Genomic DNA, 134,789 nt, shown 5'->3' on the forward strand with positions numbered 1-134,789 from the left:
CCCTCCCCGTACCATCCCTCTGGGTCATCCCAGTGCACCAGCCCCAAGAATCCTGTATCCTGCATTGAACCTGGACTGGCGATTCATTTCTTATATGATATTATACATGTTTCAATGCCATTCTCCCAAATCATCCCACCCTCTCCCTCTCCCTCTCCCACAGAGTCCAAAAGACTGTTGTATACATCTGTGTCTCTTTTGCTGTCTTGCATACAGGGTACCATTCTATGAAGTGAAAGAATGACTACTATGAATCCAGCTCATTCTCAGAGAAATCAGATTTAGGAAAGGGCACTTTAGGAAGTTAAAAATCCTGAAACTGATCTCCTTAAAAGTATGCGTGAAGTCTCCAAGAGCTACAGTTGTACACTGAAGGTGGGTTTTTTCCCCCACAAATTTTAAACTTCTTATTTTGTATTGGGGAATAGCCGAGTAACAGCGTTGTGATAGTTTCAGGTGAACAGCAAAGGGCTCAGCCATACATATATGTGTATCCATTCTACTCCAAATTCCATGCCCCTCCCCCATCCAGGCTGGCATAAAACATTGAGTAGAGTTCCATGTGTGATACAGTAGGTCCTTGTTGCTTATCCATTTTGAATATAGCAGTGTGTACTTTGAAGGTTTTGAGTTCACCTCCATTTCTGAGCATTCTTAAGTCTCTGAAAAGTTTATAGGAAATAAGGTCGAGTTGACATTCAATGCACACCTCACAGGAAATGGTGATGATTCAGCCAGTAGCACCCATTCCTCTGACAGAGCTGAATGAACCATAAGGTGCTTAATACTGAGAAATGTCGAGCAGTTGCATGTAGGTACTGTCCTTTGGATGAGTCAAAAGATTTATGGTATTTATTTCTTTTCAAAGAATCTATATAACTCTTTATGAATAATGGCACTATTAATTCAGTAGTTGAGAAAATTAATAAAGTGATAACACCTCCTTTCTCTGGCATATTTAAAGAATGAGTTTTTCCAGGTAAAAGTATTGTCAAGATAATTAAAACATAATTTCAAGACCACGAAGTTAGAAAAACAAGTTCAACATTTTTGATAAAAAGTTTTCTGAAATGAATAATATTTTCTGTTACCTTCTTAAATTAAAACTGCGGGCCTAAAATTGTACTTTTTGTAATTACTCAGTTGTGAATGTTAAAAAGTAGAGCATACCCAGAGAGTGAGCTGGGCACTGCTGGTGGAGCAAAGTGATATGGTATGGTCCAAACCCACTGGACAGTGATGGGGTAGCAGTAAGGGCAGTTGAAAGAGGCATGCTGGTGCCATAAAAAGGCAAAAAACTTAATGATCTGCAGGGAAACCAGAGTTATTTGGTACCATAAAATCTAGTTGAGAGTCACAAGTGTAAGATCGAACTGGAGGGGACAGATGAGAAACCAGGCCTGAGTCATTGACCCAGATCAGGTAAACTTTGCCCTATAAGAGTTGGCATTCAGGGCAGAAGCTTGCAGAAGTGTGAACCTGAGGCTCCTGTGTATTCCTCTCTGCTTCCCTGCTTTTATATCTTTCTATTACCATTTTATCCTTTGCTATTGTGACTTTTAAACACAATCTTCTTTCCTACTTCAGGGTCCTTGAAAGCCATTAATATCCTCTTCTGTAGTCACAACCCCTAGCCAGTCTATGATGTTACATAGAAGCACTTAAGGAACACGTAGCCCCTTTATTAGGCCTGTAACAACAGAAGGGCAGGGTAACACTGTCAAATATGCAAATAAGTTTTTCACTTCAGTTGCACATACAAATATCAGTACATTGGTGAACACAAAAGGGATCTTTACCCCAACCTCAAGCCCCTTAATGCAGAAACAACCTTAAAGAGGCCTGAGGATTGGCTTACTGAACAGCTTTGTCCATAGTCCCAATGGGTTTTTCTTGTCTCACCCTTAATGTCAGGGGGTCAACCCATGCGGTTGCCTCCTTTTTGGTTGTCTAGAGAAGGAGTTGAGAGGAGGAAGTCACTTACCTAACCAAACATCTATTAAACAATTAGACTTTCATTCTACCATGAATTGATAAATTGTTTCAAAGTGTAAGTAATAAATAAATGTTAGTCGTTTGGTCGTGTCCAACTCTTTGAGACCCTATGGACCATAGCCTGCCAGGCTCGTCTGTCCATGGGATTCTCCAGGCAAGAATACTGAAGTGGATTGCCATTCTATTCTTCAAGGCATCTTCTTGACCCAGGGATAGAACCCAGGTCTCCTGCATTGCAGGCAGATTCATTATCGTCTGAGCCACTGAGGAAGCCTGCTTCTTTCTTTTTTTTAAATTTAGTTTAATTTTATTTTTTTAACTTTACAATATTGTATTGATTTTGCCATATATCAACATGCATCCGCCACAGGTATACACGTGTTCCCCATCCTGAACCCACCTCCCTCCTCCCTCCCCATACCATCCCTCTGGGTCGTCCCAGTGCACCAGCCCCAAGCATCCAGTATCGTGCATCGAACCTGGACTGGCAACTCGTTTCATATATGATATTATACATGTTTCAATGCCATTCTCCCAAATCAGCCCACCCTCTCCCTCTCCCACGCACCCATGGACATCTTATCTTTGACAAAAGAGGCAAGAATATACAATGGATTAAAGACAATCTCTTTAACAAGTGGTGCTGGGAAAACTGGTCAACCACTTGTAAAAGAATGAAAATAGAACACTTTCTAACACTATACACAAAAATAAACTCAAAATGGATTAAAGATCTAAACGTAAGACCAGAAACTATAAAACTCCTAGAGGAGAACATAGGCAAAACACTCTCTGACATACATCACAGCAGGATCCTCTATGACCCACCTCCCAGAATATTGGAAATAAAAACAAAAATAAACAAATGGGACCTAATTAACCTTAAAAGCTTCTGCACAACAAAGGAAACTATAAACAAGGTGAAAAGACAGCCTTCAGAATGGGAGAAAATAATAGCAAATGAAGCAACTGACAAACAACTAATCTCAAAAATATACAAGCAACTCCTGCAACTCAATTCCAAAAAAATAAACGACCCAATCAAAAAATGGGCCAAAGAACTAAATAGACATTTCTCCAAAGAAGACATACAGATGGCACAGATGGCTAACAAACACATGAAAAGATGCTCAACATCACTCATTATCAGAGAAATGCAAATCAAAACCACTATGAGGCACCATTTCACCCCAGTCAGAATGGCTGCAATCTAAAAGTCTACAAGCAATAACTGCTCGAGAGGATGTGGAGAAAAGGGAACCCTCTTACACTGTTGGTGGGAATGCAAACTAGTACAGCCACTATGGAGAACAGTGTGGAGATTCCTTAAAAAACTGGAAATAGAACTGCCTTATGATCCAGCAATCCCACTGCTGGGCATACACACCGAGGAAACCAGAATTGAAAGAGACACGTGTACCCCAATGTTCATCGCAGCACTGTTTATAATAGCCAGGACATGGAAGCAACCTACATGTCCATCATCAGATGAATGGATAAGAAAGCTGTGGTACATATACACAATGGAGTATTACTCAGCCATTAAAAAGAATACATTTGAATCAGTTCTAATGAGGGAAGCCTGTTTCTAAGCATAAACCTTGTAATTTGCTTAAGGAAAAAGAAGCCCTCCTGTTTTATTTTATATTTGTATTGCGGTTTCTACAGGCCCTCTTCTGTCATCTTGGATTTACTGGTGACTGCCCAAGGAGGAGGGTGGATATGTGTCTTGCCCCAGACAGACAGTGAGGAGGGATCCCTACTTCATTGGGTAGCTGTTGTCATCTTCTCTCCTTCAAAAACAGTTCATCCCAACAACCATCAGTCTCCCCATCCTTTCATTATATTGATTTCCTTATTCAATACAGAACTGCTAGATTTTTATGGCACAAATTTTAAGCCTCCCAAAGCAAGGGAGTTCCAGAAAAACATCTATTTCTGCTTTATTGACTATGCCAAAGCCTTTGACTGTGTGGATCACAATAAACTGTGGAAAATTCTTAAACAGATGGTAATACCAGACCACCTGACCTGCCTCTTGAGAAACCTATATGCAGGTCAAGAGACAACAGTAAGAACTGGACATGGAACAAAGGACTGGTTCCAAATAGGAAAAGGAGTCCGTCAAGGCTGTGTATTGTCACCCCGCTTATTTAACTTATATGCAGAGTACATCAGGAGAAACGCTGGGCTGGAAGAAGCACAAGCTGGAATCAAGATTGCCAGGAGAATTATCAATAACCTCAGATATGCAGATGACACCACCCTTATGGCAGAAAGTGAAGAAGAACTGAAGAGCCTCTTGATGAAAGTGAAAGAGGAGAGTGAAAAAGTCGGCTTAAAGGTCAACATTCAGAAAACTAAGATCATGGCATCCGGTCCCATCACTTCATGGCAAATAGATGGGAAAACAGTGGAAACAGTGTCAGACTTTATTTTTCTGGGCTCCAAAATCACTGCAGATGGTGATGGCAGCCATGAAATTAAAAGATGCTTACTCCTTGGAAGAAAAGTTATGACCAACCTAGACAGCATACTAAAAAGCAGAGACATTACTTTGCCAACAAAGGTCCGTCTAGTCAAGGATATGGTTTTTCCAGTGGTCATGTATGGATGTGAGAGTGGACTATAAAGAAAGCTGAGCACCGATGAATTGATGCTTTTGAACTGTGGTGTTGGAGAAGACTCTTGAGAGTCCCTTGGACTGCAAGGAGATCCAACCAGTCCATCCTAAAGGAGATCAGTCCTGGGTGCTCATTGGAAGGACTGATGTTGAAGCTGAAACTCCAATACTTTGGCCACCTGATGCGAAGAGCTGACTCATTTGAAAAGACCCTGATGTTGGGAAAGATTGAGGGGAGGAGGAGAAGGGGATGACAGAGGATGAGACAGTTGGATGGCATCACCGACTCAATGGACATGGGTTTGGGTGGACTCCAGGAGTTGGTGATGGACAGGGAGGCTTGGCGTGCTGCGGTTCATGGGGTCACAAAGAGTCGGACATGACTGAGCAACTGAACTGAACTGAAATCAGGTCTACCTAATGAGATTTGCATATTTAGTGGTACCTTCAAAGGGATGGCTTAGGAGCTTTACACATGATAATATTCAGAGGTTCTTCCCTACTAAAGCCACTTCAAAGAAATGTGATAATCAAAGTAGAAATAGTGCACCTGCTATGCAAGCACAGATTCAAGAGTTCCCTAGTCTTCCTCTCTAATGAGATTATCTGCTCTAAGCCAGGCCCATTTAAAAATGCTGGGACTGCCAAATCACTTCCCTATATAGAGGTGGTAGGTTTTCCACCTCTAATCAGAGTTAGAGAGTCACTAAGTTCCCATTTCAAGGATCAGTAGTCCATTCGTCGTTCTTCTCATTCCCCCATATATGGCATCTGAGTTCTGAGGCAAGATAGATTCCCCTAGGCCTCTTCCTTATTGGGTCAGTGTTGCTAGGCAACAGCTTAACATTTCAGGTCTTGGTCCAGATGTACTTCTTAAACTGAAAGATTCTAAGCAATCCACTTCAAGGAGTTCCTTCTATTAATAGTGGCCAGTTAGTTTAAGACAATGTTTGTTGCCAATGCACAGAGAAACTGGAGATATTTTCAATTCACAATAGGCAGGTAAATTTATAGAAAAGCACAACTGCATAAGGACTACATTGTTTCCTTCCATTTTGAAATTCCCTAAAGTATACTTTTTTAAGTTGGAAAAAATCTAAATGTTGCATAATGTATTTACCCTGTGATGTAACTCAAAATATACTTACTAATTTAATATGCTGTTTTCAAGATCATGCATTTTGCACTCAATCATCCTTTTCATTCCCTTATCCAACAACCATTCCAAACTTTTACCAATGCTAGAGAAAAACTTGAAATTGTGTGATTTTTAGGAAATAAACCAGATTTATTACTTGTGGGCTTATAAGACAGTTAAAAGACACCTTCGGAAATAGAAAAATTTTGAAAATAAAATATTGTGTATAATTACCTATGTGTGTGGGTGTGTGTGTTCAGTTGTGTCTGATTCTTTGAAACCCATAGATGTTAGCCTGCCAGGCTCCTCTGTCCATGCAATTTTCCAGGCAAGAATACTGGAATGGGTTTGCCATTCCTTCTCCAGGGGATCTTCCTGGCCCAGGGATCATACTGGCATCTCCTGCATTTGCAGGTGGATTCTTTACCACTGAGCCACCTGGGAAGCCCCAAGTCTATTTAGTACTACATTTTTCACATTTTGTGATTTTCTTTTTTGATGATTTCACTATTTAACATGGCCCCCAAATACAGTCCTAAAGTACTGTCCAGTGCTCCGAAATGCAAGAAGTCTGCAATGTACATTATAAAGAACATCTGTGTTAGGTAAGCTTTGTTCAGGTTTGAATTATAGGGCTGCTGACCCTGAGTTCGATGTTAGCTAGTCAACAATATAGATTGTCTTTAAACAGAAACACACATAAGGCAAGACTATATATGGATCCACTGATGAAAATATAAGCAGAGGCTAACAAGACAAAAAAAGAAAAAATTATTCAAGCAATTAATGAATTGGATTTCACTAAAATAAAAAACTTCTTTCAAAAGATATTGGCAAGAAAATGAAAAAAATAAGCCATAGACTAGGACAAAACACATGTCCAATAAAGGGCTAGTTTTCAAACCACGTAAAGAATTCTCAGAACTCAATAATAAGAAAAACAATAAAGCAATATAAATGGACTGAAGATTTGAACCTGGAGTAGGAAATGACAACACACTCCAATATTCTTGCCTGGGGAAATCCCATAGACAGAGGAGCCTGGCAGGCTACAGTCTATGAAGTCACAGAAGGTCAGACACAACTTAGTGACTAAACAACAAAAACAAGAGAGATTTGAATGGATTGTTCACCAAAGATATGCATGGAAAATATCTGAAAAGTGAGTTGAGAACCACCACCAGCCCCCATTAAAATAAATAAGTGGATACTGATTTGCAGTGAACATCCATCAATCTCATCTCCACTGTCCAAATTCCTGAAATACTAGATGATGTCCTCTCCTTTATTTTCTATTCTAACTCACTTCAATCTTCTTTCTACCTTCATTTCTTTTCTGAAACTATTCTTAGGAGGTACTGACTGTTGTCAAATTCAACACTGCCTTTTAGTTCCTGTCATATTTAATCTCTGACCATTTGACACTCGTCATGCACTTCTTCCTGTATCTCTTTTGTCCTTTGGTCAAGATTTTCTGGTTCTGGCCTCCTACTCCTTTCCCTTATCTCTCTGGATGTTCTCTCTGAATTCTCTTTTTCTAATTTTGCTTTTAATACTACTGACATGCTGAAATCTTCTAAATTTAGATCTGCAGCTCAGACTTCTCTCTCAAGTTTACCAGTGTCTCCAACAGCCTACTAGACAGTCTTCTCCAAACATGCTGGAAGCCCCTTCAAATCAACATGATCAGAACCAGATTCATTACTTCCCCACTCTCACTTTTGTGTGCTCAGTTAATGCTGTTATTTACTGAGTCAGCAAAATGGCCACCAGAGTCAAGCCTTGTGCTCCTGAATTCTTAGCCCCACACACAGGTTGTTCATTGCACAACTCCTGTTCAGTGGGACTCCCCAGAGCGCTCTCACGTGTTTCCTCCTCTCAGTTCTCACTGCCTTTGCTTTGCCTTAGGTCTTCAGCAGCCTTTGCTCTTCCATAGCCTCCTAACTGGATTCTTTATCCTCTTGCAATTCTCCATGCAGTAATTAGAAATGTCTTTCTAAGATCCAACTTGACTATGTATTTCTCTGCCTAACAATCTTTGTTATCTCTGACACTTTCAGATAAAGGAAGTTGGGGTTTTGTTGTTGTTGTTGTTTGATTTCTTTCGGCTGTGTAGCTGACGAGCATGACAAATAGATGGGGCAATAATGGAAACAGTGTCAGACTTTATTTTCTTGGGCTCCAAAACCACTGTGGCTGGTGACTGCAGCCATGAAATTAAAAGATGCTTGCTTCTTAGAAGAAAGCTATGACAAACCTAGACAGCATATTACAAAGCAGAGATATTACTTTGCCGACAAAGGTCCATAGAGTCAAAGCTATGTTTTTTCCAGCAGTCAAGTATGGATGTGAGAGTTGGATCATAAAGAAGGCTGAGCACTGAAAAATGGATGCTTTTGAACTGTGGTGCTGGAGAAGATTCTTGAGAGTCCCTTGGACTGCAAGGAGATCAAACTAGTCAACCCTAAAGGAAATCAACATTGAATATTCATTAGAAGGACTGATGTTGAAGTTGAAGCTCCAATATTTTGGCCACCTGATGCAAACAGTCAACTCACTGGAAAAGACCCTGATGCTGGGAAAGACTGAGGGCAGGAGGAGAAAGGGGCGACAGAGGATGAAGTGGTTGGATGGCATCATCAACTCAATGGACATAAGTTTGAGCAAAACTCCTGGAGATAGTGAAGGACAGGAAGGCCTGGTATGCTGCAGTCCATGAGGTCACAAAGATTTGGACACAACTGAGCAACTGAACAACAGCCTGACCAGCAACAGTCAGGTGGTGGTGTGCTCCTGAGTGCATGGATGACAGACAGGAATATAGCCCACTATATTCTGCCATTGATCTAATTTTCCAGCTCAAATCCTTCAGCCTACAGAAACAACTTGCCAGTCCCAAACCATTGTTCTTGGTATGTGAAATATTTTCCCATACCCTTCTTCATAGTTGAGAAAATTGTTACTAGTCATTAAAACCCAGTTGACAGTCAAAGACACTCTTATTCGTGTATTCTGGTGATCCCCAGCTCCGACTGCTCATTATAATCACCAGGAGAGGCTTTTAAAAAATATTGATGCTCAACTTCCACTTACAGAAATTCTGATTTCACTGGGTACAATAATTTTGAGCATAGGAATGTTTAAATGTTCCCCCATAATGTTATAATGTGCTGGGTACTAAAGATACAAAAACTAAAAAGACAATATGGAGTTTCTGACTTTAAGAAATTCACTGTGGAGGAAATGAGTAAATTAACTGTCATTTACAATAGAAAGCTGAATGAAGAGTGAAAAGATACTCATGTAGAACAAATAAGGAGGTGAGAAGAAAAGGTGTGCCACAAGGTCTCCTGGTGATGCTTGCTAGAAACCAACCAAATAATTGATAATTTTCTTAAAATTTGGTCTTAGGATCCTGTTAGGGCTTTCCTGGTGGCTCAGCTGGTATAGAATCTGCCTGCAGCATGGGAGACTTGGGTTTGATCCCCGGGTTGGGAAGATCTCCTGGAGAAGGGAAAGGCTACCCACTCCAGTATTCTGGCCTGGAGAATTCCATGGACTGTATAGTCCATGAGGTTGCAAACAGTCGGACATGACTGAAAGACTTTCACTTTAGGATCCTGTTAAACCATGAATAAATAGTTTAAAGCCACTGATGTATAATTTTATCATTTTAAACAATGCAATATATAAAGCAGCTGTTCTGTAGTTAATCACCATTGTATCTTTAATGCCCCAAACAATACCTGGCACATATGAGATGCTCAAAAATGCTTGTTAACTAAATGAATGGTCAATAGTAGCTTTTAAACTTTCTTTTCTTTGTTTTTTTTTTTTTTCTACCACGGCTGGCTTTAAACTTTCTTTTCTTAAGAAATGGATTTATAATGGATATCAATGTTGGTTGCAAATTAAAACTAAGCATTGTATCTTTAGTGTCAAAGATTTTGATAGATTAAGCATAAATATGTGTTCTACTTCTTGGATGAGATTATTTCAAATTAAGGTGAGGGACAAAAAAAGAGTACTGACAAAGCAGTTCACTTTCAGTAATCTGGGTTTTCCCAAATAGTGACATAAGAGCCAGTCATTTTGAGTTGGACAGTTTTGAGTTCCTCTTCAAGAATCTGAAATGTAGGTCGGGGCTTTGTAGATATTTCCATTTGCCTCATCACTGAAAACCTGAAGTGATCGTTGACAGGCAGGCAGTGAGGAAAGAAGACATGACGCAGATAAGAGGGTAGCAGCCTGGCTCTGAGGTGGAATTATGTGCTTCAAACAGGCTGTAAGGTAAAGAGATAATGACCTCTGAATACTCAAAAACAGCTACATTTCCTTTTGGAAATCCATGGGCCAAGTTGTCTTATGAGTCTGTATGATATTTCATACAGAGTTATGATAGAAGCTGAATCTGTAATATTATCTAACATCATATTGCTTTAAATGATATTATTGTGTATACTCTATTAGGTGAGTAGTTAACTCCTAACTAGGAATATTTCACAGTTTCTTTTGTCTATTATTTACAAAGAGAAGATCTACTATTATTAACAAATCATGAAAGGGATCTTTATATTCATAAGTCACTGGGGACCTCAGTTTTTAAAAATGAAATATTGTGTGCCATTTGATGAGTTATGAGTTTTTGTTGTTTTATATGAAAGGCTCAGGTTTAATTAAATAACTGAATAATGCTGATTATTGAATAATTTAACTATTTAATAATGCATGTAACTGTTTAACTGAATAATGTAACTCCAGATGTAAACTAATGGCAATATTGTTTGGAATTTCTATAATGTGCTTCTTTTGAACTCTCTGCAGATAAAGGGGATTTCTGTAAATCTAACTGGTGATAATGTGTAAGGTTTTGTCTCACTTACTCTTTCTTCATTTTGAATGCTTTTCTTTTCTGGAAGTTCTGATCTTTTTGGCTTTTCCTGAAAGACTAATATTTCTGGAGCTTGATAGACATGTGAACCTGGTCAGAAGGATTGAGGATCATGAGTTAGAGCAGAAAGAGAGTTCTGATGAGAGAGACAAGATCAGGAGGAATTATATTTCATCAAGGGTCAAAATGTCTTATGAAGGTAATTCACACTGATTTTTGAAGGGTATAAAATCCCATTCTTTTGCTTTACTCCTCCACCTTATTATACCTCCCCACACCCCAGTGACTCTTCTTTGCCCTGTTTCCTTCTCCCTTCCCATCCTTCCTCCCTTCGTTCCTTTCTTCCTAATTAAAGTTTCTCATCAAAAACAACTGCTAGGAAAAATGTTATGCCTTTTAGTATTTTATTAAAATATTACAGTTTAAACATTTTTCATATTTTTCTAGAGAGCAACAAAGAGTTTTTTCTGCTTTCAGGCATGAATCAGGTCACAATTCATTGGGACGTGGTAATAGCTCTCTACATATTCTTCAGTTGGTGTCATGGAGGTACAGTATTTTTGAGTACCTATTGCTATTTTTTATTCAAATAAAATACTGAGTGTTTATTAGGTTCATGACATTATGCTCGAATCTCTGAAGAATAAAAATTATTATACTGGGAAAAATTATATGCACATAAAATTATGTGGAATGAAATGTGAGTCCAACCTCCCTCCTAATGCAAGATTCCTTTATCAAGCATCCTGACAGAGGTCTAATTCTTATATCAAAATTTCCATGAAGCAGTCTAATTCCAATATCAACATTTCCACAAAGCAGTTTATTATTTTGGTTTGGCATAATCTGTCTTTGAACATTTTTAACTTATATAACTTATCAAACATTTGAATTTTATTCAATTCCACAAACAATTTATTGATCATTACTCTGTGTTAGGTGCTGTGCTAAGCCTTGTCTTCCTCACAACAACTTTGTGCAGTAGTATTATGTGCTATTATTATTCTTATTTTGTAGTTCACACAAACAGCTGGCATTATGACAAAGGCATACACAGCTTTTAAGAGTGGGAGGTGGGAGATCATCAGAAGTTCAGGCAGGACAGCCATTGGCTCTTGAGAGTTTCTACTGAGGGCATTGCATCCTGGACAGGCGAGAGGGACTCATTTACTATGAGATAAGCAACACCAAAGGCTTCACATGTGGCTCAGTGGTGAAAGAATTCGCCTGTCAATGCAGGAGATGCTGGTTCAATCCCTGGGTAGGGAAGATTCCCCGGAGGAGGCCATGACAACCCACTCCAGTATTTTTGCCTGGAGAATCCCATGGACAGAGGAGCCTGGCAAGCTACAGTCCATACGGTTGCAAAGAGTCGTACACGACTGAGTGACTGAGCATGCACACACACACAAGCAACATCAAGGCAGGGTTTTAGATCTTGAAGGAAGTTTTGTAAATCATGCAACTTACTCAGAATAGTGACAAAAGCAAAACTATCTTCTGTAGGTTGGGACAAACTTATATTAGACATATAGAAGTAGTCCCACCATGAGAACTAGAATCCCTCCAGCAGGATATCAGACCCTTCCAGAGTCAGACCAACAGTATCCAAGAAGGTTTCGTAGAAATAAGACATCATTTACTTTTTCCAGCTTCTGGAAATATGCGAATGATAAGTCAGACTTCTGTTTATACATGGAATTCTCCAGGCAAGAATACTAGTGAGTAGTCATTCCCTTCTCAAGGGGATCTTCCCGATCCAGGGTTCAAACTCAGGTCTCCTGCATTGCAGGCAGATCCTTCACCGTCTGAGCCACCAGGGAAACCCGTTTATACATCTGAGTGATTAGTATGAAGCATAGAGAAATTAGACAAGTCCATATGATATGGTACTAGAGACTTTCCAGATGTTCATTAGAAATTATTCAATCTGCTGTAATATTTTTACTATCTTTTCCAAATTTTCTACTAGAATGATATTTTACCCCTTTTAAATAGCTTTGCTGAAATAAAAAAAAATAAACACTACGTTTAGCATTTTTCTGACCAACATCCTCCAAATTAACATATTTTGTATGACTTATTTTAACATATTAAAAAGAGAAATTAACATACTTTTGTATGACTTATTCTTACATAATCCAAGTTAACTCCTGCTGATTACTGATTTCTTTTTCTGAAAAATCATCGACTTATTAATTCATTCCCAAATGTTGTGAAGCTCAGCAGTCCAGTGTTTCTGGGGTTTTTTTTTATTCTATTTTTTAAAACCAAGATAACATTTATCCGAATTTGAAGTCTTCTGACGTTTTTAATATTTTCTGTGTATTCTTAAACACTACTCACGTTTCATGATAGTATTCAGATATTTTTTAAGGTGCTGAAGAAACAGTTTCTCTGAACTTGAATTGTTGACCTTCTTTAAAACAGGGGCTTCCCAGGTGGTGCTAATGGTAAAGAACGCCTGCCAATGCAGGATACATAAGAGATGTATCCAGGGTTTGATTCCTGGGTTGGGAAGATCCCCCAGAGGAGAGCAAGGCAAACTACGCCAGTATTCTTGCCTGGAGATATCTATGGACAGAGGAGCCTGGCAGGCTACAGTCCATGGGGTCACAAAGAGTTGGACAGTGACTCAGCATGGCAAAGCAGTCAGATGCTTTCTTAAAACTTCTTTTCATGTCTTTGGCTTCAAATTCCTATTGATAATGATGGAATTATTTTTATCACTACTTCAACATTGAAATATTTATAATTTATATGTGAATGCAAACTACATAAATGGACATACTCAATTACATTTATATTATAAAAGTTAATTTTTAAGCTTTGAATTCTAAAGATAAGGACTTTTAAAATTAAATACTGGCCTTTAATTATCACTTTGATAAGGTTTTAAGATATTCTAATGCTTAGAGTTTAGAATATTTAGAAAAAGCCTACAATGAATTTTCCTTGATGTGAATTTAACTTAATTGATATTGCATTACATTGTCATTTGAGTTTATGAAAATGCCTTTATTATTATTTGGCTATAAAAATAATACATTATTATATAATTTTTGTAACACAGAAATATTCAATTAAAAATAAAAATTAACACACAGAGATTATCATTGATAATATCTTAGTGTATCTTTAATTTAATGAATTAAATATAGCCCACCAGCCTATATTAAATATTTTGTTTTGAAACTTGCTTTTCAACTTAAAAATATATTCTGAACATTTCCCCATATTTTTAAATTAATGATGAATTTTAAGTGGTGGTCAAGCAATAAATTTTTGCAACTAGTAACAGTATGATTTCACTCATTAAGATCATAATTTTCTAATAAAAATAGCCCTTATCTGTAAAAGAAAGAAAGACTGAGTAGCTGAAGAATGGGGTTTGGATTCTTCACTACCAATTGTTATTTCTAATGTTACCTTTGAAACATAAGGTACCCTCAAAATGCCTCATTCCTCACCTTTAAAATAGAAGAGCTAATTATATTTGCACTTTAGACTGCTAGAGAAGCTGAAAAGCTGAAAGCTGACTCTAGGCTCGTGTAATGCTGTTGAACATCAACAGAACATGGTAAAAACACACTGATTAGCTAAGCAAATAAATGATACACTGAGTCCTAATGGTAAAAACACACTGATAAGCTAAGCAATTAAAGGATACACTGAGTCCTAAAACTCTTTTCCAGTGGAAATTATTCCATTCAGTTCACTTCAGTCGCTCAGTTGTGTCCGACTCTTTGTGACCCCATGAACCGCAGCATGCCAGGCCTCCCTGTCCATCACCAACTCCTGGGGTCCACCCAAACCCATGTCCATCGAGTCAGTGATGCCATCCAACCATCTCATCCTCTGTCGTCCCCTTCTCCTCCTGCCCCCAATCCCTCCCAGCATCAGGGTCTTTTCAAATGAGTCAGTTGTTCGCATCAGGTGGCCAAAGTATTAGAGTTTCAGCTTCAACATCAGTCTTTCCAATGAGCACCCAGGACTGATCTCCTTTAGAATGGACTGGTTGGATCTCCTTGCAGTCCAAGGGACTCTCAAGAGTCTTCTCCAACACCACAGTTCAAAAGCATCAATTCTTTGGCGCTCAGCTTTCTTCATAGTCCAACTCTCACATCCATACATGACCACTGGAAAAACCATAGCCTTGACTAGACGGACCTTTGTTGGCAAAGTAATGTCTCTGCTTTTTAATATGCTGTCTGCTGCTGTTGCTGCTAAGTTGCTTCAGTCGTGTCCTACTCTGTGCGACCCCATAGATGGCAGCCCACCAGGCTCCCCCGTCCCTGGGGTTCTCCAGACAAGAACACTGGAATAGGTTGGTCATAACTTTCCTTCCAAGGAGTAAGCGTCTTTTAATTTCATGGCTGCAATCTAATTATTTTTGACTGGATTATTTTGAATGAAATATTTGACTAATTATTCCATTAGTCAAAAACAATATTAAATGCAAAGCATATTTTTCTGAATATCTGGTTTTAATGTTTTACATGGAATTAATTATTTTATCTATTTGTTTTCCAGGGATTACAAATATAAACTGCTCTGGACACATCTGGGTAGAACCTGCCACAATTTTTAAGATGGGTATGAATATCTCTATATATTGCCAAGCAGCAATTAAGAACTGCCAACCAAGTAAGCTTTATTTTTATAAAAATGGCATCAAAGAAAGATTTCATATCACAAGAATCAATAAAACAACAGCTCGCCTTTGGTATAACAACTTTGTGGAGCCACAAGCCTTTGTGTACTGTACTGCTGAATGTTCCAGATATTTTCCAGAGACACTGATATGTGGAAAAGACATTTCTTCTGGATGTAAGTGTTGGGGTGCATTCAAAAGCCAAGTGAAAGTTAACCTAACGATTAACTGGTAACTACCAATATTGTCTAAAAATGGAGGCAAATTAATGTACTTCACTTCTTCTGTTAGTTTAATGTAGGTATTGCAATTTGAATGTCTCCAGGAGCCAGGTTGGTGAAATGTTGCTTTAAGAAGCTGGTGGGATCTATGCAGAGAGGAAAACACATAGATAGTTTACTGAGCACAGACAGTGTCCAGCTTCCGGGTCTCTGAGGATCCAGTATTCTTAGATCTTTTGGTTCTTCCAAAGAAGATGGAAGTGTAAATTTTCAATGTGAACTCTACAAACTTTTCAATGTTGCCAACATATTCAAAATACAATTTTTTAACACTATCCTGGCCGAACACAGGTTTTTAGGTATGTGAAAGGCAGCACCCTCAGATTTTCAGTGTTTTTATTTTCAACTATTTTCCACTTAACATTGTTTTCCAAACTAATATAAACCTTGAAGCAGATTCCATTGAGAAATTTTGAGGCTAAGATTTCGAAAGGAAAAAACAGTTGCAATACTAGCTTTGTATCTCTGCTATATTTCTTACCAGCTGTGTGACTTCAGGAAGTTGCTTAACCAGTCTATGCCTCAATTCCATGTCTGTAAAATGAGGCTAATTATATTGGTCAGGGTAAAGATCAAATTTCAATAACTTATTTAAAAAAGTATTATATACTTTAAACTATAATATTAATGTGCCTAAGCCCTTTTAAATGGAACCTTTTGATAAAACATGGGATTATTTTGATACAATTCCCTGCTCCTAATGTCACTGCCCCAATTGTGAATCATTGTTTGTTACTATAATTATTAAGAAAAAAATGAATTGTTAATTTTAAAAATATTTGCTAAATTCAATGTGTGTTCATAGTATCCTGAAGGTGTTTAAGTTACTATAGTAATATGGGCTGGCTTGTATAATTGCTGGGGACCAGCCCCAGCTGATCCAGGGTATTCGAAGGAGAGACGGCCTAGGCGACTATTTATATGCTAATTAGAGATATAGAGAACAATAGAATGAGGATAGCTCAGTAGGAAAATTCAGTGGAGAAAAGAAGCTGAGTAGCTTGGTTTACGCGGGAGACCAATAAAACTTCAAGACAAGAAGTTTGCACCACTTACGTAGGCCGCAGGCGCCCTCTTGAATAGCGGAAGGTGTCTCACCCTAGACACCTTCTCGAGTGGGTCTTAGAAGCCCAGGCATGATTAGTAAGCGTGGTGGGTTCCGCGCTCCAGATGGAGACTCAGCTGGAAGTTAAAGGGAAGAATGACATGGGGAGACCAAGCGCTGGTGAACAAGGCCCGTAGCTTTATTTTCAACAGGGGCTTTTATACCCTAAGTTACACATAGAGGATAATAGGGGATGCAAAGTCAGCAGTCTTTGATTCTTATCAAAAACCAAGGTTTCTTTCCTGCAAATTTATCGTATACAAATGGTTTAGGTGATTTACATCATCTTCTGGCCAGAAGGCCTACTAACATTTTATGACTCTTGACAAGGACTTATCAACAAAGACTTATTTTCTCTAAGAGTAATTATTTTAAGGTTTGGCACCATCTTCCAAAGATAAAATTGCATTCCTATAGGGCGGATGTGTAATGGGTTTACAACAAAGAAAGAATTTATTACCTTAAGGGTCTAAAGTTACTAACACCAAGGCCACTACTTATTTTTTCTACATACCCACTATTAATTGATACATATTCAAGGATACAATTCAGGGGATGTGAAAACTTGGCAACAAGCATTGACTCATCAATGAAATCCTTTACTAGTTTATTCTGACAGTTTTTAACTCTCTGAGAGGCTCTAAGCTATTTGAATATCTTAAGCTTCCCATGCCTCTGGAGGCTGGGAGACTGTAAACAATCGTATGCATAGCTGCAGGAGTCCGGGTAAACTTGTCAGGCGAGTTAGAGAGCCATCAGAGGGGTTTGGATTTAAACACTCCTAATTGCCCAGGAACTTTATTAATTGGAGCTGTAAGTTAACTCTTTGACAGAGAGAGCGAGATGGTGGTAGGGGACAGCCCCCAGTAAAGTCAGAGGTGAGAGCACAAAGCAATAAAGTAGGCAGACTCTGGTTTTTTGGGGGAAAATGCTCGAGAATATCCGGGGGGACTCCTGAGGCTCGATCCCGCCTTTGCGTATGCCGAGCCTCCTTCCTCATGACCTTTGTCACGAGTGGAATGCCTCACCGGCTCCCCGCATATAATTATATACTTAATTCTTGGTTCTACTATTACAAAAGAAAAATGTTAAGTTCAGTACTGTTTTAATCTAGAGTTTCATTCCCTACAGCATCTGGGCCCATTTTCAGTGAAAGATAGAGGGCTTTGGATCTTTGCTATGTTCCCTTTCTCCATACTTTTGAGAATCCAATCTGAGTTCTTCCTCATCTCCAGTCCTCACCTAGACAGACCAAGTCTACCTGGCCACCTCTACCTGTCCCTAAAGGGAGAAGAAGGAGGCTTTTTTGTTTAAAGTAAGGCCATTGTCCTGCTGGGCACCTGACCAACTTGCTTCAAGAAAGAAGAGCTATAGGAAGTAGCAGAGGTGAACTGAGGAAGGAAATTAATAGGTTTTGGAGTTAAAGAAAAAAATTTAGGCCTTAAAATAATAATAACATGCTAAACTTGCCCTAAATTGTGGGAACTGAAACCTCAAGTAGACATCTTATCTGATGTCTGAGGATTTCTTAGCTTGTCCGCATCCTCAGGAAACAAAAGTAACCCTCTTGCTTAATTACATTCCTATTTATCTTTGATGTTTGGGGGGTGGGTTGTTGAGAGAATATTTCATTGGAGAACAAATGAGCAACTGTCATGGTTTTGGGGAAAGGTCAGTTTTAATTTTAAGCCAGAGTAAGAAAGGAGGCAGAAGAAGTGTGGCCTCCTTCCCTGTGTTGCAGTTTGAGTGACCAGTGATGCCCAACCACTCTCCAGTGTTGGCTGAGCCTTCTGCTCCCAGACACAACCACCAGGCTCTGCTCAGGGCCAGGGAGTGGCCTTTTCTCCCCTTCTAGGACAACACATTAGAAGCACTTGTATTTTCTGCTGACAGCTGCTTAGAAAGAACATTACCCTTTCCACTTGTTTACTCTGTGATTTTGGAACTTTTTACATAGATCTCTGGTTATGAGTGTGAAAGTGTAACTGCCATGTAAGAATTTACTCAAAGCCCTGGATTCAAGAAACCCTGTGTTCGTGGGCTCTACATTCTTAGTAAACAAAACTTCCTATTGAAGTAGGTCAAGTAGAGGTTTTTGAGGGTTTTTGTGGTATTCTAGAAATCACACTGCTTTCACTGGATCACTTTGATTACAGGATACTCTTCCTGTGAGCTTTACCATGTCAACTTATCATCACTGCTCTGAACAAAACGATTATGTGTATTTTTTTAGACTGGAGACAAATCATACAAAATAAAGAGAAGATAAAGGAGTCATTGCTTTTCCTAAAAAGATATCCAAACATTAAAAGTTCCATACTTTGATGTGCAATTTGTGAAACACAAACTATTATCACAGTTTCATTTTTAGCCATAATCTTAGACTTCTTAGATTGTTATCTGTAAGTGTACACACATCATGAAAAGTATTCTATCAGAGTCACACCAGTCACAGGATAAAACACTTTAAGATTTCTCTATTCCTTTAAAAACACCAAATTAAACTATTCATTAAACAGTCATATTTCCACTGAATCATTAAAAAGTTTAAATATATATAACTTGAATTTTTGGAGAAGGAAATGGCAACCCACTCCAGTGTTCTTGCCTGGAGAATCCCAGGGACGAGGGAGCCTGGTGGGCTGCCGTCTATGGGGTCGCACAGAGTCGGACACGACTGAAGCTGAATTTTAATCATCTTTGATCTCTATTTATCATCTAATGAAAGTAGACTTATTATCCAATAAAAGGCCCTGAAAAGTTCTCTTTAACATTGCTACTCAGTCTTACTAGTGACACAATAGGCCAGACTGCACACTCTTTGAGTAAGGAATTATGGAGAGATCTTTGCCAGAAGCATTGTTTTTCTTTTCATTTTAAATTCTCCTCATTATCATTTTATTAATCAAACCAATCAAGCCATGAAATACACTTTACTTAGTGGTTAGTATGCACCAAAACTGTGTTAAATGACAGCAATTCAGAGAAGAGGAGATCACAGACTCTGCCATCAAGAAGCCCTCAGTTGAAAATGATCCTTGGCTAAACTTTGAATTAATAAGAAACATGGCTTGTGAATAGTAAGGGACCCAGTAGGAGGGGAGACATGTGATGGGTAGGAGAGAGCAGAGTATTCTCTGGCAGCTGGCTGTACAGCAGGTTTTTGCCCACAGACATTTAATAACCCAGCAGGTAAAGAATCTGCTTGCAATGCAGGAGACACAGGAGGTGAGGGTTCAATCCCTGGATTGGGAAGATACCTGGAGAAGGAAATGACAACCCAATCCAGTATTCTTGCCCAGGAATCCCACAGACAGAGGAACCTGGAGGGCTACAGTCCAATGGGGTTGCAAAGAGTCCAACATGACTGAGTGACTAGGCACACACAATGGAATCTAAAAACAATTTGGTCTTATTTTATATCTATATTCACATTCCCATCTTTACATAGCTTCATATTAACAAATAGCATGTTTATTTGCACATAAGTGTTTAATCTATTTGATCTTTTACAAAGTTAATTAGTTACCGGACATAACCCTGAGCATTCACTTCAGAGAAAATGCTGTAGAATAACATAGCCCAAAAGACTGATAGTTGTCTTTTATGATGGCCGAATCAAAAATACTCTCAAACTAGAGGGAAAAAATAACTTCAGCACAAATCACTGAAGGACCCCAGTCAATCAATATCCAAAATGATTTAAATTTATGTTTCTACCCCTACCTCCTTTAAGGCTCAAGTAAAACTTAAAGATTTATTTTTTCTCACTTGGAGTCCAATTTCTCCCCCACTGCCGTTTGATGCTACAACTCATCATAATGTTTTAAAGCACTTTAGTGTGTTCTTACTGTTTGAAAATATGTTTTTAAATCATTAAATCAAATTTCATTCAAGTAGAATGTTTTATTTAACATTTTGGACCAACAAAAAAGAAATACACATCATTTCTATAATCTCATAATCTTCCTACTAGCAGACTCCATCTTTAATAATTTGGAATATGTCTTTCTAGTTTCAGTCTCTTTCTCTGTGTGTGTGTCTCTGTCTCTTTTCTCTGTTTCTCTGTCTCTGTTTCTATCTCTCTCGCTACCCCTTTATCTCTCTGTCTCTCAAATGAGCCCACTATACTATACTATACTATTTTGTAACTTATTTTTTCATTTTATCATACGGGCCTTATTTATTTAATTAAATGTATTTTGAGTTGCTTCCAAGGCCAGATACTTACATTGTCTTCAATAACTTTGTTTTTGGTTGTGTTTCAGGAGTGCATTTGGGGAAATTAAGCTGGTTTCCAAGTGTTCCATTATTATAAACAACACTCTAAGAGGCAAACCCTTTCAGCCAAATATTTTTGTGTGTCTATGAACACTTTAGTAAGGATGCAGTCCTAGACGTAAAATTGCTGGGTTGCAAGATATTACTCCTGCTTTTACAGATTATGATAAAGGTTGTTCCAATTTGCATTTCCACAAGCAGTGTGTTAGAGGATTTCCTTGAGTCCATTTCAACACTATGGATTACCATTTTTCAAAATCCTTGCCAATTTGATAGCTCTAAATGACATCTATTATTGGTTCAGTTTGCAATGAAGATAAATTTTTTCCATATATGTATTTCTTATTTTATAAGTAGTATTCTTGGTAGAGGATTTATAGATGAAGTGCAGGAATATATCTATGTTTAAGCTAAATCTTTGGGTATAATTTCAGGTGCATAAATGTCTGTATTTTTATTTGTTCTGAGGCCCCATCCTTTCATTTTTCTTCTTTCCTTAATGGGACATAATTATTGGTTTATTTTTTTTGTTTAATATTTATTTTATAGTTGATTAACAATGTTGTATTAGTTTCATCCTTTCATTTTTCATATCATTTTTTGAATAATCAGTTTCCCAGGCAGTATTGCAAAAGTAGGTACAAGCTGAGAGAACCACCTCTAAAAAGTGAGCATGTGATAAATGCCCAGTATTTCCATACTTCTTTTTTGATCTTGATTCTTGGTAATTTATTACCGGATGATGTATCTGAAAATTCCAGATGCTGTTCTATATTTGTTGGGGTTTCATAGGTTTTCGGAGAAGGCAATGGCACCCGACTCCAGTACTCTTGCCTGGAAAATCCCATTGACGGAGGAGCCTGGTAGGCTGCAGTCCATGGTGTCACTAAGAGTCGGACACGACTGAGCGACCTCACTTTCACTTTTCATTTTCATGCATTGGAGAAGGAAATGGCAACCCACTCCAGTGTTCTTACCTGGAGAATCCCAGGGCCGGGGGAGCCTGGTGGGCTTCCGTCTGTGGGGTCGCACAGAGTCGGACACGACTGAAGCGACTTAGCAGCAGTAGCAGCATAGGCTTTAGAGGCTCCAAGGGCTCCAACAGAACTCTCTCATCTTTTCTCATCTCTTGGGTTGTGTTTCCCCCTGTGCTGGCTTAATTCTTAAATAGACTGTTTCACTATGACAGCAAGATGGCCATCAAAAGCCCATAGCTTACATGACACTCAGAGACAGTAAATACGGCAGGGAGAAAGCACATCTTTTACAGTAGCCCCAGAAAAAGTTCCTTGGATAATTCTGATTGGTTCATCTTGGGTCACGGGTTCATTCCCAATGGAAATACTCCATCAGGCAGACTAGGTCAAGGGCACAGTTCTGTGTGTCAAGGCACAGCCTGTGGCACAGGGGTGGAGTGGAGATGAGGTTAGGAATGAGGAAGATGTCAGTTCTCAAAAGGAAGGATGGTGGCAGACAGAAATTAACAATATTCTCCAAAATTTGGCCATTCAGAGAAAGAGTTGAAGGCATGGGAGAAAAGAGAAAAAGAAACTAGAAATCGAATTCTGTGAATGCCTAAAAAATTTTAATCTTTCTTTACTGTAGTGAAATGTACTTTTTAAATGATTCTTAAGTGCAAAGTTCTATGAATGCCAGTGATGAATATGCACACTGACATCATTGTGCAACCATCACCCCCATCCATTTCCAGTACTCTTTTCATCTTGCAAAACCGAAACTCTATGCCCAATAAACAACAACTCTTCATTTCTCCCAACTCCTCAACCCTTGGCCACCACCATTCTACTTTCAGTCTCTGTGAGTCCAACTGTTCTAGACATCTCCTATAAATAGAATCATATAGTGTTTGTCCTTTTGTGGCTGGCTTATTTTATTTAGCATAATGTCTTCGAGGTTCATCTATGTTATAGCATGGGTCAGAATTCCCTTTCTTTTAAAGGTTGAGTATGTATGTATGACTATCAAACTTTTTTTTCTTTTTGGCCTCACCCTGATGCATGTGGGATCTTAGTTCCCTGACCCAGGATCAAACCTGCTCCCCTTGCATTCGAATGCTAGAGTAGAGGAAAAACATGGAGAGCCTTTCACAACAGCCAAAAGGCAGAGAGATATCAAGGTTCAGTTCAGTTCAGTCGCTTAGTCGTGTCCAACTCTTTGCGACCCCACGAATTGCAGCACGCCAGGCCTCCCTGTCCATCACCAACTCCCGGAGTCCACCCAAACCCACGTCCACTGAGTCAGTGATGCCATCCAGCCATCTCATCCTCTGTTGTCCCCTTCTCCTCCTGCCCCCAATCCCTCCCAGCATCAGAGTCTTTTCCAATGAGTCAACTCTTCGCATGAGGTGGCCAAAGTACTGGAGTTTCAGCTTTAGCATCATTCCTTCCAAAGAACACCCAGGACCAATCTCCTTTAGAATGGACTGGTTGGATATCAAGGTGGGAAAGACCAAAATAGCAAATTCTGTAGAGTTTAAGCTCAATGATGACCATAAAGAAATCATGGGATTTGTGGATTAGAAAGTCATTGATGACCTTAACAACAGTGGTTTTGGTGAAATTGTGGGTCTGAATCTTGATTGTTTGGGGTTCAAAAGTAAATGGGAACTGAGGAAAAAGACCAGTATAATGGACTTTAAAAAAGAAAAAAGCTATTGTGAAAAAGAGAAAGATATACTGACAGCTGAGGGAAGATAATTTGGGGAGGAATTCATTTGGATGGGAGGAACTTGATCACCTTAGTATCCCCAAAGAGGGAATATAGTAAAGTATGTGAAGGAAAGCAGCAATGTTTCAGGGCAAAGTGGGCTGGAATGTGAGCTGGAAGGGGTGGAATGGGGAAGTGCTGATTGACCTGGTTTTCCAAATGAAATGGAATGGTTATCAACTAACTATAAAAAACCTTGATGTTTCTGTGGTGGTTCCTAAGTGATACATTTTGTTGCAGATCCACCAGATGTACCTGACAAAGTAGCCTGTGTCATTTATGAATATTCTGGCAACATGACTTGTACCTGGAACCCTGGGAGGCCCACCTACATAGACACAAAGTATGTGGTGTACGTGAAGAGGTAGGTTCCCTCCTCAACAGTCTATCCTGAGCAATTCCACTCCAGTTCAGCCAGTGCTGTGCCTCCAGCAGGGATCCAAGAAATCTGCCTCAAATGTTAAATGCATCTTTACTATCCCCAACTCCCTAATGCCAATCAAGGAATCCACCAAAACACTTTTCAGGCCATTGATATTTTCACCCTGTGAGGCAATATGTTCCATAATCTTTCTGCTGTTTTTACTCATTGGAGGTGACTGTGGGCAAGGACCTAATGTGATACAGCACAGTTTTAAAAGGATCTTTCCTTGAATCTCAGCTCTCTGTTCCTTCTAGGATTTAGGCACTTAAACTCTCCATATTGTCATTTCTTTATCTTTAAAATAGGCTTGAAAATAGAACCTAATGGATAGGTTAATTCTGTTTAAGTGGAATTTGACTTTTAAAGTGTGAATCACCATGCCAGGTCCATCAGTACAGTTCAGTTGCTTAGTTGTGTCTGACTCTGTGACCCCATGGACCACAGCACACCAGGCTTCCCTGTCCATCACCAACTGCCAGAACTTGCTCAAACTCATGTCTATTGAATTGATGATGCCATCCAACCATCTTATCCTCCGTCTTCCCCTTCTCCTCCTGCCTTCAATCTTTCCCAGCATTGGGGTCTTTTCCAATGAGTCAGTTCTTCGCATCAGGTGGCCAAAGTATTGGAGTTTCTGCTTCAACATCAGTCCTTCCAATGAATATTCAGGACTGATTTCCTTTAGGATGGACTGGTTGGATCTCCTCACAGTACAAGAGACTCTCAAGAGTCTTCTCCAACACCACAGTTCAAAAGCATAAATTCTTTGGCATTCAGCTTTCTTTATAGTCCAACTCTCATATCCATATTCCACATATGGAAAAACCATAGCTTTGACTAGATGGACCTTTGTCAGCAAAGTAATGCCAGGTCCATAGTTAGCACTAAATTCATGGAAGAGAGTATTAATAATGAACCCCAAATCTCAAATTTGGTGTCTATATATATCAACCATCTTCCCTGGCAAGCCAGGGAAGAATAAGGCAGCTATCAGGACAAAGGACTTTCAGCTTTAAAACTGAAAGCAATAATTGAATGAAAGTAATAATTTCTTAATTGGAGTTGAGGAGAGCTTTGTGGAAACACTCTTCTGTTATGATCTAACACTAACCAGACTTCGGGAGCCAGACCACCATGCAGCCAAAAGTTCAAAAGTTGTATGCTTAAAGACAAATAACTAGTCATAAATGTTATATTACTTCATACAAACTTAGATTCAGTTCAGTTCAGTTGCTCAGTCGTGTCCGACTCTTTGCGACCCCATGAATTGCAGCACACCAGGCCTCCCTGTCCATCACCAACTCCCAGAGCTCACCCAGACTCACGTCCATCGAGTCAGTGATGCCATCCAGCCATCTCATCCTCTGTCGTCCCCTTCTCCTCCTGCCCCCAATCCCTCCCAGCATCAGAGTCTTTTCCAATGAGTCAACTCTTCGCATGAGGTGGCCAAAGTACTGGAGTTTCAGCTTTAGCATCATTCCTTCCAAAGAAACCCCAGGGCTGATCTCCTTCAGAATGGACTGGTTGGATCTCCTTGCAGTCCAAGGGACTCTCAAGAGTCTTCTCCAACACCACAGTTCAAAAGCATCAATTCTTTGGTGCTCAGCCTTCTTCACAGTCCAACTCTCACATCCATACATGACCACAGGAAAAACCATAGCCTTGACTAGACGAACCTTTGTTGGCAAAGTAATGTCTCTGCTTTTGAATATGCTATCTAGGTTGGTCATAACTTTCCTTCCAAGGAGTAAGCGTCTTTTAATTTCATGGCTGCAGTCACCACCTGCAGTGATTTTGGAGCCCCCCAAAATAAAGTCTGACACTGTTTCCACTGTTTCCCATCACTTAATGGGAAATAGATGGGGAAACAGTGGAAACTTAGATTAGGGGAAGAGTATTGTTAGTTTCTACTATTTATAAACTGCAAAATAGGAAATGGTTGATGTGGAAAAATCTTTTTCTCCTTAATGTACACAACTCAAATGTTTCTGGGTTATATCTAAACTATATCCATGTGTGTCAGTCTGTTTCGGAATCCTTTGCCAGTGTTAAAGATGGAAATAATATCACTAATTTGGAGGGAAAAACTGTGGGCAAACTGGGGTAGATTGGTCTCCCTATTCTTGTTTCATTTGATTTATTTATTTTTTTTTTCAAAGAAAGCCTTCAATTTTGTACAGTTGACTTTTGAAAAACACACGGGTTGTGGTGTTGACCCCTTCATGTTACTTTTGACTCTTCCAAAACTGAACTACTAATAGCCTACTGTTGGGCAGAAACCTTGCTGATAATAGTTCATTGACACATTTTGTATGTTATATATATGTATTAGATATTGCACTGTGCTGTACTAAGTTGCTTTAGTTGTGTCTGACTCTTTGCGATCCTATGGACTGTTGCCCACCAGGTTCCTCTGTCCATGGCATTCTCCAGGCAAGAATACTGGAGTGGGTTGCCATGCCCTCCTCCAGGAGATCTTCCTGACCCGGGAATTGAACCCATGTCTCTTAGTCTCCTGCACTGGCAAGTGGATTCTTTACCATTAGCACAAGCTGGGAAGTCATTTAATCCCCTATGCAACCTTATGGGGTACATATGATTATTTTCCTGATTTTTGTAGACAGGGGACTGAGGCCTAGCTAGGTTACATGATGCGTCTAGGACCACACAGCTATGAGAGGGAGAGGTGGGATTTGAACTTGGCATGGCCTGACTGCTTTCTTCCTAATTTAGTTTTTTCTGCTAAAGTGGTGTGGGAACCCAGATAAAAGGGCATATTTGAGAGATGCTATCCAAGTCTCATCATTATGGAAGGGAATAACCTTCCAATCTTGCTCTCTCCATCTGCTAGATACTCAGAATAATTTTGACTAAGTGAAACATAAATTGTAACACCACTCTGCTCAAAATATCTGGACAAAAACTAGAAAGATTTTATGAATACACTACTAAGCCTGGAGTTATTGGCTACATGCCATGGGCAAGAAGCTCACATCTTTCACTAAGCAGAGGTATGGATGGGTACAAAAGGAATGATGGAAACACTCAGATCAGAGATAGATTGTGATGTCAAACAGTACACAATTTGTAAGCACTGCAGTCTGTTACTTCATGTGCTTCACATCCTCAATCTTCAGCTCAACCTTGCACAGTAACTATTATAATTGTCCCCTTTTACAGAGCTTATGTTACTTCCCCAAAGTCACTTGGCTAAGACATCATGGAGCCAGGATTCTAACAGGTGTCTAAGACTTACCCTCTCCTCCTTGTTTCTGGGATTAAGTAGTGTCTTTGAGATGAAAAGAGGTCATGAGGACAAGAATCTCATTGCAAAGGCAACCTGCGTGTGTGTGTGTGTCAGTCACTCGGTCAAGTCCAATTCTCCAGGCAAGAATACTGGAGTGGGGAGCCATTCCCTTCTCCAGGTCATCTTTCCAATCCAGTATCAAACCTGGGTCTCTGGCATTGCAGACAGATTCTTTACCATCTGAGCCACCAGGAGGCTTCCATGGTGTCTCAGACAGTAAAGACTCTGCCTGCAATGTGGGAGATGCAAGTTAGATCCCTGGGTTGGGAAGATCCCCTAGAGAAGGGACTAGCAACCCACTACAGTATTCTTGCCTGGAGAAGCCCCATGGACAGAGAGGAGTCATCAGGGAAGCCCAAAGGCAACTTTAAGAATGTGAAAACAAGGGCAGTATAGGAGCAAACACCACAGCTGAAGCTCACAGAAAATTTCTATGTGCCAGACTGACAGAGAATGCCTAGGGCCTTGCTGTCTATCTCCTGGAACTTTTACTATCTCGTGGACCCACTGACCTTGATTAGTTGATTACTTATTTTTCTTTTAATCAGTCAATCAGTCAGTTCAGTTGCTCAGTCGCGTCTGACTCTTTGTGACCCCATGAACTGCAGCACGCCAGGCTTCCCTGGCCATCACCAACTCCCGGAGCTCGCTCAAACTCATGTCCATCGAGTCAGTGATACCATCCAACCATCTCATCCTCTGTTGGCCCCTTATCCTCCTGCCTTGAATCTTTCCCACCATCAGGGTCTTTTCTAGTGAGTCAGTTCTTCACATCAGGTGGCCAAAGTATTGGAGTTTCAACTTCAGCATCAGTCCTTCCAGTGAATATTCAGGACTGATTTCCTTTAGGATGGACTGGTTGGATCTCCTTGCAGTCCAAGGGACTCTCAAGAGTCTTCTCCAACACCACAGTTCAAAAGCATCAATTTTTTGGCACTCAGCTTTCTTTATAGTCCAATTCTCACATCCATACATGATTACTGGGAAAACCACAGCTTTGACTAGATGGACCTGTGTTAGAAAAGTAATGTCTCTGTTTTTTAATATGTTGTCTAAGTTGATCATAGCTTTCCTTCCAAGGAGCAAGTGGCTTTTAATTTCATGGCTGCAGTCACCATCTGCAGTGATTTTGGAGCCCCTCCAAAATAAAGTCTGTCACGGTTTCCATTGTTTCCCCATCTATTTGCCATGAAGTTATTGGACCGGATCCCATGATCTTAGTTTTCTGAATGTTGAGTCTTAAGCCAACTTTTTAACTCTCCTTTTTCACTTTCATCAAGAGGTTTTTTAGTTCTTCTTCGCTTTCTGCCATAAGGGTGGTGTCATCTGCATATCTGAGGTTATTGATATTTTTCCCAGCAATCTTGATTCCAGCTTGTGCTTCATCCAGCCCAGCATTTCTCATGATGTACCCTGAATATAAGTTAAATAAGCAGGGTGACAATATACAGCCTTGACATACTCCTTTTCCTATTTGGAACCAGTCTGTTGTTCCATGTCCAGTTCTTACTGTTGTCCCTTGTGCTGCTTACAGATTTCTCAGGAGGAAGGTCAGGTGGTCTGGTATTCCTATCTCTTTCAGAATTTTACACAGTTTGTTGTGATCCACACAGTAAAAGCTTTGGCGTAGTCAATAAAGCAGAAATAGATGTTTTCCTGGAACTCTCTCACTTCTTTGATGATCCAATGGATGTTGGCAATTTGAGCTCTGGTTCCTCTGCCTTTTCTAAATCCAGCTTGAACATCTAGAAGTTCACAGTTCACATACTGCTGAAGCCTGGCTTGGAGAATTTTGAGTATTACTTTGCTAGCATATGAGATGAGTACAATTGTGCAGTAGTTTGAACGTTCTTTGGCATTGCCTGTCTTTAAGATTGGAATGAAAACTGAACAATACATATTAATTATAAAAGAATAAACTCTTTTAGTACAATAGCTTTATTGAGTATATTTCATATTCCATCAGATCAGATCAGTTGCTCAGTCACGTCCAACTCTTTGCAACCCCATGAATCGCAGCACGCCAGGCCTCCCTGTCCATCACCAACTCCCAGAGCTCACCCAGACTCACGTCCATTGAGTCAGTGATGCCATCCAGCCATCTCATCCTCTGTTGTCCCCTTCTCCTCCTGCCCCCAGTCCCTCCCAGCATCAGGGTCTTTTCCAATGAGTCAACTCTTCACATCAGGTGGCCAAAGTACTGGAGTTTCAGCTTTAGCATCATTCCTTCCAAAGAAATCCCAGGGCTGATCTCCTTCAGAATGGACTGGTTGGATCTCCTTGCAGTCCAAGGGACTCTCAAGAGTCTTCTCCAGCGCCACAGTTCAAAAGCATCAATTCTTCGGCGCTCAGCCTTCTTCACAGTCCAACTCTCACATCCATAAATGACCACAGGAAAAACCATAGCCTTGACTAGACGAACCTTTGTTGGCAAAGTAATGTCTCTGCTTTTGAATATGATATCTAGGTTGGTCATAACTTTCCTTCCAAGGAGTAAGCGTCTTTTAATTTCATGGCTGCAGTCAACATCTGTAGTGATTTTAGAGCCCCAAAAAATAAAGTCTGACACTGTTTCCACTGTTTCCCCATCTATTTCCCATGAAGTGGTGGGACTGGATGCCATGATCTTCGTTTTCTGAATGTTGAGCTTTAAGCCAACTTTTTCACTCTCCACTTTCACTTTCATCAAGAGGCTTTTGAGTTCCTCCTCACTTTCTGCCATAAGGATGGTGTCATCTGCATATCTGAGGTTATTGATATTTCTCCCGCCAATCTTGATTCCAGTTTGTGTTTCTTCCAGTCCAGCGTTTCTCATGATGTACTCTGCATAGAAGTTAAATAAACAGGGTGACAATATACAGCCTTGACGTACTCCTTTTCCTCCTTTTCCTATTTGGAAGCAGTCTGTTGTTCCATGTCCAGTTCTAACTGTTGCTTCCTGATCTGCATACAAATTTCTCAAGAGGCAGGTCAGGTGGTCTGGTATTCCCATCTGTTTAAGAATTTTCCACAGTTTATTGTGATCCACACAGTCAAAGGCTTTGGCATAGTCAATAAAGCAGAAATAGATGTTTTTCTGGAACTCTCTTGCTTTTTCAGTGACCCAGAGGATGTTGGCAATTTGATCTCTGGTTCCTCTACCTTTTCTAAAACCAGCTTGAACATCAGGAAGTTCACGGTTCACATATTGCTGAAGCCTGGCTTGGAGAATTTTGAGCATTACTTTACTAGCGTGTGAGATGAGTGGTAATTGTGTGGTAGTTTGAGCATTCTTTGGCATTGCCTTTCTTTGGGATTGGAATGAAAACTGACCTTTTCCAGTCCTGTGGCCACTGCTGAGTTTTCCAAAATGCTGGCATATTGAATGCAGCACTTTCACAGCATCATCTTTCAGGATTTGGAATAGCTCAACTGGAATTCCATCACCTCCACTAGCTTTGTTTGTAGTGATGCTTTCTAAGGCCCACTTGACTTCACATTCCAGGATGTCTGGCTCTAGGTCAGTCATATTCCATACAATGCACCTTATTTAAAGTGCAAAATTCAAAGATTTTAGTATATTCAAAGAGTTGAGCAACCATCTCCATAATATTAGAACATGTTCTTCATGCCAAAAGAAACCATATCTCCATTAGCAGTCACCCCACATTTCCCTTCAACTCTCCCAGCCCTAGGTATCATCTGTGGTTTGCCTACTGTGGACATTTTATGTAAAAGGAATCATACAAATTAGTCTTTCATGAAGAGCATCTTTCACTTAGGGTAAGGTTTTCAAGATTCATCTGTGGTGTAGTATGTATCAGTCCTTCATTCTTTTTTATGACTAAATAATTTTCCATTGTGTGAATATATCACACTTAACTTATTCACATTCACTAGGTGATGGACATTTTGGGTTGTTTCCAGATTTTTGGCTATTATGAATAATGTTGTACTAACATTCATGTACAAGCTTTTGTGTAGACATGTATTTTCATTTCTCTTGAGCATAGACTTAGGAATGGAGTGGCTAGGTCGTATGGTATTGTTGTTCAGTTTCTAAGTCATGTCTGACTCTTTGTGACCCCATGCACAGGAGCACGCCAGGCTTCGCTGACTGTCACTATCTCACGAAGTTTGCTCAAACTCATGTCCATTGAATCAGTGATGGTAGCTAACCATAGCTTTGACTCTATGGACATTTCTCAGCAAAGTGATGCCTTTGCTTTTTAATATGCCATGAAGGTTTTTCATAGCTTTCCTTCAAGGAGCAAGTGTCTTTGAACTTCATGGCTGCAGTCATTGTCAGCAGTGATTTGGAGCCTAAGAAAATAAAATCTGCCAGTGTTTCCACTTTTCCCCCCTTTCATTTGCCATATACTGATGGGACTAGATGCCATGATCTTAGTTTTTTTAATGTTGAGTTTTAAGCCAGCTTTTTCACTCTCCTCTTTCACCTTCATCAAGAGGCTCTTTAATTCCTCCTCAATTCTGCCATTAGAGTGATATCATCTGCATACCTGAGGTAACTGGTATTTCTCCCAGGAATCTGGATTCCAGTTTAGTATTTATCCAGCTGGAATTCCCTTGCTTTCTCTATGATCTCTGCTTCCTCTGCCTTTTCTAAATTCAGCTTGTACATCTGGAAGTTCTCAGTTCACATACTGCTGAAGCCTAGCTTGAAGGATTTTGAGCATTACCTTGCTAGCATGTGAAATGAGTGCAATTGTACAGTAGTGTAAACATTTTTTGGCATTTCCTTTCTTTAGGATTGGAATGAGAACTGACCATTTCCTGTGGCCACTGCTGAGTTTTCCAAATTTGCTGGCATACTGAGTGCAGCACTTTAACAACATCATCTTTTAGGATTTGAAATAGTTCAGCTGGAATTCCATCCCCTTATTTGTTTGCAGTAATACTTCTAAGGCTCACTTGACTTCACACTCCACGGTGTCCAGCTCTAGGTGAATGCTCACTTCATTGTGGTTATCCAGGTCATTAAGACTTTTTTTTTGTATAGTTCTGTGTATTCTTGCTACCGCTTCTTAATCTGTTCTGCTTCTGTTATATCCTTGTTGTTTCTGTCCCTTATCATGCCCATTCTTGCATGAAATATCCCCTTGAAATCTCCAATTTTTGAAGCAATTTCCAGTCTTTCCCATTCTATTGTTTTCTTCTGCTTCTTGCATTATTCATTTAAGAAGACCTTCTTATCTCTTCTTGCTATTCTCTGGAACTCTGTATTCAGTTGGGTGTATCTTTTTCTTACCTGCTTGTTTTTGCCTTCTCTTCTTTCCTCAGCTATTTGTAAAGCCTCCTCAGACAACTACTTTACCTTCTTGTATTTCTTTTTTTGGGGATGATTTTGGTCACTGCCAATGGTATGAACCTAACAGAAGCAGAAAATACTAAAAAGAGGTGGCAAGAATACACAGAAGAACTGTACAGAGAAGATCTTCACGACCAAGATAATCACAATGGTGTGATCACTCACCTAGAGCCATCCTGGATTGTGAAGTCAAGTGGGCCTTAGAAAGCATCACTACAAACAAAGCTAGTGGAGGTGATGGAATTCCAGTTGAGCTATTTCAAATCCTAAAAGATGATGCTGTTAAAGTGCTGCACTCAAAATGCCAGCAAATTTGGAAAACTCAGCAGTGGCCACAGGACTGGAAAAGGTCAGTTTTCATTCCAATCCCAAAGAAAAGCAATGCCAAAGAATGCTCAAACTACTGCACAATGGCACTCATCTCACACGCTAGTAAAGTAATGCTCAAAATTCTCCAAGCCAGGCTTAAGCAGTATGTGAACTGTGAACTTCCTGAACCGCCAACATCCACGGGATCATCAAAAAAGCAAGAGAGTTCCAGAAAAACATCTATTTCTGCTTTATTGACTATGCCAAAGACTTTGACTGTGTGGATCACAATAAACTGTGGAAAATTCTGAAAGAGATGGGAATACCAGACCACCTGACCTGCCTCTTGAGAAATCTGTATGCAGGTCAGGAAGCAACAGTTAGAACTGGACATGGAACAACAGACTGCTTCCAAATAGGAAAAGGAGGAAAAGGAGTACGTCAAGGCTGTATATTGTCACCCTGCTTATTTAACGTATATGCAGAGTACATCATGAGAAACGCTGGACTGGAAGAAACACAAGCTGGAATCAAGATTGCTGGGAGAAATATCAATAACCTCAGATATGGAGATGACACCACCCTTATGGCAGAAAGTGAGGAGGAACTCAAAAGCCTTTTGATGAAAGTGAAAGTGGAGAGTGAAAAAGTTGGCTTAAAGCTCAACATTCAGAAAATGAAAATCATGGCATCTGGTCCCATCACTTCATGGGAAATAGATGGGGAAACAGTGTCAGACTTTATTTTTTTGGGCTCCAAAATGACAGCAGATGGTGACAGCAGCCATGAAATTAAAAGACGCTTACTCCTTGGAAGGAAAGTTATGACCAACCTAGATATCATATTCAAAAGCAGAGACATCACTTTGCCAACAAAGGTCTGTCTAGTCAAGGCTATGATTTTTTCCAGTGGTCATGTATGGATGTGAGAGTTGGACTGTGAGGAAAGCTGAGCACCAAAGAATTGATGCTTTTGAATTGTGGTCCTGGAGAAGACTCTTGAGAGTCCCTTGGACTGCAAGGAGATCCAACCAGTCCCTCCTAAAGGAGATCAGTCTTGGGTGTTCTTCGGAAGGACTGATGCTAAAGCTGAAACTCCAATAATTTGGCCACCTGATGTGAAGAGTTGACTCATTGAAAAAGACTCTGATGCTGGAAGGGATTATGGGCAGGAGGAGAAGGGGACGACAGAGGATGAGATGGCTGGATGACATCACCAACTCGATGGGCATGAGTTTGAGTAAACTCCAGGAGTTGGTGATGGATGGGGAGGTCTGGCATGCTGTGATTCATGAGGTCACAAAGAGTCGGACACGACTGAGTGACTGAACTGAACTGAACTGAACTTGTGTACAATGTCATGAACTTCTATCCATAGTTCTTCAGGCACTCTGTCTACCATATCTAATCTCCTGACTCTATTTATCACGTCTACTGTATAATCATAAGGGATTTGATTTAGGCATACTTGAATGGTCTAGGGGTTTTCCTTACTTTCTTCAATTTAAGCCTGAATTTTGCCATAAGGAACTGATGATAAGAGCCTGATGATATGACAGTCAGCTCCCAATCTTGTTTTTACAGACTGTATGGAGTTTCTCTATCTTCAGCTACAAATAATATAATTAGTCTGATTCCAGTATTGACCATTAGGTGATGTCCATGTGTAGAGTTGTCTCTTGTGTTGTTGGAAGAGGGTGTTTGCTATGACCAGCGCGTTCTCTTGGCAAAACTCTGCTAGCCTTTGCCCTGCTTCATTTTGTACTCCAAGGCAAAACTTGCCTATTACTTCAGGTATCTCTTGACTTCTTACTTTTGCATTCCAGGCCCCTATGATGAAAAGGACATCCTTTTTTGGTGTTAGTTCCAGAAGGTCTTGTAGGCCTTCATAGAACCATTCAACTTCAGCTTCTTTGGTATTAGTGCTTGGGGCATAGACTTGGATTACTGTGATGTTGAATGATTTGCCTTGCAAACGAACTGAGATCATTCTGTTGTTTTTGAGATTGCATCCAAATACTGTATTTTGAACTCTTTTGTTGACTATGAGGGCTACTCCATTTCTTCTAAGGTGTTCTTGCTCATAGTAGTAGATAAAATCGTCCTCTGAATTAAATTTGCCCGTTCTGGTCGATTTTAGTTCACTGATTCCTAAAATGTCAGTGTTCACTCTTGCCATCTCCTGCTTAACCATGTCCAGTTTACCTTGATTCATGGGTCTAAAATTTCAACTCCTATGCAATATCATTTTTTACAGCATCAGATTTCACTTTCACCACCAGACATGTGCACAACTGAGCATGGTTTCTGCTTTGGTTCAACCTCTTCATTCTTTTTGGAGCTACTTTTCTGCTCTTCCTCAGTAGCATATTGGGCACCTACTGACCTGGTAGGCTCATCTTCCTGTACCATATCTTTTTGCCTTATCATACTGTTCATGGGTTCTCAAGGCAAAAATACTAGAGTGGTTTGCTATTCACTACTCCAGTGGACCAGGTTGTGTCAGAACTCTTCACTATGATCTGTCTGTCTTACATGGCCCTCCACTGCATGGCTCATTGCTTCACTGAGTTACGCAAGCCCCTTCGCCACAACAAGGCTGTGATCCATGAAGGTGAGGTCATATGCTAAGTCAGTTTAAACTTTTGAGGAACTGCCACACTCTTTTTTTAATTGAAGTATAGCTGCTTTATAGTATTTTGTTAGTTTCAGGGGTACCACATAATGATTCAATATTTTTATAGGTCATACTCCATTTAAAGTCATTACAAAATAATTGCTGTATTTCCCTATGCTATACAATATATTTTTGATGTTTATTTATGTTATAGATAATAGTTTGTATCTTAATCTTATACCCCTATCTTGTCCCTTCCCTCTCTCCTCTCCCTACTAGTAACCACTAGTTTGCTTTCTATATCTGTGAGTCTATCTCTTTTTTTGTCATATACATTTGTTTTAGATTCTGCATATAAATGAAAACAGATTTCTCTTTGTCTGACTTATTTCATTGAGCATAATACCCTCTAGGTCCAACCACACTGTTACAAATGGCATAATTTCATTCTTTTTTATGTCTGAGTAATATTCCATTGTGTATATATATATGGACATCAGGATGCATGTCTCTTTTTGAATGAGTGTTTTCATTTTCTTTCAATATATATTCAGCAGTGGAATTCCTGAATGATATGTTAGTTTTAGTTTTTTGAGGAAACTCCATACTGTTTTCTATAGTGGCTGCACCAATTTTCAATCCCATCAACAGTATACTAAGGTTTCCTTTTACTTATATCCTTGCCAACATTTGTTATTTGTAGAGTTTTTGGTCATAACCATTCTGACAGGTGTGAGCTGATATCTCATTGGTATTTGGTGGAAGAGAGAGTTGTTGGGCTTCTTTGATCTTGCCATGTAGCTTGTGGGGTCTTAGTTCTCCGTCCTGGGATCGAACCCAGGCCCTTGGCAGAGAGTGTGGATTCCTAACCAATGAATCACCCTGGTGCATTACCTCTCATTAATGTTTTGATTTGCATTTCTCTAATTATTAGCACTGGGCTTCCCAGGTGGCTCAGTGGTAAAGAATCTGCCTGCCAATGTAGGAGATGCAGTTTCGATCCCTAGGTTGGGAAGATCCCTTGAAGGAAATGACAACCCACTCTGGTATTCTTGCCTGGGAAATCCAATGGGCAGAAGAGCCTGATGGGCTACAGTTCATGAGATCACAGAGTCAGACATGACTTAGCGACTGAGCATGCATGCAATGACTAGCAATGTTGAGCATTTATTCATGTGCCTATTGATTACCTGTATATCTTCTCTGGAAAAATGTCTATTCAGGTCTTCTGCCCATTTTTATACTGCCATGCTGTTTTCTAAAGAAGTCACATCAGGGGAGTTCAGGATAGGGGGACACATGTGCACCCATGGCTGATTCATGTAGACATATAGCAAAAACCCCTACAACACTGTAAAGTAATTATACTCCAATTAAAATAAATTAGTTAATTAAAAAAATTATTTAAAAAAAGGAGCCACACCATTACATTCCCACCAAGGATTCCAACCTCCCCACATTCTTGTCAATATTTGCTATTATCTTGTTGATTATTGTCACCATAGTGAGTATGGTTTACTTCTCTCAAATCTTGCTAATATGCCTTCTTGGATTCCTGGCAATGAGACTGTGTTGTAAACTTGAAATAGGCATAACACAATTTGAAAAAATATGTTTCTTAAAAAACACTTGTCGACCATGCATAATTTCCTATTTAGTATCATTAAAATGTTCTCACAATTTTATAAGATTATTATACATCTCTTTAAAAGCCATTAATGCATTGACAATTATATATGTCTAAATTATTTATACATGGTGGTTTTTAAGGGACATATCTACTTTATCAAGTGAGGGTTACTTACAGTAGTTATGAGGACTGAAATTGTTCTCGGTACTCAAAAAGTCACTTTGAAAGTCTGAAGACTAGGTTTATTAAAGAGTTAACTGTCAAAAATATCCATTGGAAAGAGCATGAGCTTTAGACTTTAATGTTTGATTTCCAGTTTGCAGACTTATCAGTTAGAAGACTTTAATGGTACAAATATCTGAAAACCCAAGTGCAATGACCCAAACAGACAAGGCTTTATTTATGTCAAGCCATTGGCGGTAGGTAGTGCAGAGCTAGTGTGTTAATTCAATTGTACTCCAAGGACCCAGGCTCTTTCTATCTTTCTTCTTTGCAGTCTTTAGAACATTGACCCTAGTCCTCGGGTGCTGCACATCCAGGCTTCTCATCCAAGTTTCAGGCAGGAAAGTAGTGAAAGGAAAAGGAAATTCTCCCATGGACTTCTACTTGCATCTCATTGGCCAGAATTGAATTACACATCTACTCTATCTGGACGGGAACCCAGGAGAAGGGTATGGTGGATGCAGTTCAGTAATCTAACAGTATCTGCCACAGTTGCTAGCTGAGTGACCTTGGAAAATTTGTTTAGCTTTGCTAAGCCCTAGCCTCCTGAAAAATGAGTATAGGTAATACAAAACTAAGTATTATAAAACTTATAAGAAAGCAAATTATAAGAAAAGGCTCACAAATAGGAAATGCTTAGAAACTGACAAAAAGATGATGTTAGAGTGTTAGAACATTATGATGAAACTCAAGACTGACTCTCTAGACTTTTTTGATTCATTCTAAAATCAAAACCTGACTGATTTGGGAGAGAAGATGAATGCAAAGCCATAAAAATGATCACTTACAGGTTATTGTAAGCAATAACTTTATTTACTTTCTTTTCAAGTAATAATAACTTTAGACAGATGACTATCTAGAAAGAATGTCAAACGTGGTCTAATAAGTAAGACTAATTTTCAAGCTGGTGTACATACATCAATAGTAAAGTCACTCATTTTAAAGTCATTCAAACTAGAAGCGTAAACTCAATGTGGGCAAGAATTTTTGCTTGCTTTGTTTACTGCTATCTTTCTTTAGCCTAGGATGAGGCCTGGCATCTAGAAAGTGCTCAATAAACATGTGTTGAGTGATCATTCTGACAATTAGAAATGGACATTTCCTGTATCCTCCCTTCACAATCAAGTTGAATAATAATAATACAAGGTCCTATATATTAAAAAGGTATTTTTTCATGTCTTTTCTGAAACTGAGAGTAAATTATAGCCAAGCTTAGGCAAATCTAACCCAAATTCTAAATTGACTGAGTCCAGATTAGTGGAATTTTATTGTATCTTAAAAAGGACATAAAGGATGTGAAGTGATAGCATAAAAATGAATGTATTCCTCTAGCAAATTCAAAGAATGAGCTCCTGTAACCACAGACAAATTGGAAAAGAAAACAGACATCTGTTCATCTCACAATTAATTAAAAACACATCCATGAACTGAGAAAAATTACAGAAATCCATTTCTAACTAATGATTAAGGTCTTTCCCCCCTAGGAAAAAGGTGACTTATAATGAATTTTCTGGTTGAGGGTAGTATCAGATTTAAAAAGGTTCTTCTTTTTAATACCCTGAGAACTCAGAACCCTGAGTTCTCAGGGTATTTTCTACTTTGGCAGTTGCGTAGATATCAGCATTTGCAAGGTTTCACTTCCAGCTCCTGTGGTTCTATTTTCCAGTAAAATCATGTACAGAGAGAGGCATTTCACCTCAGCCCACCTACTTGTTTCCACAGTGGCAGAAAGATGGCATTCCCTCCATGGGAGCAGTGGGGCCATCAGGGCCTCCAGATGGTGTGGGGTTGAAGTTGTAAAGCAGAGGAATTGTGTCTATGTTGTTTCAAGAATCTTCTTTCTGTACAGGACTTCTGTAGTGACTCCACCAGCATGACCTTTCACATACCCTTCTCAACCCCTTTGTATTTCGCTAAGTATTGCACCAATGGGTGGTGATAGAAAAAAACCAAACCAAACAAACAAACAAAAATAAAACCTCTGCTATTAAGCATCTACTGTTGTAGCCACGCATTCCAGGAAACAAACTCACTCAGAAGGACAGTGCAGATAGTGGAGTGCAGTTTATTATACCGGCAGGTCCAAGGCCGAGTCTCCTCCTAGCCAAGGACCCCGATCAGTTTTTGTGAAAACCTTATATACCCTAAGTGTACTTGCTCAAACCCACCTCCCCCAATTCCTAGAAACTAGTCTGGAAAAGATAAAAGAGAGATACGATCAAGGTTAGCCCATGATTCATGTGTCACAAGACTAGATAAACAGTGGACATTTATCAATAGGACTGTGGTCATATCCCGATAAACATAATGGAATTTACGACTTTGTTCTGTTACAGAGATAATTAGCATATTCTTTTAGGCAATGGAGAGCCCAAGTACAAGTCCTGAGGCTCTTTTATCGGGGGTCTGGTTTTCCATTGGTATGCCATTTCTATAGACACTGGGCACAAAGTTCAGAGTCCATTGGGAGAGTGACCATACATGTAGCCTAATGTTCACAGCCTGGCCTGAGATGGAGTCCAGCTCTGTCTGTTTCCTCCTTCACTACTTACTGTTGTCCTGTTACCCTCAACAGCTACATGTAAATATGTTCTTTCTTTATCATGGAAGCTCTTGCAATATCTGGCATGGTACTCAATAAATACTTGTTGAATGAAAATGAGTGCCTGGTGGCCCTTCATTCTATTTTATTCAAGTCAATTTAACAAATATTTATTTAGAATTTCATGTCTTCTCAGAACTATGTTAAATGCTAGAAAACTTTTAAAAAATAGACAACATCTCTGTGCATGACAAGATCATAAACTATTTAGAATAACACCAATAGTATATTTTCTTGTACCATGAGAGACCAATAGGGTCTTTTAGTTTTAATAAGACCCTTAAAATCAATTGTTACTCTTCTACTTCATAAGACCTGTTTGCTTTTGCCACTTGTTTCTCTCTATATTCATATTCATAATAGCCAGACAGAGTTCTTAAATATAATTCCAAATATATTTAAGGCTGTGATGTTATATTTCTACTGAGTTCTTTTAGGACTTAAAAATCAGTTCATATATTAAAATCCATCTTCTCACTGGTTCTACACCAGTGCTTGGAGAGCTAATTGTGGCTGGGGACAAATACAAACTTACTGACTGATATTACTTTATATTCATGATCACTCACTTCAACTGAGCCCAGATAGCTACCCAGTAGTCCTGTGGAACTTCACTGGTCAAGTCACTCCCCCACTAACCAGGCAATTATTTTGTTACTGTTTCATCTTTGGTTTCCAACATCTTCTCCCCCTTCTCACTCTCTGTTGATGACTAACTTCCTATTTCATTGAGAAAATAAGAGTTATAAGAAATACCACAACCTCCCTCATCTGATGACACACTGACATCTGTACCCCACACTTGGTCTTCCCTTCTATTACTGTGGATGAACTACCACTGCCCTGAGGCCAGCTCTCCACTAAAGACTAGATCTTTCTCTGTCTGCCTGCTAGAGGACATCGCTCCAACAATACTCCTTCCTTTCTTCTGTATCATCACCTTTTCTATCTTTACTGGATCTCCTCATCAGCTTTCAAAATTCTGTAGCATCTACCTTCCCTAGGCACCCCCTTCCACTAATTTATCTCTCTGCTCCTTCATATGGCAAACTCTTCAAAAAGAGCTGTTTGTACTTTCCACCTCTACTTCCTCTCTTTTCATCCTCTCTTTAATCTTGTCAAGCTTTGCCTTCCACCTCCAGGTCTTATCAGTGTTGCTAATGACGTTCCCATTGCAGATGCAACAGTTTATTCTCAGTTCCTACCTTCCTTTTCAGGAAGGGTAGATTTATTATCAGGAACATTTAACTTAACTTTTTACTTCCTTCTTTGATCTTCCAGGACAGCACTCCCTTTTGGTTCTTCCTGAATGCTTTTTCTCAGTTTCTTTTGTCAATTCTCCTTCATTCTAGTAAAGTAATATCAATAACCCTCAGATAAGCAGATGACACCACCCTTATGGCAGAAAGTGAAGAGGAACTAAAGAGCCTCTTGATGAAAGTGAAAGAGGAGAGTGAAAAAGTTGGCTTAAAGCTCAACATTCAGAAAACTAAGATCATGGCATCTGGTCCCATCACTTTACGGCAAATAGATGGGGAAACAGTGGAAACAGTGTCAGACTTTATTTTTCTGGGCTCCAAAATCACTGCAGATGGTGACTGCAGCCATGAAATTAAAAGACGTTTACTCCTTGGAAGGAAAGTTATGACCAACTTAGACAGCATATTAAAAAGCAGAGACATTACTTTGCCAACAAAGGTCCGTCTAGTCAAGGATATGGTTTTTCCAGTGGTCATGTAAGGATGTGAGAATGTAAGGATGTGGACTGTGAAGAAAGCTGAGCACTGAAGAATTGATTCTTTTGAACTGAGAAGATTCTTGAGAGTCCCTTGGACTGCAAGGAGATCCAACCAGTCCATCCTAAAGGAGATCAGTCCTGGGTGTTCATTGGAAGGACTGATGTTGAAGCTGAAACTCCAATACTTTGGCCACCTGATGAGAAGAGCTGACTCATTGGAAAAGACCCTGATGCTGGGAAAGATTGAGGGCAGTAGGAGAAGGGAACGACAGAGGATGAGATGGTTGGATGGCATCACCGACTCAAGGAACATGGGTTTGGATGGACTCCGGGAGTTGGTGATGGACAGGGAGGCCTGGCGTGCTGGGTTTCATGGGGTCGCAGAGAGTTGGACATGACTGAGTAACTGAACTGAACTGAATAGTGATCCAGAGCTCTGTTCTAGGACCTCTTATTATATTTATCTACATTCATTATCTAAAAGATCTCAACCAAATTTATGCTGTAAAACTCCCTAATCTGTACCTCCAGTCCATATCTCCATATCTCTTGAGCTGCAGCCAAATTTTACCTAACTTCATACTCAATGTTTCCTCTTAATGTCCAAAAGCTAATATTTTCAAAACCAAATACTTAGTTCCCTCTCCTCAGACTCATGTTCCCTATCTCAGTAAGTGGCAACTCCATCCTTTGCAATATTCAAGTTAAAAATCACTGGAGTCCTCCTGGATTTCTTTCTACTATGCCCCCATTTAACTGACAGAAAAACTTATCACATCTATCTTTAAAAAACTAATTTCTTTTCACTGCCTCGTCCAAGCCAGGTCATCTCTCATCTGGGTTAGTAAACTGGTGCTCTAGCCTCCACCTTTGCCCTGCTATAGACTGCTGCTGCTGCTGCTAAGTCACTTCAATTGTGTCCGACTCTGTGCAACCCCATAGACGGCAGCCCACCAGGCTCTTCTGTCCATGGGATTCTCCAGGCAAGAACACTGGAGTGGGTTGCAATTTCCTCCTCCAATGCATGAAAGTGAAAAGTCAAAGTGCTATAGTCTATTATTCACAAATAGTCAGAGTAATCTTTTTCACACACACATCTCAGATGTTACTCCTCTGTTCAGTCTCCCGTTTCACTCAGAGATCCTTCCATGGCTCTATGTGATGTTACAGTGCCTTATAAATCTCCTCTCATCTAGGACTCTCTGATCTCATCTCATTCCTTCCCATCTCCTTCAGTCTACCAAACCTTAATGACCTCCTTACTGTTCTTGAACAGGATGGACAAGGACCTGCCTCAGGACCTTTGTGCATCACCTACAATGCACTTCCTCCAGAAAGGCATAATTCTTGATTCTGTACTGCTTCAGCACTACCTTCTCAGATTCTCAGACATGTCTTCCCTTATCTTCCTCTCTAAAAAGATCCCCCCTCACCCCTACTCCTAGCATTTCCTAACCCCCTTCCTTTTTCCTTCTGAATGTTTATCAACACAAGACATATAATATATGTATTTGTGTGCTCTACAAAGGTTGAGACTTTACCTTTTCTGTTCATTATGGTAGCTCCAGTGTCTAAAGTAGTGCTTAGAATACAGTGGGTGTTAAATGTTAAATAACTGTTGAATGAATGATTACATTTTAAAAGATACTATTTATCATTATTACCATAAATCAGCAGTTTCTACAGAAAATTTATTAACTGCAACAAGGACTAGGTGCAATGGAAACTTCAGAAAAATATAAATCATACTAATTCCCCTCAACAAATAATCTGTTATATATATTAATTAGCACAGGGAAAAAAAACAGAAGACATTTTGAAACTTTGTACTATACAGTTGTATGCAAAAATTGTCCTAAAGTTTAGTCAGTCATTTTGATTGGATTTTTCATCTAAAATAGTGCTTTGTGGTCTAGGTGCTAATATGAGGGTAGACTTTAAAAGAAGAATTAAATTACATAGTAGCTATAGTTAATGTCGGTCTGAGAATACATTTCCATTTTGACTTGTGGTCTCAATATGTGTGATGAAAGAATTACCCACAAACCAATAAGAACATGTATGTGGTTTTCTCTAACTGAAAAATATTCAAAGATGCCCTACTTACTACTTACACAGTTGCCATTCTCTTATTTTCACATTTGAATACTTATTTAACACAAAAGTTAGCATTCCTTATTACAAAGCCTTGGCATGGAACTCCTATTCAATGTCCCTTCCCAGAGGGAGTTCACTTAGTTTAAACTATGTCCAGTGCTGACTTCCCCAAAGAGGCACAATAGGCACACCCAGGGCCTGCCATACCTTCAGAAATCTATGAAAATGTTTAATTTCACTTGAAATCACAAGAAAAAAATGAACCATTAGGCCAAAGAAAGCATTTTAACATGTGACATTAATATATTTACTTTTATATCAACAGTTGTAAAACATAATCTATATGAACATATATTCATATAAGTGCTCATGCATGCTCAGTTGCTCAGTCATGACTTTTTGTGACCCCATGGGCTGTAGCTTGCATATACATATATAAACAATATATATATAAACATAAACATTATATATATATATATATGTAAAGACATACCTACACATATACAAACTTTTTAATCTTACTTGCAAAAGGGGTTTATGAAGGTAAAGGTGCCTAGTGCCCATGAAAGCCACACTGTGACCCTGGATGGTCTTGATTATGTTTTCAAAAATGAAACAAATTTTGATTCGTTTAAGTGAAAGTGCATTCTGCAAGCAAGCTAAAAAGACAGCATCAAAAAATTGAGGAATTATTAATTCAACATAACTGGTGATCATAATCTTTCTTTTTTTTAAGTTTAGAGACAGAAGAAGAGCAAGAATATCTCACTTCAAGTTACATTAACATCTCCACTGATTCATTGCAAAAGGGCAAGAAGTATTTGGTTTGGGTCCAAGCTTCAAATGTTCTGGGCATGGAGAAGTCGAAACAACTACAAATTCATCTGGACGATATAGGTAAAGAATAAAAAATTCTGTAATGTCTTTACAAATAAACAACTAATTTGCGCTGACCTAATCAAATGAAGTTGAGATCTGAAAGGAGTTCCCCTAAAGGTCCCCAAAAATCATGATAAAGAAAATAAGCATTACCCATAACCCACTGCCTGAGACAAGTCAAAGATAAGTGAGGCTGCCTTTGTTTTATATATCCTTCCAGTCTTATTTCTACATGGGTATGTCCTTCAGAATATTTATTGAGAATTTCTTATGTTCAAGCATAGTTCTAAGGGCTGGGGAGAAAAAGACAGACAAGGAAGGTACTTGCTTGCAATCTACTGGGGATGATGGAAACGAATAAGGATTATAATAAAGTGTGATGAGTCTTATGTTGTGAGAATTACAGTATACTGCTATATACACTATTTTTAAAGTTATGTTTTTGTTTGAAAAGTTCTACAAAAAAACATAGAAAACTGTGGAGAATTATGTAGACATCTCTGTGTATACCAGCCAGATTAAAATGTTAATATTTTTTGCGAAAGGTATTTTAGAACTTGTCTTTTTTAAAAATTACAATATAGAATAAATATTTCTATTAATTCAATCTACAAGCTTGTTTTTAATTAAAATCTTTAATTATCCCTTATTACTGTTCTCAGTTTTTCACCATCATAAACTATACTGCCATGGACAACCTTTAGGCTGAATTTTTACATAGTAGTTGTTTTTCTCCTTAAGATAAATTCCAAAAAGTAACTGCCCTTTAGCCTTTTACATTTACATTCTAATCCTAAAGCCAGAGTTCAGCCAAAGAGCACCAAGTGTGAATCCCCTTCTCGTTGCAGATTCTAGTGCCAGTTACCCCTGTTTTTATTATTAAAGACAATTTCAGTAGCAAACACATGGCCCACTTCTTCAGCACTAACTGCTTTTATATACATTATCTTGTTTAATCCTTGCTGCTGCTGCTGCCGCCAAGTCGCTTCAGTCATGTCCGACTCTGTGCGACACCATAGATGGCAGCCCATCAGGCTCTGCCGTCCCTGGGATTCTCCAGGCAAGAATGCTGGAGTGGGTTGCCATCTCCTTCTCCAACTGTTTAATCCTTACAACAACTCTATTTTGTAGAAGATAATGTAATTTATACGTGAGGAAACCAAGCTGAGGTGGCATGAGGCAAGTTGAGGCTGCAGAGCTAGGAAGCCTCTAGTTCCAGGATCCTCAACTCCTAACCTGTCTTTGTTTAAAAGCACATTGCAGCCGGGCGCGGTGGCGCGCGCCTGTAGTCCCAGCTACTCGGGAGGCTGAGGCTGGAGGATCGCTTGAGCTCAGGAGTTCTGGGCTGCAGTTCGCTATGCCGATCGGGTGTCCGCACTAAGTTCGGCATCAATATGGTGACCTCCCGGGAGCGGGGGACCACCAGGTTGCCTAAGGAGGGGTGAACCGGCCCAGGTCGGAAACGGAGCAGGTCAAAACTCCCGTGCTGATCAGTAGTGGGATCGCGCCTGTGAATAGCCACTGTACTCCAGCCTGGGCAACATAGCGAGACCCCGTCTCTTAAAAAAAATAAATAAATAAATAAAATAAAATAAAAGCACATTGCAATGTGTGTGACAACTTTCCTGCTGACTAACGATTTAGGGGATGTGACACCTCTCAGGATACAGCATGAGTATCCTTGGGGGACTACTGGAGTCTTCTGTTGGAACTAATATCTCAATGTCTCAACTATCACAATAGGATTGGTCTGAAAAGCTGTGCTTAGGCTATGAATATTGGCTTTGAAAACAAACACTGCTAACTATGGAGCTGAATAGTAACTCCACTGTATTGTATATTCTTGGAGTTATAGTTCTCTGGATCGTGATCTACACACTTTTGTAAGTTTACATTTTGAGGTAGTATACAGTCATAGTATGTGCGGGCTCAGTTGCTTCAGTTGTGTCCAACTCTTTGTGACCCTAGGGACCGTAGCCTGCCAGGCTCCTCCATCCATGGGATTCTCCAGGCCAGAATACTGGAGTGCCATGCCCTCCTCCAGGGTATCCTTGCATCCCAGGAATCAAACCCATATCTCTTGCATCTCCTGCATTGCAAGCGGATTCTTTACCAGCTGAGCTACCTGGGAAGCCCTAAAAACAGGTTCCTCTCAATGGATTAACAATGGTTAAAAGTTATCATGTTAAGTATCATTTTGGCAGTATTCATTATTAGGAACTAGATTAATATTAGTAGTATTACTGCTATTATTATCATTGTTATTACAATCTTAGTGTATCCATTTACTAAACACCTATGGTCCTCGAATAGCCAAAGCTATCTTGAGAAAGAAGAATGGAACTGGAGGTATCAACCTTCCTGACTTCAGGCTCTACTACAAAGCCACAGTCATCAAGACAGTATAGTACTGGCACAAAGACAGAAATATAGATCAATGGAACAAAATAGAAAGCCCAGAGATAAATCCACGCACATATGGACACCTTATCTTTGACAAAGGAGGCAAGAATATACAATGGATTGAAGACAATCTCTTTAACAAGTGGTGCTGGGAAAACTGGTCAACCACTTGTAAAAGAATGAAACTAGAGCACTTTCTAACACCATACACAAAAATAAACTCAAAATGGATTAAAGATCTAAATGTAAGACCAGAAACTATAAAACTCCTAGAGGAGAACATAGGCAAAACACTCTCCAACATATATCACAGCAGGATCCTCTATGACCCACCTCCCAGAATATTGGAAATAAAAGCAAAAATAAACAAATGGGACCTAATTAACCTTAAAAGCTTCTGCACAACAAAGGAAACTATAAGCAAGGTGAAAAGACAGCCTTCAGAATGGGAGAAAATAATAGCAAATGAAGCAACTGACAAACAACTAATCTCAAAAATATACAAGCAACTCCTACAGCTCAATTCCAGAAAAATAAATGACCCAATCAAAAAATGGGCCAAAGAACTAAATAGACATTTCTCCAAAGAAGACATACAGATGGCTAACAAACACATGAAAAGATGCTCAACATCACTCATTATCAGAGAAATGCAAATCAAAACCACTATGAGGTACCATTTCACGCCAGTCAGAATGGCTGAGATTCAAAAGTCTATAAGCAATAAATGCTGGAGAGGGTGTGGAGAAAAGGGAACCCTCTTACACTGTTGGTGGGAATGCAAACTAGTATAGCCACTATGGAGAACAGTGTGGAGATTCCTTAAAAAACTGGAAATAGAACTGCCTTATGATCCAGCAATCCCACTGCTGGGCATACACACTGAGGAAACCAGAAGGGAAAGAGACACATGTACCCCAATGTTCATCGCAGCACTGTTTATAATAGCCAGGACATGGAAGCAACCTAGATGTCCATCAGCAGATGAATGGGTAAGAAAGCTGTGGTACATATACACAATGGAGTATTACTCAGCCATTAAAAAGAATACATTTGAATCAGTTCTAATGAGATGGATGAAACTGGAGCCTATTATACAGAGTGAAGTAAGCCAGAAAGAAAAACACCAATACAGTCTACTAACGCATATATATGGAATTTAGAAAGATGGTAACAATAACCCTGTATACGAGACAGCAAAAGAGACACTGATGTATAGAACAGTCTTTTGGACTCTGTGGGAGAGGGAGAGAGTGGGATGATTTGGGAGAATGGCATTGAAATATGTATAATATCATATATGAAATGAGTCGCCAGTCCAGGTTCGATGTACGATACTGAATGCTTGGGGCTGGTGCACTGGGACGACCCAGAGGGATGGTATGGGGAGGGAGGAGGGAGGAGGGTTCAGGATGGGGAACACATGTATACCTGTGGCAGATTCATTTTGATATATGGCAAAACCAATACAATATTGTAAAGTTAAATAATAAAAAAAAAAAAAACACCTATGGTGTTCCAGGCAATTAACATGCCCATTACACTTAATTCTGGAAATAATCATATATGATACCCATTATGCCCATTTTTTAGACAAAGAAAGAGGTAAAATAATTTCCTCAAAGCACATAGCTAGTAAGGAGGAGAGCCAGATTTCATCTCAGACTTGCTCACTTGCTGTAGTTACATCACCCCCGCCTTCCAAAATCTCTTCTGACTGTCACCTTCAAATCTTTTCACACTAAACCGGGGAGCCTCTTGTTTGGAGTTTCTGCACCTCCACCCCCTCCTCCTCCTTTCTCAGTCTCCCAAAATGGATTCTAAGAAACTCAGATTGAAAAACACAGGTTAACAATGTAGGAGGCCCCTCCCATCAAAGCCCCTAGATTCTTACTGGATGTGCTATATTGATTTATGGCACTTTAAGAATGAGACACTGCAAATGAGATAAATTAACTGTTCTACGAAACTGAATCAGAGGACTCTCCTGGGAGTAATTTCCACACAACAGCTATGGGATTGGGCTTTAATTAAATTAGGGAGGTATGCTGAAAGGCAGGACTGAATTAACAGTGTAGAAACACTGCCAAAATGACATGTGAAAGGAATGCTTAAACTTCTCTTATAGAGAAATGAGTTTCAATACAGAAAATGCAGTGCCTTCTGGCTGCCATTTGGAACATTAGTTCTAGCCAGTGAATAATTATAAGTAAATACATATTGTTAGAAAGATACCAGACAACTATAATACAGTTCTTTATTTCAATTTAAGTGGAAACTAAAGATATGGCATTTATGATGGAACTGACATTTAAAAAAAAAAAAAGTAAGATCCAATGGAAATGTTTCAAATGTAAGCAATGAGAGAAAAAAATTCAACATTTTGAGTCTTTTATAACAAACTAATGGTCAAGTATGTGTTATATAATTACTTGAAAAATATAAGCTCATGCAAACCTGAAGCCTTAGATCTCTATTGTATTGATCTGCTCTGTGCTAAGCCTCTATCTTAACCACACTTACTGTTCTATCTGCATTTCTCACAGGACTAAGAAACGTTTTTCTTCCTCCCCAGAATATTTCTTTCTGGAAAAGGATCTCACAATGCTTGTATTGTTATATTTGTAGCAGGCTATACTCAGAGATGGGGTGTAATTTATACCCTTGAGGGGGGCTTGAGTATTCGCAAATGGTTTCAGAGCCCTAGAGATCCACTTCCCTGACTCTAGAAATCTCCGAATTCTGATTCTTATTACAAGGAGCTTAAAATAGAAAAAGGAAATCAACTATGGAATTCAGATGATAAAAATTTAGTACCGTAAGCTCTTTAATTAGATTAATTCTACTACTATTACTTATATACTATGCTAGGTTATGGAGAAGGAAATGACAACCAACTCCAGTGTTCTTGCCTGGAGAATTCCATGGATAGAGAAGCCTGGCAGGCTACAGTCCATGGGGTCACAAAGAGTCAGACACGACTGAGTGACCAAATCACCATGCTAGGTTAAGCCCAAGGATTTTATTTTAGGTCTGTGTTACTAGAAAGCAAAACTTTAATTTTTCTGTTTTTCTATAAATAATGTATCTGTGCACATAACTTTATGGAATATTATTCATTGAAAATAAAAAAATAATTTTCCTGAAGAATACTTTATAACTTAGAATAAAAGGAAATGAACTCATAGAGAATATTAAGTTGTAATAATGGCCCCAAAAAGCACACCGATTTGTTAAATCAATATTGGATTGGCCCAAGAGTTCATACCATCATACAGAAAACCCTGAATGAAATTTTTAGCCAATCCCGAAATAAATACATCTAACAAAGTCATAGGTTTTCATTGTTCTATTATGCATATAGGAGAAATGAGAAATGCCAATGATTGTATTCTATTCAGACAGGACAAATATATAATAATTTGCAGATTAGAAATATAGAGATTCCAGGTATTCCATGACGCCTAGTACGAAAAATAGTAAGATTAACAATTAGAATTTCTGTTTCCTTTTGAAAATCAAAGGAAATTTTTAGTTTCCTTTTGATCTTCCCTGGTGGCTCAGATGGTAAAGAGTCTGCCTGCAATGCAGGGTTTGATCCCTGGGTCAGGAAGATCCTCTGGAGAAGGAAATGGTAACCCACTCCAGTATTCTTGCCTGGAAAACCCATGGACAGAGGAGTCTGGCAGGCTGCAGTCCATGGGTCGCAAAGAGTTGGACATGACTGAGCAACTTCACTTTCTTTTGCTTTGAAAATCATAATCACACAACACAGTAATAATTTATAAAGTCTTAGAGTTTATGGGGTCACACAGAGTCGGACACGACTGAAGTGACTTAGCATAGCATAGCATAGAGTCTTGTGAGACACTTTGTTCAAGTTATACTTTCAAGTACAGATTTACTTTAATAGCTAACAAAACAAGTAAGCAAATATTTGTACAAGTTTCTCTATGACACAGGAGAATATTAATATGATTGTGAAAGATCTCAACTCAACATTTTGCCAAATCATATACTCTGAACTAAATTGTGGATGCAAAACATAATTTCTCCCTAAACATACACAGGAAAGAAGAGATATCTTCTTTACCTCTTTTTTATACTCATTTGTTAATAGGCCAGGCTTCAGATTTCATGAGTTAGGAATATAAGGCAGCATGAGGTGGGAAAAGACAAGACTGTTAACAGTCTTATGGACTCTGCGGGAGAGGGAGAGGGTGGGAAGATTTGGGAGAATGGCATTGAAACATGTAAAATATCATGTATGAAACGAGATGCCAGTCCAGGTTCGATGCACGATGCTGGATGCTTGGGGCTGGTGCACTGGGACGACCCAGAGGGATGGTGTGGGGAGGGAGGAGGGAGAAGGGTTCAGGATGGGGAGCACGTGTATACCTGTGGCGGATTCATTTTGATATTTGGCAAAACTAATACAATTATGTAAAGTTTAAAAATAAAATAAAATTTTAAAAATAAATAAATAAAAGAAATGGAGAATGGGTGGAATGGAATTTTAATTAATAACAGCAGTTTTCTCCTACATAATAAATTAGAAAACAAGAAAAATTTCATTAATCATTAATTAGATCGTGAGTTTTTTTGTTTAGCACTTTGAGTTTTAACATGTCTAAATATTGATGAAAAAATACCAATTTCTTCCTAGGCAGTTTTAAGTTACTGGATTTCTGTTTATGTTTTTTTCTAGTGATACCTTCTGCATCCATTATTTCCAGGGCTGAGGATATAAATACTACAGTGTCCAAGACTGTAATCCACTGGGATAGTCAAACATCAATTGAAAAAGTTTCCTGTGAAATGAGATACAAAGATACAACAAACCAAACTTGGAACGTAAGCTAAATTTACTTTCCTTTTACATGTAAATGAGTAAAAGAAAAGCCAGCCAAGTCAATGACCACAGTGAATGTATAATGATCTATTTTACGTGTTTTTATCTGACTGTTTGTGTGATATTCAAACTACTCTAGTTGTAATAATGATGCTTCCAAATAAAGAGGTGAATTTCCTGAAAAGGTCCCTTGCCTTTTGTAAACCAGTAAATAGACAAATGTCCAACTAGGAGGGATTCATCTAGTTAGCTCCTTATAATTCAGTGTCTCAGGTTGAAATTTATATCAGTAATTATGAATATAAATGTAAGTATTCTATCCTGAAATTTACCAGGCATTCAGGAAAATAAAATTTGTTCAAAAAGAGCTTCAGATTTATGGGTATCTCTTTTTAAACGAAGAAATGCACAATTCAAAATGTAAGATTTATTACTATATTAGTTTTAAATGAGCATAAGGTTAAAAAAAAAGTGAATGTCTAGGCAAATCAACCATCCTTAAACACCAACAGTAATTTAGCAAGTTAGTATCTTAGGAGAGGCACAGGTGCAAGGTTCATTAATAGAAATCATATCACATGGCAGCACCTGTGAACACTGTAATAAAAGCTCACTATTTTGAACTATAGGGGAAAAAGAACTATCTGAGGAAAAAGTACCAATTTTGGTGTATTTGAAAAGAAATGCCATTTTATTACTTCCAAGTACAATAAACTGCCATTTGTGTGTGTGTGTGTGTGTGTGTGTGTGTGCACACGCACATGCTCAGTCGTGTCAGACTCTTTGCAACCCCATGGACTGTAGCTGCTAGTTTAGTCAAAATAATTAGGGAATGGAGTTTATGGCTTTGCTTAATTATGAGTTATGTGTTATGTATTAATTTGTCAGTTTTCAGGGAGTTAAGTGAAATGGTACACATTTATTCTCTGATGACTAGCATGACTCCAAAGCCTTCATCATTCTGAACGTGAATGAATTTTGCTTTGCTATAGAAAGCAGTATGTTCAGGCAGTGTCAAAAAAATGAGGGCAAAATACTAACTTTACCACATACTGTAACAACTACTCTTTAAATCCCCAATGCCAACTTGCTTATTTACCCTTGTTCATTTAAATGAGAAATGTGACATTTTAGTTGTTTAGATTACACTTAGATGCAAGTCCATGTTCTGCATCACTTGATAAATACCCAAATAAAGATCCTGCTGGACTCCTTGACTAAATAATTATGGCATTTGTGTTCACAGTAACTCCAAGCGTAAAGCCTGGGATGAGCAAAATAAAAAAATTCACAGCCAATCTTTTGCTTATGTGGAATTTAGGTAAATTAGAAAACAGCCCAAATGAAATTCTCATCTTAGACTTTGAGTGAGTGAGGCTTTACTCTAAAAAGACACCTGGGTTCGATCCCTGGGTTGGGAAGATCCCCTGGAGGAGGGCATGGCAACCCACTTCAGTATTCTTGCCTGAGAATCCCCATGGACAGAGGAGCCTGGTGGGCTACAGTCCAGTCCATAGGGTCACAAAGAGTAGGACATGACTGAAGTGACTTAGTACACACACATGGGTACTGTCATTGTCATAGGATGATATTAAGAATATGAAATTCCCTTATTTGGCACAAGTAGGAGGAAGTAATAAGCTATAAGAATGCTTAGGAAATAGAAAGGTGCTATAGTATCAGTATCTCCTAATAGATTTTCAGAAACCATTTTTTGGTTGAAACTCTTGTTCTCTGCTCCCCCTGGTGGTGCTACATGTGCCACTGTGAAACTTGGTAACTTAGAGGTAAATTTGAACTCCTCAAAATGTTCTTTTTATCAGAAGCAGGCAAATGAAGGAGCTGAAAGAATATTTGTTACCTCATTTAATCTCTATCACAATCTTTAGTGATAGGCAGTCTCAGCTCCATCACAGAAATGAAGACATAGGGCTTGAAAGAGCTTCAGCCAGGTTCTCCAAGCTTACAGTGTTAGTACAGTAACTAAGTACCTCTCATAGACCCTACATTACTTGGGGCACAAAAAATTTTTGGAAAATGAAGGAACCGGTTTCAATCTAAAATCTGTATCCTATCCCTTTTACCATAATTCCTCCAAATGTAACTACTCACAGAGATGACCCAAGTCCAGTTGGTAAAAGCCAGACTGAAGCTTTGTTTTCCACATGTGTTACCCATCAATTTCATCTGGATCATGCATAAAATGTTATTGTTACCTCCTTGTAAGGAGACGGGAAATGAGAGTCATGAAGAATAGGCAGATACAAAGGACTACGGATTTGCCCTTCCACCTCAGCTCTGCCTGCATCAGATAATTGTTGGAAGGAAGTTCTTTACTTCAAAGTGGTGGGCAGTTACACAGAAAGCCTTGTGGCTAAGTGCACAGGCTCTAGAGTTCAAAGCCTGGCTATGACATTTTCTAAATGTACAACCTTGGTCAAGTTCCTTAGCTTTTCTGAGTCTCATTACTGCCATACTTAATAGAAGAATAAGATAAACACCCACCTCATATGGTTATGCATGCTATGCAAGCATGCATGCTGAGTTGCTTTAGTCATATCCAGCTCTTTGCAACCCTATGGACTAAAGCCCACCAGTCTCCTTTGTCCATGGGGGGATTCTCCTGAAAGAATATTGGAGTGGATTGCCATACTTTTCTTCATGTGGTTGTGGGAATGATCAAATGATGAGAGAAGCTAGCCCACAACCTGGAATATAGTTAATGCTGATTGTTACTGCTATTCTTCATCTTAACCTCCAGAAGAGCCACATAGCAGGTGTGGTTGAGCCAAGGATGCCCACTTGAAAATCAAAATCAGTGCATTGAGGGTGTTTTCAGCTGTTTTTAGCTAAGCTGCATACATATTACAAGGTATTAGCCAGTCCTTCAGGTGAACCTGCAAGGCTGATGCCATGGGGAGAATATCTGCTTTGGTTATCTTCATCAGCTGTCTTCCTGACACCTTAAATTTGCATAAAAATTTGAGCTCACAATTCTCAATGGCAATCCTTGCACACTCCTAAGCGCCCTATCTCAGGAGCATTTGCTCAGTTTACATGTGTATTTCCTCATCTTTTAACTGTGAGCCCCTGGAAGACAGGGCTATTCCATAATCATTTTTGTTTTTACATTGATATTTATAATGTCTACTTCACACGGATAATATTTGGACACATCAACTATTAGTATGATTATTTGCCTTTAATGGTTCCAAGGGCAGTGACAGTAAAGTAGGGAAGTCTTGACTATAAGTTTAAGTAAATGACTTAATGGTGACTCAAGTCTCTGATCGGAGAAGGCAATGGCACCCCACTCCAGTACTCTTGCCTGGAAAATCCCGTGGACGGAGGAGCCTGATGGGCTGCAGTCCATTGGGTCACTAGGAGTCAGACACGACTAAGCGACTTCACTTTCACTTTTCACTTTCATGCATTGGAGAAGGAAATGGCAACCCATTCCAGTGTTCTTGCCTGGAGAATCCCAGGGATGGGGGAGCCTGGTGGGCTGCCGTCTATGGGGTCGCACAGAGTCGAACACGACTGAAGCAACTTAGCAGCAGAAGCAGCAAATCTCTGATGAAGCTAGATAAGGGTATTGGCAAACTTTTTATTCAAGGGCCAAATAGTAAACAATTTAGTCTTTTCAGGCCATAAGATCTCTTTCTCAGATATTCAACTCTGTATTTATAGCATGAAAGCAGCCTAGACAATGTGTAAATAAATGGACATTGTTGCATACCAGTAAAATTTACTTATGCACACTGAATGTTGTATCATTTCCATGCATCATCAAAATAGTCTTCTTTGGACTTTCTTTCAACCATTTAAAAAATGTAAAAACCCTTCTTAGTCATAGGCTGCACAAAACCAAGCATCCACTGTTTTCTTGGAATGGCTAATAGAACAACGGGCAGATAGCAAAGGGTCAAATCCTTGGCCTTCACATTTCAAAAGTGTAAGTGCTGTTATAAGACAGAAAACTTGTAAAAACATGTGAGTTGCCGCCAACAAGTACCTATTGTATAGCACGTGGAACCCTGCTCAATGTTATGTGGCAGTCTGGATGGGAGGGGAATCTGGGGGAGAATGGATACATGTATATGCATGCCTGAGTCCCTTCGCTGTTCATCTGAAACTATCACAACTACTCTTAATCAGTTATACCCCAACACAAAATAAAAAGTTCAAAAAACCCAAACAAAAAAGAACGTATAATTAGTCACAACTAGATTTCCCAATCCCCAACCCCTTTCTCTCTCATACCAAACACTAGCTAAAGGCTCCAAGGGCTTCCCTGGTGGCTCAGTGGTCAAGAATCCACCTGCCAATGAAGGAGACTTGGGTTCAATCCCTGGTCCAAGAAGATCCCACATGCCTCAGAGCAACTAAGCCCATGTGCCACAACTACTGATCCTGTGCTCTAGAACCCAGGAACTGCAACTACTGAGTCCACATGCCGCAACTACTGAAGCCCACATGCCCGAGAGCCCATGCTTTGCAGCAAGAGAAGCCACTGCAATGAGAAACCTGCACACTGCAACTGGACAGTCGCACCCACTCACCCCAACGACAGAAGAGCCCGCACAGGAACAAAGACCCAGCACAACAGAACATAAATAAATATGGGAAAAAAGAGGCTTCTGGGCAGAGAGAGGAGGAAATGGGTGGGTAAGGGGGAAGAACAAAAAACGTTTAGACTCAGATGTTTAATGATCAGGACCCCTCATCCTGTGCCATGCTCCAGGCTGGGAGTCAGAGGCAGTTAGGTTATAGAACGCTGAATAGGGTGAGATTCTTCCCTTCACCCAAGGATGCTCCCAGAAACTTAGGTGTAACCCTAAGAAAAGCAGTACCCCAAAATGATGGAGATTAAGTTCCCAGGTCTCCCACCTTGAGAACTGAGGCTCTAAAAAGAAATTAGCTGCTATAAAAATGAAGTTATATTTCTGGCACTTGAGATCATACCCTCTCCATAGGAACACAATTAGGTCCAACTCTCTCTCAATGCCTGTTTTAGCCTCTGAAAGTATTATTTTGAAGTACCATCTTGAGCTTGCAAGGCCCTAAAGAGTCACCTGGTTTGCTTCTTAGTAGAAACAACTTGTAACAGTTCCATAAAATTCTTTCTATTTCAGAATTCTAGCTGTAACTTTAGGGTATTTCTCTTCTTAGAGGGCTTATCTACAAATATAATGGCAAGAGACATACGGGAGAATAGTGCATATGGAAGCTAAACTTTTGGCACTAGTAAAATCTCTCCTGTATCTCAGGCGAATCCAGGAGCCTCCACTCAAATTTAAAACAGCAGAGTTTGCGCGGGAAAAGGTAGGCGCTCTTGAGCTGTACTTAGTGTAGCTGGGTCAGGTGTTTTCGCTGAGCCCGCCGCCCCCTTCGCACCGCTGCCGGCCATGGGGCTTCTGGAACTGTGCGAAGAACTATTCGGCACCGCCGACCTTTACCAAGTATTGGGCGTGCGGCGCGAGGCCTCAGACGGCGAGGTCCGACACGGCTATCACAAGATGTCCCTGCAGGTGCACCTGGATCGGGTGGGTGAGGGCGACAAAGAAGACGCCACCCGCCGCTTCCAGATCCTTGGAAAGGTCTACTCCGTTCTGAGTGACAAAGAACAGAGAACATTATACGATGAACAGGGAACAGTGGACGAGGATTCTGATCTGCTCAGCCAAGACCGGGACTGGGAGGCCTATTGGAGATTACTCTTCAAAAAGATATCTCTGGAAGACATTCAGGCTTTTGAGAAGACATAAAAAGGTTCTGAAGAAGAGCTGACTGATATTAAACAGGCCTATCTGGACTTCAAGGGTAACATGGATCAGATTATGGAGTCTGTGCTGTGTGTGCAATACACAGAAGAACCCAGGATAAGGCACATTATTCAACAAGCCATTGATGCTAGAGAGGTCCCATCCTATAATGCCTTTGTCAAAGAATCGAAGCAGAAGATGAATGCAAGGAAAAGGAGGGCTCAGGAAGAGGCTAAAGAAGCAGAAATGAGCAGGAAGGAGTTGGGGCTTGATGAAGGAGTGGATAACTTGAAAGTAGCCATTCAGAGCAGACAAAAGGATCGGCAAAAGGAAATGGACAATTTTCTGGCTCAGATGGAAGCAAAGTACTGCAAACCTTCCAAACAAGGAGGGAAAAAAACGACTCTCAAGAAAGAAAAGAAATAATGGAATATTCTCTTCAAAAGTCCATAGGTGTTAACTGATGCCTTTGTAGGCAAGGTACAGTCAAGATTTGAAGACAGAAGTCAACTCAACTCTTGAGAAAAGTTGTCTTTCAAGCCTAAATTATTTGGATCAACTATCTAAACCAAGTAGACTCTCTCAGCCTGGTCTTAGTTTATCCTAGAAATAGGCTGACATTCTGTGAGGTCCTCCTCTGAAGGCATTGGTGGTGATCACCGAGGGAGCGGGAGGGGAATGCTTCCCGAGAGCACTCTTCTGTGTGTCTCCTGTATGAGGAACTCTCTAGCATGCAGATCTGTCCCTACCACTTTTAGCAGTTGTTATTTTGCCACGTAGGAGTGAGCTTCAGGGTATTCAGTGGTGTGTGTTTTTTAGGACATGTGCTCTACCTAGCCTTCGACACTTGCTGGGCATCTGTTTTCCAAATACTTGCCAGTTTGCTTTCAGTCTTAATGTTCTTGCCTAGGTCCTCTCTTTTTTTTTTTCCTCCTCAACCAAGTTTGGCACTCTTTGCTTGAGGTGTATAGGAGAAACAGGTGTTCAGATTACTTCAAGCACTTTTGTAAGAATTGTACAAGATTAAATAATCAAGTGAAAGATGACTGTTAAGTTCCCAGGGCTTTTTAAGTGATCCCAATATGATCATTTAAAAGATGATTTATTAAATATATGAATGGTGCCTAGGATAAAGGAGAGAAGAAAAGTAGTTCTAGCCAGCATTGTAGCAGATAGCCTGGTTTAAGTTCCATAAAGAGATGCTGTAATCCTCTGTAACTGCTGAATGTCCTTAGAGTCAGGTTACTGAGCTTGTCAGAACTTGTTTCCTCATCTATAAAAAGGTGAGGCTAAATGACTTGTTAACTCTGACCTTGAAAGGCAAGCTGTCTTGATCCAGTGGTTTGTTATCATGTACTTATGGTATTGAATTGTGAGAATAGTACAGAGATTTTCATTTATATTTAGTAGAATTGGTAGGAGTTCATTCGAATATATGAAAATTTTTTAGAGACTGTTCAACTTAAAATCTCTGATTTGTAACCTAATATATTCAATACCATATGCATAAAACAAGCCTCCTGTTACTGAGATTCATGTACATAATTTATCTGAGGTAAGCGTAAGACATGTTTTCAGTTTGTGATTACAAATAGGTTAAAAAATACTCTTAATTGTATTAAAAATACAGTTTAATGCAAAAAAAATAAAATAAAATAAAACAGCAGAAAATTTCAGGAGCCATGGGTAAAAATGTGGCTTATGGAAACTCTGAACGATATCTTTCAGGGAACATGTCCCAAAACAGACCTTTATATAATTTTTACAATTTAAATGTATTGCAAGTTTTAAGACATATTAAGAGTGAGTTTTAACAGAAGAATCTCTAAATGATGTGAATACCCTGTTTTGTGTGTGTGTGTGTGTATGTGTTTGTGTTTTAATCGTGATAGTTTTAACTTTCTCTTTTATGGTCACTGCTTTCTTCCAGTTGCTGTTAATAAATAAATGCTTTTCTAGAATTTTTTTATGTTTACCTTTCAATTGTGCCTCACTTTTTTTCTGTAGATCCACTTATTACAGCACACTAATGTGCTGTGTAAGTACCTTGGTTTCTCTCTCCCTTCTGAACCAGCTCGTCTGGGGATCCTTTTTCATTATATTTTATGGCAGGTTGTAGTGCCCCAGAATCATGACTTTTAAATTAATCCCTCAGCTATTGTTTTTGCTTACCTTCCATTGGATTTTCACAGTTCAACAATCTTAAATGTTTTGTTTTGTTTTCATATATATCCTTATAGAATGCATAGATCTGCAATAAGCACCAATTTAACAGCTTAGTTTGTAGGTAATTTTTTTCTATAAGTCATCATTAGCAAGTGAAATTATTTCACCGTTCAGAAAGAATTATTGATCTAAATACCCAACTGCAGAGAGACAGGGACAGACAGATGGGGGCAGGAAGAAGGACTGAATTCAAACAGTAGCTATCAGGTCTCCCCTCCTCCTATCCTATTAAAATCAGCCAGGTCAAAATTAAGAGTATATTACATGTTGGAATTTCTTGAGATTTAAAAGCTTGAGAGAGTTGTCAAACATTAAGCAATGTGTATTTGACTTTTAAGGTTAAATAACATGTATTTGATTATTTATGACTATCTTTTATACAAAGTATTATATTTCTGTTTTCCCAGGGTTGAGAAGGGTCTGGAACATAATATGTGCCCCATATGTTTCCGCTAATAATTGTTTGTTTTAAAAGCCTACTGCATTATTTCTTTATGGTACTTCACTATGGTTATTCATCTATTTTAGGTTAAAGAATTTGATACCAATTTTACATACGAGCAACAGTCAGAATTCTACTTGCAGCCAAATGCTATGTATGTATTTCAAGTGAGATGTCAAGAAACAGGTAAAAAGTACTGGCAGCCCTGGAGTTCACCCTTTTTTCATAAAACTCCTGAAATAGGTGAGTGTATTTCTATATTTAATCTCTCTGGCTTTTCTTTTGACTTTTGTCTCTCTTCTAAGTTTATCTCTTTTTTTCTCCCTGATTTCTATCAAAATTGACAAAACTATTCTAGGGCAAGTCAGTTAAGTTCAGTCGCTCAGTCGTGTCCAACTCTTTGCAACCCCCATGGACTGCAGCACGCCAGGCTTCCCTATCCATCACCAAAACCGACTGGGGCAGGTGATAACATTTAAATTGTTATTTTGCTTTGATTTTGTTAAGGCTGACTACAATTTATGTAATAGTTCTTAAATATTTCAAGATATAACAACCAGCTGGGGGTGCTTGTTTAGTATGCATGTTCACTATGGCTGCTCCCAGAGTGTCTGAGTCCATGATCTGAGGTAGAGGGGATGGGGGTTGTCAAATATCCTGGGTAATTGTCAGGCATATAATCCCCCTAACCCTTGTTTTAAAAAAGAGTTTAGTAAGAGTTACAGTACACTATTTAGGCCATTCTGATAACATATATTCTCCTTAGGAGACACAAAATTATTCAATAAAGATTGATTACTTACTATATGCAAAGTAAACATAAAAAATTAAAACACTTCAACATGAGATTTTTAAATTCTCAGTATAACGTAGCTGAGCAATTGTTTGTTTTTAGATATTTTACTGCTCTTAATATTATTCTGTTAATTTTCTAGTCATTTAAACGTTATTCTGTAAAAGCTTAGCCAGGGAATTCCCTGTCGGTCCGGTGGCTAGGACTCTGCTTGTTCATTGCCAAGGGCATAAATTCACCTGGTTGGGGAACTAAGATCCCGCAAGCTGCAAGCACAACCCCCCCCCCAAAAAAAAAATTAAATTAAGAAATTAAGTCTATTTGGCTAAGATTTTATTTTTAATTGTAAGTAAATAATAAAATGAACCTATTGTAATTGTCATAATACTCCATGCTGGTCCCAGTCTTTATCCTGAAGATGTCTCTCTACTGTGGGTAGCTTACACACTAGATTTAAAATGTTCTTTTCAGAACTGAAGGACTTATTTGTAATCATAGCACTGTTAATGTCATCGTTACATAATATAACATCTTGGAATTATTTTATGTTTTCAAAGCACTTTGACATACATTGTAAATATTAATGGCCACCAAGTAAGTAGAGGGAGCCATAGAGCCAAAGATAAGGTTAAAAAATTCTTCTGGTGCCCTCTATGTCAAAATCTTAGAAACACATTAAGAGAATCATTTGCAATACGGGTTATCAGTTCTCTCTCTCTTTTTTTTAAGTAAGTTTTTAATTTAAGGTATTCCAACTTAAATTGATATTGTTAAAATTCTTAGAACTTTTGATGCCGTTTTAGAACAGTCAGAATTTAGTAGATAATCCAATTATTTTAATGAAATCTAGAATTGCTTAGCAAGATTATTCAAATTGATAATTAACATTTTCTTACCATTTATTATAGTATACATAAGTGTTTGACCTTTACATCAGACAAATTTAATAGTGAAATTGGCATCATTTTACAAATGAGGAAACTGAAGCATGATTTGTTTCCTTGCTAGTGAGTAAAGAGCAGTTAAAGAAGAATACAAGTTTTCTTACCAGCAGCCCTCAGCAATCTCATGGATTTCTTTCTTTAACCAATTACAGTTGACTCTTTAACAACATGGGTTTGAACTGTGTAGATTCACTTATACATAGATATTTTTCAATAAATAATATAGCACTACACAATCTGTGGTGGATTGAACTCACAGTGCAGAACAGGATAAAGTGGAACAAAAAATTTAGAGGGTCAACTATAAATTACATGAGGAGTTCTGGCTGTGTGGAAGGTCAGTACCCCAACCCTTGTGTTAAGGGTCAATTGTACCTCGAAGTGGAACAACTTACAGAAATATCCTACAAGTACAGTCAGCTCTTCACATTCATGGGTTCCACATTCACGGATTTAACCAATGAAGAGTAGAAAATATTTGGAAAAAAAATTCCAGAAAATTTGAAAAGCAAAACCAATTTGCCTCACACCAGAAACTACTTCCTTGGAAGAAAGGAATGAAAAACCTAGGCAGCATATTAAAAAGTAGAGACATTACTTTGCCAACAAAGGTCCGTATAGTCAAAGCTACGGTTTTTCCAGCAGTCACATATGGATGTGAGACTTGGGCCATAAAGAAGACTGAATGCCGAAGAATTGATGCTTTTGAACTGTGGTGTTGGAGAAGACTCTTGAGAGTCCCTTGGACTGCAAGATCAAAACAGTCATTGATATTCTAAAGGCAATCAATCCTGAATATTCATTGGAAGGACTGATGCTGAAGCTCCAATATTTTGACCATCTGATGCGAAGAGCTGACTCCTTAGAAAAGACTCTGATGCTAGGAAAGATTGAAGGCAGGAGGAGAAAGGGACGACAGAGGATGAGATGGTTGGATGACATCACGGATTCAGTGGACATGAGTTTGAGTAAACTCTGGGAGATGGTGAAGGACAGGGAAGCCTGGCATGCTGCAGTCCATGGGGTCCCAACGACTGAGCAACTGATAACAGCAGCAACTACTTCCATAGCATTTACATTGTATTTACAACTATTTACATAGCATTTTATTGTATTGAGTTTTTTAAGTACTCTAGAGATGATTTAAAGTATATGGAAGGATGTGCATGGGTTAAGGGCAAATACAAACTCCATTTTAGTTAAGGGACTCAAGCTTTCTCCGAGTGTGGTATCCAAAGAGGGTCCTGGAACTAATCCTCCATGGATACCAATGGACAACTGTATAGGACCACAAACCACAGATGTTCTCCTTTAAAAGTAAAGGTTGTAAGCTACACACAGAAAGAACGGGGACATCACAGATCAGATCAGATCAGATCAGTCGCTCAGTCGTGTCCGACTCTTTGCGACCCCATGAATCCCAGCACACCAGGCCTCCCTGTCCATCACCAACTCCCGGAGTTCACCCAGACTCACGTCCATCGAGTCAGTGATGCCATCCAGCCATCTCATCCTCTATCGTCCCCTTCTCCTCTTGCCCCCAATCCCTCCTAGCATCAGAGTCTTTTCCAGTGAGTCAACTCTTCCCATGAGGTGGCCAAAGTACTGGAGTTTCAGCTTCAGCATCATTTCTTCCAAAGAAATCCCAGGGCTGATCTCCTTCAGAATGGACTGGTTGGATCTCCTTGCAGTCCAAGGGACTCTCAAGAGTCTTCTCCAACACCACAGTTCAAAAGCATCAATTCTTTGGCGCTCAGCCTTCTTCACAGTCCAACTCTCACATCCATACATGACCACAGGAAAAACCATAGCCTTGACTAGACAAACCTTTGTTGGCAAAATAATGTTTCTGCTTTTGAATATGCTATCTAGGTTGGTCATAACTTTTCTTCCAAGGAGTAAGCGTTTTTTAATTTCATGGCTGCAGTCACCATCTGCTGTCATTTTGGAGCCCAGAAAAATAAAGTCTGACACTGTTTCCACTGCTTCCCCATCTATTTCCCATGAAGTGATGGGACCGGATGCCATGATCTTCGTTTTCTGAATGTTGAGCTTTAAGCCCACTTTTTCACTCTCCACTTTCACTTTTATCAAGAGGCTTTTTAGTTCCTCTTCACTTTCTGCCATAAGGGTGGTGTCATCTGCATATGTGAGGTTATTGATATTTCTCCTGGCAATCTTGATTCCAGCTTGTGTTTCTACCAGTCCAGCATTTCTCATGATGTACTCTGCATATAAGTTAAACAGGGTGACAATATACAGCCTTGACGAACTCCTTTTCCTATTTGGAACCAGTCTGTTGTTCCATGTCCAGTTCTAACTGTTGCTTCCTGACCTGCATACAGATTTCTCAAGAGGCAGGTCAGGTGGTCTGGGATTCCCATCTCTTTCAGAATTTTCCACAGTTTATTGTGATCCACACAGTCAAAGGCTTTGGCATAGTCAATAAAGCAGAAATAGATGTTTTTCTGGAACTCTCTTGCTTTTTCGATGATCCAGAGGATGTTGGCAATTTGATCTCTGGTTCCTCTGCCTTTTCTAAAATCAGGAAGTTCATGGTTCACATATTGCTGAAGCCTGGCTTAGAGAATTTTGAGCATTACTTTACTAGCATGTGAGATGAGTGCAATTGTGTGGTAGTTTGAGCATTCTTTGGCATTGCCTTTCTTTGGGATTGGAATGAAAACTGACCTTTTCCAGTCCTACAATTCTAAATTTAAAGTCTTTATTTCCTAAGGGAAAAATAATCACTCAAGAGGCAAAAATGCCAGCTGAAATTAAATATCTCTGAAAACTTGCATCTATCCAGGACTAACATGTTAGCTAAGAGGAACTGTAAACTATTCTCTTGGTACAAATTCCTTTCTAAGACACATTAAACAAGATACAGGAAAAATGTGTTAGGGAAAGTGCTAGCATAAAATCATTTTGAAAAATTATCTCTTTTTTTCTATTTGTAGAAGCAATGCAAATCTATTGTAATATGCAACCTAGAAATAAGTATTGTTTACATTTTAAGGGATTTAATACTAGTTTTTTCCTGTACACATATTTTTAAAATGGTTGGTGCTGTGGTGTAAGTACTGTTTTATATCCTGCTTTTCTTACTTAATCTACTTTGTTGAGTTTAAAAACCTATTTAATGGGTACACTTCAGTTTATGGATGTAATATAATTTAATCATTTCTCTATTTAAACAATATCTAGGTTATTGCATTTTTCCATTATCAATAAACATCTTTGAATAGTTTTGTATATAAATTCTCCTTCTGCCTTTAGGTCTTATTGGATCAAGAGTTGAGCATATTTTAAGATGCTTAATGCAAGTTGCCAAATTGCTTTTCAGTAAATCTTTAATATCAATTGCTTTTTTAAAAAGGTATCCATGAAAACAGTCATTCATTTAAGTTGTTCATGAAATGTTCCTTTATCCTATACTGCACATCAGGCACTTGCTAGATACTCGCCTAACTTCAGTCAGCGAAGGAGACAAAGATCCCTTAATCCTAGAGAAGACAGACAAAGCACAAGTCTAACCAAAAGCACACAGCATTATAAACAAACATATAAATCAAAGCAGTAAGAATTAAACCTCACCACAGAAGTTTGAATTGCTTCATAATGGAAAAAATAAAAAGATAGTTTCTTAATACTTTAATTACCTTGTTTAGTAGTGGAGTTTGGGGCCAAACTTTCCTGGCAATTTATTTATTTATGGAGAAACATCGCTTTTTGGCCTTTTGGCTAAGATCAAGTATGAAGAAACACAGCCCAGGCAGTAATCCTCCCTTCGTGGAGGAATTTCCTGTTTCTGTGGTCTAAAATTCTTATTTGTGTACCACTAAATAGATTCATCCTTGTAACAATGCGTTTTCAAAATTTTGCCCAGATGGCACGGCAGGACAAATCGTGAAGTAGGTATGGCTTCCCTGCAGACCCTAGCATTCTTCTGTATCACTTTCCCTCTGGATAGTGCCTTTCCTTGGCTTTTAAAAACCTGGTCTCCAAAAGAAACCAAATGAAATCATTTTATAGTATAACCAAATTATAATAAGGGTTAAATGACATACTCGCTTTTTATCCTTAGAGTATTTAGACTTCAATGGAAAACAAAGCCTTACACAGTAGCCCCCCACATATGGATGGGGAATATATTCCAAGACCCCAGTGGAGGCCTGAATCCATGGATAGTGCTGAGCTTTATATATACTATGTTTTTCTCCTGTAAATAAAACATAAAGTTTAATTTCTAAATTAGGCACAGCAAGAGATTAACAACAATAACTAGTAATAAAATAGAACTATAGCAATGTACACATAATATACATTGTGTGAATGTAGTCTCTTTCTCAACTTCAAAATACCTTATTGTGCAAATTTAATGCCTTTTGAGTCTTAACTAAGCACTCATCACACACTCTGGCTGTAACTTGTGCAGTTTGAGGTATGATAGCAAAACTAGCACAAATTTCTTTTTACTTCTTCATAATTTAAAGGACAGAAGATTTATTCTTACCATACAGCCTGGCGTAGAACTATTTTTCTTTCCTTAATAAGTTGAGAACTTTTATCTTTTCACTTAAAGGAAGCACTTTACAGCTTCTCTTCAGCATATCCAAATTTCCAGCATCACTATGCTTGTTCTTTGGGCCCTTATTATGTAAGATAAGAGTCACCTGAAAATAAGCACCAAAATACAGAAAAGTTGTTTTGATAACCAAGATGGCTACTAAATGACTGACAGGCCCAATTCGTGGATCATTCATATCCAGGGTAGGATGGAGCTGGACAATGCAAGATTTCATCACACTACTCAGAATGGTGCACAGTTTAAGATTTAAGAATTCTTTATTTCTGGAATTTTCCATTTAATAGTTTTGGATCCAGCTGACCAGGGTAACAGACTGAGAAAAGCAAAACCATGGATAATCATAAGAGGGGACTAAAAAAGAAAAAATAAATCAACCTCAGAATATACTTTCAGACTTTATGGGACAAATTTCCCTGTATTAGAGACTACTATGTTTCTATCCTGGTATAATAACAAGAGGCTAATTCAGTGGCTGAATCCAGGTGACTTCAGGATAATACATAATACAGCTAACATTTATTGGATGCTTATTATGTGTCGGGCACTGTGATAAGAATTTTACTCATCACCGCAGCCCTATAAAACTGTTATTCCAATTGTACAGAGGAGGATGAGGCTCAAGGAGATTAAGAAGTTTGCTGAACATTATAAAGCTGGTAAATGGTAGATCTGGGAATGAGGCAGGCTTCAGGATTCCAGCACTCACCCTGTAGTTCTGCTGGTTTCCTTCCTAAGAGACCTCAGAGGGTCCCTTGTCAGCCTCCTCTGGATCACCTAACCAAATCCTCCTCTATACCTTAGCTAATATGCCAACAGAGCTTCTTTTAATTCTTTTAATGTTTGTTATGAAATGCAAATACATGAGAGAAGAGGGAGCCATAAGATGCTATCAACTGTTTCCACTTTGGCATGAATACCAGATGTGGAAGCAGGTTTGTGTTAGAGTGATGAGAATGAATCCATAGGAACCTTGGGATAGGATAGGGCAGTTAGAGACAAGGACAAAGTACAGGAGGAAAAGGTGACCTTGCCCGAGACAAGGCACCACAGGGAAATTCACAGTGTGTTTTTCCAGCTGGAACTTGGTTCAGTAAATGTCTTGAAAGCAGTGCTTCTCTGAGGATCATCATCTGCATTAGAAATGCTTGGGTACCAGTTAAAAATACAATTCCTCAGCATCTATCAAGTGGTATTTCTGCAGCATCTATCAAGTGGTATTTCTGCAGCATCTATCAAGTGTAAAAACCAGTGTTCTGGAGGTTGGATACACCCTGTAAGAGGGAGAAGTGTGTGGACAAAAAGGGTCAGAACTACTTGCCCAAGCCATTGCCTTAGTAACATGGTTTTGGGGGGCAAAAAAGGGTGGATACATGAGAATCTCAGGCCATTCTCTCTAGTATTATGGTTCCACCTCTGCCTCCTTTTCCTCCTGCCCACCACTTCCTCAGTCCCTGAGCACCCCAGGATCTCAAGAAGTATAGGATGCAGGACCATGGCTCCAGTGAACCATCATGTTCCAAATTACCCCCTCGGCCTAGACGCTCTCTGCCTCTGGATATGAGGTTTCAGCAGAGGCACTGAAAACTTCCAGAGGCTGCTGAAACTGGAGCTTCTAGACCACCAACCTGGATAGTCACTGCAACAATTTCTGGAGTCATTAAGCAGTGCAGAAATAGCACCAAAAAGGAAAAGATAGTTTGTGGGCACAGAAAACCGACACTGAAAATCTGAACATGAATTTCCTAATTTCACTCCTACTGATGTGAAAAAATGTGAGAAGAGCACTTCTAGGCAGGAATGTTTTTCAGTTGTGTTGTAATACAGATCCTTTTGTCATGAAGAAAAAGTACAGGCCCTCTAATCCCTTTAATGACAAGTTAGGGGCCTGAGGGAAGGGCAGTTACATTTCACAATGACTAATTAACTTGCTTGAATTACAACTTGGCAGTAGAAAAGATTCCCAGAGAAATCATAGTCTTTTTTGTTTGTTTGTTTTTTGGAGGTTCTCCAGAGGAAGGCAAGTATAAGCAAGATATTAAACCACATTGTACTTTGTTCTCACAAAATACCATTGGTTGTATTACCAGTGACTCAAAGATTCTCATTAATTTTTCAGGATTTTAGTGGCTCAAAAAGAAAAAACAAATGTTATACCAATGGAACCAAATATAGGTGATAATAAATACAATGCAAATTAGAAGTGGCACACAGAGTGTACTTTGCAAAAATTCTGTTATTTGTAATTAAGAGATTTCTGATTCATTCATATTAAGATGGATTATAAATTTGTAGGTTTGTGGTTACTAAACTGGGTTAAATATGTATGCTGCTGCTAAGTCGCTTCAGTCGTGTCTGACTCTGTGCGACCCCATAGACGGCAGCCCACCAGGCTTCCCCGTCCCTGGGATTCTCCAGGCAAGAACACTGGAGCGGGTTGCCATTTCCTTCTCCAATGCATGAAAATGAAAAGTGAAAGTGAAGTCACTCAGTCGTGTCCAACTCTAGCAACCCCACAGACTGCAGCCTACCAGGCTCCTCCATCCATGGGATTTTCCAGTCAAAAGTACTGGAGTGGGGTTTTTTGAAATACTGATGATTTTAGATCCTTCATCTGGATTTATTTAATCTTCTTTGGATCCGGTCCCTAGTAAACCACGAGGGTTTTGTAGAATAAAGAACAATCCATAAGAGTTTCACAATCTCTCTGAGGTCTACAATCAAATAATAGAGAATAAAGATTATGCTTCTCCATGAGGAAGTCTTACTCTCCTGTGTTAGTTTCCTATCACTTCTATTAGAAGTTAGAATAAACACAGTAACTTAAAACAATACTAATGTGTTTTCTAGTAGTTTTGAAGGTGAGTAATCCAAAATAAGCATCACTGCACCAAAACCAAGGTATTGGCAGGACTATGCTCCTTCTGAAGGCACTCAGAGTCAGTTTCAGTGCCTTTTCCAGATTCTAGAGGCTGTCTGCATTTCTTGGCTTGCAGCCCCATTTTTCATCTTCAAAATCAGAGGCATAGCATCTGCCAATCTCTTTCTCGGACTCTGACCCTCCTGTCTCCTTATAAAGACCCTTGAAATTTCACTCCTGAATATAGGATAATCTCCCCATCTCAAATCCCTTTTGCCATATAAAGTAATCTATCCACAAATTCCAGGGATTGGAGCATGGACATCTTTGTGGGGTCAATATTTGTCCTACCATGTCTCCTCACCTAACCACCCACTACCAAAAATCGCAATGTTTACCCACTATAGAATTTTTCATTGTGATTAGGTGTAAGCAAAAGAAATAAAATCTGGTTTTCTGAAGCAGAAAAGGAATTAATTATTGGAACGACAGCTGGAAAGTAGTAGAAAGGCTGGTAAAATGGTCACAGATAGGATCCAAGGGATGGGGGCAGCCAGAAGCCCAGCCAAAATCTCAGCCGGGGAAGACTCCTGTGAGGATTCTGCACTGGGCACTGTGCTCCCTGCCACTGCTTCCCTGAGCCCCAGACACTCCACTGGTGCTGCTGTCACCAGACTCTAGATATAGCTGCTGCATCTGTTTCGGATTCTAAGTGATTTCTGGAGCCACGTGTGAGTTGGGGAGAAGGGCATCTGATGAGTGAGGCTTAGGTCATCTGCTTGCAGCCACTTGCTGGCTGGGGAGCGGGTGGGATGGGGTAGGGAGAGGGTTTCTCTGCTCCACTGAGGCTACCACAGTAGGAAACCCTACCTGCCTCCTACCTCCTCTAGGATGCCCACAAAGAAGGAGGTCCTGCAGCTGGGCAACTGAAAAATGGCAAATGTCCACTAGACTGTTCAGACTAAGGAACAGGTACATGCTGGGCTTGATAGCCAGGCTGCACCTTTGAAAAATCCTGAACCACTAGGTAAAATTGGAAGCTGCCCATGCTTGTGCCTAGAGTTTGCTAGACTTTGATATCAGATCCTCACCTCTGTGAGATCCATGTCACTCAAGAAAATGTCTGGGTGGCTGCCGTTTTTTTTTTTTTTAACCTTTTCCTTCTCTTATTCTTTCTCTTTAGTGATATGACTGCCATACCCAGATTTCTTACCTTCTTCTCCCTCAACTGTAAGGAATATAAGCATGACGATAATCCCTTGAATATGTCTAGGCACGACCTCCTGTCCTTAATATACGAGGATGACATGGTAACTCATGAAATGATTCATTGTTCGACTTGTTTTTCAAGGCATGGTAAAGAGTTTATTCTGACGTATCCTTTTCTCTGCCCAGAGCTTCTGGTGACTATTTGATAGTTCTGCCTACTGTCTTTTGCTTTGCCATCTGACATGGACTATAGTCAGATCTTTACCCTTGGCCCAAATAATGTTGAATTCCAACCATAAAACTAAACTAGCCTAGGACGATAGCATGTAAATGCTGTGAAACAGTTGAGATTATTAGAATAAGGAGAATAAAAAGAAATAAATCAAAAGGAGATGCTTATGTTTTAAGACAGACAAGACAGGAAAAAAACCTTCACTAACTTGAAAAACACACCTTTAGTATGACTTCTCTTTCTAAAATACCTAGAAACTTCAGAAGGAAAGGTCTAGAAAGGGCCCTGTGTCAGCTCTGGTCAAAGCTCTAAGATGCAGGTCTTGGTTAGTGTGGCTCTAACACCAAGACTGGCAAGGACAAAAATAAAGGTGTCTTAAAAATATCTATGCCCTTTGGCCTAACAATTCCACTTTTAGAAATCTAGCCTTAGGAAATAAGTAGAGATATGAAAAGAAGTCTGATGCATAAAATTTATTTAAAAGCTAATTATAAAATAAGAATTTGGAAACAATCTAAAAGTCCAATAATAGCAATAGCTAATGCTTACTAAGCTTTTAATTTGTATAAGCCATGGTACTAAGCACTTTGTATGAACTATCTCATCAAACCTCACAATGAAGCATTATTATTATTATCCAATTTGACAAATGAAGAAACAGAGTCACAAAGCAGTTAAGTAATTTGCCCAGGGCCATGCAACTCCAGGTGATAGAGCCAGGATTTGAACAGTCAGTCAGTCAGTTCAGTCGCTCAGTCGTGTCTGACTCTTTGCGACCCCATGAATCGCAGCACGCCAGGCCTCCCTGTCCAACACCAACTCCCGGAGCTCACCCAGACTCATGTCCATCGAGTCAGTGATGCCATCCAGCCATCTCATCCTCTGTTGTCCCCTTCTCCTCCTGCCCCCAATCCCTCCCAGCATCAGAGCCTTTTCCAATGAGTCAACCCTTCACATGAGGTGGCCAAAGTATTGGAGTTTCAGCTTTAGCATCATTCCTTCCAAAGAAATCCCAGGGCTGACCTCCTTCAGAATGGACTGGTTGGATCTCCTTGCAGTCCAAGGACTCTCAAGAGTCTTCTCCAACACCACAGTTCAAAAGCATCAATTCTTTGGTGCTCAGCCTTCTTCACAGTCCAACTCTCACATCCATACATGACCACAGGAAAAACCATAGCCTTGACTAGACCTTTGTTGGCAAAGATTTGAACAGTTTCATCTAAATCCAAAGCTGTTATTTGAAATCACCAAGCTATACAGTTTCTCAATGGGAGAGTGATAGAATCAACACAGTACAAACATGATGAAATATTTAATTGCCAGTACTATGATGACTGTGAACAAGTTTTAATAAAACTTTTAAATGTTCATGATGTAGTATTGAATAAAAAAACCTAGACACAACATTTAGTAAAGAGCATAATCTCCACTAGGGCATAGACATACACCAAAGACTGTTAACAAATATAAAAAAAATGATTGTTTCTAGTTTTTGAACAAATACAAAATTGTATTTTCTTTTTCATACTCTTCTATGTTTTTCAAGCATCTTGTAGTTAGCATGTGTGTGTGTTACTTGTTCAGTCGTGTCTGACTCTTTGCAACCATGTAGACTGTAGGTCTCCAGGCTCCCCAGTCCATGGAATTTTCTAGGCAAGAATGCTGGAGGCCATTCCCTTCTCCAGGGGATCTTCCTGACGCAGGAATTGAACCTGGGTCTCCTGCATTGCAGGCAGATTCTTTACTTTCTGAGCCACCGTAGCTTGTATAGAATAGTTGGTGTTCAGAAGAAAATAACTCTAGGCTGGAAGAGTCTAAGAATCAGTGCTCAGTGGGTTAGTCCAAACACAGGCCATTGAGGTGGGTCCTGAGCCCTACAAGGCCAGGCAGCTCTAGCACACTGGCCAGCCCCCAGGGACAACGGCTAAGTCTCAGCAGGGAGCTCTGCTTGCTGGGCTGGCTGAGCTGCCCCACCTGCAGCCATCCTGATAGAAGGTGAGATTGTTAATTAATGGGGCCAGCGACCAGCGTAAATCACATGCCAGAACCAGGTAGGAATTTTTACTCTTGGATCTCTGCCTAGGTGACTTTGCACATGTCATTTATCCTTATTATGCCTTTGTTGCTTCGTCTTTAAATGAGAACAACAGTATTATCTACCTGATTGGGTTGTTGTAAGGATTAAATGAGAGAAAGCATGTAAAGTCTAGTGCATTATCTGGAACGTAATTAGTACTCAATAAATCATCACTTTAAAAGAATAACAAAACACATTTTGCCCCATGGTAGACGTGGAGGCAAAGGCTGAGGGGACTGGTTTGACATTATCCGTAAGACACAGATGGAATACATTATTGCAAAAGTTAATTCCTTTTGAGTAGATCTGATTAAATTAAGCTGGTATTCAGCGGGCCAAAGAATGCAGTTTTGCTTCCAGTTTTGTCCAAGAATAAGAAACTACATCTTTTTTAAAAAAAATTCTCAACTCCCTATAAACACGTTCCCTTCTGTTAAGACTAACTCTAGTGTCCAATGTCAGTGTGTATAAATTATATAAAAAATTTTACCAAATTAGAGATGATTTGGGGTTTCTGAGTATACTCAAATATGTACTGTGAGAGTAATAAGCATAATTTAATATTCTGCTGCAGAGACAGAATTGTCTCTTTACAGACAATACCACAGACATTAAACAAATAACAAAAATACTGTGAGATTTTTTTCTAGCGTTTTAGGCAATACACTGATCATCAGAGTTGATATAAACAATGTTTTAGTCATGGAAGCTGGATTAAGGGTTAGGACTTTTTTTCCCTTTTATTTTTCTTTTAAAATTATTTTCTCTTTTTACAGTTATTGATTTTATAATGAAAAATATTATGTGTGATTAAAAAAAATGACCTAGCCACTTGGTGGCAGTATGCTGTGAAGAATATATAGTCTACATGGCTTCATTTTAGTTCCATGCTTAAAAATTTATCATTGACTTGATTTCTTCTCTGACAATTTTGCTTATAAATTGTCTTACTTCAGATACATGATTCTTTATGAAATCACCTTCTCACAATTAAGCACATTTTTTAAATGGCTTCATTACTCTAACCTGGTCAATTTGAAATTATGATAACAAAAGACTCTAAAGGAAGATTATGTTTCTTCTCTATTAGGGCTAATAAAACCCTAGTCTGATATGAAAATTATTTTTATGTGATGCAAATTAATAACTGATGTTTCATTGCCAAATAACCACCTGCAGTTTATGCAACAGAATTATATTAACCTGTGTTTAAAAGCTAGCAACATTGTATATTATTTTTAAATAAAATGCTAATTCAAAAATAATAAAAGTGAGAACAAAATAATCCAGCAACATATGCTATAAACCTGTATTACATTTTAATGTAATATTTTTCTTAAAATTAGATGAATAATCTTGGCTGTTGGCCACTGGTGATGGAACCACACACTCAGGGGAAAAAAGAGATTTACAGAAGCACCAAGGAGCCAGAAAGAGTTTCTGATTTGTCACAATTCAGAGTAGGGCTTCCCAAGTGGCACTAGTGGTAAAGAACCCATCTGCCGATGCAGGAGACATAAAAGATGATAGTTTGATCCCTGGGTCGGGAAGATCACCTGGAGGAGGACACTTCAATCTACTCCAGTATTCTTGCCTGGAGAATCCCATGGACACAGGAGCCTGGTGGACTACAGTCCATAGGGTCGCACAGAGTCAGACACGACGGAAGCGACTGAGCATGCAGCGTGCACAGTTCAGAGTGAAATATTTCCCTCTTGCTGTGGAGAAGCAAGATAAAAACACAAGAAAGAACTTTTGGCTTTTCTGATGTTTTCATCTCCTAAAATTCCCTACCCATGGTTCTCAGAAAACTCCTCTACAGTTGAGCCTGTGTTTGCAACCAGATCAGCCTTTTATAATCATTTCCAAAGACCCATAGGGACCTTTTTTATCGGAACTCTGTGATATTTTTGTCAAAAAGAGTTGCCCCAGCCACATAGCTTGTTATAAAAGCCTGTAATATCCCTGTAGCAGTTAAGGACTTCTCACGTTGTGATCTCTCCCTGACCCCCACTGTAATTCTTTTAAAAGAAGAATTTGAACACTAAAATCAGAATGACTGAATACACAGGGTTTGTGGCCCTATTGGGGATCCAGAGCTTAGAACCACTTTAAGGAACATCTTCCATCAACTGGGAGAATCGTGTCCTTGAAATCACCTCTGGAAGCTTTTAATTATCAAGAGGGAGGAGGTGGGTGAGGAAGCTCCAGGACTCTTGAGTTCAGACTGAAAATGAGTTAGCTATCAAGAAAGCTAGATGACCCCACCCTGGTCAGAAGCTTTCATTAGCAGTGTTCTGAGAGCCTTTATGAGTAGACAGGGCTGGCCAGGATCCTTGCCAGCAGGGAAGGAGCAGAGGGAAGTCATTAATGGCATTCCACCCTTATGTTATAACTTCAAAGTGTCTGCTAATCAAAACTGGGCTTCTTATATGGAGCCAAGATGCTGTTTGCCAACAGCATCTTGAAGATTATGCAAAGGCAAAAGTGTCACATCTTGGAGGCGCTTAAGGAAACCTAAACCTTATTGCATCACCTATTGGAAGGAATCAAGTAGAGACCGGTTGTGCATTTTCTTCTGGCTCAGTGAATGAAATAAAGCTCCTTGGTATTTGTTGCCTAGAAGTCTCATGAAATTAGTGGACACATCTTGAAGTCTTACAAACTCCAGGTATCATCCTTTGTATGTTTCCTCCTTTGGGATTTATCCAATTTAATAAAAAGAGGAAAAGACACACATACAGAAGGCTTTTACTCCATCTTTGCAGTCTATTAAAGTTAGTGGTTTACTTTATTCATCTCCAAACAAGTAAAAAAACTCTCTTAGGAAACTGGGTAACTTGAGTGCAAAGAATGAAAAGCTTATACTATTTTCTTTTTGTTTAAGTTCCTCAGGTCACAATGAAATCATTCCAACATGATACTCAGAATTCTGGACTTCTAATTGCTTCCATCTTTAAAAAACACCTTACTTCTGGTAAGAAAATACTGCTTAGGTTTGTTGAGTAGTCTTAGCAATCATTCATTTAAATGCTCCATACTGAAAAATCACGTTAGGCATAAGTTCTTGATAGTAAGATATGCCACATGATTTACACTGGAAAATAACCAACAAAAATCTGCTTAAAATTGATTTTAAGGAGTGTTTTAAGTAGATTCTGCCGGCTTTTGCTCTGGGTTAAAAACATGTTCATTTCAGTTGGTGCTGGGGCTCAAGACCTCAAAAATTCTTCCTAAAAAATATCATTATTTAAGTGTTTACCTTGTGCTAAAAGTTTCATGTACTTCATCTTTTTCAATCTTCAAAATAACTTCTTGAGGTAAGTGTTATGAGTCTATTTTACAGATGGGAAAACTGGAACTCAGAGACATTGAGGAACTTATTTGAACTAAAATTCAAATCTGATTTTCCAAATCCTAAAGTCTATTGTGCTCCTTCTCTTACACAAACCAGCTGCCATTTTATTTGTTAGTATGACTAGATATTTTCCATTGATAAGCATATCAAAATGTTTTAGGCATAAAAAGATATGAGATCAGGTTGTGGAACATTTATTTCCTTGCACAGAAATATGGCAGGAACAGTATAAAAACTTTTGCAGACAATATTGATGTTCTTTGGATTTTTATTTATTTATTAAAAAACATTCTGTGTTGCCAGGCAATATTCTAAGTCACTATTTTGAGTATTGGGGAATAGGCAGTGAAAAAAATGAACAAAGCCCGTCTTCATGAAGTTTCTTTTCTAGATAGATGAATGTGTGTTGGGAGGAGGTAAACAACAAACAAAACAAGAAAAGTAAGGTGGCAGTAAGCGTTATAAAGACCAAGCAATGTAAGGGTACTCTAAATTTTGTATTACGTGAATCAATTATGAGCCAAGTGCTTAGGTTCCGTAAAGATCCCTAATTACAGATGCTTACACAGACCACCACCTTGGTATTGCTGTGGGAACTGTGGAGGCTAGGAACTCATGGCTGCTCTATTAGGTAGACATCATTTTACAGAAGAGGAAACTTGAGCTTTGGCAAGTTCATTATTATGCTCTGAGGTTACAGAGCTGATAAATGGCAGTATCTAATTGGAACCCAGGTATCTCGGCTTGTACTTTTGGTCACTCTGCTCTACTCCTCACACCCCTTTACCTGATCCCATGTTAACTTAGGATTCTCCATTATCTTCTAGGCTCTAAGGTCTGGCAGTCAGTCCTCCCATTAGTGGCTTGAAATTCTCAGCACTAGTATTTTATTCCTAGGAAAACACTAACTCCATACCCCACAGGGACTAGGAGTGAACTAAGCCACATTGACCCCAGCCCACCAGCTGGCTTTAGGAGAGGCGCTGGACAGCCTGGAGACCCCCAAGTGTATGTTAGGTGCAGCTGGGAAATAACTAGGGTAGGGCTGATTCAGTGCCTGTCATGTAGTAAATATCTGATAAACGTTTGTCAAAGGGAGGAAGGAAGATGAAGGAGACAATACACAGCATGGCTTAGATGTCCCATGTGACAAATCATGTCTCAATTACAGTCTACTTTTGAAAACAGAAAATAAGGTTTTTCATGTACTAGGGAGAAAATGTGGAGAAGGCAATAGCACCCCACTCCAGTACTCTTGCCTGGAAAATCCCATGGACAGAGGAGCCTGGTAGGCTGCAGTCCATGGAGTCACTAAAAGTCGGACATGACTGAGCGACTCCCCTTTCACTTTTCACTTTCATGCATTGGAGAAGGAAATGGCAACCCACTCCCGTGTTCTTGCCTGGGGAATTCCAGGGACGGGGGAGCCTGGTGGGCTGCCGTCTATGGGGTCGCACAGGGTCGGACACAACTGAAGCGACTTAGCAGCAGCAGCAGCAGCGAGAAAATGTGACGGGCCTGGCAGGTAATACATGTTGAATATATTATTTATTTAAAGATTTCAGGTGATTAATTCTACTTCAAAATTCAAAATAAGCCTTGTTTCTAAAATAAAATATCAGTGCAAAATATATGACAATTTGAATTTCTCTCTTGTATATTGCTCTAAGTAGAGTGCCCTTTTTCAGCAGGAAGAAATTCATGAACAGTCAACTTTGAAGAATGGTGACAAACTGTACATAACTTCTGTCTTGTACAAAAGGTTAAACAAACCAAAAAAAACCTCAGTTGTGATTGTGGCCAGCTTTAGCCTCTGTCACAAGCAATTGGGAATTCTCACTTGTGTCAGACAAACCAAATGAGGTTCATCACTACACTTTTTTAAATATAAAATATGCAAGCACAAGCTCATAAAAAATGTCTAACACTGACCACATTTGCCAGAGACTCAATTCCAGAAACCCGCTAACCTCAGATCCATGCAACCCAATCTTCTCAAACAAAAGATACTGTTGTGCAGTTTGGAATGGCAGTCACTTTACAGCCCGAGGTAAAGGTTAATTTTATTTCTTCGTCCTGTTTCCTTTGAGATTAATGACCTTCACTTGGAGCAGAATAGAGAGAACAGTGATTCTGGTATCACATGTTGTTGTTCAGTCGTGTCCAACTCTTTGTGACCCCATGGACTGCAGCATTCCAGGCCTCCCTATCCCTCACCATCTCCAGGAGTCTACTCAAACTCATGTCCATTAAGTCAATGATGCCATCCAGCCTTCTTATCCTCTGTCACCCCCTTCTCCGCCTGCCTTCAATCTTGCCTAACATCAGGGTCTTTTCCAATGAGTCAGTTCTTCACATCACGTAGCCAAGATGGAAATTATAGCTAAAATTATTTTTCTTTCCTTTCAGACAACAGGAAACAAGACATTGGACTTTTATTGGGAATGGTCTTCTTTGCTGTTATGCTGTCAGTTCTATCTTTGATTGGGATATTTAACAGATCGCTTCGAACTGGGTAGGTTTTTGTTGAATTTGTTTTCTCATTTAGACCATATATTTGTACCATCAAAATGTAGTCAACTATGTGATTTATTTTAAAAATTCATCAACACTTTTCCTGAGAAAAAGGCAAAATAAAAGGAACAGTATTTAATGAGTATGCATCCATGCCAAAAAGTGAAAGTGAAAGTCGCTCAGTTGTGTCCAACTCTTTGGGACCCCATGGACTATACAGTCCATGAAATTCTCCAGGCCAGAATATTGGAGTGGGTAGCCTTTCCCTTCTTTAGGGGATCTTCACAACCCACAGATCAAACACAGGTCTTCTGCATTGCAGGCAGGTTCTTTACCAGCTGAGCCACAAAAGAAACCCGAAAATACTGGAGTGGGTAGCCTATCCCTTCTCCAGGGGATCTTCCCCACCCAGGAATCAGACTGGGGTCTCCTGCATTGCAGGTGGATTCTTTACCAACTGAGCATCAGGGAATCTATCCATGCCAAACTCTTTACAAATATCATTCATTTAATCCTTGCAACGACCCTGCCAGAAAAGCTGAGTGACCTATTTTACAGATGATTTAAATGAAGTGTAGAGAGGGTAAGTGCTCAAACCAAGGTCACCAAACACTAAGCCAGGAGTCCAAAGGCAGCTGACATCTCAGCCCATGTTCTTTCTGTCCCTATGCAGTCTTCTCAATGTGCCTCAAGTCTGTCTACTGTGCCTGGATTCTTCACAGTAGTTAAGCTGTAAACTGATTCAAGTTCTACCCAAATAAATCCCCTGAGTCAGTCTGAAAAAAAGTGTGGCAGTGTCTGAATTCATCACTTTGAACCAATTTTGTTAGTGTTTTAGCAGCCTCATTGCACATTCTCCTTCAGTTCAGCCCCATTTAGCAGCCCCATTTGCCCATTATCCTTCAGTTCAGTTCAGTTCAGTCACTCAGTGGTGTCCAACTATTTGCAACCCCATGGACTGCAGCACGCCAGGCCTCCCTGTCCATCATCAACTTCCAGAGTTTATCAAACTCATGTCCATTGAGTCAGTGATGCCATCCAGCCATCTCATCCTCTGTCATCCCCTTCTCCTCCTGCCTTCAATCTTTCCCAGCATCATGGTCTTTTCAAATAAGTCAGCTCTTCACATCAGGTGGCCAAAGTACTGGAGTTTCAGCTTCAACATCAGACCTTCCAATGAACATTCAGGACTGATTTCCTTTAGCATGGACTGGTTGGATCTCCTTGCAGTCTAAGGGACTCTCAAGAGTCTACTCCAACACCACAGTTCAAAAGCATCAATTTTTTGGCGCTCAGCTTTCTTTATAGTCCAACTCTCACATCCATACATGACCACTGGAAAAACCACACCCTTGACTAGACAGACCTTTGTTGGCAAAGTAATGTCTCTGCTTTTCAATATGCTATCTAGGTTGGTCATAACTTTTCTTCCAAGGAGTAAGTGTCTTTTAATTTCATGGCTGCAATCACCATCTGCAGTGATTTTGGAGCCCAGAAAAATAAAGTCAGCCACTGTTTCCATTGTTTCCCCATCTATTTGCCATGAAGTGATGGGACCGGATGCCATGATCTTAGTTTTCTGAATGTTGAGCTTTAAGCCAACTTTTTCACTCTCCATTTTCACTTTCTTTCATCAAGAGGCTCTTTAGTTCTTCTTCACTTTCTGCCATAAGGGTGGTGTCATCTGCATATGTGAGGTTATTGATATTTATCCCAGAAATCTTGATTCCAGCTGGTGCTTTCTCCAGTTCAGCATTTCTCATGATGTATTGTGCATATAAGTTAAATAAGCAGGGTGACAATATACAGCCTTGACATACTCCTTTTCCTATTTGGAACCAGTCTATTGTTCTATGTCCAGTTCTAACTGTTGCTTCCTGACCTGCATACAGATTTCTCAAGAGGCAGGTCAGGTGGTCTGGGATTCCCATCTCTTTCAGAATTTTCCACAGTTTATTGTGATCCACACAGTCAAAGGCTTTGGCATAGTCAATAAAGCAAAAATAGATGTTTTTCTGGAACTCTCTTGCTTTTTTGATGATCCAGCAGATGTTGGCAATTTGATCTCTGGTTCCTCTGCCTTTTCTAAAGCCAGCTTGAACATCTGGAACTTCATGGTTCATATATCGCTGGCTGAAGCCTGGCTTAGTGAATTTTGAGCATTACTTTACTAGCGTGTGAGATGAGTGCAATTGTGCAGTAGTTTGCATATTCTTTGGCATTGCCTTTCTTTGGGATTGGAATGAAAACCTTTTCCAGTCCTGTGGCCACTGTTGAGGTTTCCAAATTTGCTGACATATTGAGTGTAGCACTTTCATAGCATCATCTTTCAGGATTTGAAATAGCTCAACTGGAATTCCATCATCTCCACTAGCTTTGTTCATAGTGATGTTTCCTAAGGCCCACTTGACTTCACATTCCAGGATGTCTGGCTCTAGGTGAGTGTGAGTGATCACACCATCATGATTATCTGGGTCGTGAAGATCTTTTTTGTACAGTTCTTCTGTGTATTCTTGCCACCTCTTCTTAATATCTTCTGCTTCTGTTAGGTCCATACCATCTGTCCTTTATTGAGCCCATCTTTGCATGAAATGTTCCCTTGGTATCTTTAATTTTCTTGAAGAGATTTCTAGTCTTTCCCGTTCTATTGTTTTCCTCTATTTCTTTGCATTGATTGCCAAGGAAGGCTTTCTTATCTCTCCTTGCTATTCTTTGAACTCTGCATTCAAATGGGAAAATCTTTCCTTTTCTCCTTTGCTTTTCACTTCTCTTCTTTTCACAGCTATTTGAAAGGCCTCCCCAGACAGCCATTTTGCCTTTTTGCATTTCTTTTTCTTGGGGATGGTCTTGATTCCTGTCTCCTGTACAATGTCATGAACCTCCATCCATAGTTCATCAGGCACTCTGTCCATCAGATCTAGTCCCTTAAATCTATTTCTCATTTCCACTGTATAGTCATAAGGGATTTGATTTAGGTCATACCTGAACAGTCTAGTGGTTTTCCCCACTTTCTTCAATTTCAGTCTGAATTTGGCAATAAGGAGTTCATGATCTGAGCCACAGTCACCTCCCAGTCTTGTTTTTGCTGACTGTATAGAGCTTCTCCATCTTTGGCTGCAAAGAATATAATCAATCTGATTTTGGTGTTGACCATCTGATGATGTCCATGTGTAGAGTCTTCTCTTGTGTTGTTGGAAGAGGGTGTTTGCTAGGACCAGTTCATTCTCTTGGCAGAATGCTATTAGCCTTTGCCCTGCTTCATTCTGTACTCCAAGGCCAAATTTGCCTGTTACTCCAGGTGTTTCTTGACTTCTTACTTTTGCATTCCAGTCCCCTATAATGAAAAGGACATCTTTTGGGGGTATTAGTTCTAGAAGGTCTTGTAGGTCTTTATAGAACCATTCAATTTCAGCTTCTCCAGCGTTACTGGTTGGGGCATGACTTGGATTATCGTGATATTGAATGAATATTTTTTTCTCACTGTATCAGTATTCTGTATAAAAACTTTACTACAGTATCATGAATTTACCAATTTGTTCTAATTTTAGGTATGCTAAAGGAATATGAAATAGTAAAAGAAACTGAACCATAAAACATTGTATAAATATATGTAAAGAAACTAGTTTTATGCTACAATTCAAGGTCAAGTTGAGCTAGCAAAGTCTGTGCAGCCATTTTGATTGTTAATTAGTTGAAGTTCTTACAGAAGCTGCATAAGCAGATAAGCAAGCCTGATTGTGTGGTGCATTGTTAACATGTAATAATGTGCCAGAGCTCACTGTAGTCTTTTCTAAGCTCCCAACCTAAACTCCCAAGACAACCTCTTTGCTCAAATCAGTGTTTACATAAATGTAGAAAGTGCTTTCAACACAGTGGCAGTGCCAAGGGGTAGCTTCGGAGGAAAAGTGGGGTGTTCATAGCTTCTCCCTCTTCTTTCTGTCACACAACCCCAGAGATCCTTAATAAGTACACAAGTGAAGTAAAAACTGGTGTTCTCTCTGTGCCATACAACTGAAAGACAATTTCTCCAGGCTCCTACTCTGACCACATAAGGGAAGTTTGTGGCTACCACTCTCTCTCAACCTTATTTAGAATCATTACAATTAGAGGAGCACAAATATTATAGTTTTCCTATATGACATTCTCTTCTTTAATATTTCTTTATGGTTATGCTCCCCTTGGAAAGTTTTACATTTATCCCTAAAGTTTTACAAACTTTTCCACACTAACGTCTCCACTTATAATGCTTTGCCATATTTAACGCATGTATAGTTTCACTTCCTGGGTGGTTCTCCCACTTATCTTGAATCTAGCATGAGTGCTTTGGAATGTTCCGACTCCTTGGAGGCAGAGCAGTATGGAGAAGAGGAACATCTGAAAAGATCCTGAATCAATTTCCCATATAACTTTTAAAGAGATGGAAATCTTAGTTCCTGCATTGGAAATTTTAACTTTTTTATGTATTCTATTCTAGTTTATTTCCTAATCTCCAAGATGATTGCCTGCACCAGTCCTCCAGTAAGATACTTATCTTAATGTGTCATTTTTTGTTTTTTAGAATTAAAAGAAGAATCTTATTGCTAATACCAAAATGGCTCTATGAAGATATTCCTAATATGGAAAACAGTAAAGTTGTGAAAATACTTCAGGTAATCAAACACCATTAAGTACAAACTAAATGGCAGCTGAGACCAAGAGCACAGTCCAATAGTTAAAGTAGAATTTCCATTAAAATAAATAAATGTGTGTGCATATTTGCACAACTGTATAAACATATGCAGAAATAAAACTGTACATATTTCAGATCATACTTAAGAGAGATGGGAGAATGGGTTAGGGGAAGAAAAGAGAGATGGAAGAGAGAAGCAATGTTATTCAAAAGAGAAAAGTGAAGAACAAGATTGTAAGCCAGGTGCCAGAGCTACTTGGTGGCCAAACAATTGGTAGGTGTCCCCAGAGATCGAAGGGACAGGGAATAAAATCTAAATAGAAGGCGCCTCAGAGACACAAAGGGGCTTCTGTTTTACACGAGTTGGAGAAGCAGGTGGAGCCCAAGGAAGATACTACTTTGCTCCTGAGACCCAGTGGAATTCGAGAAGATGGATGTGAGGAGACTGTGGCAGATGGTGTCACCAGGGGTAGATCAGGTCTCCAGTTCAACAAAGAATAGAAGGTTGTCCTGGGAAGATCCTGAGGCAATAGGGGATATTGCAGGTTTTGAAGGAGCAGCTGCTGGTTATGGAGGAGAGGGAAGAATCTGCTATGTGTGCTCTTAACTTTCTGGCTCTCTGGCCTGGCTGTCAAGGGGCTCAAAACTCAGTTGATTGGACAGACACATCATCTAAGCATTGAAATGCAGCAACGTAGTATAGTGAAAGAAATGAGTCCAAACTTGATGCGAATGTAGAGGAAATATATTAAGAGATGGGAAGGAATTGCTCAGGAGAGACAGAGAACATTCAAAATAGGGAGGCTACATGAGCAAAGGTGCAGAGGTGAGAAGAGCTTGCTGGGTGTGGCTTTGTGGAAACATTTGATGTGAGGAGTGGCTGGAATAATGGGGGAATGCAGAGTGGTTGCACAGAGTCAGACATGACTGAAGTGACTAAGCACTGCATGTAGAGTGGATCAGGGCACAGGAGGCCTTATTTTGGAACTCAGACTTCATTTGACCAACCAACAGTTTTCAAGCTTAAATTTATTTTTAGCCTAGGGACCCTCTGTTCAAATGATGTTGAAGTAGACAAGTATTGCAAAACAAGTAAAAGTGGTTCTGTCTGGAGATCTAGTGAGCCCACTAATCAACTCCTTTCAGAGCCCTAGATAAGTCCTTAAGGCAACAGTTCTCAGCCTTGATTGCATTTTAGAATCCTGATTCCCAGGCCACAATCTTTTGAGGGAGACCAGGATCTTTGGGGAGGAGGGCTGATGTAGGGAGACCCAGGTGTCAGCATCTTCAAATTTTCCCATGTGAATCCACTATACAGCCAGTGTTGAGAACACTGTTAAGGGTTTGAAAACCACTGTGAAAAATTAGCATTGTGAGGGGTAGGCAAAGTGTCAAGAAGCAAGAGTCCTCAGTGCTGACTTTGTAGAGGGCTTATAAGGAGTGTAATGTGCCTATGGAATATTACAAGGAGCAGGTCACCAGTGGTCCATCCAAGGGTTCAGTTAGAAGTGAATAGAAGATAAAGAAGTGGGGATGGACGTGGAGACATCTTTTGATGAGTGTAGACTAGAAGAGAAGTAAGAAAGGGGCTATGCTGACACATGGTCAAATGCTCTCAGTACTGATGGTACTGACGCAACCTATGTGTAACAATAGCTACAGAGTAGTGTGGACTCAGAATTGTATTTGTACTAAATTGGGTGGGCTTGAAAGGACTAGTATGGGGTGGCAGAGGTAGGGCAAGGATTGAGCAAGCAAGACTATGAAGGGTTGAGGAGGAAAGGCCTACCATGAAGAGGAGGAGGGATCCTTGTCACTGGATACTTAAAGGAAAGAGTGTGGACGTGGTTGACTCTAAGGAGGTAATGTTGTACATAGTGAAGGGGTGGTCTGGAATAACTGAACCCATACATAGAATAAAGTAGTTAACAACTGGCTGAAGGGCAAGTACACAGTCAGTAAACTACAGCTGATAAATCCTGTGGTCTTGATATTCATTCCACTTAGTCACTCTGTCTTGTTCCCCCACTAGTTATCCTGGGGAACTGGGAACACTCTGTGGTTCAGACAATTGTCCCTGACCTCGCTGTGATCAGATTCTCCTCTTCCTTCAGTGTCCTCACTCTGGACTAGTCCTTGCTTTGTGTCCTTCACTGTGGTCTGACCCCTATGTATTTCTCCATTCAGCTGCCAACCTGAAGAGGGGAAAAACACCCCCTTCCTCTTGGTTTACAATAGCAAATCTGGTTCCTTTGACTACATCTGATCCATGACTATATGTCTGCCCTTCCCAACACAAACCTAGCAAAGGCCCTGGGGAGGCTGAGTTGAAAAAAATTTAATGATATTTCACCCTGCTTTATTCAAGGTCTTCCTTTTGCCAAGCTTCCTTCCCATCCTGAGCTCTTGGAATTAGAAATGAACCTTAGGGTTTCCTTCAGATGAGGTTTTGCTTTCCGCCAAAAGACTAAGAGATGGTAGTCTAGTCAGTTCAGGACGCTCAATAGAATACCACAGACTGGGCAGCTTAAGTGGGAAGTCCAAGATCAAGACACAAGCAGATGTGGTTCCTAGTGAGAGCTCTCTTACAGACGGCTGTCTTCTTGCTATATCCTCAGATGGCAGACTGAGAGATCAGTTTTCTTGTGTCTTTTCTTATGAGAACACTAATCCTATTTATGAGGGCTCCATTCTCATGACCTAATTACCTCCCAAAGGTCCGACCTCCTAATATCATCACAGGGCTTCAACATATGAATTTTGGAAGGACTCAAACATTCCACAATAGTGGGCAGCTATAATTTTATAACTATGTTGGGTGGGAGTTACTTGCCCCAGGAAGCCACCCATCAGGTGGAAGGCCATGAGCCCTTCTCTTACCAGAAAAGTCATCAGGCTTTTATACAAATAAAAACTATCTTCACCCACCCTCCTGACTGATCACCACAGACATGTCTGAATTGTGAGCAGCTGCCCACCTTTGGAGGCACAACCCAAAGCATTTACCACAACTTTATTCTCAAATGGAAGCAAAACAGGATTTTCTGTGCCCTTTTCAGTTCAGTTTAGTCGCTCAGTCTGTCCAAAACTTTGCTACCCCATGGACTGTAGCACGCCAGGCCTCCCTGTCCATTGCCAACTCCCAGAGTTTACTCAAACTCATGTCCATTGAGTCAATGATGCCATCCAACCATTTCATCCTCTGTTGTCCCCTTCTCCTCCTGCCTTCAATCTTTCCCAGCATCAGGGTCTTTCAAATGAGTCAGTTCTTCACATCAGGTGGCTTTTATTTAAGCAACAAAGTATTTTCTTCTAGTAAAGCTCTATAATATTACAAAATATTCCAAAATTTTAAAAGGCACTGAGATAATATGTAAGTTAACAAGCAGAAGGCTTCTTTCTCTTTAAAATTCATAAATAAAGACATGTGCTTACAGCATGGATTATTTTTATTACTCCTTTCCTCAATCCCTTCCTGGGAGAATTTAACAAACCTTTGGAAAGGAGCAGAGTAACAAGACAAAAGTAGGAAATCATATGGGAAGAGAAACACTATGAAGAAAAGCAAGGGGGAAAGGAAAGTCGAGGGAAAGCAAAATTCTAGTCCTCATTTACCCAGTTTGCTCCTTTAAATGTCTTTTGTAAAATAAAAGTGTCTTTCCTTCCTAGGAAAGAAATGAGTTTATGAATAACAATTCCAGCGAACAGGTCCTATATGTTGATCCGGTGATTACAGAGATAGAAATCATTCTCCCAGAAGAAAAACCCATGGGCTACAAGAAAGAAAACAATACAGGATGCCTGGAGAGAAAAGAGAGCCTGGAGAAATCACTACTCACCGACACTACAGTTGTTTATATTCCTGATCTCAACACTGGGTATAAACCCCAGATTTCAAGTTTTCTCCCTGGGGGAAACCATCTCAGCAATGATGATGAAACAGCTTCCTCAATTCTGGAACCACCAGCTGATTCCTTAAACTTGGGAAACAATGCCAGGTTTAAAAAATATCCTGATTTTGCTTTTTCTGTCTCAACTACAAATTCACTAAGCAACACACTATTTCTTGAAGAATTAAACCTCATTTTAAATCAAGGAGAATGCAGTCCTCCGGACATGCAAAACTCAATAGAGGGGGAAACTGCCATGCTTCTGGAAGATGCATTACTGAATGAAACTATTCCAGAACAAACTCTGCTGCCTGATGAATTTGTCTCCTGTTTGGGGAGCATGAACAAAGAGTTGCCATCTATTAATTCTTACTTTCCACAAAATATTTTGGAAAGCCACTTCAATCGGATTTCACTCTTAGAAAAGTAGATTTGTGTAGTCAAAAGCTGCCTTGCAATCTGAAGAGGGCTCTCTCTCAACACAAATTTAATTCTGCCCAATTTTTTTTAATTAGAGAATTAAGATCCAAAGATGAAACATACTTCATGGCCACAAAAGCAGCAGAAATATTAGAGAAGACTTCTATATTTTAAAAAATGTTTCAACTATATCTTTTAAAAATTGTCCTCATTGCAAGACACTAAAGAGATCTCTCTGTATGAAGGATAAACAATGCAAAATATATGGTAATGAAATAAATGCAGAAAATAGTTTTTTAAAATCGAGCTATTAGTATTTGCTTACAAGAGGAAAAACAAGTTTAATTTTCGTTTTATTACTTAGTAGATAAAAATATAGCCCACAACCAACCAAACAAGTAAGGGATGGAAACAGAGGAACAATTAATTACATATTTACTGTGGTTTTTTTTTTTCCTACTGCTTTCTATTCAGGTATTAAGAATGTGACCTTCCTTGTTTTGATTTTGGACTGAGAGAGTTGTAAACAGTGATGTGTGGAAATCATGAGGTGGTTGTCTTCATTCTAGTTAAGAGTGACGACGTTGTTCTTCTGTGGTGTAGCTGATGTGTTAACTACAGAAATGGCAACCCACTCCAGTATTCTTGCCTGGAAAATCCCAAGGACTGAGGATCCTGGTAGGCTACATACAGTCCATGGGGTCGCAAAGAGTCGGACACGACTGAGCGACATCACTTCACTTTCAGACTTATTGAGGTAGAAGAAGCAGGATCAACAAGGTGTAATTATTTCTTTTGTATTGGATGTCTGTCAGAAAATTATTGTAAAAACAGGTGTATTTCCAAATCTGGGATGGCAATACTTGCCACACCTGTCACTGCCCCATAGTCCATGTGTCCTATAAACACCATTAACACATCACCATGTGCCTTGCTGCTGGCCCTAAGGTGACCTCAGAATCCTCTCAACAAAGGACTCCTGATGACCACAGCCAATAAGGGCTGGGGTTGGAGGTGAGCTCTCTGCCAACCAGGTCAATATTGGAAGTGGGTAATCTTAAAAACACAAAATGCATATTTTTAAGCTGAGAAATGGTAACCAGCAGACTTTTCTATTATGATTAATTTTTACATCAAGGGGAAATTTTTTCTAATGATCAGAGCCATTTGAAAATTGAGCAATTACCGACTGAATTTCTCTTCCTCTTCTAACAGTTGTCAGTGATAATTTATATTCAGATTAAATAGTTTAATTTTACTGTGCTGCTGCTGCTGCTAAGTCGCTTCAGTCGTGTCCGACCCTGTGCGACCCCATAGACAGCAGCCCACCAGGCTCCCCCGTCCCTGGGATTCTCCAGGCAAGATCACTGGAGTGGGTTGCCATTTCCTTCTCCAATGCATGAAAGTGAAAAGTGAAAGTGAAGTCTCTCAGTTGTGTCCGACTCTTGTGGACTCCATGGACTACAGCCTACGAGGCTCCTCCATCCATGGGATTTTCCAGGCAAGGGTACTGGAGTGGGTTGCCATTGCCTTCTCCTTAATTTTACTGTACCAAAGCAGTTAATCAAAAAAGGACCAGTGTTCAGCATATTGAGCAAGCTAGTTTGTTTTGTCTTGGCTTTTGAAAAAAAAAAAAAAACAACCCCAAAGTAGTTTTGTCATTAGATGTCCCCATGAGGAGGATGACCAAATATCCTGGCTTATCCTGGTTTTTGTTAATTGTGGGCAGTGTGCCCTTTCCTTCTCAGAAGCATCCCTTTGGATGATAAATCATTTGGTCATTCATCATTCTAGTTATGAAAACTGCTAATGTCCAACATATAATTTATCACAATTCATTTATTTGGCTTTTTGGACAATCCTCTTTATTGTACTTTATATCATTTACTAAAGCCATTGTGCTCCAAAATGAACATTACTGTTAGTGTTAAAAAAAATGTATCTTTTACTGTGAAATTCTATTTGTCCTAAAATATGTATATATTTGTTGTATTTTACATATTCAGAAAGCTGTATATTTTAAATCACTAACAAAATGCTAATATTAAATATCTTGACTTGTAAATGATCATATGCTTTTGCTTTATTCTTACCTAAAGGGAGAATATAATGAAGCAAAGATGCAGGTAGTATTTGAGATAGAGATAACGAAAGACCAAGATGAATCTTTGATGTTTACCAATCTGATGAAGACATCTGTTAACAAGTAAAGAATATTTTCAGAGTATATTTCAGTATAAGTGTAACCTGCCACACATCAAAAAAGCTTTTGTCAAGCTTAAAGGATTGAAGCACTATCTGATCTTCTGTGTTTGTTTCAATGCAGTCAGTGCCTCCTTTACAACATCTCCTTCTTGCCCCCTGGAGCAGGAAGGAGCTGCTTTCTCTCGTCACAGTGTCTTCCTACACCCGCATCATATTTAGCACAGAGGAGACACTTCCAGTTCCACCCATGCCACTGACCTTGCTGGTCCCAACAGGCTAAAAATGGAGGCTATACTTACGACCAAAGCAATGTGCCTGCCATTGTCCCAACTCAGAGAAAAACTTAACTGCTTCATCACCATGCAAACTTGATCAACAGAAAAGGGTTTTCTTTCTTGGATTCTTTTATTCAACAAGTTTTCACTGAAGCATTGAAGGCCCCTACTCTGTGTAAGGCATTTTTAATTAATATGCTCAGTTGCTCAGTTGTGTCCAACTCTGCGGCCCCGTGGACTGTAGCCCACCAGGCTCCTCTGTCACCGGATTTCCCAGGAAAAAATACTGGAGTGGTAGCTATGTCCTCCTCCAAAGGACCTTCCCGACCCAGGAATCGAACCCCAGTCTCCTGTATTGCAGGCAAATTCTTTTATCATCTGAGCCACCAGGGAAGCCCTGCCTTCCCTGAAATGATATCGATGTTAACAAAATCAGCCAAGTCCCTGCAGCCTTGGGGCTTCTATTCTAGAAGCAAGAAGCATAAAATCTTTGCCCTTCAGGGAGCTTATATTTTGGTGGGGAAGGAGGTGATGATAGGAGGTGGAGAGAGGCAGAAAAAATATATAAAAGAAAAATGCCACATAATGAGTGCCATGAAGAGACGTAAAATGGGATACTGTAGTAGAGAGGCACTTAGTGGCCACTCTGTGACGGGCAGTCAAGGAAGGTCTCTCCTAGGAGGGAACATTGACACTGCAGTCAAAGTCACAGGTAGGAGCTGCATGTGAGAATCAGCTTGCCACTGACAGGTCCCTTTCAAAGAAGAATTCTCCAGTAGTTAATGTCTCTACTTCTCTCCCTTGTGGACAAGCTGCTCTTAACTGCAGCCCTTTGCCACCTTTCCCTTCCTCAGCCAGAATTTTCTGTAGCTTTAGGGGACAAGTGTGTATCTTTTCATCTTTCCATCCAGCTCTTGGACTTATTAACTTTCTTTCTCTGAGTCTCAAAGTCTTGCTAAGTTTCTGCTTCCTAAATGAATGTGTTAAACGTATTGGTGTGGGTTAAAGAGAAGAAGGAAGAAAGAAAGAGTGAGAAAAATGTCCCTGGAGATACCACTGAGTGGAAAGAAGGGGAGAGAAAGATAAAGAATGAAAGGTAGACTAATATGCAGGATGCTGAAGAAAAATGGAATGCCTTGGTTCTGGACAATACTGAAGCTGATTAACAGATTTCCAGTTTCCTTCTGGTCATGTATCTTCTTTGGCCCTACCTCCCTTTTCTTACATAGAAGCAATATGGGGAGGAACATCTGAAGTACAATTTGAGAGTATCTTCTTGATTTGTGTGTGTGTTTGTGTGTGTGTGCGTGTGGTGTGTGTGTGTGTATGCTTTATCCTTTTTTAAATTAGGAATTTGTTTTTACCAGAGTTAGAAATAACATCGATGGGACTTCCCTGGTGGTCTAGTGGTTAGGAATCCGCACTCAATGCAGGGGGCCTGGGTTCGAGCCCTGGTCAGGGAACTAGATCCCACATGCCATGACTAAGAGCCTGCACAACCAAATAAATTAAAAATGAGAGAGAGAGAGAGAGAAAGAAAAGAAATAACATTGATACTGTAAGAGGGCTTTGGTGTTCTAGCACGCGGTTCTCGGGTAACGTGGGTTGTTGTTTGGCCTTCCAGGTTCAAACAACAACCCAGCTTCTTTCTTTCCTTATATTTTCAGTCCCTTTGACATAGAGGCAGTATATGACTGTGGCACAGGGCAGAGGTTTTCAAAAGTTAAGTTTAGCAATTGACCCTTTTTCTCCAATGAAATCTGTTGCAGAAGCCCCAAATATAAAACAAGTGAAAGCAAATCTTCTGTTGAAACAGAGGATGAAGTGCATGCCTGTCCCATTGCCTCTCCTCTGCCACTGCAGCAGCCTATCCATCCATGCACAGTGAAAATCCAAGGCTGAGGAATCTCTAGTCCACACATGGTGATCTGGGTCCTAGCCCAGCCCTGAGAAGCCTGTACCTCAGGATTGTACTAACCTCTCCCTCTCAGCCACAAGGCTGCTACCCAGACAAAGGGAAACAGAACTTCCTGGAGCCTCGATACACTCTGAATGTAAAAAGCTTCCTCTCAGAGACTGCTAATAGAGGTGGTACTATATGCAGTAATTAACTTGTTTCTTTCCAATTATTTCATCATAAATGTCTGGATTTTGTTCAAGTTTATGTTCTCTTTGTGATCACTAAGAATAAAATATTGTGTTGTGAATATAATTAGATTTTATAAACCCAAAGACTGCTGAATTGTGCTGCAGTTTATCTCTCTATGAAATAATTATACCAATTATAGGAGGTGATGTTTTAATGGAAAACATTACCCACTTGGAAGACTCTACTGATTTAAAATAAAAGAAGTGATTAAAAACAATTTATGGATCTCTCTTGGGTAAGAGCATGAAACTAATATAAAATAATTGGATTCTGATTCCTGGAGTGGATTGTGTGCAACTTTCTTGGATGCTATAGTTAAGGCAATATTATAAGAAACTTTAAGAAAGATTTGATACAATGTTATTATGTCTCTTTCCCACTGCGAAGATCATACCATTAAATTCCAATTATGTTTCATGTTAGGATTCTAGCTATTTTGCTAATTTTACTTTTCAACTTAATTTAGGATAAATACTCTGCATCTCTTATATACAGAATTTCCATCAATTTTCTGAAGATGCATTTCCTTTATATTTATGTTTGGGACAATAGCTTATTATTTAATTCTTATAATTAACATTTAGCAACAAATTAAGAACATATTCTTAAATCATCCCTTTTTGTTTGGGGTAGGAAAAGGATTCTGACCTCACTTTATGAGAAGAAATATATATGTACAGACTAAGCAAGTATTGCAGAAACAGTTCTTGAGATCATTGGTTCAAATATTCAAGCAAAACAAAATGCTGTTTCTAACCATAAAGGCATACCTAAAATTAGTGACTTTGTCAGAGCACAGGAAGGAAATCATAAACAGTCAAACACTAGAACCCAAGTGTGAGATGCGGAAGTCAATAAACCTGACTGCTTTCTTTCTGGTCACATCCTGCCTGAGAATTTTATTAGAAGTGAGTGACAAAGAAAGGGTACAATGGTAATTATATATATATATATATATATATATATATATATATTTAAGCTATAAAGTTATACATGAAAAACCACTTTAAAAATCTAAGCTATGCCAATATAAATGGAATAGAAAGTAACTGTCCCTCTCCATATCCCTCCTGCCCATATGTCATTCCCATCATCAAAAACAGTGACTCTCGACAAGTTAAAAGAAGCGCAGGTTTAATCCCTGGGTCAGGAAGATCCCCTGGAGGAGGGCATGGCACTCCAGTATTCTGGAGAATCCCATGGACAGAGGAGCCTGGCAGGCTATAGTCCACGGGGTTGCAAAGACTAGGACATGACTGAAATGACTTAGCAGGCATGCACACACAAGTTAATGGTTTTCTTTCCAGTATGTTTTCTACCTAAATGTTAACATATGGTATTTCTCTGTGACTTGTTATTTTCACCTATCAATATATCTTGGAAATCTTCACATGTCATTATATTTAACCTTTTCTTATTCCTTTAAGCAGTTGCATAGCATCCCATAAAATAAATATATTTTAATATACTTTACCTATTCTCCTGATAACAGACATTTAGATTGTTTCCAATTTTTCACAAGTACACCCACTCCTGTGATGAATCCTCTTTTATATATATATATATATATCTGCACATATATGAGAATTTGTGGGGAGGGATAGATACCTAAACAGAGAGGCAAGAATGGGAATATGGGGCACCTGAGAGGAGAGGCAGGAAGTGTCACTAGACTTGTGGACTGAAGAGAAGGAAACAGGACCAGAAAAGTTGGAAAGCATGAATCTTAGGTAGTGCAGACTGCTCTCGTCCACCTAGTAAAAAGCACCTAGCTAAACTCTCATCATGTGCCTGTTTTGTTTCAGTGTTCAGGAGTTCATGGTAAACATGCAAAATTCAATATTCTTTGGATATTGGCTGATGTGATACTTATTCAAAACCTTGTCTCATCTGGATTTAAACAAAGTTCAGCATGCATTTTACTTTGGCATTTGATGTAGAAGATTTATTTTATCTTAGTTTCTAAAATTGAAAATCACTTGTATTTCATTAAATGAGATTAAGATTTTAAGAAGCTGCCAGCTGCCAAGTATTTGCAGGTTCATTTTTCCTTTTTAAGTATTCATTGCACATTCCACCTAGTGTGCTACTTCAGAGATTCCATTTGATTGAATAGAGATAGCATACGTAGAACCTTGGGAGGGCTTGGGAGGGAGCTTGCTAAGGCCCAGCGTGACCCAGAAAAGTGATTCTAATGCAACAAACAAACCCCAAAATGCTTTGGAAACGCACTAGATGATGCTCTTAGTCTATCCTCATAACTTTAGTGAAATGATGATTTTTTAAAAACTTTTTAAAACTTTTATTTTTCCATTTTATTTATTTTGTTTTGCTAAGCAATGGAAATCTTCATTTAACAAAAATTTTGCAGAAAAGCAAATGTAGAGCTACAAATATAACTGATGTTGCAAATAGGTAGATTGCACTTTCTTTTATTTTCCCTTTAAGAGGTTGGATTAAAGCCAAACAATCAAGGTTTTTGAATTCCAAACCTACCACACGCCAAGTGTATGGCCTTGGGCAATCACCGGAGTTTCATGTTCTCTTCCTTGTCCTATTTTCTGGGAGAGAGATATGGTCGTGATGTACCTTGTGAAAGCAGATTTGACTGAGTTGACTTCTCTCTCCTTTCTGAAATGCTGTCTTTACTGCCCTCCCAGGACACCAGCCCATGACCTCTTTTCTCTGGCTACTCACACTCAGCCTCCTTTTCTGGTTTCTCCTAGCCTCACGGTCACTTAAATGCTAGAGGTCCCATAGCTCAGGTCTTGGTTTCTCCTTTGGTGACCTTGTACATTCACATGGCTTTAAACACTATCTGCTGCTGCTAAGTCAGATTAGCCTGACATTGACCCTGAACTCCAGACTCATACATTTAGCTGTCTGTCTGACATGTCCATTTGCACGTCCTCACTGCCTATAAGACCCAATACAAGATGGTCTTATGAAATTTTTCAGTAAATAGTACTGCTCACAAATTTGGTGTCATCCTTGATTTTTTTTTTTTCTTTTTTTTCTCATGCCTCACGTTACTCTATCAGGAAAACCTAGCCACTCTACCTTTAAAATATATCCAGAATTTGAATCACCTCTTACTACCTCAAGTCCACCACCCTAATTCAAACCACCAACATCCCTTGCCTACGTTCCTGTAAAAGTTTCTTAGGGGCCATCTTCAATATTGTTAACTAGACAATCCTGTTAATGCTTGTCTGTTCAAAACCTGTCAGTGGCTTCCCATCCCACAAACAACAGCAGTCCAAGTCATTCCAGTGACCTATGAAGCCCTACCTGGTGAACCTCTCTGTCCCCCTGGCCACTTAGCAGACACCTCAGGGCCTCTGCCTTGCATTTCCTCTTCTTGAAATGCTCTTCCCCAAGGTTGTTGCATGGATCACTTGCACACTATCTCTGGACCTTCCATGTCACTCTCTCTAAAATTGGAAACTTGTCCTCCATACTTCCTACTCTCCTCTCTTCCCTTTTCTTTCTTTAATTGTACTCACCACCATCTAAATTCAAACATACTGCATATTTAATACATTGTTCATTATTACCCACTACAGTGTAATTTCCAAGAGGGTAGAAATTGTCTGCTTTTTTCTCTATCCATCATTAATGCTTAGAAGAGTGCCTGGAACATCATAGGTGCTCAATAAATATTTGTTAAAAGAATAAATGAATAATAGACAATGGTTCCATTTATTAATTCTGTTTCCCATTAGAAAGAAAACAATATTACATGGAGGCATCAGAGAACTTTCAGACCTCAATGTGTTTTCTGAGGCTCCTCCTTACAGTCTACCATTTTACCATTATCACTGTTGTTTCTTTCTAAGCTGCCACTGTATAACTGATGAGAAAGCAATGATACAATGTAAAAATATGCATATTTCTTTTCAAATCTGCAATTTCCTTTCCTCAGATCATTTCAACATGACAGTTATTTTCAACCACCATTTTTACTTTTGACTGAAGTCCTTACTTCAAATAAACTCATATGGCAGAATTAATAACACCTCAGTGAGCAAACAGTACTTTGCATTTCTTCAGGAGAAAATGTGTCTAGCCAGCACACTAATTAGACAGCTCTCACTGATAATCAGGAGCAGAAAAATTGTGTGGTATGTTAAAGAAAATGGGCAAACCAACAGGCGTGCTCACCTTACAGGACATTAATTAAATAGCTCACTAATTAAAAAAAAAAAAACCAACACTAGCTGAATTCTGAAAGTCAGTCTTGTTGATAAGAACTTTGGTGTAAAAAAAAAAATCACTGAATTCTCTCTAAAATAGTCAAGTAGAGATAATCCATAGAATGTACTTATTTACCTATTATTTTTCTAAATGCCATCTATTTTGTTTCAATCTCACCTGTTAATTTTTTCAGTGAAACTGGTGACTGGTGATTTATGCAGCCTGGCAGAGCTGGGGGCACACATCCATTGTCCTGACTCACCTGCAAAAAAAAACAATCCCCATCCTCCCTCCTACTCCTGTAAAACACAAGAGGTACACCTTTTCCCTGTCAGGGTACTCTCTCCACTTGGCACTGGACTCGCCCCTCATCGTGTGCCTCCTTAGGGACTGGCTACAGTTAACTGTTTATCATATCTAACTTGCTCCCATTCACCAGTGTCTGGCTCATAATAAATGCGGTAGAAACTTCTACCTGATTCTTCAGCATCCATACTTATACTCTTTACTTACTATCAAGGCCCTTATAATATTGAAGCAGCAAGGTACCCACCAAAAGCCATTTTCCAGGTTTCCTTACCACTATATGTGGCCATGTGACTAAGCTCTGTTCAATGAGACATGCATAGCAGTTGATAGACGGGTTTCTGGGAAGTCTTTTTAATAGGGGAGACAGACGCATGGAGAAATCTTGATCTTGTTCCCCACCCACCTCCTTCCTCCAGATGAGTGGAAAGTGGATTGATAGCTAGAGCTCCAGCAGCCATCTGGGACCGTGAGGTGCCATGGAAGATGAAAGCCACACAGTAAGAATGGTGGAGAGAAAGATGGAGGGAGCCCATATCCCTAATGATTTTGAGGAGATGCCCTGGAGCACTTACCTCTATTTTGAGACCAAACTAATGTTTTTAACTCACTGTTATTGGTGGTCTTGATATTCCTATCTGAATAATCCTTATGGATGCAGTAAATGCATGGGGTTAAGGGATTAAGAAGAGGTGGCAAGTTTACACAGAAGAACTATACAAAAGGGTCTTAATGACCCGGATAACCATGATGGTGTGGTCACTCACCTAGAGCCAGACATCCTCAAGTACAGTCAAGTGGGCCTTAGGAAGCATTACTATGAACAAAGCCAGTGGTGGTGATGAATTCCAGCTGAGCTATTTCAAATCCTAAAAGATGATGCTGTGAAAGTGCCGCACTCAATACGCCAGCAAATTTGGAAAACTTATCAGTGGCCACGGGACTGGAGAAGGTCAGGTTTCATTCCAATCTCAAAGAAAGGCAATGCCAAAGAATGTTCAAACTACCGTACAATTGTGCTCATTTGCCAAAGAATGTTAAAACTACCATACAATTGTGCTCATTTCACATGTTAGCAAGGTAATGCTCAAAATCCTTCAAGCTAGGCTTCAGCAGTATGTGAACCAAGAACTTTCAGATGTACAAGCTGGATTTAGAAAAGGCAGAGGAACCAGAGATCAAATTGCCAGCGTCCCTTGGATCACAGAGAAAGCAAGGGAATTGCAAAGTAAAACATCTACTTCTGCTTCATTGACTATGCTATAGCCTTTGACTGTGGATCACAACAAACTGTGGAAAATTCTTCAAGAGATGGGAATACCAGACCACTTTACCTCTCTCCTGAGAAACCTGTGTGCAGGTCAAAAAGCAACAGTTAGAACCAGACATGGAAGAATGGACTGGTTCAAAATCGAGAAAGGAGTTTGTCAAGGTCATATATTGTCATCCCACTTATTTAATTTCATGAAGAGTTGTTGTTCAGTTGCTAAGTTGTGTGCAACTCTTTGAGACCGCATGAACTGCAGCACATTAGGCTTTCCTTCATTATCTCCCAGAGTTTGCTCAAATTCATGTCCATTGAGTCAGTGGTGCAGAGTACACCATGTGAAATGCCTGGCAAGATGAATCCCAAGCTGGAATCAAGATTTCTGGGAGAAATATCAACAACCTCAGATATGCAGATGACACCACTCTAGTGGCAGAATGTGAAGAGGAACTAAAGAGCTTCTTGGTGAGGGTGAAAGACGAGAAAAAGCTGGCTTAAAACTCAACATTCAAAAAAAAAAAAGAGACAATCATGGCATCCAGTCCCACCACTTCATAGCAAATAGATGGGGAGGAAGTGGAAACAGTGACAGATTTTATTTTCTTGGGCTCCAAAATCACTGCAGAAGGTGATTGAAGCCATGAAATTAAAAGACACTTGCTCCTTGGAAGGAAAGCTATGGCAAACCTAGATAGTGTATTAAAAAGTAGAGAGATCACTTTGCGACAAAGGTCTGTATAGTCAAAGCTATGTTTTTTTCAGTAGATATGTATGGATGTGAGAGTTGGACCATAAAGAAGGCTGAGTGCTGAAGAATTAATACTTCTGAATTGTGGTGCTGGAATGGATTCTTGAGAGTCCCTTGGACAGCAAGGAAATCAAATCAGTCAATCCTAAATGAAATAAATCCTGAATATTCATTGGAAGGACTGATGCTAAAGCTGAAGCTCCAATTCTTTGGGCACTTGAGGCGAAGAGACAACTCACTGGAAAAGACCCTGATGCTGGGAAAGATTGAGGACAGGAAGAAAGGGAGGCAACAGAGGATGAGATGGTTGGATGGCATCGTCAACACAATGGACATGAGTTTGCACAAATTCCAAGAGATCATGAAGGACAGGGAAGCCTGGTGTGCTGTGGTCCATGGGGTCACAAAGAGTCAGACACAACTTAGCGACTGAACAACAATATGCAGCAAGTAATCAGAAATTAGTTTTTATAAGAAGGGGGGGAATACACCCCTTTGGTGGTCATCTATCATCTGCCCAGTTACCCTTTCCTGGGAACTGCCCCTTGCCTCCTATCTGCATGTTCCCTCAGTGTTACCCTGGCCAATTAGCTGCAGGCATTGGTGTGGGTTATATCCTATCCCAAGGCAGGCCAACCAAATGCCTTTCCAGGACTTGACTCTGTTTATTAACAGTTGAGCTAGAAGTGCACACCTGATCTAAGCTGTATCAACCAAAGGCCTTCCCCAGGAATTCTGGAAGAACAGTGTCTCTCCAGTAACAGAATTTTAGATGCAAAGCTCAGAAGCTGTTGTCAGTCATGTTTCTTTCCCCTATGTGACCAGAATTTACAAAGGAGGATTGTTTGCAGACAGAGAGCAAGAAGAATAAACACATGAATAGAAAAGGGCAAAGAGAAGAGATGGAATGAGAACACCAGTTCAGAGGTTCAGAGTTCCTGGTTTTAATTGTTATTAAGGTTCAATTACATTCATGACCTAAAGTCTAAGAGGAACCTTCATCATACAGTCATCTCTTTGCTTCAGCTACTTCAGCTGTATTTATGCTATTTGTAATTGAGAGTTCTTAATCACTGGAGATGGTGATTGCAGCCATGAAATTAAAAGATGCTTACTCCTTGGAAGGAAAGTTATGACCAACCTAGATGGCATATTAAAAAGCAGAGACATTACTTTGCCAACAAAGGTTCGTCTAGTCAAGGCTATGGTTTGTCCTGTGGTCATGTATGGATGTGAGAGTTGGACTGTGAAGAAAGCTGAGTGCCAAAGAATTGATGCTTTTGAACTGTGGTGTTGGAGAAGACTCTTGAGAGTCCCTTGGACTGCAAGGAGATCCAACCAATCCATCTAAAGGAGATCAGTCCTGGGTGTTCTTTGGAAGGACTGATGCTAAAGCTGAAACTCCAATACTTTGGCCACCTCATGTGAAGAGTTGACTCATTGGAAAAGACTCTGATGCTGGGAGGGATTGGGGGCAGGAGGAGAAGGGGACGACAGAGGATGAGATGGCTGGATGGCATCACTAACTCGATGGACGTGAGTCTGAGTGAACTCTGGGAGTTGGTGATGGACAGGGAGGCCTGGCGTGCTGCGATTCACGGGGTCGCAAAGAGTCAGACATGACTGAGCGACTGAACTGAACTGAACTGAATACAACCCCCAAGAACAAAAAGAAAAAAGCTTTGTATTTTGCTCCTTGAATCTACGTGGTTTTCTATTAATAATGATTTGCAATGGTAGTCTTTATCTTGTAAGTTAATTTACCTGAAATTGAACAGGGACTACTGTACAAACATATATTTGGGGCTGTTTTCAGTAAATTGTTAGTAAACTGGAGTTAAACCTCAAGCCATCCTGCCAACTTCTTCCCAGATCAACCTATTTGCAATTAAAACCAGGAGAATTGGCCATAAATGCAATTCAGCTTGAAAAAAACAAACACCTTAAATTTTAAAAGCCTGTGCAAAAACACTGGATTGTATTATCAAGTCATGGTACTTCCTGTTTGCACAACTAAAATTAGAAACAAAATTCTAAAGGTTTTGTTTTCATAGATGTTTATAACTGTCCTCTTTCCATCTCAAACAATTATGCCTGGATAAAGATATTGCAAAGAATCTGACACAACTGTGTGACACGACTGGCTGACTGAACAACAGCAACAAACATATTGCACATCATTTGAGAAGTGGAAAATACCTTTAAAATAAGTGACTGGGTTTCACAATGTTAGTAAAGTATGCTAACCAAAATGTTCAAGCCAACTAATGCAAATTTCCTTTTCTATGACTATGTAAACAAAAATCTTTTGCACAGTACCAAGTTTTATGTGGTATAACATGTGAAAGAGAAAGCATCTTATCTGTGTTTGTGCAGAAACCAGGTAACCTTGTCATAAACTGGAGGAGAAATGACTTAAGCGTTACGTCCCACTTCTGCTGTGAATAGGCTTAAGGGCTACTAGGTGTCATAACCATTAACACAAACTTGACAGAAACTAAATCTCAGTGCACAAACTAAAAAAAAACTTGAGCTGCTCTAAATGAGTCCTGTGAATTCATACTGGGCTCTTCCCAAATGTTTAACTTCCCAATAGCTTGTGAGGTATTATCATAACCACTTTATAGCTGAAAAACCATCAGAGAACTGCAGCACTGTGCCAGGGTCACCAAGCTTGTGAGACTCTGAACATAGGTCACCTCACTCCCAACCCTTGTGCATAACTCAACACTGCTCTACTGTGAATTTCTCAGCTGTGGTTTTAAATTGTTTCTTTAACATTTGCTGTGCAAACCTAGAGTTTTCTTCTTGGTAGTAATACTGTATACAGTACCAAGAATACAGCCGCTATACCAAGAGTATATTAAAGTCAGCAGGTGTGTGTAATAATACAGCAATTACAAAAAGCACACTTGTGAAGTATGTTCATATTCAGCAATAATAAATCATTTAAAAACTAGGCTTATCCACCAAATCCAACACATGATCCTGGACTGTGTCTGAGGCTGAGGGCAAATCTGTTAACAAGACTATTATTGGACATTCAACAAAATTTTAATATGGACTGCAGTTTATTTTTAAAACGCTGTATCAATGTTAGAATTTCTTGCACTTGAGACTTCCCTGGAGGTCCAGTGGTTAAGAAAGCCTTGCAATTCAGGGGATGTGGGTACGATCCCTGATCAGGGAACTAAGATCCCTTATGCCTAGGCACAATTAAGCCCATGCACCCAATTAGCAAGTTGGTGCTGCAACTAAGACCCCATGCAGATAAATAAATATATATATAGTTTTTTAATTTTCCTGATTTTGATACATACTATGAATACTTAAAAGCATATCTTTATATGAAAACACATTGGAGTATTAATAGCTAAAGGGCTGTTATATATTCTAGCAACCTCATTCAGATGGTTGAGTGAAGAAATTGTATCTCAAGAGAGAGCGAATGAAAGACACATAATAAAACAAAAGCAACATGTTAAAAATATCTAGTAAAGGCATATGGGAATTCTTTGCATGTGTTATTTTCATGATTTTTCTATAAGTTTGAAATTATTTAAAAATATAAAGTTAATTTTAAAAGAGTACTAGGTTTAGACATAGGGGTTCTGGATTCAAGCTCAGATTTCCCATTACTCAACTGAGTGACATTTGCCATTTCACATAACTTCTCTGGACCATGTAAAATACAGAAGTTATTCAACTGTAGGCTGGCATTCCATCATACAAATAAACCTCAGCTCATCCATTCCCCTACATGGGATAGTTTTGACTTTTTCACCATCACAAACAGTGCTGCAGTGAGAAGCTGTATACATGCTTCCTTGTGCTCACATGCAAGCTGTCCCATATTATTGACAGGAATAAATTCAATATTGACAGGAATAAATTCAAGAATATAAGAGTGAGTGGGGGAAAAAAGCACACTGTAAAAGGATACATCAATGTAATTCTATTTATACAAATTTTCAGACACTAAAATTCTCCATAAAAATAAAAATCATACACTGGATTCATGTAGCCCAGCATCACCGTAGAGCTTACCTCTAGGCAGGAGGGAGCAGGAAGGGAAGGATAGGGTGAACTTTGGCTGTACCTATAATGCTGTATTTCTTAGAGAGAGAGAAAGAGAAGCAGAGGGAAAGAGACTGTGAGAGAGACACAGAAAGTGTCTTTTAAGTGTGTGTAGACTTAATTTAAGAGACCTGAGCAGGCATGTACTGAGAAAATACATTATGCAGGGCATTGAGCTACCCACCAAATAGTCACAAGAAAACACAGTTTGCTATACTTTGAAAGAAAAAGGACTCTAATGCTATATTAAAGAAAAAGCTTGGTTAATCATTTCTTTGAGATAATGAAACTTAAGCTACAATTGGGCTTCCCTGGTGACTCGGGGGTAAAAAAAAATTTGCCTGCCAATGTAGGAGATGCAAGAGTGTAGGAAATAGCAACCAGCTCCAGTATTCTTGCCTGGCAAATCCCATAGACAGAGGAACCTGGCGGACTACAATCCATGGGGTCACAAGAAAGTCAGACTTGATTCAGCAACAATTAGAGGAGCTAGTGAACATGGGCATTAAGGGCAGGCTTTGGTTAGAGAAGTGCTTTTAACCATAGATTACTGATGTGGAAACAGGAGCTTTTCATTCTTAGCATTGTTTGCTCAGTGAACCACGTAAGGAAGTTACACCTCAGCAGTTACTACACATTGGAATTGACCGTTCCTCCATTAAGAGCTACACTTGAATAGCATGTTTTGAAACAGCAGAAAAGCACAAATGGGAAATATATTTGATCCAGAACTGGTGTCATTTAGAGTAAACAAAGTGGAAATTTGGTGATTATCTAGTGAATTTCTGCAGCTTGATTACCAAACTTGATAATTCAAGCAAAAAGTGTATCCATTGGTGAGTATAGACGATTGCAGCAAAACACATGTCTCCACTTCTCAGGGTCACTTTATGTAAAACTGAACAGAAAGGGGTTTATACGTCAGGTCTGTTTTGGCACCAAAGAGCAGAAAACTTGACTCAAATGAACCTAAATGAAAATAAGCATTTATTACAAAAGGTAACTTAAAATACAAGGGTAGATTAAACTTAAAGTACCTCTTGACCTGGGCTTCCCTGGTAGCTCAGCTGGTAAAGAATCCACCTGCAATGCAGGAGACCCCAATTCGATTCCTGGGTCAGCAAGATCCCCTGGAGAAGGGATAGGCTACCCACTCCAGTATTTTTGGGTTACTCTGGTGGCTCAGATGGTAAAGAATCTGCCTGCAGTGTGCAATTCCTGGGTTCAACCCTGTGGTTGGGAAGATCCCCTGGAGGAGGGCATGGCAACCTACCCCAGTATTCTTGCCTGGAGAATCCCCATGGACAGAAGAGCTTGGTGGGCTACAGTCCATAGGGTTGCAAAGAGTCTGACATGACTGAGTGACCAAGCACAGCACAGCAGCACTTCTTGACCCAGAAGCCAAGGTGATGGCATCAAGACTCAGTTCTTCCCCATCTCCTGGCTTGATCTTCTGCAATGCTGTTTTCATTTGCAAGCTTCATACTGTGTCCATGATCAAGTCACTCTCACAGCTAGTCATACCTGGGGGAAAAAAAGGTGGTCTCAACTGAGCAATTCCTACAAGAATTCCAATACTTAGGGTCCCTCGAATAACCTGCATCATTATCTCTAAGCTAATTAATCATTGGGGCTACCCAGGTGGTGAGCAGTAGTAAAAAATCTGCCTGCCAATGCAGGAGACTCGAATTCAATCTCTGGGTCAGGAAGACCCCCTGGAGTAGGAAATTTCAGCCTGTTCCAGTATTCTGTAGCCTGTAGTCCATGGGATCGCAAGGAGTCAAACACAACTGAGAGACTGAGCACACATGCACGCAATGAATCATTGTTGCTGGAGAATGCAATGTTCTCATCAGCCAGGCAAAGTCACATGACAAGGGGCTAGAGGTGGGATTAGCTCCACTCTCAGCACCCCTCGGGGATGAGGTGCTCTCCTTGAAAACTTCCCCTATTTTAAAGTTCATTAAATTGCCAGGGAACTTCTAAAATGCAGATTCTGACTCAGGAGATCTGGCATAGACCCAGACAGTCTGCATTCACGATAATCCTGGCCATATAAAAATCTCAAGGACTATGTTAAACTACCGTTTAAGGATGTCAAGTGTTGTTAGTTACAGGCGAGGCCAGATACATAAATTAAGGGGCCCAGTGCAAAATGAATTGAAGCTCCTTATTCAAAAATTATCAAGAATTGGTGAAGCAAAGCATTAAACCAAGAGCAGGATACTTTTAAGCTTGGAGTCTGTGCATCCTCACGGGTCCCACATTCATGAAACCAGCCTTCACTGCAAGTTTCTGTTTTGATGAATTTGCAGCCGCAGCAAGATTGCTGTGAACAGTCTGAGAAAGGCTCAGACATTGATGTTCTTCTCTGCTCTTCCTGCAAAGAGATTCAGCTTCATCTTTGAACAAATACTGAACATTTATTTGAAAATTGTCTCCTTGAAGGGTCACCAGTTATTAGACTGGTGGAGCCTACACATCTCTGTCTGACTCATCAGAAGAGCCCTGAAATGCTTACCCTTCTTAATTGCCATTGATTTTGCTCCCATATTAGGCTAGATACTCTTGCTGTGTATTCCAAGGCATCTCACACTTTCACAGTCATAGCACTTGGTACATATTATTTCTGTTAACTAATTTAGTTGTCTGTCCTGGTGGCTTAGGTGGTAAAGAATCCACCTGCAAAGCAGGTTCCCTGGAGAAGGGAATGCCTATCTACTCCAGTATTCTTGCCTGGAGAATCCCATGGACAGAGGAGCCTGGTGGGCTACAGTCCATAGGGTTGCAAAGAGTCAGACAAAACTGAGCAACTAACACACACTTCCCTCCCAGACCACAAGTTCAAGGAGAGTAGGGTCAGTGTCTACCTTGTTAATGGACTCTTTGTCTGTACAGTGCCTGGGGCAATGTTTAACAAATAGCAGTTAACTGAGTCGACAATTATAGTAATAGTTAACTTTTCTGGCACTTAAATTTTAGTCAGGCATTTAAATTTTAGCCATTCTGGTGGGTGTGGCGGTATCCTACTGTGGTTTCAATCTGCATTTCCCTGATGATAAATGAGGTTGAACACCTTTTTGTGAAAATTGACTGGATTTAAGAATATTCTCTGTATTAGCTGGCTAGGACTACCATAACAAAGTACCACAGTCTAGGTGGTTTAAACAATAAAAATTTATTTTCCCACAATTTTGGAGGCTAGAAATTTGAGGTCACAGTGTGAGCACAGTTGGTTTCTTCTGAGGCCTCTGTCTTTGACTTGTAGATGGCTGTGTTCTCCTTGTCTTTACATGGTTGTCCCTCTATGTATGTCTGTGTCCCAATCTCCTCTTCTTCTAAGGACACTAGTCAAATTGGATTAGGCCCATCCTAATAACCTCATTTTAACTTAATTACTCTTTTATAGAGCCTTCTATCCAAATACAGTCACATTCTGTGGAACTTCATAATATGCATTGAAGGGAGGGTACATGATTCAGCTCATAACCCCCTCTTCTGTAGAAGTGTCTTCAAGTCTCTTGCCCATCTTTGAGTTATCTGCTATAAAGTCTTTATTGAATTTGTTACAATATTGCTTATGTCTTATGTTTTGGATTTTTGGCCACAAGGCATGTTGAATCTTAGCTCCCTGACCAGGGATCAAACTGGTTCCCCATGCATTAGAATGTGAAGTCTTAACCACTGGACCGCCAGGGAAGTCCCCAGAATCTCTTTATATATCCTGGATTCTGTCTTCTTTGCCCTCTTCTCTCTCAATGGACTCTAGCTTTACACGTTAGATCTTTTTATTGTGTTCCTTATGCCTCTTACTGTGGAAAATTCTGAAAGAGATGGGAATACCAGACCACCTGACCTGCCTCTTGAGAAACCTCTATGCAGGTCAGGAAGCAACAGTTAGAACTGGACATGGAACAACAGACTGGTTCCAAATAGGAAAAGGAGTACATCAAGGCTGTATATTGTCACCCTGCTTATTTAACTTCTATGCAGAGTACATCATGAGAAACACTGGGATGGAAGAAGCACAAGCTGGAATCAAGATTGCAGGGAGAAATATCAATAACCTCAGATATGCAGATGACACCACCCTTATGGCAGAAGGTGAAGAGGAACTAAAAAGCCTCTTGATGAAAGTGAAAGAGGAGACTGAAAAAGTTGGCTTAAAGTTCAACATTCAGAAAATGAAGATCATGGCATCTGGTCCCATCACTTCATGGGGAATAGATGGGGAAACAGTGGAAACAGTGTCAGACTTTATTTTGGGGGGCTCCAAAATCACTGCAGATGGTGACGGCAGCCATGAAATTAAAAGACACTTACTCCTTGGAAGAAAAGTCATGACCAACCTAGATAGCATATTGAAAAGCAGAGACATTACTTTGTCAACAAGGTCCATCTAGTCAAGGCTATGGTTTTTCCTGTGGTCATGTATGGATGTGAGAGTTGAACTGTGAAGAAAGCTGAGCGCCGAAGAATTGATGCCTTTGAACTGTGGTGTTGGAGAAGACTCTTGAGAGTCCCTTGGACTGCAAGGAGATCCAACCAGTCCATTCTGAAGGAGATCAGCCCTGGGATTACTTTGGAGGGAATGATGCTGAAGCTGAAACTCCAGTAGTTTGGCCACCTCATGCGAAGAGTTGACTCATTGGAAAAGACCCTGATGCTGGGAGGGATTGGGGGGAGAAGGGATGACAGAGGATGAGATGTCTGGATGGCATCACTGAATCGATGGACGTGAGTCTGAGTGAACTCCAGGAGTTGGGGATGGACAGGAAGGCCTGGCGTGCTGCAATTCAGGGGGTCGCAAAGAGTCGGACACAACTGAGCGACTGAACTGAACTGAATTGATGCCTCTTTAGCGACTTCACTTTCACTTTTCACTTTCATGCATTGGAGAAGGAAATGGCAAGCCATTCCAGTGTTCTTGCCTGGAGAATCCCAGGGACAGGGAAGCCTGGTGGGCTGCCGTCTATGGGGTCACACAGAGTCAGACACGACTGAAGTGACTTAGCAGTAGCAGTATGCCTCTTACATGCTTTGTCTCTCTCTCTCTTTCTGCTTCAGTCTGGACATTTTATTCTGACCTATATCCAATTTTATTTTCTCTTTAGCTGCACCAAATCTACTTATCAAATTAACCCATTCAGTGCTTACCTTTCATTTTTCAGTTCTAGAAATTCCATTGGGTTCAAACTTATAGTTTTAAGTTCTCTGACAAATTATCCACTTTGTTCTTTAATTTCTTAAACACATTCTCATAGTTATTTTAAAATCATGTCTAAAAACTCCAACGTTTGTATCTCCTGTGGCTCTGTTCATATTTTCTTTCTGGTTTAGGTCAGTTGTCAGTTTTGTAGGCTTCATTCTTTTTTTTTTATTGAACTTTAGACATTGTACATGAAGAAATAGGAAGGCAATTTGAGGCTCTGGGTTGACTGCCGGGGTCCAGCCCAGGTGGATCCAGGGAAATTCGAAGGAGAGACGGCTTCAGCGATGAGGATACAGTAGCTTTAATTAAATATTAATTAGAGATATAAAGAGTAATAGAATAAGGATAGCTCAGTAGGAAAATCCAGTGGAGAAAAGAGGCTGAATAACTTGGTTTACGTGGAAAGCTAATAAAATTCCAAGGCAAGGAATTTACGTCACCTACATAGGCCACAGGCATCCTCCCGTTCTCCCAAAGGAGAGGAGACACTAAGGCCTCCCGGGTCAGATCTTAGAAGCCCAGGCATAATTAGTAGGCTTGACGAGCCTCCATGTTCCAGATGGGGGTTCAGCCAGAAGGTGAGAGAAAGAACGACATGGGGAGACCATTTTTTATTTATTTTTTTATTTTATGGGAGACCATTTTTTATTTTATTTTTATTTTATTATCAGGAACTGATTCCATTTTTTATTTTTCCAGGGTCTGTTTTTATACACTGAGATGTTATACAAAAGTCACACGGAGTCAGCAGTCCTGACTTTTATTAAAGTCAGGTGCTTCATACAAATGTATACAGAGGTCTTAAGGGTGTTACATCATCTTCTGGCCAGGGGGGCCTGCTGACAATTTATGACCCTCTCCTTGTGACAGTGGTCAGTCAACCAGAACACTTATTTCTCCAGGGGTGATTATTTTTGAAACAGACACCACCTTCCGAAGGTACCAGATAAAGTTACATTCCTACAGGGTGAGGGTGTAGTGGGTTTTAATTAAGGAAAGAATTTGCTTAGACTAAGGTCTAACATGATTAATATCAAAGGTTAATACTTATTTCTTCTATATATTCATTAATGTGTATAAGGGCAGGGGATGTGGAGACTTAGCAGCGAACTTTGGCTCAACAAATGAAAAACCCTTCACCAATACAATTTCTAATCAGCCCACTATACTTATACTAATAGTTTTCTAACTTCTCAAAAGAATCTGTTTTTAGAAGGTTTAAAGCATCTTGTGCCTCTCACGGTTGGGAGGCTGTGAACAATCACATGCGGCCGGACAAGCCTGTCAGGCAGGCTACAGAACCTTCAGAGGAGTTTGTAGGTTAAAACACTCCTGTCACGCCCAGGAATTATTATTAACTTTAGCTCTAAGTTAACTCTTTCTCTGAAAGAGGTGGTGGGGGACAGCCTCCCGTAAAGTCAGAGGTGTAGGTGAGAGCACAAAGTAGTAAAGTAGTCAGGCTCTGGTTTTGGGGGTAGATGCTCGAGAATTTCCAGGGGGACTCCTGAGGCTCAATCCTACCTTTGCGTATGTCGAGCCTCCTTCCTCATGACCTTTGCCATGGGCGGAGCTCCTGGTTCCCGGCAGTTGACTTTTACTTTTGGCAAGAATTTAGGCCAGAGGTAGATCATCTTAATTCAATCTGGGGTTAAAATAATGCAGATCTAGGCAGGAGTTCTTGTGAAGCCTATTTGCCATTCCCATTGACTCCCAGGACAAAGCCTTTCAGGATCCCAACTGCCTGCCTGGAGAATTTACCAGGGAACCTTTTCTGAGCTCCATCTTTTTGCTTCTCCATTTTTGTTTTTTGTCCCTACAGCTTCTGGGACTCCTCATGGAACTTCTCAGCACACATCTATCTGCTGCTGCTGCTAAGTCACTTCAGTCATGTCCGACTCTGTGCGACCCCATAGATGGCAACTTACAAGGCTCCCCCGTCCCTGGGATTCTCCAGGCAAGAACACTAGAGTGGGTTGCCATTTCCTTCTCCAATGCATGAAAGTGAAAAGTGAAAGTGAAGTCGCTCAGTCGTGTCTGACTCTTCACAACCCCATGGACTGCAGCCTACCAGGCTCCTTGTCCATGGGATATTCCAGGCAAGAGTACTGGAGTGGGTTGCCATTGCCTTTTCACACATCTATCTGGCATCTCTAAAATGAAATTTAAATGCCAAGCTCACACATCTTGACTTTCTTTATTTCCAGGTCTTGGTCCTGCACATTGTCATTGTCTTTCCCAGACTCTTGCAAACCAGGTGTGGATGGGAAGAGATGCCCAGAGTCAGCTTTTCAGACAACTTTCTCAGAGGGTCCCATTGTCAGGACACACTGGCTGGTCTGCTGAGCTGTGCTCAGGTGTCTCTTGGAACCAGTGATACTGTCTCTTAATCAAGGAGCCCTATCACCCATCTCAACTTTCTCCAATGGAAGCAGTGCACACCTGTGGACAAACAAGCCCTTAAAATATATTCTCTACAGAATCAATGTTTTGAAGGCATTTTACAACTCCAAATCTGTGTATGTTTAAATTAGATAGGAAATTATCTATCTCGAAGTTGGGTTGTTGAATGTAAGCAAAGGGAGCAGAATGAGCACTCTGTGTGAGCAGCCTAATGTGAGAACTCTTCCTCATAACAGTTTGGAGAATGTGCTGGATTGAACACTGTCCCCCAAATCCATGTCTACCCAGAACCTCAAAATAGGACCTTATTTGGGGAAAAGGTCTTTGCAGATGTAATTAACTAAGTTAAGATAAAGTCACATGAGATTAGTGAAAGTGTTAATCGCTCAGTTGTGTCTGATTCTTTGACCCCCAAGGACTGTAGCCCATCAGGCTCCTCTGTCCATGGAATTCTCCAAGCAACAATACTAGAGTGGGTTGCCATTCCCTTCTCCAGGGGATCTTCCTGATCCAGGGATCAAACCCAGGTCTCTGCATTGCAGGCGGTTTCTTTACCGTCTGAGCCACTAGGGAAGCCCCCATACGGTGGGCCCTAAACCAAATGACTGGTGTCCTCATAAGAAGATACATGAAGACACAGACAGAGACTGGATGTTGTCACAGTCACAGAATTCCAAGGACTGCTGGGAGCCACCAGAAGCTGGGAAAGAAGGATTCTTCCCTAAAGCCTTCAGAGGGCACACTGTCCACCTTGGTTTCAGACTTTGCCGCCAGAACTGTGACAGAATGAATTCCAGTTGCTTAGATCACCTGGTTTGTGGTAATCCACTGTAGCTGCCCCAAGAACTAATACAGGGCTTCCCAGGTGGTGCAGTGGTAAAGAATCCACCAGCCAGTGCAGGAGATAGAAGAGATAGGGGTTTGATCCCTGGATCAGGAAGATCCCCTGAAGTAGGAACTGGCAACCCACTTCAGTATTTTTGCCTGGAAAATTCCATGAACAGAGAAACCTGGCGGGCTATAGCCCATGGGGTCGCTAAGTCAGACATGACTGAGCACACAAGCACGCACACATGCAAGAACTATTACAGTGACTAACAAATTTAACCACAACTTCTTCCATTAGTAGCAACAAATCTGAGCCATTGGCTTGATTATAATTGGGATTTATTTTATAGAAGTGACTGAGTGATGACAGAGAGAGGACAATGCCATTGATAAAAGCATTATTACTCACAGTTCCCAAGGGAAGAGGGCATACTTGCCAGGTTGGGCCACATAAGAAAGTTCCAGGATTGGTCAGGAGGCAGTAAGAGTGAGGGGAGAACATGGTCTAGAGTCTTTTGGGGGGTTTTCATGGAAAGGAATGAACAAGGCAGAGTAGGCAAGTTTTAGGAAGTTTAGGACTAGATAGCTTGAATAATTCCAGTGGGCTCTGGGCTACAGGCAGGAGATACAAGAGACCTGAGTAAGGAAGATCCCCTGAAGGAGGAAATGGCAACCCACTCCAATATTCTTGCTGGAAAATCCCATGGACCAAAAATCCTGGCGGGTTACAGTCCATGGGGTCACATAGAGTCAGACACAACTAAGCGACCGAGCACACACACATTGGACTTGACTTGTCTGATACTTGAACATGGGGTGGTTTGAGAAACAAGAAATATTGACTTGATGTGTGAAAATTATGTAAAGGAAGTATTCAGGGATATGAACTTCAAATTAGTGTTATGGACTGAATGTTTATGTCCCCACAAATTCATATGCTGAAGTCCCAACATCCAATGTGATGGAATTTGGAAGTGAGCATTCAGGGGCATAATTAGGTTTAGATTAAGTCATGAGGGTAGGACCTTCCTGATGGGATTAAAGTCTTTGTAAGAAGGGGATGAGAAGGAGAGATCTCTCTCCATGAGAACAGGCCAAGGAAAGGCCAGCTGAGCACACAACAAGAAGGCAGCCATAAGCAAGCCAGGAAGAGACTTCTCACTGGGAACAAATCTGCTGGCACCTTGATCTTGACCTCCCCAGTCTCCAGAACTCCATGTAGATGTCCGTTGTTTATGCCATCCAGTTTATGGCATTTTGTTATAGCAGCTTGAGCTAGGATAGTTGGTTTATATACGAAAAGAAAGTTTGAAGGCAAATTGCTTACTCTCCTAGGAATTAGCTAGCCCTGGGAGGGGCAGTCTCTCCTTGGGTCAGCAAGCCCCCAAAATGTTAAAGTATCATAAAACACAGGAAGTAAAAAACAGAAACAAAAAACATGATTGTCAAATGTAAAGGCTTTTGCATAGCAAAGGAAACCATAAACAAAATGAAAGACAAACTATGGACTGGGAGAAAATATTTGCAAATAATTCAACTGAAAAGGGTTTAATTTCCAAAATAAACAAACAGCTCATACAACTCAACATTAAAAAAAAAAAAAAAATCCAATCAAAAAATGAGCTGAAGATCTAAATAGACATTTCCCCAAAGAAGACATACAGACAGCCAACAGGCACATGAAAAGATGCTCAACTTCTCTTAATTGTTAGAGAACATCAAATCACAACTACAAACAGTTATCACCTCACACTGGTCAGAATGGTCATCATCAACAAATCTACAAATAATAAATGCTGGGGAGGGTATGGAAAGAAAAGAACTCTCTTAAGCTGTTGGTAAATTGGTGGTCATTATGGAAAACAGTATGAAGTTTCCTTAAAAAACTAAAAATACAACCACCATTTGACCCAGCAATCTCACTCCTGGTGATGTATCTGGAAAAAACAAAAACTCTAATTTGAAAATATATGCACCCCAATGTCCATAGCTGCACTATTTTCAATAGCCAAGACATAGAAGCAATCTAAGTGTCTATCAACAAATGAATGGATAAAGAATATATGGCATATCTGAACCACTTTGCTGTATACCTGAAATTAACACAATATTGTAAATCAGCTATACCTCAATAATAAGTATACAAATAAATAAAAACATGATCATTACAGACATACAAACAGAAGTTACCAGAAACAGAAGCAGTAGAGAGAAGTTGAGACAGAAGGAGGCAGAACCTGAAATTATCTCTTTTCAGAGCCAAATTTCTTGAAAGAACAACTTACATTTCTTGCTTATTTCTCATTTATTCCTTACCAACTACAATTTGACTTTTTCCTTTACCTCTAAAAAATTCCTCTTATGCCAAATTCAATGAATGCTTTCACATATGTCACCTTTATATGAATCCTTTTGTTTTCCCCTGCCCTCTACAGGTAGAATTGGTTTCTCCTGCATTAGCATTCTTTGGGAACCTTATGGAAAATTTTATCAAATGCCTTAAATAATTCACTGTACATATTTGCTTATATAAATATTCCTCTACCAAAATGTAAGCTACCAAACTCTGAATTTCTATCCTTAATATTTAGAATTGCTCCTATTTTTAAAGTTTAGAACCTAACACAGGCTAGGCTCCCAATAAATATTTTACAAATGAATTTAAGGACTAAAAGTACTCCTCTGGAGCAGAACTTATCATTTTGGACAGTTTCTTGAGTTTCTAAGTGAGTTCCTCCCTCAGTGTCTATGGCCTTTTTGTCTTCCTGATTTTTCCCCAATTTCTTACTATTTCTTTTCTATCCCTTTTTTCTCACATTCTTTCAAGATTAGTGTTTCTAAGTGTTCCCTAGTGTTCCCAAGGACTTCATAAAATCTCCCTGGATGATCTCATGTACTTTCCTGTTTTCAGTTTCCACCTTCATGCTGATGACTTCAACAGCTGTATGTCTTGGCTACTACATCCTCCACCATAGCCCCAAACTGCCTCAAACTCAGCTGAATTCACTATCCCCCTTTCTGTGACATTTCATAATCTCCTGGTCAGGCCCTATTTTGAAATCGGTTCCTAAATGTCTCTTAATTCCATATTCTCTTCTGCATCTCTCTGCCCCAATCACAAAGGACCCATTCTCTCCTTCCTCCAGGTCATTCTTTCTATTTGAAGACTTAAAAAGAGAATCAGGTCAATGTTTTTAGTGTTTCAATAGTTCTCTGTATACTTCAGGAAATCATCTTTCCCTAAACATAATACGCCTCTTCCTTCGTCTTCTACCTGGAAGATCCCTCCTGTCTCATTAGCCAGCCAGTCTCTCGGCCATGTAAATAACTTTAATGTGTGCCTTCTATGTGCAAAACCCTGGGCTCAAGTATCTTTCTTCAAAAAGCTTCCCTGATCTGTCTCCTCATTTCATAAGATGGCCACATTCATAGAATTTGTCAAACTCTATTATGATTACTAACCTACATATTTTTTCCCTCAGCTCTATTGAGGTATGGTTGAGAAAATAAAATTGTAAGATATTTAGTGTACAACATGATGATTTTGATACAGACATACATTTGTGAAAGGATTTCCCCTTCATCAAGTTAATTAACACATCAATCAACTCACACATTTCCCTTTTTTCTAGTGAAAACATTTAAGTTCTATTTTTAGCAAATTTCAACTTGTGTCTCTTATCATCTCTTTCCTGTGGAGCCTATTATAACATCCAACCCATATCAGGCATTTAACAAATTACCACTAATGGGATGGACGATTGAATCTTTCATCAGATCAGATTAGATCAGTCGCTCCAGTCCAGCGTTTCTCATGATGTACTCTGCATATAAGTTAAATAAGCAGGGTGACAATATACAGCCTTGATGAACTCCTTTTCCTATTTGGAACCAGTCTGTTGTTCCATGTCCAGTTCTAACTGTTGCTTCCTGACCTGCATACAAATTTCTCGAGAGGCAGATCAAGTGGTCTGGTATTCCCATCTCTTGAAGAATTTTCCACAGTTTATTGTGATCCACACAGTCAAAGGCTTTGGCATAGTCAATAAAGCAGAAATAGATGTTTTTCTGGAACTCTCTTGCTTTTTCTATGATCCAGCGAATCTTTCATGGGTCCTCACAAAAGACAAATGAGAATCTTACAATCTGACCAACTCTACATGTCAGCATGTTTCCCAGAACTCCCCCCATGCATCTTTATGTTTCATAGAAATTATTTACACCTTTCCAAGCTCAGCCTACACCTTGATTCCTTACATCTAACCATACAATCCATCTCCATCGATGATCTTTTGACACTCCTTTGGAAAGTCCCTATTCATCCTTCCACACCCAACACAAGTGTCACATCCTATGTAACTGTTTCTTATTCCCTCAGAATAAAGGAGTTAGATAATCTTTTGATTATTCCCATAAAAGTTTATACATTCTAAATCTTACTTTTGCACATATCCTATTTCTTTAAAAAAAAAAAAAACACCTTATTATCTGTTTTATTCACCAATTGGAAAAGATTGAAGATATGGAATGTCTACCTATCTTGGTCTTCTTAGCAACTGGCACCACAAACTGAATAAATGGTTGACTGGCTTTAGACAGTTCAAATATGGGCTTTCAGTTCAGTTCAGTTGCTCAGTCGTGTCCGACTCTTTGCGATCCCATGAATTGCAGCATGCCAGGCCTCCCTGTCCATCACCAACTCCCAGAGTTCACCCAAACTCATGTCCATCGAGTCAGTGATGCCATCCAGCCATCTCATCCTCCGTCATCCCTTTCTCCTCCTGCCCCCAATCCCTCCCAGCATCAGAGTCTTTTCCAGTGAGTCAACTCTTCACATGAGGTGGCCAAAGTATTGGAGTTTCAGCTTTAGCATCAGTCCTTCCAAAGAACACCCAGGACTGATCTCCTTTGGAATGGACTGGTTGGATCTCCTTGTAGTCCAAGGGACTCTCAAGAGTCTTCTCCAACACCACAGTTCAAAAGCATCAATTCTTTAGCATTCAGCTTTCTTCACAGTCCAACTCTCACATCCATACATGACCACTGGAAAAACCATAGCCTCGACTAGACGGACCTTTGTTGGCAAAGTAATGTCTCTGCTTTTGAATATGCTATCTAGGTTGGTCATAACTTTCCTTCCAAGGAGTAAGTGTCTTTTAATTTCATGGCTGCAATCACCATCTGCAGTGATTTTGGAGCCCCAAAAAATAAAGTCTGACACTGTTTCCACTGTTTCCCCATCTATTTCCCATGAAGTGATGGGACCAGATGCCATGATCTTCGTTTTCTGAATGTTGAGCTTTAAGCCAACTTTTTCACTCTCCTCTTTCACTTTCATCAAGAGGCTCTTTAGTTTCTCTTCACTTTCTGCCATAAGGGTGGTGTCATCTGCATATCTGAGGTTATTGATATTTCTCCCTGCAATCTTGATTCCAGCTTGTGCTTCTTCCAGCATTTCTCATGATGTACTCTGCATAGAAGTTAAATAAGCAGGGTGACAATATACAGACTTGAAGTACTCCTTTTCGTCTTTGGAACCAGTGTGAAGTTCCTTGTCCAGTTCTAACTGATGCTTCCTGACCTGCATACAGGTTTTCTCAAGAGGCAGGTCAGGTGGTCTGGTATTTCCATCTCTTGAAGAATTTTCCAGTTTATTGTGATCCACACAGTCAAAGGCTTTGGCATAGTCAATAAAGTAGAAATAGATGTTTTTCTGGAACTCTCTTGTTTTTCAATGATCCAGCGGATGTTGGCAATTTGATCTCTGGTTCCTCTGCCTTTTCTAAAACCAGCTTGGCTTTAGGAAGATTAAATTGGCAAAAGAGTAGGAATACAATACAAAGGCAATGAACACATGAAGTAGGATGCTGGTAGTGATGATAGAAATACTAAGACTACTCAGGTGGCCATGTTAAAAGGAATTGACAACCCAGCAAAAGTTAAGAAAGGGAGAGAATAAACAAAATTAATTCTAAATCAGTTTTATTCAGTTATGCATGTCTTTGAAAATCTAAAGAAAGCTAATGACACCATTGGGGGTGGGGTGGGGTGTGGCAGGGAAGCACATAAGCCCATTCACAAAAGCTTCTTTGTATAGTAAATCAGGAGATTCCTTCCCTTATTAAGTATCCCTACTTTAGTGCATACACCACTACTTTAAGTTGTGAGACGGGATGGTTTGAAGGATGGTGATACCACTAAGCAACCTATGACCTACTTGAAAAATAGCTGGTTTAGACGAGTGAAGGGAAGGTGGGTTTTGAGAATACAGAACACCTTCGAGTGTGCATGGTTTTGACTACTCTAGAGAGAACTTTGAGGAGCACAACATGTGCAATTTCTGAGGATGCTGAAGCCTGAGGCACTGCTTTATACCAGTAAGTGACTCAGTAGTTAGCCAAGCTGAGTGCCTGGCAAATGAAACTTAAGTTTTTAATGCACTAGGCCTAAAGAAGTGAAAAAGATCAGCTTGTGGAATGCGTACAGGCAGAGGAAACTCATGACTTCAAAGGCTAAGTTTACATTATGAACTCAGACAATCACTCCTTATGTGAAAATTAGTAGATACATCATTGATCAAGGTTTTCTATATCAAGTTTGAAATGCTAATGGGCCATAGAAGCAGAGAATATTCATTAGATGGTTGAACTGGTTATTGAAATAGAAACTGAAATTAAGATAAAGACTTGAAATTTATTCCTTCTGAAGCGTGAATTTCAAACATTATTCAAGTATGAGATTACAACACAGTTTGCACACACAACCAGTTTGTATACACACAAACACAACACAGTTTGAATACAAATTGTGGAAAATTCTTAAAGAGATGGAAATACCTGACCACATTACCTGCCTCCTGAGAAACCTGTATGCAGGTCAAGAAGCAACAGTTAGAACTGGACATGGAACAACAGACTGGTTCAAAATTGGGAAAGGAGTGCATCAAGGCTGTATACTGTCACCCAGCTTATTTAACTTACAGGCAGAGTACTTCATGAGAAATGCCGGCTAAATGAAGCACAAGCTGGAATCAAGACTGCCAGGAGAAATATCAATAACCTCAGATATGTAGATGATACCACCATAATGGCAGAAATCAAAGAGAAACTAAAGAGCCTCTTGATGAAGGTGAAAGAGGAGAGTGAAAAAGCTGGCTTAAAACTCAACATTCAGAAAACTAAGATCATGACATCCGGTCCCATTACTTCATGGCAAATAGATGGGGAAACAATGGAAACACTGAAAGCCTTTATTTTCTCCGGTTCCAAAATCACTGCAGATGGTGACTGCAGCCATGAAATTAAAAGATGTTTGCTCCTTGGAATAAAAGTTATGACAAACCTAGACAGCACATTAAAAAGCAGAGACATTACTTTGCCAACAAAGGTCCATATAGTCAAAGCTATGGTTTTTTCCAGTAGTCATGTATGGATATGAGAGTTGGACCATAAAGAAGGCTGAGTGCTGAAGAACTGATGCTTTTGAACTGTGGTGTTGGAGAAGACTATTGAGAGTTTCATGGACTGCAAGTAGATCAAACCAGTCAATGCTAAAAGCAATCAGTTCTGAAAATTCATTGGAAGGACTGATGGTGAAGCTGAAGCTCCAATACTTTGGCTGCCTTATGTGAAGAGCTGACCCATTGGAAAAGACCCTGATGCCGGGAAAGACTGAAGGGAGGAGGAGAAGGGGATGACAGAGGATGAGATGGTTGGATGGCATCACCGACACAATGGACATGAGTTTGAGCAAACTCCAGGTGATGGTGAATGACAGGGAAGCCTGGTGTGCTGTAGTCCATTGGGTCGCAAAGAGTCGGACACAACTGAGTGACTGAACAAAAACAACAGTGTGATTACTAAGTGCAATAGGCAGACTTCTAAGATAGTCTCATGATTCTCCCTGTCTTGTACTCATACCTTTGTGTAATCCTTTTTTTCTTGAATGTGGAACCTGTGACCTGTTTCTAACCAGTAGAAAATTGTAGTGGTGGTAGGATATCACTCCTGTAATTTGTAGTTATGCTACGTTATACGGCAAAGGTAAGGTATGTTGCAGCTGTAATTGAAGCCCCAAATCAGTTTATGTTAAATCACTTAAAAAAGATATTATCTTGGGTAGACCTGAGCTAATCAGTTGAGCCGTTTAAAAGAGGGACTGAGGCTCTCCCTAAGTTCAAAGAGATTCTCCTGCTGACCTTGAAGGAATAAGCCACCAAGAGTTCTAAAGCTGCAGGGAAATGAATTCTGCTGACAACCCTGTGAGCTTGGAAGAAGATGGCATGCTTCAGATAATGTCACAGCCTTGGTCGACACCATGGCTGCAGCCTCGTGATATCCTCAACAGAGAACCCAGCTGAGCCATGCCCAGACTCCTGACCTATGAAAACTCTGAAATAAAAATATGTCTTGTTTTAAACTGTTATCTAGGTGGAAATTTGTGATGCAGCAGTAGAATACTAACACACCAGTGGAAAAAGAATATGAAGAGAACCAAGGAGGTTCAAAAAATTCTGACAAATATATCCACATTTGAGTGTGGGAAAAGAAATAGGTACACTAACAATTATTAGAAGGAGGTGGTGGTCAGATGGTGTCTTAGGTAGTGTGGGCTGCTATAGCAAGAATTCTGGAGACTCGGTGGCTTAAATAATAGTTATTTTTTATCGTTCTGGAGGCTGGAAGTTTTAGATTAGGGTGAAAGCATGGTCAGGTTCTGGTGAAAGTCTTCATCTTGATTTCCTTATAATGTGAAGAATGAACTTAGGTTTCTTTAACACCATAAGAGAGCATGAATCCCCTCATAGGGACTCTATCCACATGACCTCATCCAAACCTATTATTCCCAAAGGCTATCTCCAAATACCATCACACTGGGGATCAAGACTTCAACAATATGAATTTGGGAGGGGAGGATATAAACATTCTGTACATGGGAAGTGGAGACTTCCTCATAATAATACAGCAGCTGATACAAGAAGCTGCCTCTAACTCCAAACACATAGAAATTTTGAATTTTTAAAAAATTGTTTAAAATACATAGCCAAGCCAAAAGCAAGAAAGAACAACCTCATTTGCCAGAAATGAAGACAGGCCCAAAGTAAGAGCACTAAGAAGGAGCTAAACCAAAACAACTCACAGGAGTGAAGGAAATAGAAATCTTTAGCACTCAAGTTTTACTATTCGTGAAAAGAATAAGCACATAGACTCAGACCCAGGCTTGATGGAAAGCTTGAATAATCTTTTGGACCACATGAGGTTGACTTTGTTAGTGAAAATGGTACAAGGAAAACTCCATCAAACAAATACACTAAGATAATTAAAAAGAATTAGAAGAGATAAAGTTTGCAAATTTTTCGGTGATATATTTACATAAAATAAGATAAATTATAAAACCAATAAGATAAACTATTATAAAAGATTTTTATAATAATTTATCAGAACAAGATCTGTATATAAAAATCAACATTAGTGCCTCCTGGTTCCAGCAATATCAATTAGAAACATAATGAAAAGATTTCTTTTATAATAGCAACAAAAAATAAAATTGGAATTAACATAATGAGTAATGTCACACCTATATGTAGAAATTTCAAGTAAAAATTATTCATAAAACAAGCATAACATACATACAGTTCAAAAATTTAAAATACAAAAAGATAGAAATAGTACTTTATTTTTTTTTCTTTTTTTTTTTTTCCTAATTTTATTTTATTTTTAAACTTTACATAACTGTATTAGTTTTGCCAAATATCAAAATGAATCCGCCACAGGTATACATGTGTTCCCCATCCCGAACCCTCCTCCCTCCTCCCTCCCCATACCATCCCTCTGGGCCGTCCCAGTGCACCAGCCCCAAGCATCCAGCATCGTGCATCGAACCTGGACTGGCAACTCGTTTCCTACATGATATTTTACATGTTTCATTGCCATTCTCCCAAATCTTCCCACCCTCTCCCTCTCCCACAGAGTCCATAAGACTGTTCTATACATCAGTGTCTCTTTTGCTGTCTCGTACACCGGGTTATTGTTACCATCTTTCTAAATTCCATATATATGCGTTAGTATACTGTATTTATGTTTTTCCTTCTGGCTTACTTCACTCTGTATAATAGGCTCCAGTTTCATCCACCTCATTAGAACTGATTCAAATGTATTCTTTTTAATGGCTGAGTAATACTCCATTGTGTATATGTACCACAGCTTTCTTATCCATTCGTCTGCTGATGGACATCTAGGTTGCTTCCATGTCCTGGCTATTATAAACAGTGCTGCGATGAACATTGGGGTACACGTGTCTCTTTCCCTTCTGGTTTCCTCAGTGTGTATGCCCAGCAGTGGGATTGCTGGATCATAAGGCAGTTCTATTTCCAGTTTTTTAAGGAATCTCCACACTGTTCTCCATAGTGGCTATACTAGTTTGCATTCCCACCAACAGTGTAAGAGGGTTCCCTTTTCTCCACACCCTCTCCAGCATTTATTGCTTATAGACTTTTGAATCTCAGCCATTCTGACTGGCGTGAAATGGTACCTCATAGTGGTTTTGATTTGCATTTCTCTGATAATGAGTGATGTTGAGCATCTTTTCATGTGTTTGTTAGCCATCTGTATGTCTTCTTTGGAGAAATGTCTATTTAGTTCTTTGGCCCATTTTTTGATTGGGTCGTTTATTTTTCTGGAGTTGAGCTGTAGGAGTTGCTTGTATATTTTTGAGATTAGTTGTTTGTCAGTTGCTTCATTTGCTATTATTTTCTCCCATTCTGAAGGCTGTCTTTTCACCTTGCTAATAGTTTCCTTTGATGTGCAGAAGCTTTTAAGGTTAATTAGGTCCCATTTGTTTATTTTTGCTTTTATTTCCAATATTCTGGGAGGTGGGTCATAGAGGATCCTGCTGTGATGTATGTTGGAGAGTGTTTTGCCTATGTTCTCCTCTAGGAGTTTTATAGTTTCTGGTCTTATGAGAAATAGTACTTTAAAATGCCCTTCTACCCTTTCTCAGCCACTTAATTCCCTTTTCCTTATAATGTGGAAATCATCTTGGTTTCTTATGCATTTTTTCAGAGATACCCCAGGGATACATAGGCAAAATCTATTTTTTTCTTTTTGTTTAATAAGATGGCAACAGAGTGGAACATTGCTTAGTATCCCAGCTTTCCTCATATATCAATATATCTTGGAGATAATTTTACATCAATACATATGAAATTGCCTCATTCTTTTAAAATGTAACATTGCATTCCATTTACATAACCAGTCTCACACTAATTAATATTGGTACAATATTATTGTAAAAATCGTGTACAAAATATCTCAAGCTCAAATTGCTAGAAGAGGAATTAAGTCAAAAGTTATATGACTTTTAAGTTTTTTTATGTTACATTTGCATTTAAAACACTGATAAATAAGACAAGTAAGCCAAAAAAAAAAACCTCCCTAGAGTAGCACTCACTCACATTCCCACCAGCAGTGTGGCTTAGTGCCTATTTTCACCCAGTATACTCTCCATGTCAGTGTTTATTCGAAATTTGATCTATGTCAATATGATAGGGTTAAAAACGGTCTCATGCAAGTAAAAAACACAAAGAGGTACTTCACACACAGTAGGATACCTAAACTAAAAAAAACAGATACTAGGTTTTAGTGAAGAATCTTTACACACTGCTGATGCTAGACATGTTAAATGATTCAGCCACCTTGGCAACATATTGGACATTTCTCAAAAACTTAAGCATACGGTTACTATATTAGACCAAACAATTTCACACCCAGGAATATGCCCAAGGGAAATGAAAGCATATGTCCACACATAATTTTGTACATGAATGCTTGTTATTCTTGTTGTTATTTAGTCACTAAGTCAAGTCCCACTTTTTGCAACCCCCGCCCCAGACTGTAGACCAGCAGATTCCTCTTTCCATAGGATTTCCCAGGCAAGAATACTGCAGTAAGTTGCCATTTCCTTTTCCAGGGGGTCTTCCTGACCCAGGGATTGAACGTGCATCTCCTTCGCTATCAGGTGGATTCCTTACTGCTGAGCCAGCAGGAAGCCCTATATGAATGCTTAGAGCAGCAACATTCCAACAAAAGATAGGAACAACTCAAATGCCCATCAATTAATGAATGGATAAACAAAACATAGTTTATCAATTGAGCATGTACATCACTTACCACTCAGCATTTCTGTTGATATTTCTGGGTGCAAACCTTTGAGAACATTCACATGCATGCACAAGAGACATTCAGGAGGATGTTCAACATATTATGTGTGGTAGCAAGGAGTTGGAAGCACCTGAGAAGCCCATCAATATGAGAATGAATGAGGAAACATGGATTAAGCTTTTGAAGGAATGCTATGCAGCAAGCTGAAACAATGAACCAAAGCTACTTGCAACAGTGTGGATTGATCATAAAAACATGATGCTGAGAGGGAAATAAAAGTAAAAACAGTATTATATTTAAATAGCAATCAGTTCAGTTCAGTTCAGTTGCTGAGTCATGTCAGACTCTTTGCGACCCCATGGACTGCAGCATGCCAGGCCTCCCTGTGCATTACCAACTCCCGGAGTTTACTCAAATTCATGTCCATTGAGTCAGTGATGCCATCTAACCATGTCATCCTCTGTCATCCCCTTCTCCTCCTGCCTTCAATCTTTCTCAGCATCAGGGTCTTTTCCAGTGACTCAGTTCTTCACATCAGGTGGCCAAAGTATTGGAGTTTCAGCTTCAGCATCAGTCCTTCCAATGAATATTCAGGGGTGGACTGGTTGGATCTCCTTGCAGTCCAAGGGACTCTCAAGAGTCTTCTCCAACACCACAGTTCAAAAGTATCAATTCTTTGGTGCTCAGCTTTCTTCACAGTTCAACTCTCACATCCATACATGACTACTGGAAAAACCATAGTTTTGACTAGACAGACCTTTGTTGGCAAAGTAACGTCTCTGCTTTTTAATAAGCAATCTAGGTTGGTCATAGCTTTCCTTTCAAGGAGCAAACGTCTTTTAATTTCATGGCTGCAGTCACCATCTGCAGTGATTTTGCAGCACCCCCCAAAATTAAGTCTCTCACTGTTTCCATTGTTTCCCCAATATTTGCCATGAAGTGATGGGATCAGATGCCATAATACAAAGGATTATAAGAGACTATCACAGACAATTATGTGAAAGAAAATTGGACAACCTAAAAGAAATTGATAATTTCCTAGAAACATACAAATTACCAAGACTGAGTCATTAGGAAATGGAAAACCTGAATAGAATTATTACTAGTAAGAAGATTGAGTCCGTAATAAAAATCCTCCCAACAAATAAAAGTCCAAGACCAGATGGCTTCACTGGTGAATTCTAACACTTAAAGAAGAACTAATATCTAGCCTTCTTGAAAGCATCCCAAAAATAGAAGAGAAGGGACTCCTCCAAACTCATGTTATGAGGCCAACGTTACTCTGATACCAAAACCAGAGAAGGTTATTACAAGAAAATTGCAGGCCGATGTCCTTGGAGAGCATAGATGTAAAAATACTCAACAAAATATTAGCAAACCAAATCCAATAATAACTTAAAAGAATTGTACACCATAATCAAGAGGGATTTATTCCAGAGTGCAAAGATGGCTCAACATCCACAAATCAAAGTGCTATACCATATTAACAAAAAGAAGGATAAAAATCATATGAACATGTTGATAGACACAGAAAAAGCATTTGACAAAATTCAACATTTATTCATGATAAAACTCTCAACAAAGTGGAAACAGAAGAAACAAACCTCAATATAATAAAGCCCATGTATGACAACTCTATAGTTAACATAATAACTCAATGGAGAAAGGGCTTCCCTTGTGGCTCAGCTGGTAAAGAATCTGCCTGCAATGTGGGAGACCTGGGTTCAATCCCTGGGTTGGGAAGATCCCCTGGAGAAGGAAATGGCTACCCACTCCAGTATTCTGGCCTAGAGAATATCATGGACTGTACAGTCCATGGGGTTGTAAACAGCCGGACCCAACTAAGTGATTTTCACTTTCATTTTCAGTGGAAAAAAGCTGAAAGCATTACCTCTAGGATCAGGAACTAGACAAGGATGCCTATTCTTGCCACTTTCATTCAACATAATACCAGAAGTCCTAGCCAGAACAATTAGGCAAGAAAAAGAAATAAAATGCATCCAACTGGAAAGAAAGAAGTAAAACCACCACTATTTTCAGATGACATAACAGTATCTACAGAAAACTCTCATCACTCAACCAAAAAAAAATCATTAAACTAATAAACAAATTTAGAAAGTTTCAGGATAAAAAGTCAATATACAAAAATAAGTTACGCACTAACAATACACTATTAGAAAGAGAAAATAAGAAAACAATTCTTTTTACAATAGTATCAAAAAGAATAAAACACCTAGGAATAAATTTAATCAAGGAGGTGAAAACTATTGAAAACTATAAGACACTGATGAAAGAAATTGAAGAAGACATAAATGAATTTAAAAATAACCCATACTCATAGGTTGGAAGAATTAATATTGTTAAAATGTCTATACCATTCAAAATAATCTACAGATTCAATGTAATTTCTATTAAAATTCCAATGGCATTCTTTCACAGAAAAAGAACATACAATTCTAAAATATATGTGGAGCCACAAAAGATCCTTAATAATCAAAGCAATCTTGAGAAAGAAGAAAATGCTAGAGACATCATACATCCTGATTTCAAACTATATTACAAAGCTATAGTAATCAAACAGTATGATATTGGCATAAAAAGAGACACAGATTGATGAAATGGAATAGACAGCCCAGAAATAGATGCACATGCATATGGGTTTATGACAAAAAAGCCGAGAATATACAATGGAGAAAAAATAGTCTCTTTGATAAATAGTGGAGGAAAAACTGGAGAGATACATGTAAAAGAAAAAAGAAAGAAAGAAAAGAAACTAGACCACTTTCTTATATCTTACACAAAAATTAACTCAAAACAGATTAAAGGCTGTTGAACATGGCACCTGAAACCTTAAAACTCCTAGAAGAAAATATAGGCAGTTAACTCTTTGACACTGGTCTTGCAATGATTTTTGGATTTGACACCAAAAGCAAAGACAGCAAAAGTAAACAAGTGGACAACATCAAACTCAAAAGCAAAGGAAACTGTCAACAAGATGAAAAGGCAACCTACTGAATGGGAGAAATAATTTGCAAGTAATATATCTGATAAGAGGTTAATATCCAAAATATACAAAGAACTCATATAACTCAGTAACAAGAAAATAAACAACTTGCTTAAAAAAATGGACAGACAATTTAGCATTTTTTCAGAGACAATATAGAGATGGCCAAAGAGCACATGAAAAAGTGCTCCATATCACTAATTATCAGGGAAATGCAATTCAAGTCACAATGAGATACCTTTTCACATCTGTGAGAATGACTATTATTAAAAAGATAAGAAATAGCAAGTGTTGGAGAGGATGTGGAGAAAAGAGAACCCTTGTGCACTGTTGGTGAAGATGTAATTTGATGCAGTCACTGTGGAAACAGTGTGAAGCCTTCTTAAAAAAATTAGAACTAGAGTTACCATGCTGCTGTTCTGTGCTTAGTCGTGTCCTACTTTGTGTGACCTCATGGACTGTAGCCCACCAGACACCACTGTCCATGGGGATTCTCTAGGCAAGAATACTGGAGTGGGTTGCCACACCCTCCTCTAGGGGCTCTTCCCAACCCAGGGATCAAACCCAGGTCTCTGGCATTATAGGCGGATTCTTTACCAGCTGGGCTACCAGGGAAACCCAGAGCTACAATATGACCCAGCAATTTTACTTCAGGAAAAAAACAAAGACAATGACTTGAAAAGATTTCTGAACCCCCCTGTTCACTGCACCACTATTTACAATAGCCAAGATATGGAAACACACTAAATGTCCATCAATGGAGAATTAGATAAGTTGTGAAAGTTCAGTCGTGTCCAACTCTTTGCAACTCCATGGACTGCAGCATGCCAGGCTTCCTGTCCATCATCAGTTCCCGGAGCTTGCTCAAACTCATGTCCACTGAGTTGGTGATGCCATCCAACCATCTCATCCTCTGTCATCCCCTTCTCCTCCACCTTCAATGTTTCCCAGCACCAGGGTCTTTTCCAATGAGTTGGTTCTTTGCATCAGGTGGCCAAAGTATTGGAGTTTCACATTCAGCATCAGTCTTTCCAATGAATATTCAGGACTGATTTCCTTTAGGATGGACTGGTTGAATCTCCTTGCAGTCCAGGGGACTCTCAAGAGTCTTCTCCAACACCACTGCTCAAAAGCATCAATTCTTTGGTGCTCAGCTTTCATTATGGTCCAACTCTCACATCCATACATGACCACTGGAAAAACCATAGCCTTGGCTAGATAGACCTTTGTTGGCAAAGTAATGTCTCTGCTTTTGAATATGCTATCTAGGTTGGTCATAACTTTTCTTCCAAGGAGTAAGCGTCTTTAATTTCATGGCTGCAGTCATCATCTGCAGTGATTTTGGAGTCCAAGAAATTAAGTCTATCACTATTTCTGTTGTTTCCCCATCTAATTGCCATGAAGTGATGGGACCAGATGGTCTTTGTTTTTTCAATGTTGAATTTTAAGCTAGCTTTTTCACTCTGCTCTTTCACTTTCATCAAGAGGTTTTTTAATTCCTCTTTGTTTTCTGCCATAAGGGTGGTATCAACTGCATATCTGAAGTTATTGAATCTGAAGTTATTAAATCTGAAGTTATTGATGTTTCTCCCAGCAATCTTGATTCCAGCTTGTGCTTCATCCAGCCCAGCATTTCACATGATGTACTCTGCATATAAGTTAAATAAGCAGGGTGACAGTATACAGCCTTGACATACTCCTTTCCCAATTTGGAACCAGTCTGTTGTTCCATGTCTGGTTCTAACTGCTGATTCTTGACCTGCATACAGATTGCTCAGGAGGCAGGTAAGGTGCCTGCCTTACCTGCTTCCTGAGAAGAGGAGGATCTGGTATTCCCATCTCTTTAAAGAGATCTTGTATTCCCATCTCTTTAGGAATCCTGTATAGTTTGTTGTGATGTACACAGTCAAAGGCTTTAGCATAGTCAATGAAGCATATGTTTTCCTGGAATTCTTTTGCTTCTTCTATGATCCAGTGGATGTTGGCAATTTGATCTCTGGTTCCTCTGCCTTTTCTAAATCCAGCTTGAACATCTGGAATTTCTTGATTCATGTACTGTTGAAGCCTAGCTTGGAGAAGTTTGAGCATTTCTTTGCTAGCATGTGAGATGAGTGCAATTGTGCAGTAGTTTGAACGTTCTTTGGCATTGCCTTTCTTAGGAACTGGAATGAAAACTGACCTTTTCCAGTCCTGTGGTTGGATGTAATTTCATGTAATATTATTCAGCCATAAAAATGAAGGAATTACTGCCATTAGCAACACTGTGGATGGATTTCGGGGGCATGATAAGTAAAATAAGTCAAATAGAGAAAAACAATGCTGTATGATCTCACTTATACATGGAATCTAAAAACCAACCAAACACTGAACTGATGAATACAGACAACAGATCGGTATTTGACAGAGGCAGAGGATAGAGGGTGGATGAAATTGGTGAAGGTGGTCAAAAGGTACAAACTTCCAGTTATAAAATAAATAAAAAACAAAAGCTGCTAAGTAAGTCTTAATATCTCTAAGTAAAAAAGCCTTGAGGGCTTCCCTGGTGGCTCAGTGGTAAAGAATCTGCCTGCCAATGCAGGAGAAACAGGTTCAATCCCTGGTCTGGGAAGATCCCACATGCTACAGGGCAACTAAGCCTGTGTGCCATAGCTATTGAGCCTGTGCTCTAGAGCCTGAGAGCTGCAATTACTTATCCCATGTGCCACAACTACTGAAGCTCAAGCGCCCTAGAGTGTGTTCTTGGCACCAAGAGAAGCCACTGCCCCACAACGAGAGAGTAGCCCCTGCTCTCTGTGACTAGAGAAAAAGCCCATGCAGCAACGAAGACCCAGCACAGCCAATAAATAAATAAATAAAACTATTTAAAAAAATCTTAATAGTTCTCATCACTTTGAAGGAAGAGACTAGAGATATGAAGATAGAAGTATGCTGTTGTAAAGTGCATGTATTATACATTATTTGAAGGTAAGCTGAGATAAATTAATAATACATATTTGTAAAAACTATCAGACACATGAAAGATGTTCATAGTCAAGGATATATGGTTTAAAGCAATGAAAAAACATTCCTCATCTGTTATATTGATAAAAATTACAGAAGATGGATAGCATTCACTCTTAGTGATGATGCAGTATGCCAGTAGGACTGTAATTACTATAGTTTGGGCAATAATCTGACATAATCCTTTACAGTGAATAAACTCAAACCCTTTGATTCAACAAGGCACACATGAGATTTTATTACACACAAATAAAAGCACTATACATTTGTACATGTTTATATTTAAGAATATTTTTATTTTGGTGAATATGTTGTATTTTTGCTTGTAGGAAAATTGGAAAAAAACTGAAGACCTATAAATAAAAGAAAAATTTACATAGTATGGAATACCTGTAGCTATTAAAAAATGATTAGATCTGTTATGTATGTTGTGAAATAAAGTTTATGCCATGTGGTAAAGAAAAACAAAAGATTGATAGATAGATAGACTGACTCAATTTTTGTTTAAAGCAGAAAAAAGCCCTATCATACATTTATATAGGCATGAAGAAAAATGTGGAAAGATTCTCACAAAACTATTACTTTAGGGGGATTTATCCTATTATTACAGTATTGTGTTTAACTTATAACAACAGATACTTAATTGAGATTCTTTCTGTCTCAGTTTTAACAGAGGTCCTACAGGCTAAAATCAAAAACTAATGTTAATACATCACCCAGCAGATAGCAGTGCTTCAGACCAATAACTTCTGGCATTTCATATTTTTTTTTCCTTTCCAAAGTGTAGCATTCATTGCTCCTGTTCCACCACTTTATATTGTGGGTGAGGGAGTGGGGTGCAGGTAACACGTACGTGGGGATTATAGGTGGTAGACCAGAGAAGTCATCGCCAGGGAGGCAGCCACTACTGCTCACTACCCAGAGAACTTGGCTCTGAGGTGGATCCTTTGAAGGGACAGGACTGGAAGCTGTCTCACTTCAGAAATCAGAGAGTGTTTTTTATATATGGGAAGCATAGAGCAAAGAGATACTTGGAGCCTAAAAGATGGATGCAAGGAGATTAAACCAGTCAATCCTAAAGAAATCAATGCTGAATATTAACTGGAAGGACTGATGCTGAAGCCAAAGCTCCAATATTTTGACCCCCTGATGCGAAGAGCCAACTCACTGGAAAAAATCCTGATGCTGGGAAAGATTGAGAGCAGGAAGAGGAGGAGGTGACAGAAGATAAGGTGGTTGGATGGCATCACTGACTGAATGAACATGAGTTTGAGCAAACTCCAGGAGATACTGATGGACAGGAAAGCCTGGCAGGCTGCAGTCCATGGGGTCGCAAAGAGTAGGACACAACCAAGTGACTGAACAATGACAACAAAAGACTGATACATATAAAAGAATATTAATGCTCACCAAGCATCTATGTTCAAGAATGTCCTTCACTGGACTTTCATTGAGCAAATCTGTAACTAACTAACTTAAATAACTACTGTGTGATTTTTGGTTAGAAATGTTTGTTAGAAACCTGTCTTTTATGTGAATCACTCTCCTCTTTTGGAGAACCTACAATACACTTTCTCTTGAGCCACAAAAGTTCTGCTTCTGATGCCCAGGTTACAAGTTATTACAGGATGGAATCCATGAATCCTGTGTATCATGTCTCTTAGATTTAGCTGTTGAGAAGTGCAGAGTCAGGCTGTGAATCCAATTTATGTTGTGTGGAACCCTGTGGCTGTCAGTGTTTTAAATTTGCCCCATGTCTCATTTTACTTTTTGATATTTATTTTCATTTAACAAGGCTTCTGGCAACCTAAAAAGCTCTTGAAAATGCATCGCTCCTATCCAAGACATGGCATCTTTCATGTGGTTTGTTCCTCTGTAAACAACATCTGTGCTTGCTGAATGTCAGTTGTGGGAAAGTTACAACTCTACATTTTAAGAATCTTTGAGGATTACTAATAATTTAAGTATTTTGCACTACAATGTTTTACGTAAGCCTTTCAACATATGACAGTACAATTATATTTAGGGGTTTTATTTGGGTCCTGTAAATGTAACACTTAGGACAGATGAGTAAAATTGATAACTAAACAAAAGCTTTCAGAAATGGAACTTTTGCAAAGTGAAGTAGTAAGGATGAATAATTCATTTTAGATTCTAATCTCTTTCTTAAAATAAAAGTTTAAAAATGTATGTCTGAAACTTTTTACCAAATTTAACTGGTGCCAACATTTGTCTGATACACTAAATCACTATGTTGGCAACCATTTCAATATTTATTGACAAATGATACTCAGTTATTCATAGCACACTGAAAGTATTTTCAGGACTTTTGGTATCAACAATGAACCAAAATAGACATTTAAAGGAATGGAAAAATACTAGAAATGGAAACTGAACTAGTATTTCCTAGAATAGTATTTGTCATTGTGGTTATTCACTTAATTGAGCTTTTGATTTGCAAGTGCATCATCTGGTTCTAGATACACAGATGGCCATCTCACATCTACAGACTTAAAAATCATCCTAATCATCATACATGGATAATTTGGTTTGTATGTCAGGTTCTTGCGTCACCAGGCTTTCTTCGTTATCTAGGGCTTGTTCTCAGAAAATATAGAAGCAAGATTTTCTTTTCTCTAACTAGACAGGTAACCACAGTCAACCACCATGTATCTACTAGGGAAACTCCCCAGATATTAAAAGAAGAAGGAGGAAGAAAAGGAAGAGAAATGAAAGAAAACAGAAAGATATTGACTGATGGTTAGATTCCATATGGAAGGGTCACTGAGTTACTAAAAAAAAAAAACCAAACTACTATATATAATTTTCTAACTATTCTTTTTTAAAAATTCTGTTGCAAATTTGAAGATTCAACATCACTTATAATCTTGATTGATCACAGAGAATGAGATTTCTCCAGAACAAGTCAATTCAACTCAACAAATATTTGTTGAGCCCCTGTTCTGTACCACTCACTGTCCCAAGTGCTGGAGATAAGGGAGTAAATAAGATATGTGGTCCTTGCACTTATGGAGCTTATAGTAACAAGGAGGATTCAGGGAGGATGGGAGCACCTTTGTTTTTAGCAACTATTAACACAAGCCTTCCTTCAATATTTAATTGAGGGGTATAGTTAATTGAATGATATACTGATGGATTTAAAAGAAGATGATTTCTCTAATAATACTTATGTAAGATTAGTCATCTTCTGATTTATTTGCCTCTTGGGAAAAGAGAATAATGAAGGTTATCATTGTTGCCTGCATCTTAAAGTTTTCTCATAATTTGTTTTGCTGCTTAACAAATTCAAGTTCTTTCTCCATTACCTCTCATCTGTTCCCCTACAGAAAATAGCTCAGATGCACTGGAACATCATCTTGTATCTGACGCAGCAATTTTGTAACATGCTGCAGTTAGAGGTTAACAGACTAGTGGTTTTTAAATATTTTAGTCTGTCCGTGGCTTTTAAAATTAAAGGGATTTGTGCATATATCCCCAATATATGTTCAGCTTTTAAAATTAACTTATAAATTTTATATATACATAATAAGTATATTTTGCAAATACACAGTTACAACATATATACTGTAAAATGTACACTAAAATATAAATTAATTTTAAAATGAGATAGAATAAGATACATTTTGATAATTTATTGACAAAATAAAAAGCCTTTCTTCTCACTAAAAATAAGAGAAAAATAAGCTAATTCATGAATTATACAAGCCTATTATTTACATTTGGTTACCATAATTTTACTACTCCTGATACTGATTAGTTGTCCTTTCAAACTGAGTAGATGCTGCTCTATTTTCATACTTTTAAACAAAGGGTTCAAAATCCACTCACTCAATTGAAAGATTGAAACAAAATATAAAATACTTGTTTGTAAGTATTTTAAAGTGCTTTTTTGTAGTTGACAGATGAAGTTACATAATTTTTAGCAAAACAAAACAAAACAAAACAAAAAACCCCAATAATGGTAATATTTTGAAACATTCGTTTTCAAATTTTTTCTTTATAGCCCTTTCTCCCTCAGTGTGGAAATGTATATTTGTTTGAAGGGACAAACAAACCTTGTTTTTTATTTTTTTCCAGAAGAGTCTATTAGGTAACATACTACTAAGAGACATATCATCACAGAAAAGATAGGCAAGTTTAAAATATTTGCCTTCTTTGGTAAAAAATTAATAATAATAATTGAATTCTTTTAACTTTGATGCAAATAATTTTCATAGTCACTATCTCACTACCCAGTGCTATTAAGATTCTACAATTTAAGAATTTGTTTTTTATCAAAATATTCACATAGACAAATTGTTGGAGTGTTTAAACTTCAATGTTACAGTCTCAGAAAACTAATTATACACTGTCAATTCTAAGATGCACACTTTTCATATTTAACAGCTCCAAAATTGAGAAGTGTCTTATGCCTACCACCCAAACAATATGGTGAGGTAGTTAACTTCGCACATGCTTAGTGAGCCTTGGACTGGTTTCAGAGGAAGGGAAGAACATCCCAGGGGTAACAGTGGGACGTTCTTGTAAGAAATGCAGCTTTCTTATATCACAACACAGATATCATATGTTGATATGATATCAATATCAACACTCATATCACAGAGGATGATATCAGGTGAAACCCAAAAAGTGATCAGGAGTATGATCACTGAATGTGAAGGTATCTAAAGACTATTTTAAACAAATTAATTTTTTTCTTTTTGAATGAGCAAGAGTGACAGATAATAAACACATATGTCTAATCAGCCTAAAAGGGGTGTTTTTAAAATAAGAGTGTAATTACAAATATTCTAAGTGACAAGGAAGCATTATGTCATAAGTTTTATGTGACAGTTCTTTTTATTTCTTCCTAGTATATAAAAAAACAGTCTTA

The 134,789-nt window shown here is 39.4% G+C and overlaps 1 protein-coding gene, 1 non-coding gene and 1 pseudogene across 3 annotated transcripts; all 3 read left to right on the plus strand.

The window, feature by feature from the left end:
• The first annotated feature begins 9,873 nt into the window (after nt 1-9,873).
• Nucleotides 9,874-88,349, plus strand: IL23R (interleukin 23 receptor). The gene is made up of 11 exons (XM_086394304.1): nt 9,874-10,046; nt 11,125-11,196; nt 15,181-15,477; nt 23,936-24,059; nt 44,685-44,845; nt 51,939-52,084; nt 60,602-60,758; nt 76,106-76,195; nt 78,986-79,091; nt 83,649-83,739; nt 87,429-88,349. Exons 2-11 carry the CDS (start codon nt 11,127-11,129, stop codon nt 88,077-88,079), a joined length of 1,893 nt encoding a protein of 630 aa, XP_086250430.1. The 5' UTR covers nt 9,874-10,046; nt 11,125-11,126; the 3' UTR covers nt 88,080-88,349.
• LOC147375563 (signal recognition particle RNA) lies at nt 46,090-46,389 on the plus strand. The gene has a single exon (XR_015161718.1).
• LOC147375564 (dnaJ homolog subfamily C member 9 pseudogene) lies at nt 57,418-59,508 on the plus strand (annotated as a pseudogene). Its single transcript, XR_015161566.1, has one exon. The product of XR_015161566.1 is annotated as a dnaJ homolog subfamily C member 9 pseudogene (transcript).
• Nucleotides 88,350-134,789: the final 46,440 nt, after the last annotated feature.

Source organism: Bos grunniens, chromosome 3, assembly GCF_055505025.1.
Source record: "Bos grunniens cultivar Pamir isolate PY7600 chromosome 3, Bosgru_T2T1.0, whole genome shotgun sequence".
NCBI classification, from domain to species: domain Eukaryota; kingdom Metazoa; phylum Chordata; class Mammalia; order Artiodactyla; family Bovidae; genus Bos; species Bos grunniens.

Coding starts and splice junctions, on each gene's coding strand:
- IL23R (XM_086394304.1), top strand. CDS start 11,127: ATGAATCAGGTCACAATTCATTGGGACGTGGTAATAGCTCTCTACATA. Junction 76,196..78,985: donor TAAAAAACACCTTACTTCTG/GTAAGAAAATAC, acceptor CTTTCCTTTCAG/ACAACAGGAAACAAGACATT. Junction 79,092..83,648: donor AACAGATCGCTTCGAACTGG/GTAGGTTTTTGT, acceptor TTTGTTTTTTAG/AATTAAAAGAAGAATCTTAT.